At 42.3% G+C, this 144,179-nt stretch overlaps 3 protein-coding genes and 1 pseudogene across 11 annotated transcripts in view; 3 read left to right on the top strand and 1 right to left on the bottom strand.

Moving 5' to 3' along the window:
* The window catches only part of SIL1 (SIL1 nucleotide exchange factor), a 210,010-nt gene extending 197,956 nt beyond the window's left edge, over positions 1–12,054 (top strand). For 6 of the 8 annotated variants that reach the window (XM_032847553.1, XM_032847550.1, XM_032847548.1 and 3 more), the window contains exons 8-10: positions 7,518–7,614; positions 8,054–8,218; positions 11,525–12,054. In XM_032847553.1, the coding sequence (XP_032703444.1) occupies positions 7,518–7,614; positions 8,054–8,218; positions 11,525–11,884 (622 nt within the window). In that variant the 3' untranslated portion in view covers positions 11,885–12,054. The remainder of the gene's footprint in view (positions 1–7,517; positions 7,615–8,053; positions 8,219–11,524) is intronic. The other 2 variants (XM_032847552.1, XM_032847549.1) reach the window with 1 other exon arrangement.
* A 14,536-nt stretch (positions 12,055–26,590) lies between these two features.
* CTNNA1 (catenin alpha 1) lies at positions 26,591–143,811 on the bottom strand (the record flags this gene model as incomplete). The annotated part of the gene is made up of 13 exons (XM_032847546.1): positions 26,591–27,806; positions 28,638–28,772; positions 30,325–30,430; positions 30,547–30,728; positions 31,848–31,958; positions 36,490–36,641; positions 37,222–37,422; positions 45,781–45,937; positions 58,380–58,472; positions 78,649–78,801; positions 79,940–80,020; positions 140,387–140,590; positions 143,517–143,811. Coding segments are annotated over 13 exons (2,158 nt in total), but the record flags the coding sequence as incomplete, so codon positions are not given.
* Positions 91,219–102,887, top strand: LRRTM2 (leucine rich repeat transmembrane neuronal 2). Of its 2 annotated transcripts, XR_004381406.1 has the most exons (3): positions 91,219–91,797; positions 92,138–94,133; positions 102,877–102,887. XR_004381406.1 is itself a non-coding variant. In XM_032847547.1 (2 exons), the coding sequence occupies exons 1-2, from the start codon at positions 91,794–91,796 to the stop codon at positions 93,682–93,684; spliced, it is 1,551 nt and encodes a 516-aa protein (XP_032703438.1). In that variant the 5' UTR covers positions 91,219–91,793; the 3' UTR covers positions 93,685–95,443. The 2 variants fall into 2 exon arrangements, 1 of the variants encoding a protein (XP_032703438.1); XM_032847547.1 differs by lacking the exon at positions 102,877–102,887 and having other exon boundaries at positions 92,138–95,443.
* On the top strand, positions 123,584–123,703 carry LOC116861080 (annotated as a pseudogene).
* Positions 143,812–144,179: the final 368 nt, after the last annotated feature.

Genomic DNA, 144,179 nt, shown 5'->3' with positions numbered 1-144,179 from the left:
GGTGGAACGTTTATGAAAAATCAGGTTTTTGAGCCCCATCTCCTGAGGCTTTGATTCAGTATGTGTAGGATAATGGTTAGACTCTGTTAGCATTTTTAAACACTGCCCCAAGTGCTCCTCGGTGAAATGGCTGATTCTACGGCTGGTACAGCTAAAGTACAATATCTTGTGCAAGAACATCTTAGGCCAGAAAGTCAGGAACTGCTTAGAGAATGATGAAAATAAGTAGAAAAGGCACAGAAGCCTGTATGAAAAAGGCTCTGGTGGCTAAATAAGGGGGTATTTGAGCATCAAAATAAATAATGACAGAAATGGATTATAACCCATTAGATTAATGAAGAATCCATGAGTCCATACTGATAGAAATGAGTAAGTGAGAACATAGGAAAGCCTCTCCTTTCCCGTAGACTGCCAGCACAGATGGGTAGAAGCAGTGATCAAGTTTGAATATCATTTGACAAACATCACGGTAATAATAATTTTAAGGAAGGGTGATCAATGAACACCGGAACTAGTGGGTGAAAGTTTGCTGAGGAACAGGCTGTTTTCATATTTCAGAGTGTGTCTCTCCACAAAATATGTATTAATTTCAAAGGGACAGATAGCATCTTCATAATGGAGAAATCTGGTGGACGCCACTGTGACCAGTAATCCAAGTAAACATGGCCCATTGTGGGCCTTCCTGACAATCATGTGCCTCCCGATAAGGTGCACCTAGAAAGACACGATGTTGCTTTTTACGGTGTTCCTACCAACGTGCACAACTTCAGTCTAAGCATGGGAAACCATCAGACTCCGGAATATTCTACAACTGGCCTGTGCTCTTCAAAACTGTCCGTGTCGTGAAAGACAAAGACAGACTAAGGAGGAAGTGTCAGGAGTAGAGGACTTGAGACATGCTGCTGAGTTCACTGTGCCAAGTCCTGGATTGGACCAGAAACCAAAATTACTTTATAAAAAGGATAGTTTGGGGACAGTGGGTAAAATCTGAATATCTGTAGATCATATATTGATGTTAATTTCCTCATTTTGATAACTGTCCTCTGGTTCTTAAGAGACACACTTGATACATTTAGAGGTAAAGAGGCAACTTACTCTCAAATGTTTCAGGAGAGAAAATAATACGTCTAAACATATACATAGAAAGAAAATTAAAAAGCGGATGTGGTAAACTGTTAACAATTGATGAATCTTAATGGAAATTCTTTTACTCTTGTAACTTTTCTGTAAGTTATCTGTGTAATTTCCTGTAATTTTTAAAGTGCCCAGTCTGAAATCGTTTGAGGGGGAACACAAATCAGTGTCCCTGGTGATTGTGATGCAGTTATGTATGGAGCTAGCAGATGTCTGTTAAGATTCCTTGGGGCTACACCCTCTGAGGCCCTGTTTCTTTTTCCAGAGCTGGGCATTTGATCTCTGTGCGTGTGTGCAGAGGACCTCTTAGAGATACTCTTGCGAGCGCTATCATTCTGGTGAAGTGTGTGTGCCCCGCATTTGCTTACACAACTGGCTTCTGGTTGCGAACTGTTTATAAATGGGTCCAGTGATGCTCCTACCCTTCCCCTGTCCTGATGGAACTTCTGAAGTGGCCCAGTGTGGTTCCCATCATCCCAGTTGTGGTATGAGCCTCATGTTATAGGCTGGTTGTTTTGGTTCTCCTGGGGGCTTCACTTTGATGTGGAAGAGTTGTATGTGGTATTTATTTTTTACCTGTTCTTTTGTTATTCAAGTTGGTAATTGTCCATCTCTTGATTGACTAATTGATTGCTTACCCCCACTTAATCCCTAGATGGCAGGCTAGTATAGATCCCCAGTGAACTGCCGATTTCAAGATTACACATCCTGCAAATCCTTGTGTTCCACAGATGATCAAGGCCACACGCTAGGTCATGGGCAAGGAGAGTTCCGCAGAGAAGGAATCTTTCTCTCTGGGCAAGAAGGTGAACAGTTACCACCACTTCATCAGGCAGGATTGCAGATGATGAAGCCTGACCACGTCCTCCCCTGAGATATGCCCCCCTTCCACACCGTGTAGATTCTTCTCAGGGAGTATTTCACAACAATGGCAGGTTTTTTTCCCTCTGTTTTTAAGAGCATGAAAAAGAGAATCATTATCCTACGTAGAAATATGGTGAGGACTCCTGAGAGAGCTCATACCCCGATGCGTGGATAAGCCTTGAGTCTAGGTTGGGACTGGGACTCTGGATGATGCGAGCTCTGCTTTGGAGGGTTTCCCCTTGGTATCTACTCAGCCCCATGTAATGAGTCAACCTGACCCTTATTTTCCAATCCAGAAGTCTCTGCCTTTTCCGATATTTTTCCTTTTCCAGTTATTCAGATTCCCTTTTCCATCCTTGTTGTTCCACTTCACCCCAAACAGGATCTCTTTGTGTTTCCTATTTCCATGCATACAGCCCCTGATGCCGGCAGCACCTGCTTTGTGGCTCTGTGACCCTGTAGTTGCAGGGACCCTGGCCTGAAGTGGGCCTGTGCTTGGTTTAATGCTCTGCCTGCCCTTTCCATCTTGAAGTTTCTAATAGTTTTTGAACATGGGCCCCACGTTTCCATTTTGCACTGGCCCTGAAAATTACATAGCCCATCCAGAGTGGCAGAGAGGGAGAAGGGCAACTCGTGGGCTGCACTCTCGTGGGGCCCGTGGTGGAGCTTGGCTGTATACCCTGGGATCAGCTGAACCACCTTCCCCCAGACTGCCCCCCAACACTTGCTCAGCTTTGCTTAGCTGAAATAGGATCTCTGACCCTTGTTAAGTTGCCTATATCAGTCACCCTGACCCAAACTGTTTGGTTTCTGCACATGTAATCATTTCCATTTCTGTGATCTACCCCTCCCCCAGCCCCACCCAAGATTTGCAAAGTAGCAGCTGCTGCCATCCCTCTGCTCACAGACAGCTGACTTGCCTGCTGATTGTGAACGTCCCAGTAATCCAAGTGCTAATGGTATTTATCCAGTCCAGCCGGCTTAGCCCTGAACAAGGTTTAGTCTCATTTATCTCATCAGAGACAAGCTACGTCCTTAATATCCTTCTGTTGACTTTGAGCACACCAGCTCCACGGATGTCGCTGAGAGGCAAGCCAGGCCCCTGCCCTTTTAACGCACTCAAATCCCCAGCTGTCGGGCTCCGCACCTTTCCGTCCCACCCCCTGCATGGGCCACAGCTCCCGTCCTGAGCCCGTAGGCTGGGAGGGAGATGAGGCCAGCATATATGTGCCCTGGACATCTGTGTTCCCGGGACAGCTGTGTTCTCGAGGATATGGTCTGGGCTCTTTGTAGCAAACCCACTGTAATTGTAATGTTTCCATCACATTGCATTGGCTGCATTTTGGCACTCGATACCTGTTGTATCTTTAACACAAGGTAGTATTAGCTCTGCCTCACAGGTAAGGAAACAGAAATGAAGGGACTTGCCCAAGGTCATCAACCCTTGTTCACAGGATCCCCACCAAGTGTCCTCCAGGCGCTGGCCCTTGTACATCCCCTAAACTCACTCAGCTTTCTGGGGCATTTCATCCCCCAAAGTACAGAGTAATGAACATTCAGAGCCCAAGGCTAAGCTGCGGGGGGAGGGAGAGGTTCTGAGAGCATGTTGGTACCTGCCCCTCCACAGTGGATTGCCTGAATGCCCAGCTTACCTGTTCCCGCCTGGCTGGACTGAGTGTCATTTGGAGACTCCACCTTCATTGGAAGCTCTGCCTTCTCCACCTTTCCTCTGCTGTGTTCCTTAGCCCCTTGATTGGGCAGGACTAAAAGACGTTTCCAGAAGGTATTATACAGAACCCCTGAAGTGTGCATGGTGCCCCTCAACTCGGGAGTAGGGCCCACAGTTACATGGGCACCTTACCTTCATTTAAGTTAGGAGAAAAGGCCCAGGGCTGTTGAGGCCACACTTGGCCACAGGCCCATGTTTAGCCGATGGTCCTGCTCTCCTCACCCAGGTTCTTTAGGACTTGGCTGCAGGTGAAAAAGTAGATTTATTACCTTATGAAAATGATTTCAGCAAGTGAAAAAGTATCAGGCTTTCACTTTTTCCCTTTGGTTTCTTTCTGTGTGACTTCTATTTTGTCTTACCTTAATGAGTTCCTCTCCTTGGGGATGGGGTGGGACCCGGCCACTGTTGTCATGACCCTAGGTGCTCCTGGCTTATAGCAGCCTATCTTATGGAGAAGAGAACTTCTTTTGGTCGTGACTCCATTACAGACTCAGGGCTCTGATTGCCCAGTCCTGGGTGACCCACAGAGGCCATGGTGGTGGCAGGCTATCATGGACCAGCGCCCAATCCACAAGCCCTTTCCCGTGGTTTCAGGAGTTGCCATAAGGACCCCATCAGGACCATAAGGAGTGGGAGAGGGAGCAGTGTCTCAAAGGAAGGGAGGCAGGGGTATCACTACTGGGAGGCAGGACAGAAGGGATGCTGGGCAGGTACAGGTGCACACCGCACAGCCACAGCCAACCTGACCTGGGAGTGGTAAGTTGTGCCTGGTTCAGAGTGTTTTGCCATCTCATCTCTTGTCCCCAGGGCGACTGTACTGAGGCAGACCCCGCTCATGGGCCCTCTCTGGTGTCTGCTTGTCACCAACTTTTTGTTTTACTTAGGGTTTGGTATTTGCTGAGCAAGGAGGAGCAGGAACAGGTTCTGCTTGCTGGACGATGTCTGGGTCCTGCATCACCCTTCCTAGGTGATGCGGGGACCTTCCTGGTCCCAGCCAGCAGACTTCAGTGCTGTCGGTAGCTTGGCCTCCTGACCTGCACCTTCTTGTCAGCTGTGCCTGCACCCATTTCCATGACTTTCCAGGGTAACTGTTCACACACTCATGCTGTTCCCTGAGCACCTGCCCTTCCTCCTGTCTACAAGCTATCTTCTTCAGCCTCCTGCAGTGTCTCTTCTCCAGTGCAGCCCTCCTGGATCTTCCAGCCCAGACCTTCCTGTTCTTTCTCAGGAACCCCTGCCCGCCCCCAGCCTTAGGTTCAGAGCAACTTGGTCTGGCCTCGTGTTAATATCATTCATTCCCTCTGTAACTTCTAAGTAAAATCTGGTGGATAGTCTCTCTCCTGTGTGTGGATCCTGGCTTGTTCAGTAGCAGAGGGCTGGCTGAGCTTCCCCAAAGACCTGTCCTGCATGTGGGGCTGCCTGTACATCGTTCCTAAGACAGACTGCTGTCTGGCCGTCTGTCACTTACATCAGGGCTCCCATGGAAAAGAAGTACCCGCGAAGCCATGGGGATTTGCCTAGATGGTACGTGCCCTCCCCTTAAGGCCCTGGTACTTTGTTTCTTGTTGGTGCTTTGGTTGCCTTAGGGGTTTGAGCCTTCTCTCCCCTCCTAACAAGCAAGACATGGGTGAGCACGGTTCCCCTCCCTCCTAACACTGCCTCGCGTTGTGACAGGGCTGCTCCTCTGGGTGGTGTCCAGGCAGGTCCTGGTTCCCAGCATTCTCAAGTGGCTTTCCTAATGCACCTGGCAGGTGATTCTCTCATCTCTAGGTCTTGTTCTCAGCTCCATGTGCTGTCTTTGGAGGACCTTGCCCCTGCTACCGTGTGGGCCCGTGAGCGATGGTGTTCCCTATGAGGCTGATGTGATGTTGGGTCTCACAGCCCCCCTTCCTTGGGAGGCAGCTTTTGACGTCTGTGTGAATTTCTCAACATGGTCGTCTTTTCCTAGAAAAGACCCTGCCTGTTGCGGGTGAGCGTTCCTCAGGCACATGATGGCAGAGGCAGTCCTAATTAGCTCATGCTTTGATGAAGCAGCTGCCTTTCTCAAGTTGGGGGGAGCAGGGGGCAGGGGAGAGGCTCAGCTCCCCAGCCCTCCTGCATTGGTGCCCACCTGCTTGTCTGGAGAGGAGCTGTCAGCTTCCCTTCCCCAGAGACCCTGGCCCATCTCCAGGCCGCCCCAGAGACACACCGGTGGGGTTGCCGTGGGACAGGCTGGCACCCACCCTGCACATCCTTTCTGGCTGAGATGATGCAGAGGGACCCACGCACCTCCCATTTAGAGCAGGAAAACTGGCTCAGTGTGCTAAGTCTTCTTTGAAACTTGAAGCTGGTGCCTGATAGGTTCGGGCCCCATCACCATGCCATTGGGCCAGCTTTCACGGGGCACCTGCCATGTGGCAGAGGCTCTCTTGCAAGCAGCAGTGTGCATTCTCTTGTTACCTGTCTCCCATTTCCTCTGGGTCTCAGATCCTGCCTCACTCTGCAGGATCACGAGGGCCCCTTGCCAAGGTTGGGGGTTAAGAGGAACAGGTGCTCTTTCGGTCTCCAGGGAGCTGGTGGCCTTGCTTAGGTGAAGGAGCCAGAGCCAAGAAGAGACTCAGTGCCCTTTGTGGGCTGTCTATGCAAGTGTGGCAGCCACTCTGTGACCTCTGGTCTCGCCCCTCCTCTTCCTTCTGGCCTCAGGGTTTTTAGGAGCCTGCCACATTTCTTCTCTGAGGCCTCCTAAGTGTCTGGCAAGGGAGCCTTGACCTCCCTCGAGGGCCTAACCACCCAGGTCCCTGTGCTTGACACTTCTCCCGAACTGATCACTAATTTGATCTTGGAAAGCAAGAGGTTCCCAGTCTTATTTCCTCCCGGGCACCCTGCCCTGTGGAGGGTTCACTGGCAGGGCCCCTATGCTTTCATCCAGGAGAGTTGTGCCTGAATGTTTGAACCTCCTTGCTCTTTTGCCAGCCCAGAATGGGAAGAGGAGCTAGAGAGGCAGCTCTGGGTTTTGAGTGTTAGTGTTGCTGTGTGTGGGTTGGTACAGTCCTGGTTGTGCACACATGTTGATACATCCTGGCCCTCTTTTCCTGGGCCCCATGACAGAGGCTATATGCTGAGTACTGATAACATGGGGGCAATCCCAGCAGCTACTCTCACAGTGGGGAGGCATCTGGGTTGGTCTTGTTTTAGGCTCTGCTCAGGTTAAGAGGCTCCCTGGCTCTCATTCGTTCTTGCGCTCTTTTCCCCCCACAAACATTGACTATATGTTGTCTATGTACTCCACCCAGAAGAGAAAAGAGGAGTGGGTCCCAGCACATGGCCAAGAGGAGCTCATAATCCGAGAACAGACCTGTCAGTAATTGCCCCCAGTGTATGATTGCATGGGGTGATGGAAAGAGGAAGACCCAGTGTAGGCCTGGGGACTGTGAAGGAAGGCTTTCGTGGGAGGGACACTGAGTAGCACCTTTAGCATCAGGAGATCTTAAAGGGGTGTAGGTGATTTTCCTTCCCAGATCACTCCAGCCCAATGTTTGCTGGGTGGTAGGATGTTGTGGGAGCCGTTGGTCTGTGATTCTGGCCATAGGCTTTGGTACCCAGGTAGATGTGTAGTCATTCACTTGTTTAGCCAGCTAAGCTCTAGCTTATCCCAAGAGGGAATGCTCCTCTGGGCACCTTAGTTTTCCCCAAGGGATGGCTGGTACATTATCACCCCCTGAACCACCAAGATCCCTGGGCTGTGCACAGTGATGTGTCCCCAGCTTGGTGAGGAGTTATAGTGTCATGCTGTCCTGTGCTTTCCCTCCAGCAACCCAAAGGTTCAAGTAGAGGCCATTGAGGGGGGAGCCCTACAGAAGCTGCTGGTCATCCTGGCTACGGAACAGCCTCTCCCTGCAAAGAAGAAGGTATGTATCTGCTCCCTCCCTGCTGCCCAGCCCCTAGCACATCTGCAGAGCCTGAAAGGCAAGGGTCCCTTTTCAGGCTGTGCCTGTCACCCTTGGGGACCTGAGTGCTCACCCATCCACTGGGTGGCATAGGGAGAGAGGTCCCACTCACCTCAAGCAGCATGACAGTTTGCTGAGGCATCTGGAGGCCTCAGTTCAGCTCCCATCATAGTCTGGGATACCACCCTCGGGCTTCTTGTGTTGCGGTCTGTCTGCCCAGGGGGCGATGTTAAAGGTGTCTGACCCCTCTTCCAGCTTTCACAGAACTGTATTCTGGGGTATAGCTGGACCTGAGGGACGAAAAGAATGGAGGCTGGGCTGGGGTCGTCGGGGCACTTCTGGCTGCGTTTACTGGGCCCCGGAACAGGCCGAGTACCATGTGGCCCATCACCCTCTGCAGGTCCTGTTTGCGCTGTGCTCCCTACTGCGACACTTCCCCTATGCCCAGCAGCAGTTCCTGAAACTGGGGGGCCTGCAGGTGCTGCGGAGCCTGGTGCAGGCAAAGGGTACAGAGATGCTGGCTGTGCGTGTGGTCACTCTGCTGTATGACCTGGTCACTGAAAAGGTGAGTGCCCAGACCTGGGATGCCTCCGGGTCACTTTGCTTTGTTTTGCTTCTGGCCTTTTGGCCCTGGCCTCTTCCATCCTGCCTTCCATCCTCCTAACAGTGCTCCCGAGAAAACGTGCCAGACTGTGCTGGGTAGACCTGGAGGCTGTGGAGGCCCCTCCTTGGGGTCCTGAACCCAGAATTTCTGAGGGAGGGTGTCCCATGGGATGTGACGGCTAAACTGAAACCTGAGGGCTGGTGAGGAGGGGAAAGGGGCCGGGGTGCCGGGGGTGGGGGTGTGCCAGAAATGGCCAGGATTGGCCCTTCATGGAATGACAGGTCATTTGGCTAAAGCCTAGGGTGGTGCGATAGGGAGCCGGTAGGATGGAGCAGCTGTGTCTGGGAGCCCTCGAAGCAGTAGGAACAGCAATTAGCCAGAGCCTGGAATGAGGCTGAATCTTTAGCTTCTAGAAATGTGATCTTTGGATTTTTAGGTTTAGATTTTTAGATTTCGATCTTTAGATTCTAGAAACATGCAGGTTCCTCCTCTGGGAGCTTTGACCCTGGGCAAGGGCTTGGAATGGCTGCCCTCGAGGGGCCCAGGGACCCTGTTGTTGCCACCTGGCAGGAGACTCGGTGTCCAACCCACTTTGGTCTTTGTGAGCCTAGAAAGTCTCTTAATTAAGAACAGAGTGCAGCCAGCCGGGCCTGGATTCTGAATGCAGTGGCTGCAGAGTGCGATAGCAGAGCTCTCAGCTCGCTTTCTGGCCACGCTTTCCCTAGAACAGCCGAGCCACCGCTGAGTGTCGGAGGAGGAGAGGCCCAGGCCTGCCTCCCTGCTCCTGCCTCACACCGAGGGTGGGAGTGTCTGGTTGCTGTTGTGAGTGCATGGACTCTCTGGTGCTCCCTGTGTCTCTAGGCCTGGCTTGTCCTTCATTCTCTCCTGTTCTCCCCCTCTCTCCCTCTCTTTATCCCCCTCTCTCTCTTTCCCCTCTTTCTCGTTCTTTCTCTCTCTCTAAGCTGCAGAAACCCAGAACAGCAGGCAGCCATGTGCTGCTCACATCCAATTAATAAGGCCTGGGCACAGTTGACTTCCTGGCAACAGGCCAGCAAGCCTGGAGAAGGACCTGTGTGTTGGCTTGGCGTTTCCCGGGAGAAACTGACCTCTTCCCCCTGCTGAATTCGGTGTCTCTTTGCCACCCCCAGTCCTGGCATGGCAGGTGCCGTGGCATTGGCATGTCCCTGGAGAGCTGCGCAAGTCAGCCGGCCCCCAGGGCTCACCTGGAGGCTTGGGGTGCTGAGAACACTGGTGTTTCTCTGTGGAGAGTACTGGGATAGCTGTCCCTCTGCAGGCGGGGAGGACAGTGGAGGAGTTTCTGCCGCCGGTGAGCGTAGGACAGGTGTCAGCCGAACTGTGCTTGAGGCAGCTGGGGCTTCTCTTTTCTTGTAGTTCCCTGGAAAGAATGAAAACTAATGAGCCCGGGGCTGGGTCTGGAGCTGCGCGAGATGGCAGCGCATCAGGTTGCCGTTGGAGGTGCCCCACAGCTCGAGGGTGTTGTGGGAAGGGGGCAGCTGCTTGGCAGAGTTCCCGTGGGGAGTGCACCCACCTCTCACGGTCCCTGTCCTCCTGCTGCTTTGGGACAGACTTTATTGACAGTAGCACCTGGAGCATGTGGGCTGCAGAGGCCTACAGTTGGGGGCCTCTGACCTGTTCGGGCAAGTCAGGGGAGGCAGTGAGATCTGAGGGGTGAGTTAACCGGGGAGTTGGAGTTAGGTGGGAGTGCGCCTCCAAGCTGCACCTTAAGGGCTCTGGGGGACAGTTTGTGTGACAGGTGCATGAGTGAGGGCGTGTGTGGGGACGAGGCCCTGCACAGTTGGGGTGGACCCTGCAGGGCCTTGAAGTCCTTGGAAAGGGATTTAGTTATGAACATCAGAAATGCTCAGTTGTGCAGGGTGTAGGGCTGGACAAGTCTACTGTCAGCTGGCTGGAGGTGGTTGTGAGTGGGAGGCAGGGGGCTGACAGGTGCAGTGAGTGGCAGTGGACGTGGAGCAGAGGCCAAGGGCGATGGGGCCTTGAATGTTCCAGGTGCAGCTGGGGTACGTGGGGTAGCTTAGGAAAGGACTGTCAGAGCCCTCTCATCCTTTTCTGGGCCAGGATGCTGATCCCTGCCCCTCCCTGCTTCCTCCACCAGCCCCAATGGACCCCAAGGCCATCCGGTGGTGCTCTGTGGCCCCTGCTCTTTGCCTGGGCTTTCCTCTTGTCTTCCCTGTCCTTAGCATGCCTTGTTCTCCCCTGGAGTAAGGGCAGAGCTTGCAGGTACACTTAGTACAGCCAGTAGAGCACGTCTCCACCCTCTCCCTGCTCATCCTTCACCTCTGCCTTCCCCCAACATTCGAGAGAAGCTGGTCACTCACATTTCAGGTGTGTCCTGCCCCTGTAGCCTGGCAGGCATGGATCCTACCGTATTGTGCTGGCGGGGCTGGGTTTCTGTACTTTACAGCCACTGGCCAAGCTTGTGACTTTCTGCCCAAACTTGTCTCAACTCCCCAGGCCCTTGGCGTAAAGGCCACACATAGCCGGGACTCAGCCAGACCGTCACGCCCCCTGGGCCAGAACAGACTCACATTCTACACACAGGAAGGGGGCCTCGGCCTACTGTTGTGACCCTCCCGTGTGTGGACCCTCCACCCTTGTCTACTTGGACAACTCCCACGTAGTCCTCCAAACTCAGGGAAGTGCCATCCTGTTCTCTTGGCTGTGCCCTCTGTCCTCTGAGGGAGTGAATCTTGTGGAGGTGATTGAGAGCTGAGCGCCCATTGCTAGGTGTGCTGGGCACTGGCCATGTGTGGTCCTGAAGGGGGCACATCGTCACATAAGAGATGACGCCATGCCCGCCCAAGGCTGTTCAGCTGTCAGTGGCGGAGCAAGAGTTTGAACCCAGACTGCTGGCATCCACTGGGCACTGCTGAATTGCAGTCATTGTGCTCCTCAGGGATTACTCCGTTAATTTGTCTTCTGCTAGACCCCGAGCTCCTCGAGGGCAGGGACCATGTCTCCGTCTGGGTTTCTCAGGCATACTGCACAGTTGTTTTTGATGAATAGATGGATGGACAGACAAATGGACCTATGGATGGATGGGTGGGGGAGCCTGATTGAAGCCATGAATCCAGCTGGCCCTCTCCCATGTTGGGCCTTTGAGTCCCAGAAGGAAGAGCGGGTGGACGGATGATGAGCCACCTGCCTTCCCACCCGAGCAGCGCCCCTGACTGCTCTCTGTGTGTTCTCTCCCCCAACCCTGTTCCGGGTGCCTGGCCATGTGGACAGCAGATGTTTGCTGAGGAGGAGGCCGAGCTGACCCAGGAGACGTCCCCGGAGAAGCTGCAGCAGTACCGCCAGGTGCTCCTCCTTCCAGGCCTGCGGGAGCAGGGCTGGTGCGAGATCACCGCACACCTCCTGGCCCTCCCTGAGCACGATGCCCGAGAAAAGGTGCTGCAGACGCTGGGCGCCCTCCTGGCCACCTGCCGGGATCGCTACCGCCAGGACCCCCAGCTCAGCAGGACGCTGGTCAGCCTGCAGGCTGAGTACCAGGCTCTGGCCGCCCTGGAGCTCCAGGACGGCGAGGATGAGGGCTACTTCCGGGAACTGCTGGGCTCCATCAACAGCTTGCTGAAGGAACTGAGATGAGCAGGCTGCTCCCTGCCACCGGGACTGGACTGGGACATTAGTGAGGCTGACGGACACCAGCTTGGATGGGGTCCTCGGGGGACAGTAGCCGGGGGGAGGACTTCCCTACTGGGGCCTGGGCATCATCTGGGCAGTGCCAGCTTGGCCATTAAATGGAGGCATGAGGGCCATTGTCTGTTGTGTGTCTCTGCAGACCAGACACAGTCCTGTGGTTGAGGGACTGTGTCTAGGAGCCCCCAGGTCACTGGGTAGATAGGCACCCCAGAGGTCCCTGATGACACGGCGGACGGACGGCCTGGGGCATCCAGTAGTAGGCCCCATGGGAAGGGTCTGGGCTCAGGAGTTGGAAAGCCCTGGCTGGGACCTCGCTCTTCCCCACCCAGGAGCTCTGTGACCTTGGCAAGTCATTTACCTTTCCATGGGCCTATTTTCTCAGCTGTCAGAGGGGAGTGCCATTAAGTGTGAGCAAACCTGCATAAAGCACTACAGCAGCGCACCTGTGCTTGTTCCTTCCCCCACCTTGCTCTGATGGAAGGTTGGTGGCAGGGTGGGGGGGTCATCTCACTGCCCTCTGTGCATGGAAATAGCTTTGAGGTCCATGGCAGTGGCACTCTGTCAGCCCCGGCAGCTTATGGGTTGGGCTGGAGCGATTGGTGCTGGGACCAGGGTGCTGAAAGGATTGGGAGTGACTTGCAGCACTCTGGAGGGCTTGGGTGTGGGCCTTGCTCTGGGAGGGGAGTGAGCTCCCTAAAACTGGAAGTAGGAGCCCAGGCCCGCCTGGCCCACCTGACAGGGCAGAGGTGCGTCTCTGTGCCCTCGCCCCTCCCCCGTGTCAGCCGAGGTACACTGCGGAGGAGGCCTTGGAGGCGGGGGCAGCCGAGCCTGGCAAGTCCCGGCCCCCACCCCACAGAGACTGAGTGCCAGGCTGGGAGCCTGCTGCAGGTTGCCACGGCAACTCCGGCCCTGGGCTTTCCTGATTTGGATTCTGGTGCGTTTGTTTTTCAGCCTTTCCCAGTGCATCACAGGCTCACTCCTGCTGCTTAGGCAGCCCCTCCTGGCCTCTGTGTAGAAATCTCCCCCATCCTGGCCTGACATGTAGAAATCTCAGTTTCACAGAGCTCATGGGGAAACCAAGGCCCAGACAAACATAAGGTAATGGGTAGCTTCCTTCCTTGCAGTCCTTTTGTTTGGCCTCCCACCCTCTTCTGCCCACCTCGTGCCACAACACATAGGAAGCTCACAAGAGAGTGGTCACCTGAACACAACCCTCCCAGGAGGGCAGGAGAGAAGCAGCAGCCTGTTTTGCCAGGGTTGGAAGGCTCGTGGTTCAGGCGTCATGGGGATCAGACCCAAAGTTTATCACGTATTGGCTATTTTCTGCCTTGTTGCCTTTAAAACCTTTAAATCGCCTTCTGATTATGTTTTACAGATGAGGAAATCATGGCTCAGAGAGGCTGCATGGTCATGTGAGGTCACACAGCTTTTGAGTGGCAGAGCTAGGATTTGGATCCAGCATGTTGCGGAAGGCTTGCATATGTGGCTCAGAAGGTGATAGTGTTGAATTTGATAGGCAGGCAGGGGCAGGAAGACCACGATGGATGGCAGAACAGCTCTGTGGTGAAGCAGGGCAGGGTTCAGAAAGGAGGTCCTGGGCCTGGCTAGGACCAAGGTCAAAAATCCCTTTAAAGATGGTGTCAGCAGGGGCGCCTGGGTGGCTCAGTGGGTTGAGCCGCTGCCTTCGGCTTGGGTCATGATCTCAGGGTCCTGGGATCGAGCCCCGCATCGGGCTCTCTGCTCAGCAGGGAGCCTGCTTCTTCCTCTCTCTCTGCCTGCCTCTCTGCCTGCTTGTAATCTCTCTCTGTCAAATAAATAAATAAAAAAAATTAAAAAAAAAAAAAGATGGTGTCAGCAGACTGGGGGAATTTGAGAGAGGAGGGTGGTAGGATGACGCTGTCCCTGCACATGCTGGGAATGAGGAGGGCTCAGGGTTGGGGAGAAGTCCAGTATGGGCCTCGTCCTGGCAGAGATGAGAGCTGAGGTTGTGGGAGCAACTGTGCCTTTGAGCGAGGGCTGGCGAGACCCTGCTGAGTTGTGGAGTGGGGCCTTTTGTTGGCCTGGGACAGTAGCAGCTGGGGCTGGGGTCCTTGAGTCCTCTTTGACCACCAGGATCTTATCTGGGTTGTTGGAAGGGGTCCCCATGGAAGGACTAACATGAGTGGAGGCTTAGTTGAGGACCCCAGTATCCCTCCACCCTCAGGCATGCTGCAAAATACAGCATTTAACTATAAAGAGGGGCCTCTGCTTGTTGAGCGTCTGCCTATGGCTCAGATCCTGATCCCGGGGTTGTGGGATTGAGTGCCATGTTGGGCTCCCTGCTCAGCTGGGAGCCTGCTTCTCTCTCTCCCTCTCTTCTTGCCCCTCCCGCTGCTCGTGCTCTCTCATTCTCTCAAATAAATAAATCATTTAAAAAAACCTAGGGGCGCCTGGGTGGCTCAGTGGGTTAAAGCCTCTGCCTTCGGCTCAGGTCATGATCCCAGTGTCCTGGGATCGAGCCTCGCATCGGGCTCTCTGCTCAGCGGGGATCCTGCTTCCCCACTTCTCTCTGCCTGCCTCTCTGCCTACTTGTGATCTCTGTCAAATAAAATCTTAAAAAAAAAAAAAAAAAAGAACCTAAAAGGAGACTTTGGACTATGAGCTCTTTGTGGGGAGTGGAGGCAGGGGTGTGTCAGTGGGACTGAAGGAGTATCTGGGGGCAGTGGTGCTGAGCACACAGGCTGGGTGGTTTACTGCTGCTACCCTGTTCTCCACTCCACATCCACAAAGACAAGACCTAGCGAAGGGTGAAGTTTGGTCTGTACTCCTCTTACTGGCCTCTGACTTTCTGGATCTTGAAGCAGAACCTCCTGGACGGAGGCAGCAGTGTGACCCAGGGCTTGGGCTCAGTCCCAGGCCCAGGCTTCTTGGCTGTGGCTTCTGATTCCACCATCCAGTTTATCACTGATGTGAGCAAAAAGGAGACTTTCTCTGTCCTCCTTTGGATGCCATCCTGGAAACTGTGGCCAAGAAGTAGGACCTGGGCTCAGAGTTAGGCAGAAAGTGGTAATGGGGTCTGTAGCCACCAGAACTCAGGGTGATGTGACTTTTGCCAAGGCCTAGACCCTACTCTCATCTTCTCCCACCCCTGACATGCACTGGAGCCTTATGGCAGGGACAGGACAGAGAGCTCTGACTGGATGACACCCTCTAGGCCCTGGATGGTTACGCTTCCCTGCTCCTCAGCAGGGCTGAATGAGGCCCTCTCTGGGAGGATGACAGGGCAGTGGGAGAGGGGTGGTCGTCTACCGTCCCCACCCCAGCCCTCAGCAGACTTGGTTTTCATTAATTCACTTGTTCATTTATTCTTTCATTCAGACTGTGTTTGTTGTGCACTTAGGTAGGTTCCAGGGTTCCGAGGTTGGTCAGTCACAAGCCCTGCTGTCAGAGAGTTCACGGTCTGGTGGGGGAGGCAGCAGTGGTATCACATGTACTCTGATGGGGGAGGCCTCTGTCAGTTGGAGCTGAGGGAGGGTCAGAGGAGGCCAGTGATAGCCAAGCTGAGAACTGAAGGACATGTGGAGAATAAGCCAGCTGAGGCAGCGGAAGTGTTTCAGGCCCAAGAAGATAGAGGAAGACCTGTGCTGAGGGAGAGTGGTCTGTTGGAGGACCCACGTGTTTAGTAGAGCTGAAAGAAGTGATGGGGTGAGGGGCCAAGTGGCCACATGGAGCCATAGGGGTCGAGGGGACCACTTTGTCCAGCACCTCATCAGCCTTGCTAAGGAGTGTGCCCTCATCCTGATGGGGGGGGGAAGTGAGGGCTGGCTTGCAGGCACTCTCCTGGCTGCTAAGTCGTTTGCTTATTCTTTCATCCTGATTTAGTACAATTGCATCTACCAGGTCCTATTCTAGGGCAGGAGGTGGTCAGAAGAACAGTGGCGGGAGGGGCGGACCAGGACAAGTACGTGAATGCTGAAAAAAATAGCGTTCTATAGCGTTCAAGCAGCAAATGCCAAGGAAAATGAAGTACAAGTTGGGAGAGTGTTAGGGGCTCCCTTTTTGGACCCAGTGGTCAGGGAAGGCTTCTCTGAGGAGATGCAGTGTGAACAGAAGGAGGCAAAACCGTGAGCCCTGTGGGTGTCAGGGCGGTACTTTGTAGGCTGGAGAGATGGCAGAGGCAGGTGTCTGAAGAGCGAGAGTCTCAGCACGGTGAGAGGAGTGAGCCCGGGCCAGGGCTTGAGGGCTCTCTTGGCAGTGGTGCTGCTGGCGAGCTACGGGCCGAGGAGAGACCCAATGAGACTGACCCTTCAGCAGGAGCGCTCTTAGTGCATGGTGAGAACAGACAGCACGGGCGGGGACAGTGGCAGGGTCCCAGCGCCGTGTCCGTGCAGAGCCGGGTGGGAGGTGATGTGGTTTAAACCCAGGTGATGAGGGCGAAGGCTGTACAAAGTGCTCAGACCCAGATGCGTTCTAAAGGCAGAGCTGAGAGGACGCACTCAGTGATGGCCTGTGGCTGAGAGGAGAGGGGTCAGGGCTCAATGCAGCCTCGCTCTGGGCTGGCACAGAGGGGCCTGTGGAGGTGCCATCTACGGAAGTGGGAAGGCAGAAAAGCAGGGGAGTACTGGGACCTGGTCACGGACGCTGTTTTGGCCGTATCCATATTGAGTTGGCCATTTGAGCCAGGGATGCTGACTGGCAGCCAGGGCCTGTCCGCGGCCTGGGAGAGAGACGGCCTGTGGGGAGCACGTGCCAGGCAGGCGTCCGAGGCACTGCAAGCTGCTGGTTCCACAGCTGCTGTCACAAATTCCACAAACTTATAATTCAATGACATATTAAAAAAATAAAAGTAATTTTTAAAAACCAGCAAAAGAAGAGTAATAGAAGAGCTTCTTGTAAACCCAAAGAAAATAGAAGAAAAGAAAGTAATAAAGATAAGGGCAGAAACCAGTGAAACTAAAGACAGCAATGTTAGAGAAAATCAAAGGTAGTTCTTTGAAATAAGAAGACACAAATTACCCATCTCAGGAATTAAGAGATTATCACTGACAGCTCGGAAGAAATGATGGACCAGTTCCTTGAAAATACTGTCTTTCATTCTATTAGTTTGCTCCTGCTGCTGTAACAAATGACCATGAATTTCATACCTTAAAACAACTCAGATTTGCTCTACTATAGTTCTGTAGGTCAGGAGTCAGACACTGTTCTCATGGGGCAAAACCAGAGTCATCAGCAGGGCTGCATTCCTTTCTGTAGGTGCTGGGTGGGATCCGTTTCCTTGCCTTTTCCAGCAACTAGAAACTGCCTGATTTCCTTGGGTTGTGGCCCTGTCCTCCATCTTCAAAAACCAGCAAAGGCCATTCAGCTGCTCATGTGACACTACTCTGATTTTCTCACCTGCCTCCCTTTTCCACTTTAAGGCCCCTGTGATTACATGAGGCCCATCCAGAGAATGAAGGATCATCTCCCTATTTTAAAATCAGCCAATGAGCAACCTTAATTCCCCTTTGCCATGTAATTACTCATAGGTTCCAGAAAGTAGGGTGGAGAAATCTTGGGGGAGCCACTGTTTAGCCTCCCACAAGGACAAATTACTAAAACTCAAGAAAAAACCGGTAATCATTTAGTCTTGTATGTGTTAAATTGAATTCATGGTTTAAAACCTTCCCACAGGGGCACCTGGGTGGCTCAGTGGGTTAAAGCCTCTGCCTTCGGCTTGGGTCGTAATCCCAGGGTCCTGGGATCGAGCCCCGCATCAGGCTCTCTGCTCAGTGGGGAGCCTGCTTCCTCCTCTCTCTCTCTCTGCCTGCCTCTCTGCCTGCTTCTGTCAAATAAATAAAAATCTTTAAAAATAAAAAAAAATTAAAAAAAATAAAACCTTCCCACAAAGAAATCTTAGACTCAGATAGTTTCCCTAGCAAATCTACCAGATAATACCAGTTCTACAGTCTGTTCCTGAAAATAGAAGATTCCACTCCCAAACTCATTGCAGAAGGTCAGGGATCATTGGGGAGGGGAGATCTTGCACACAGTGTTAAGGACTTTAGATTTTCCTAAGGTCCCTACCAAAATTCTCAGTGCAGAACTTGTCAACAGAATGTATTAGCAAATTGAATGTATCAGGGGGTTTACCCTGGGAATGCAAGGCTAGTTCAACACAATTCCCCATATTTAACAGACTAAAGAAGAAAAAGCCACACGCTCATCTCAATAGATGCAGGAAAAAAAATGACAAAATTCAATATGCATTCATAATAAAAACTCTCAGCAAATTAGGGATAGAAAGGAATTTGAAGGAACTTGATGAAGGGAAACCACATAAAAACTTATGACAAGCATCATACTTCATAGTCAAAGACTGATTTGTTTTTCCTCAAGATTACAAAGAAGGCAAGAATGCCAGTGCTCTCTGCTCTCTTTTTCTCTCCTTTTCAATATTTGTACCAGAAATTCTGGGCACTGCAGTAAGGCCAGAAAATGAATAGGCCTACAGATTGAAAAGAAAAAATTCACAGATGACATGATTGTCAAAGTAGAAAATACCATGGAATGTAGAAAAAAATCTGGAACTGATGGTGAGTTTAGCAAGATCACAAGATACAAGGTAACATCCAAAAATCAATTCTATTTCTGTATACTGGCAATGAACCATTTGAAACAAAGATTTTAAAAACAGTTCCGTTGGGGCACCGATCTGGCCCAGTCAGTGGGCGTGCGACTCTTGATCTCAGAGTTGTGAGTTTGAGACCCACCTTGGGTGTTGAGATTACTTAGGAATAAAATATTTTATTAAAAAAGTAAATAAGGTGGGGCGCCTGGGTGGCTCAGTGGGTTAAAGCCTCTGCCTTCGGCTCAGGTCATGATCCCGGGGTCCTGGGATCGAGCCCCGCATCGGGCTCTCTGCTCAGCAGGGAGCCTGCTTCCCTTCCTCTCTCTGCCTGCTTCTCTGCCTACCTGTGATCTCTGTCTGTCAAATAAATAAATAAAATCTTTAAAAAAAAATAAATAAATAAGGGGTGCCTGGGTGGCTCAGTGGGTTAAGCCTCTGCTTTTGGCTCAGGTCATGATCCCTGGGGTCCTGGGATTGAGCCCCACATCGGACTCTCTGCTCGGCGGGGAGCCTGCTTCCCCTCTTTCTGTCTGCCTCTCTGCCTACTTGTGATCTCTGTCAAATAAAATCTTAAAAAAAAAAAGTAAATAAAAAAATCAATAATAAAAATAAAAACAGTACCATTTACAAATACCACCAGAACAAACATGTAAATGAAACAAAATATTTGCAGAATTGTTATGCTGGAAACTAAAACATTAATGAAAGAAGTAAAAATTATCTAAATACACTTGATCCTTGAACAGTGTGGGGGGTTTGGTGTGCTGACTGCCGTGCAGTGGAGAATCTGCACAGAACTTTTGACTTCTCAGAAACTTAACTAACAGCCTACAGTTGACCAGAAGATTTACCAAGGACATACACAGTTGATTTACATGTATGTGGTTTATTAAATGTATTAGAATAGATGAGAGGAAAGAAAATGTTAAGAAAAACCCAAGGAAGAAAAAATACATTTACAGTCCTCATATTTATTGAAAAAAAAATCCACCTATAAGTGGACCTGTGCAATTCAAACCCATGTTGTTCAAGCTCAAGTGTAAATGGATTCATGGGTTGGAAGACGAGACACCGCCCCCAAAATTGATCTGTGGATTCAATTCAATCCCAGCAGGAATTTTGTTGACCTCAAGAGTGTGATGTGAAAATTTGTGTGGAGATGGAAAGGAATCAGAATAGCTAAAACAATCTTGAAAAAGGGAAGAAGTTGGAGGATGCAGACTTAGCTGATTGTAAGGCTGATTGCAATCTCTGGTTATCCAGGCAGAGTGGCGCTGGTCAAAGACAAGACACAGAAATGGAAGAGCACATGACAAGTTCAGAAGTAAACCCACGCAAGTATAGTTACTGAATTTTTTTTACAAAGGTACAAGGCAGTTCAGTGGAGAAATGTTTGTCTTTTTGATAAATGGTGCTGCAACAAGTGGACAGTCATGTTTTCTGCAACGAACCTTGACTTATACCTGTCATCTTATTTCACTCAAAATTTAACCACAAATCATTCAGAGACCTAAATGGAAAACTACACAACTTTTAGAGGAAAAGAGGAATGAAATCTTTGTGACCTTGAATTAGGCTAAGGTTTCCTAGTAAAACTCCAGATGCAAAATTCATAAAGCAAAAAATGAATAAATGGAAATACATTAAAATTAAAAACCTGTTCTGTGAAGGAAATTAAGAAAATAACAAGCCACAAACAGAAAAAATAAGTGAAAATCACATATCTGAAAAAGGCCTTATATCCTGATTATATAAAGAGTCCTCAGAACTCATCAAGGAAAAAAGTCAACCATAGGGGACCTCGGTGGCTCAGGCAGTTAAGCGTTGGCCTTCAACTCAGGTGATGATCCTGGGGTCCTGGGTTTGAGCCCCAAGTCCCTTGTTGGACTCCCCGCTCAGTGGAGAGTCTACTTTTCCTTCTGTCCCTGCCTCTCCCTGGGCTCGTGCTCTCCTGCTCACTCTCAATAAGTGAAATCTTTAAAAAAAAAAAAAAAGGGCAAGACATTTGAAAAGACATTACCCCCAGAGAAGATATACAAGTGACAGACCAGCATGTGAAGAGAGATGTTCAGCATCAGTAGTTGTTAGAGAAGTGTAAATTAGAACCACAAGACACTATGATCTACCTATGCAAATGGCTAAAGAAAAAAAAAAAACACAACACACAAAAAACATGACATCACATGCAGGTGAGGATGCAGAGTGACTGCGACTCCTGTGTTCTCCTTATAGGTACAGAATGCTACAGCTACTATGGAAAAGTTTGGTCATATCTTACTGAATTACATACTTCCCATATAACCTACCAGTCTCACTGCCTGGTATTTACCCAAAATAAACATCTAGGCTCACATAAAAACTTATACATAAATGCTTATGTCAACTTTGTTTAAACACAATGGCAAAAACACAACCTAGAAACAAAATGTCCCTCGGATGGACAAACTGTGGTCAGCGCATGCGAGGTGGCAGTCCTAATGGTGGGAAGCAGAGAGCAGGTGACCCCACGCGGAAGAAGCTGGACCCCAAAGACTACATATTGTGCGATTCCATTTGTGTGACATCCTGGAAGGCAAAACTGAGGGAAAGTATTTTGCTAGGACTTAAGGGGACGTTTCTACAACACTGGGGTAGGACAGGAACCTATGTGGGGGAGACGGCACTGTTCTGTACCTTGATTAAGGTGATTATATGACTCTATACATGAGGCAAATCCATAGAATTACATACCAGAAGTGAGTTTTAGTGTATGTAAATTCAGAATTTAAAAATGTGAAGGCAGTAAACACTCAAAACTCTTTCTTTCCTAATTACTTGATATTTGACCATTGTGATCTGTGTTCTTGATATTATAGGTGGCCCTCGAAAAGTGGGTTTGAACTGCGGGGGTCCACTTATGTGTGTTTTTTTTTTAGTTACATACATTATAATACTGTATATGTATTTTCTCTTGTGTCTTAATGTTTTCTTTTCTCTAGTTTATTGTAATATGGTGTATTATTCATATAACACACAGGGGCGCCTGGGTGGCTCAGTGGGTTAAACATCCAGCTCTTGGTTTCAGCTCAGGTCATGATCTCAGAGTTGTAGGATAGAGGATGGAGCCCCTGCGCTCAGCAGGGAGTCTGCTTAAGATTCACTCCTTCCCCTGCTGCCCCGCTACCCCACTCGTGCTCTCTCTCAAAATCTTAAAAAAAACCCCAAAAACCATGTAACACAAAGTATGTGTTCATCAGCTATGGTATCGGTAAGTCTTCAATCAATAGTAGGCTATTAGTAGTTAATTTGGGGGGGTAGTCAAAATTTATACGGGGACATTTGGCTGCACTGGGGGCCATTCCCCATTGCCTGAGTCATTCAGGAGTCAGCTGTACTTAAATCTGTCTGTCCTATCCAGGTGGTGGAAACTACGTAACTCTGTACCCCGGCACTTCTCTTCCCAGCTCCACCAACAGGACAACACGCTGGTGGCTGGAAATCTGATGTGGGAGTTCTGATGCCATGAGCTCAGGAAATGCTACAAATCCAGGCTTGATTTATTGTTGTGTTGATTGTCTAGACTTAACAAAGTGAGGAAGAAATGTTAATACTGCCTATTAAACTTGAAAGTGGGTCATCTATAGATAGCCCATAAAAATGGATGTCTCACAGTATTTGACAGGTATTATCTGAGTGAGCAAAGAAGTCACTCGTGGATGAACAAGTGCGATTCTAACATATGTTATCGTTGCTTCACTTCCATCTTACTCCTTAAGGTCAACATAGTAACAACCAACTTTGATGTCAGAACTAGACTCATTTGTCATTTGCAACCATAGGTTGGCTATGGATGCAGTTTCAACAAAAATCAGTGAAAGCCTCTTGTGAGAATCAGTTGGCTGTTAGGAATTTATGGGAAAGGGTACTGCATACTTGGTTAATTGTGAATTATGCGCTGCAAATTCTTGCGGGAGTGAAACATGTACTAAATGGACACGTATGCAGCCCCTCCCCTCTGCCCCAGGAAGCTGGTTGGCCAGCACTTGGCGGCATACTAGAGCTGGGAACTGTTGCAGACGGGGAGGACAGAAGGACCAAGGTGTGTGGCCTGGTTGCTTTAACATGAGAAGTCAAGAGGAGAAGGGGCTGGGAGAGATGAAGGGCAGGGGTCAGGGATGGGTGTGGGAGACCGGGGGAACAGAGTGGCCCCGGCATCACGTGCTACTAAAGGGGAGGAATGGGCAGAATGGTGTACGCTGGGGAGAAGGGTGGGCAGTGGGCCTGGAGGTTCATCTGAGTTCTGGGTAAGGGGGTTGCAGACAGGACTCGAGGGAAGCTCTTTGTATTGTCCTTGGTTTTAAACTTTGGAATCTAGGTGAATGTGTTTTGTCTGCTGCTGAGAAAGATGGAGGGAGGAGAACCTGGGAGGCAGGAACTAGAAGGGAGCATTGGGCACAGCCCTTGAGTAGGCTGGGGGCCTAGAGAGCCCCGAGGACTGGGCACTGTGGTGGGATGTGGCCGCTGCAGTGGGGAGGAGCTTGAGGCAGCTTCTGGGAGGAAGGCTGGGGGACAGGCCCCTGCCCTGCTCTCTGCAGCCCAGAAGGGATGGTCATCTGAGGCTGTAGGGGGACTGGGTCCTGAAGCTGGGAGGGGAGCTGGGCTCCTTGCCTGTTGTGGACTCAGTCCCCTCAGCTCTAAGGCCGGATGGGCAGTAATGGCACCAGTGGTCACAGGTGGATAGGATGAGGTGGGGGGCGGGGTGAGTGACGGCCTGACATGGGCTCTGGGCCATGTGTCCAGTACGTAGCAGCTCCTCCTTCAGTGGTGGAGCATTGAGTGGTGAGGATTCAGGCTGCAGAGGTGAGGTGCGGTCTTTGAGGTGTCTGGGGACCTTGGGGGCACTGCTGGGTGGTCAGCAGGGAAGGAGGAGGGCAGCCGCTGCCAGTGAGCTGAGGGGAGGAAGGCTCTGCAGTCCCTGGCATGCAGGTAGTGGCCAGGCCTCCCCTGAGGGAGGTGACACTGAGGGTCATATCTGCTTTGTCTGAGAAGCAAGAAGCCTCAGGATGCTGAGGGCAAACCACTTTTGTGGCAAAGGAGCGAATACCCCCAAGGACAGGGTGGCGTAGGTCTCCCCGGTGCTCAGCCTGGGCTGCGCAGCTTGAGACCATGGTATCTGATGATGCAGGATTTCAGGATTTCTGGGCAGGGCCTCTCTCTAGTGCCTCCTCACCTGCCCACTCTGTGCCTTCCAGTATCTTCTGCTAGATTGGTTTACCTCAATGAACGATTCAACAACTGTTTCTCAAGCATGTGCCAAGCCCTTTGCTGGGCAATAGGGTGAATGAGACCACCACTGTCTGTTCCCCAGCAGAACACAGGGCGGCCCCGTGGAAGGCCAGCACCCCAACAGTGCGAGTGGAGGCAGAGAGGGCCGGGCAGAGGCCCCGGGGAGGGAGGGAGGCCGTGGGCCAGTGCTTCCCACTGTGGTGCAGGGGTGACACATGTGAACATTTATCAGAATGTTACGTGACTGTGTACTGGAATAGAAGTAGCACAGGAACATGATTCCGGATATTGCTTTGGAGGTGGATTAAATAAGTTCACCTTTTTAAGTAATGGTATTAACGCTGGGACGATGATATGGCCAAGGATGATCCAGACCCAGGAAGAGCGCTGGGTTGTCCCAGGAACCACCGCCAGGAGGCAGTTTGGGCACAGAGGGTAGGGTCACAGTGCCAGGCCCTGCACACCCACAGGCCAGCAGGAGAGGTGGGAGGTCCCAGAGACTTGACTGGCAGAGGTTATTTCCAGAAGATCCTTTTCTACTAGGTGAGAATGGCTAATGGATGCTGGGGGCTGAGGCAGGCCAATTTCAGCAGCTTTGCAGCAGTCAGTCCAGGTGTAGGCTGGGCCCTTGGTCTGTGCAGGAGAGGAGTGGACGGGCTGAGGGGGTAAATAGGGATGGGAATGGGGACTGCCAGGGGTAGGCTGTAAGCCAGCAGGTCAGGTGATGAAACAACTGAGGCAGATGTGGATCGGAGCTCAGGGTGGAAAAGAGTTGTGGAGTGAGGCCAGCTGATGGCAACGGAAGCCATGGGAATGGCCCAAGAGTCCGTGTGCATCTTGAGTCTGCCAGGGGAGAGACTGAGCCAGGGAGGCCAGTGCCTGGGGCTGCTGCTCACTCAGTGCCTGGGGCCTTGGAAAGTAAGCAAGGAACGAAAGATTCCCACCCACATGGATGCATACACTGTGGAGAGAGAGGGCAGGGTACTATCAGGGAGGAGGTTTCGGGTTAGAGAACTTTCAGCAGGATACCTGGAGGCCCAGGGAGATATCTGGGGAGGGTGCCCTGCAGGCAGGCAGCGGGCACACACGTGCAGAGGCAGAATGACAGAGACTGGGGAGTAAAGGCCAGATGGGCAAGAGACCAGGCCCATCACCAAGGACTTTTACTGGGAGATGGAAGCCTCTGTAAGGACTGAGCTAAGAGAACGACACTATCAGACCTTTTTATCGGGGTTCCTGTGACTGTCGTGGGTAGTGGAGTGAGGGAACAGGATGACTGGGGAAGCCTGGTGGGAAGGTCACTGCAGTGGCCGGGATGCGCAGGACTGTGGGAGCCCACCCCCCCACCCAACATTTGCCCCATGTGCTGTCCCTTCTCACAGTGCACTGGGGGTGAGGGGGCAGTGGTTGATGTGACCAACACAGTACAGTGGAAGTGATGATTTATCACTTTTCTAAGATCAGGGTGGGGTTTTTTTTGTTTTTAAAAACCCTGTAGCTTCCATCTGCTTGCTGTTATTTTTTTCCAGCTGCCAATCTCTCTGGATCATTCCTTCTGGGGGAAGCCAGCTACCACGTTGTGAGCGGCTCTATGAAAAGGCCCACGTAGGATGGAGCCAAGGCCTTCTGCCAGCAGCCACGTGAAGGAGCTTAGAAGCAGATCGCCCAGCCCATCAAGGCCTCAAACACTGCAGTCCCATGAGTCCCCAAGTCAGAGCTTACCACTGAGCTGCTCCTGGATTCTTATCTTTAGAAACTGAGGTAATGAGTGTTTGTTGCTTTAGCTGCTAAGGTTTGGGGCAATCTGTTACACAGAAATAAATTAACAGTGTAATCACAGCTTAGACCAGGTAATAGTAAGCAGAAGCGGTGAGTTCCTAATAGTTGGACCCGCCTACATTTTGAAGAAACTGGACAGCTCAAGTTTGAGATGCTGATTAAGACATCCAAGTGAAGAATACAGGAGGCAGAGTAGTCAAGTTCTGAGAGCAGTCAGCATTTGGACGGTATTTAAAGCCAGGATTCTGGTTAAAATCCAAAGAAAGAGCAGAGCTAGAGAGGAAGCAGCCCAGTTACTGAGCCCTGGGACCACACAACTACGAAGAGGAGGAGAAGGGGCACATAGTAAGGAAAACCGGAGCCCAGTCAAGTGTTCCAGGAGTCCCGTGAGGGGCTTCAGGAAGAAGGCTGGGGTGGTGGGGAGGAGAGGTGGTGGGGAAGGAGTATTCACCTGGCCACTTGTATGGTGAGACGGAGGAGACAGGAGCAATGCTACTTGGTGGTGGGATGGATGGCAGCAGAATGGCCAGGACACAGCTGACCAAATTGGAAGGAGGAAGAAAACACAAGTACTATATTGGTCTCTTTGGGGCCCTGTGCTTCCGAAGGGTATGTGTGCCCAGGAAGGACATGAGGTTAAGGGGGACTTTTATATTTAGGGCAGCTATTAGCACAGTTGTAAGTTGGTAGGACAATTCAGAACAGAGTGGGAGACACCCCCAGAGATATCATGAATGCCTCCAAGGTTCTGACCTGCACTTGAAGCTCCAACATCAGAGTTCCTGGGGAGGGTGAAGCCCTCCCCAGGTGGGGGAGGGGGAACTGGCACATAAGTGTCAAAGCCCTGACAGCTGTCAGCTTAGAGGCACAGATAGTGTTTCTGGCTGGGCAACCCTATCCCCAGGGCAGAGGGACACCACGAGGGACCAGGGCACCGCAGATGCTCTGGGCAAATCCAAGAGATGTTTAATGTAAAACCCGACCCACTAGAAGGCAAAGAAAATCACCTTGGCCTCTCAGACTTGGTTTCATAGTGGACTTTACTGGGAAAAGTTAGTGTAAAAAACATTTAAATTCATAAAATTTAAATAAGACAGCAAAACTATACCTTTTAGCTATAGTAATCGCTATAGTAATCACAAATAAGGTAAAGTCTAAATTATTGCTTAAGCAAACACTATTTTTTGTCAGGCTTCTGTTGCAAAGCCCAAGGCAGGAAACACTGCAATTATTAAAAGTGAGCCCAATGATGAATTTGCATTTGAAGCCGAGAAAGGGGAAAAAGTATGTTCCGATTAGGGCATCACAACATTCTAGTCTGAAAAAAGCAACTTTATTAATGTCCTGCAGCAAAGTACATTAGTAATTATAACCAGGCATTAAAATTCTCATTTCACGTCATAAAGAGAGTAACCAGTTTTCTTCATGATGCATTATGTTCTACTGAGCTTCGTGTGGTTTGTCCCCCCAAAACCTTTCTGGGAACGCTCCTTCTCCAGGCACAGCTTCCTAAGATGCCCAGGTAGCTTACTCGGGAACATCTTTGGTCATGTGACACCAGCCAAACCCCCAGAACCCAGGACTGGTGGAAGCCACCTCCCTAGCCAAGACTGATTCTGATCCCCGCATCTCAACCCCTAATGCCACACTGAAAACTCGGTCAAGAGTGCCACTATCAAGTTAATGTGGGTTTCTCTTTGGTTATGGAATTATTTTTATTTAAACTTACAAAAAATATAGCTAGAAATGTGCTCCTGAATTCCAAAAGTATTTCTGACCAATTTAAACACAAGTATGTCCTTACCAAATTCACCACCTGGACAGGTTTAAAATCTGCCTATTTCCCTGTGGAATCTAATATCAGTGTTCTATTTAGCAGATATATTTGAGTGAAGAGCAGTGACTGATCTTTAGAAGCCCCAAGGGGTGGGGGCAGCTGGCAAGGTGGCCCTAGATGCTGTCCATGGCTTTGAACTCACTTAGGGCCTGCACAGGGTTCACGTGCTTCTTCTGAGATGCCCGTTTAATCTTGGTCTGTGTTTCATCCTGCTTCTCTCTCTTCACCAAGGGCTTTTTCTCAGGTGCCTTCATCTTCCACGACACAGCCGGGAGGTTGAGGGAAGCCATGCCCTGAGACTTCTGGTATTTGGTGGAGGCCACGTAGGATGCCTTCACTGTCTGTACCACCGCATTCATCAAGTTCTTGGCTGCCTGGATCAGGGACATGGCACTGTCCACCTGAGAGGTACAGACAGGGTGGTGAGTATCATAGGCCTGACCTCCAGCCCCATGTACACTAGGAGTCTGGGCAGTAGCCACATTCCTGATTTGCTCTCCCAGTGGCTACTGCCCTGATCCAAGAAAGCTTAACATGCCTGTTTCACATACTTAGAAGTCAAGGGAGTAGTATCAAAACCACAAGGCACCATCACCTTGCCTGTCCCCACCCCTTCCCAAATCTTTACTCAGACTCAAAACCCAGAGAAGGATCAGTCTGAGTGACTGCGGAGCTATAACCAGCAGTGACAAGGAGGCTTCCTAGACAGAAACCCACCACTTTCAGTCATGACCTAGGGACCATCAGGATGTCCCACATACCATGGAGTCTTTCAAAGAAAAAGCCCTGAGATCAGCAGAAGCTACAGGGAACCCAACAGGCCAAGCAAGAACTCCTCTCCCCCTGGCCCAATGTGATGAGGGGTTCAGAACCGTGGCACAGGGAGAGATACTACTTGAATACTCTGTGAAGAAGGGTGGAGGAGGTCTGAGAAAGCCTGGCTAGGTTATCTTTGTAATTTTGGAACAGGTTCAATTTCTCTCTAGGGGGAGAACAAGAAAGATAAAAATACTTTTTCCCAGGGAGAGACCAGCCAGGAATTGGCTCCCAGCTGTCACCAGGCACTGCGGTTCATCAGGGTGCCTGACATGCAGCCCATGGGCACCGAGGACGGAGAAGAAACCAATGGTTTTTCCACAGTGTACTTTCGTGGTTTCAGGGCAGGTAAGAAGTATATGCGGCCAAGAGGCTACTTTCATTTTGGAGAATCACTTTTCATGGATATAACTTACCCCAGAGACGACGAGCTCCCCTCCTAGATTCTGCACCTCAGCCTTGACTTTGCTGCAAATGTTGAGCTGGTGGCAGTACAGGGCGATCCGCTGCAGGTAGGCCAGCAGGTCCTGCTTGCAGGCTGAGTCTGGGCACTGATGGGGGAGCAGCAGGTTCAGCGTCCCAACCCAGGCCTGGCCCCAACACAGCCCCCCCAACACCAGGCAAAGCTGGGTACAGCTCAGTGTGCCCTGAAGGGCAGGGGAGGGGAGTTACCAGTTACTGGGGGACTCCGGTCCTAGGCTCGCTCTGCTGAGGCCCACGTCCCTCAAAGGGAGAAAAAGCCTCAGCAAGAGCCTGGTTCTGAGAAAAGGGAGAGAATGCTCTGAGCTACTAATAACCACCCAAGTGCTCGTCTGCTCACAGGACTTTATGTGCTCAACTGTGATGCACACTGTAAACACCTGACAAAAAGGAGACGTTAACTTTCGGCAAAGACGGGGGATGAGTGAGTAACCTGACGCAAGGGAAAGCACACCTGAGGTCTTGACCAACTTCAGGGAAACTCAAGGGCAGCCCATTTCCCGTCCTGTTGCCAAAGCTGAGGATGGCTTAGGAAGCTTCCCCCCAGCAACAAAATAGAGCGCCTCTCTCAAGTGTTTACAGCAAACCCCTCCCTCCGGTGAGGCTGAAGTGTACTGAGAGGTGGTCTTAACAGAGGCCTGGAAAGCATGCTGGGGCTCCCGAATGTTGTGCGAGGAAGCTAGCGAAGAACTGTGGACCCCATCTGGTCTGCCCATTAGGACTGTGCTGACGGCCATGTCCCACATGGAGTGGAGGGCAGGACCAGTGAGGAGAGGCTACCACTGGCTGGGCCTGGGCTGTGGAGGCCTGGGCTGAGCTGGTGGTTGCAGAGAGGAAAAGACTGGGTGTGGCCAGCAGATACACCAGGGCTTAGTCCTGGATTGCAAAGAGGGGAGTCAAGAAGGACCTCTGCATCTTTGGCTTGAGTGGTGAGGAAACATGGCCACTTGTTCTGCAGCTTGGATCCTTCTGGCAAGGAGGGGACTGCAGGGCTGGACCTGCAGACAGAAACTCTAATGGGCTACAGGGGCTCTGGGAATAAACTTAGAGCATCAAGGGAGATGTAGTGTAAACTTGCCAAGAGGCAGGAATGACATTTGTTGATACATGCATATGGAAGCAAAGGGATGAAGGCTGGGTGCTTGAGAACACATGGTACAGGGGACAGACACATCTGTCCCCAGCAGAGCCCATCAGCTTTCCAAAGCACTGGCATGGGGCATCTAGTTCTTAGACGAAATACCCCCACGAGCTGCCCAGTTTCAGTGTGGGAGGCCCCAGAGGCAGCTCCCGGCTGGATCTGCAGGCAAGGAGGAGAGAACAAGCAGCAGCCCACAGTAGCGGCTGCCGAGCCGCCACCACGGCAGACGGCAGGATACACACACCTGCTTTAGAGAGGTGCTTGCACGCACACTATGCCTGGCTCCTAAGACTTGTCAAAGGAAAGGAGGAACTCAGAAATCCTTACAAATCTCTGCTGGTATTAATCGGGGAGGTTGACAAGTTAAGCACAATGTCAGAGATAAGATGAGTGCCGTGTCCCCAGAAAAACATTACTGTTACCACCTTGGAGCGGTCCAGGTTGGGGTGACCTAAGAAACCCAGAGCAAGCCTCTCACTCACATGGTCTGCAATGGTCCGGCCGAGCTTGTCCATCCTGGATCCAGCCTCCGCAATTTTCTTGGCGGCACTGATCACATCTGATGTATTTTTGAGCGGCCCTTTACCTCTGACGAGAGAGAACAGGCACTGTCATATGTAACTGGAGATGGACAGAAAAAGGAAAGGTCTGCAAAGCAGCACAGGGTCACCTCTGTGCACGTGGTGGGGGTGGGGGCGGCTCACCGGGTGAAGTCTGTCATCTCCATCATAATCATGCACATCTGTTTGGCCAGCACGATGATGTCATTACCACTGTCGTCCCACTTGGACACTTCGGCATCCAGCTTGCTCTTTTCTTCCTGGAAGCTGGCCACCTGTTCTGCAATCTTTGCTTTTTGCTCCTGGGGAAGCTGAGCCATGATCGCCTGGAATCAGAAGCACAGAAAGCTCTTACAGAAAGAGAAGATGAAGTTCTCACAGTGCATTAGCCCAGAGTATTTCTACCAAGCAATCTATGACATAGGTAAGATAATGCTTTAATAGATTTCATTTTTCCTGAAGGTCCATTTCTTCTCATTTGGAGCAGAAGTTGACAGCAGCCTGAATTTCCGACCCACTTTCAAGAACAAGTTTTTGTGTGGAGAAAACACACTGCAAAGGATAGAAACCTAACATGGAAGCTTCCAGATCACACCTGTACAGGAACAGAAGCTGCTTAATTTTTTGGTGAGTTTATCCTCTGCCTGCTGCCGTGGGGAGAGGACATACGAGAAGGGAATGATGCATGGAGCCCTCTCCCTGGTGGGCCCTGACTGGGCACTTCCCATGGCTTCTACTTTTAGCTATGTGACATGGCACTGAAACCCTATAAAAGCAGCATCTGGAGGCCTGGTGCCCACCTCAAGGCCCACAGACACCAAGCCTGGAGCTGCTCCCCACTCAGCTCCCCCAAGTGCTCATGATGGAGTGGGGTCCAAAAGCAAGGATGCATTTGCTGTTCAAAATGATTTCTACGGAGTGCAAAAAGACTCCACAGAAATATTTCTTGGCATGCTCCCAAAAACATAAATGCTATTGATTGAAGATTTAATGACTCAAATGAATGCAATGGCTCTGAATGATTTTCTTGAATGTACCACTGTTGTTTTTTTTGTAAACCATGAATAATTAAATAGTTCATACCCATGATATCATTGAGATGGGCAAAGACAGCAATCTTTTTCGAATTTCACAATCCTTTTAACAAACATTGCATTGACTGGATGCTAGGGCACTCCCGATGCGGGGCTCTGTCATCAACCAAAGCCCCAGGGCACAGCTGAGGCAGAGGGCTTGTTCCTGCCCTGCTCCCAACCAAGGAGGTATTCTGGAGGAACATACAACAGGCTAGCATGTGCCACAACTGAGGTTCACCTCAGTCCTGCTGCCAGAGAGAGAATGGGAAAATGGTGTTCTCAATACTGAGTGTTTTCCTAGAAAATAAAAAGCCAAGTTCCTAGTGGCACAGGGAGGAGCCGCAAAGTGAAGTCAAATATGTCTCTTACCCGGGCACTTTGGCCAGCTATCAGCTGATCATCTTCTGTCTGGACGCTTGTCCTACTTCTGACATCGAAGTCCTCCGTCTCAAAGTCAGAGTCATCCAGTTCCTCGGGGGTCTACCACCAACACAGAGATCACAAGTCAGACACAACCCCGGGCCTCTGAGCCCAATGTATGAACACCCAAAGGTCTGGATTTTCATGTGCCATGTTCCTAACAGTTCTGGGGAATGAAGTTAAAATCATTCATTATTCGTCCCAAGACCCCACCTCACTGATGCTCACGTTGGAAGCCCACCCAACAAACACCAGGCAAAGACACCACATCAACACTTGCCAAAGGGGCAAGGAGTTTCTTATGGGGGCTGAGGCTTCAACTTCCACTTGAGTCAACACTCTCTTTGAAATCATGTACTCCTCTAGCACCTGTATCCTAACACAAAGGTGACAATTACTCTGGGTAGGAAACACTGTATTAAAAAGAAATATTTTATCCAACATTAAGCATATTTTTATAACCTTCCCACTTGACGGCAAAAAAAATTAATGAATTACATAATATTGGGGTTTCTCTTAGGATACTGCTTTGAGGAGTACAAATAAGCAATGTATTTTGATAGATCCTTTTTATTAATACAAAAAGAATATGGCAGGTAAGGCCTGAGTTATGTACCAAAGGGTTCTGATTACCAGTCCTAGCTCTTTAATTATGAAATAAAATTCCTATTTCATACAACCTCCAGCCTCTCATGATTAGCTGCTGACTTGAAACATAATGTTGTCTTCTGGAAGTTATCAGTAACAGGGCAGCAGGCGGAACAGCTGGGGTTGGCTCTTGGCCCAGCTGGCCGGCCTGTGACAGGAGGGCAGTGAGGCGAGTCCCTCATCTGCACCAGGACCTAATCCAAACCCATCCCAAGGGCTCACTGTGAAGCCCCAATGTGAGGATGTGTGAGGAAGCATCTGGCCCGGCCAAGACTATCTTGGGTTTGTACACAGGCAAATGCCAAGCCTGTCCCTAAGTGAGATGAGGTAGGGATGGCGTGGGGGTGGGGGGTCACACTAGGCACCAGCAAGCCACAAGGAACACCGAAATGGAAGATCCTGGAGTCTCTCTGACCTGGCAACATGAAACACTACACCACCATTGGCCATTTTAAATCCTAGGGTCACAGACACCTGTGGAGGATCTTTCTCAAAAACGTGCCTGCTGGTAATACCTCTGCTTCTGTACCCCTCCAGCAGAGACCCAAGAACAGTGCTTGCCAAGAAAACCCAGTACTTCCTCCTCTTTGATTTTTGCAGAGTATCTGTGTGCCAAGTACTGTTCTGGGCCCTGGAGGTACAAAATAACTAACACACAGCAATGTCCCTGTTCTTGCATATATACAAATGGGAGAAATGACAAGAAACAAAATGAGAAAGTAAATTTTATCACATAAAGTGATGAGTGATAAAAAGCAGTGAGCAGGATATGGGAGGTACCTGAGAGGGAGTGTTCTAGCACAATGGGGTCATCACCAGAACCAAGGCCCAGAGGCAGGAACTTGCCTGGGGAATTAGATGAGCAAGGAAGCCATGGAAGAGAAACTCAACTCACTGCCCTCATGTCACAGGTCCACTCCAGTCAACAAGAACCCCAAGGGAGCAGCAGGCGGTGAGGTCCTGGAAGGCCTGCAGGCTAATGTGAGGACTGGTGCCCCACACAGCCTGCAGAGGGTGCTGAGCAGTGGGTAACATGATCAGACTGAAGCTTAAAAGGATCACTTGGGTTGCTCTGTGGAGAGTGAGACTGCAGGCATCGAGGGATGAGAACAGGGAGGCAGCTGCATGAATCCAAGTGAGAGATGCTAATGGTCTGGGCTACAGTGGGGACTGTTCACATGTGCTTTGTATTATGAAGGTAGATCTGACAGGATGTGCTGACAGATCGATGTGGGACAGGAGACCAAAAGAGCAAGCAAGAGGGAATATGAGGTTTGGGCCTGAGCAAGTAGAAGGTAGGTTGCCATCAACTAACACATAAGACCAGGTGGCACAGGGTAGGGGTAAAAGATAAGGACGTGCCTATTAGATAACAGAGTGGCAGAAAGGGGCAGGTGAGTGTGGGACTCCGGAGAGTCACCCCGGATGCTTTTCTCAAGTCTTACCCACCAAGGGAATGAGGACAGTTGTAGAAGAGTTTGAGAACTTTGCTACCGGCATGCCACTGGTCAGAAGCTGAAGAGATGAGGACAAAGCAGCAAAGCAGACTAAGAAAGAGGGGGGCCAAGAGGTTTTCTTAGAGAGGAGGGAAAAGTGCCACGAAGAAGGAAGGGGACAATCTTAGGCAGGAGCACTGGGACAGTCACAGAGAGAGGGGAAAGCAGAGTCCACGTGCACAGCCAGGGCAGGGAGCAGGCAGGATGTCCAGACCATCGCCGCACCAGAGAAATAACAGATCACGCAGGAGGCGAGCAGGAAAGTCTGAAACCGTCCCCAGGCGCTAAGACTGGGGGGCAATGCTGGCCGGTTCCAGGACCCCAGGAGGGGCGGTTGCCTGCACTCCTCCGGGCTCAGCAGATGGCGGATTCCATGAGGACCCTACTGTGGGAGGAACCAGAAGCAAGTGAAATGGTGCAAAGGAGAGTCTGTGGACTAACAAGAGACGCAAAGCTAGAAGAGGAGTGAAGCAAAGACCAGAGAGGCCGAGTGAGGTGGCAAGGGAGGAAGATTCAAGGTTGTCACAGTCCGAGAGAGTGGGAACTGCGGAAAGCGACACCTGACACTGCTAATGATAAGGAAGGAGCTGAAGGGCTGAGGTAGAGGACAAGACAGCAAGCAGCTGAGAGTTCCTGGGACTGGAAGGATTCTTGAACTGAAGCAGCAACAAAGCTCAGGTGCACAGCCATTATCGAGGACCTGCCACATGGCTGCTTCACAGGCCTCTGCCCGCCGCGCCCCAGCTCCAGGGCTCCCAGAGGCCCATGCCTCTCCCAACCAAGGCCCCAAGACCGTGCTCCTGCCAGGCTGCTGCCATCCTTATGTCCCAGCACAGTTCCTTCACGGCCTGGCCCTGCACTGGGCACATTACCTACATTACAGCTCATTAAAACCACCAGCACCTCTGGAGATAAGGGAACCTGCCTATAGTCTGAGAGCTGGAAGAGGGGCCTGGGAGGCTTGCCTGCTCCCAGGACTTGCTTTCCCACAACAGGACTTGAAGAAATGCATGCATTTCCTTTCATGTCTGCAGTATCTACCCACTTAAACCCCTCAAACCTCACCCACCCATGACTCCTCTTTATCATTAAGGTTCCTTTTATTCTATTTAAGTGTCTGTCAGTATGGAAAAGAAGTCTGGAAAAATAGGGATGTGTTCATTATCGATGAACTCACAGTCGATGGGACTGTGAGTCCCTTCACACCACTGAGCTATGGCTGCTGGGTTTAACCTATCATTCACCCAGGCCAGGTTTCTTCTTGGCCACACGTATGCAGGAAGCAAATCAATTCCCTGCCCCCAACCCCCACCATGTCTAGGGGATCAGGAGCCAGTAAGAAAAGTCAGCAGCCTACCAGGCAATCCATGAACACTTCTCTTTCCTCCTCACCCCCAGGGAGGAGCAGCAGTGGTCTTGCCCAAGTGTTTCTACACTGCATACAAAATGGGTCTAGCCTCATGCCACTGCCTTAGAAATGGCCTCTGTTTCCAGCTGACAATCTGGCTAGATTCTGCATGGTGCCAAGCTGAGAAGATAAAAAGTGGGGCAGAATCGCTGCCTACCTTGAGAGGTTTGACTAGCAAACCATGAAAGTGTAAATGAAACTCCCCTGAGCCTACCAGCCCGGCAGCCCAGCCCAGCCCAGCCACTATCTCTGCAGTAGGCAGGCCCCGCAGGGCAACCATGGCTCTGCAAGGAGAGTGGGGCCTGGACTAGGCTTGTAGGACCCCCGGGGGGCTCTGGGGAGAGAGACACATACTCCCTGCTTCCAGCTTCCAGACCAAGAGGCTCATTCTCAGAACAGCACGTGAGAGACGAAACGCTAGGGAAAGACAGCTCTGAGAGCTGGCCCAGCACCCTGCACTGTATTAGAGGGGACAGTAGTTTCTCAAAACCCCTCTGTTTATGCCACCTCAGAGGGGGTGCTGGCCTTTCCCTCACATGGTAAGAACTGCTGTGTTCTTGGAGCAAGTGGGTCCAATGGGGCCAGGAGAAGGTGGCACTTTCGAGAAGCATCAGCAGCCGCCGCCACAGGCTCTCATCCTTCCCGTGCACACTGAGCCCCAGGAGCCTCCCCGCCACTCCTTCAAGGACAGCAACACTCTACGTGAAGGATAAGGGAGTACTCAACCGAAGAGCCTTCATTCGGTGTTTCTTCCCTCTAACTTACCAGAAGCCTCCTATTTGTGGGGATGATATGCCTGCAACTAAATCCTCAGAGCCAACTCACATTTGCTCCCCTTCTTGGCCCAAGTTTGGGCTCTAACTTGCAACTAAAAGTCATTTTAGACAACATAATTAAATATATCTCATTCTAACAGCTTTTAGATTCATGGTTTTAATATACTGCCACCGCATCTGGTGAGTTCCAGAATGATGCATTGCTCAAGTTTAGCAAATGATAACAAAGAAGCTGTTAAAACATCTAAAATGTAGTTACTCACCCTTATCATCAACACTGCTTTCCTGATGTCCCGGATGCCATCGTACACCAGGCGGGAGGCATCGATAAACTCGTTCTCATCCATGGGCTGGGCAGGGTCTGAGCTGAGGGCTTCCACGGCTGCCTCCACTTGCTCGGTAAAACGTGGCATGACTGTGGAGAAAGAGGCGAGGCAGATCCTGCTGGCCCGGCAGACAGCACCATTCTACCAGCCCTCCCTCAATCCCTCAGTGACACAGAGGCAGCGAGGTATGTGATGAAGAGCCTCTGCCTCTACCTTTGTGAGCAATATTTATAGTGGAAATAAATTAAACGCTGTATTTTACCAAGACTCAAATCATCTTTGTCTCTGATCAGATTCTGCAATACCAGATTCGGATGGATGAGCCACTGAAGTGAGACAAAGTGGAGGCCTTGCTTAAGAACAGGACCGCCCCCCGACCTTAATTTAGTATTTATTCACTAACAAGACTCAACAAAGAAATTCATCTCAAATATGTTCAGAACTATTTCCATCATAAGCTGTGGGACGCATGGGAAAGAAAGGTGAAACACTTAACTTGGCGGATCAACTTCTCAAAGTCTGATGTTTGACCCAGACATGTCATGGGCAGACCTGCACTGTGTCCTGATCTCACCCTTCCTAACCACAGGGTCTGGACTCACAGAGTGGTCCGGCCTACCCAGGCCATCTGTGTGGGTGGAGCACAGTAAAGGGAGGGAGTCCCCGAACCTGTGTTGGAGAGCAGCTTCGTGGCTTCCAGCACCTTCTCTGTGTAGACCCCTGGCTCATAGTTGTCCATCTCTGAGGTCACTACATGAATGACCCGAGCAGCCCGGCCTCGAATCGCACCAGCTGTGCGGTCCAGCCCATCCACATCTTTCTCCTGGAGAGCAATGACGCATTTGTTCACATCTTCCAAAATGTGATTTTCTGAAGAACAAATAAAAACCTGAATGAGGGAGAAGGCATTCCACTAGAAGGGGACAACTACAGGCTGGCATCTATCACTCACTCAGTGCTCGTTCTGGGTCAGCTGCAGGGCCAAAGCTCCCCATGTATTTCACTGAAGAGACTGGACTCACCACTGGATTAACTGTCCCACAGAAACTCAACCTGTAATCACCTCCAAGAATAACAATCTTCAATTCCAGGTTTATAGGTAGAGGGAGAGATGAATCAAGATCTTTAAGGCACAACTGTTCTGTAAGCCAGGCAGAAAATTCAGATCACAGAAACCTTAATAACTTCTCTCTTCTTTTAATCTCACTGACCTTAGGTCCAAAACAAAGTCTAAAATAGAAGAAAGCATTCACTAGAAGGCTCTATCCTTCCAGTCCCTTGCCCCTTCCTCCAGTAGATGCCAGTGGTATTCAGACAATTTGCCAAGAAGCCAGGACAGTCCTGGGATAGAAGGTGCTGGAAAGCAAAATGAAGCCTCCTTTGGAAGACACCAAGGGAACCCACCTGGGGCAAAACATTTAGTAATCCTTTTACAGGTGGCCATGGAACTACTGTGGTATTTGCAAAAACCCTTGAATCCTGTTAAGCTGACAGGTGACTCCTACTAGTTATAGACCTGGATTTGGAAAACCCATTGAAACTATTTTTCCTCAAAGCAAAATGCTTAACACTGGATTCTGGGAACCCCAGAGTAAGGAGTCAGCCTCAGTTTCATCTATAGTAACAGCAAAGTGGAAGCAACCAAAATGTCCAAGAGCAGAGAAGGTATAAAATATGGGCACTACAGAGCTATTCAAATGGATGATGTCAATCTGAACCGGCCCACCCAGAATGGTGAAGGAAATGTTCTCACTGCCCCAGAAATGCAGAGACCACCAGCAGACAGCCCAAATGACAGGGCTGCTCAGACTCTGTGGGGTGGGTAGGAGAGTGAAAGAAAGGAAAGCCCCCATGTCCTCATTTGGCCACTGTCTTTCTGTTCAGAAAGGAGTTTTCTTTAAGACCTTTAAGAACTTGTAGAAGACATGCTCACTCGCTTAAGCCAAAAGAATACCTGGTACAACAGGTCAAAGACCAAAGGTCCTGGTTTTTCTGGAGGAGCCAGAATAATCAGGGTAAATGTTAGCCGCTTAGAAAATGTATCTGGGGGGCACCTGGGTGGCTCAGCAGGTTAAACCCTCTGCCTTTGGCTCAGGTCATGATCCCAGGGTCCTGGGATCGAGCCCCACATCGGGCTCTCTGCTCAGCAGGGAGCCTGCTTCCCTCCTCTCTCTCTGCCTGCCTGTCTACTTGTGATCTCTCTCTGTCAAATAAATAAATTAAAAAAAAAAAAAAAGAAGAAAAGAAAATGTATCTGGTCATTTCTTTGTCAGCCCTGGCCCTCTTCTGCACTGACATGTCATTATTCTGGACTGCCTCCTGATTTAATCCATTTCCAATGGCCATTCCCCTTCCCCTTGCAGCCTCTGCTAACATACTCAATCAAGTTCTATGTGACAGTGTCTAGAAGGGAGCTAACAGTAAGCTTGACCTCTTAAGATACTTTAAACAAGACAGTGGTCATGGTGCTATTTCCTTTCATGTCAAAGGGAGCCAGAGGCAAGTGGTACTTAGTGTATCTACCAAAGAGCAGAGCACCACAGTGCCCTGCCTTTGGGCTTCAGGCTCCAGTGTAGGCCCCAAGAGAAACCAAAGCCCTCCTCCTTATAATTCCTAAGAGACTGCAGGCAAAATGAGTAAGATGAAAAAAAATCACAATGAGATAGTAGTAATGATGTAAAAGAACTGAAAAAGAAGTTTGGTAAAAATGTGTTTCCTATAAAATTCAACACCCTGACCCTGGCTCCAGGAGTCCCACTCCTTGGTATTTATCCAAAGGAGCTGAAAACTTAGGTCCACATAAAGACCTGCAAATGGATGTTTACGACAGCTTTGTTCGTAACTGCTAAAAGCTGAAAGCAACCAAGATGTCCTTCAGTGGGTGAAGGCAAAAATGAGGTAAATCCAGACCATGGGATATTATTCAGTACTGACAACAAATGAGCTACGGAGCCACAAAAAGACATGGAGAAACCTTCAGTGTGTATTAAATGAAAGATGCCAATCTGAAAGGCTACATACTCTATAATTCCAACCAAATGACCTTCTGGAAAAGGCAATAAAAACTATGGAGACAGTAAAATATACTGGGAGTTGGAGGCAGGAGGGAAGAACAGGCAGAGTAGAGAGGATTTTTTAGGGCAGTAAACACTATATAGGACACTGTAATGATGGATACATTTGTCCAAACCCATGGCAGGTACACCAACCAACAGTGAACAGTAATGTACATTATGGACTTCGGGTGATAATGATGTATAGGTTCATCAACTGTGACAAATGTGCCACCACGATGGGGAAGGCTGTGCATGTGTGGGGGTACAGACAGATAGAAAATCTCTGTACCCTCCTCTTAATTTTGCTGTGAACTTAAAATTGCTATAAAAGTTCTTCTTTAAATAAATTAAAATATTTCCAGTGAAAGCCAAAATACAGTATGAATTCCTATTATAGAAGGGAAAAATGAATTACCACTGTATGGCTAACAAGACCCTAATTCAAAAACTAGAGGAAACTTGCTAGAGTTTCCATCGTACTATTAACAGAGAAAATATTATTAAACTTTTTCATAAACAAATTTTAGGGAGGATATATAAACCAATCATAAGAATAAATGGGAGGGGAACCCACTGGAAGCACCTTTTATAATACAAACTCTTTACATAACGTAAGCTGAACAGACTGATACTGAGCCTGCACATAACTTTTGCTTTTGCTAAACCTAACACATTTTTTCATTTGTATTTCGTCTTACCAAGGAAAGGAAAATAAAAGAAACAAAAAGGAAGAAGTATTGCTAACTAAACCATGGACCAATGTTTTCTTTTATTGCTGATTTTAAAATTCATCCCTGTTTCGAGATTGTTAATTCTGGTGAGGAAACACATCTGAGAATCAATGAAGCATAGCATTCTTTTTCATTCATTAGACAAAGTAGCCCAAACTTCCACCAAAGATTTGTTAACCTTCATCTAGACACTGATGTTTTTAAAAATCAATTTTGAGGGGCGCCTGGGTGGCTCAGTGGGTATGAGCCTCTACCTTCGGCTCGGGTCATGATCTCAGGGTCCTGGGATCGAGCCCCACATCGGGCTCTCTGCTTAGCCGGGAGCCTGCTTCCTCCTCTCTCTCTGCCTGCCTCTCTGCCTACTTGTGATCTCTATCAAATAATAAATAAATAAATAAATAAATAAATAAAATCTTAAAAAAAAAAATCAATTTTCACTTTCTTGAATTAACACTGGCTTTCTTCTAGTGAACCTAAACCAAGGAAGGGCTTGCCATGTTTTAGCAACAAAGGAAGCCTTCTATTTTGGGAAGCTGACTAAAGTAATAGTCTCTCCCATCCCTCAATAGCGGTCTCTAGGAAAGCCCCATCCAGCTGAGGCCACCACATACCCAAGATTTAAGCACCAATTCTGCTCACTACACTTCAGCCATCAGGCAGAAATGAGTTTCCACTGGACAGGTACAAACAAGGGAGGGTTGGAGGTACCTATGCTAACCTAAACCATAAATTACTTTAGCTTTAATTGAATTACCAAGGAAACTCAGCATGGGTCCATTATGAGTTGACACACCAATCTGTACCCCATTAAATACACTGACTATTCAACATCAGAGGTGCCACTTAAGAGGAAAAAAGTCACAAACACAACAGTCTAATAAGGGATCATATTATGGACACTATTTTATGTTTTTCATTTCAAAAACCTTTCTAGGCCTGCCTCCACCCATCTATCTCATCCTTTTTGGTGACTGCAAAGTACCCTAATGAATAGATGCAAGGGCCATAATTAACTTAGTCTTCTCTTAGACATTTTGCTTGACAAGAACATCCTTGTACAGGTATTTTGGCAAATATTTAGGTACATATCCCTGGGGAAAATTTCTAGCAATAGGATTACTAAGTCAAAAGGCATATATGTTTAAAGTAGATGTGTGATGCCTAACTGCCCTCCAAGCACCAAGCTTGGAATTCTCCAAAAAGGCTGCATGAACTCATACTTCAATTCATGATGAGTAACAGGGCCCATTCTGCATACCCTTTGCTCTGACTCTACTTACTGACGTAAACTTAATACAGACACAGGAGGTGACAATATTAATACTTCATATAGAGGACTTAATCTATTCTGAGTGCTTGACATTTAACTCTTTATAGACTAGCCATTAAAAAAAAAAAAAAATTAGGGGCACCTGGGCAGCTCAGTCGGTGAAGCCTCTGACTCTTGGTTTTGGCTCAGATCATGACTTCAGGGCCATGGGATTGAGCCCCACGTCTGGTTCCACACTCACTGTGAAGTCTGAGATTCTCTCCCTCTGTCCCTCCCCCATGTATGCCTATGCGCTCTAAAATAAGTAAGTCTTTTAAAAAATAAAATTAAAAAACACCATTAATTAATGAGGAAACCAAGGCACATAAGTATTAACTGAACTGCTCAAATTCACACAGCTAGTGGGCACAGGAATCAGAAATCACACCCAACTTGACCACTACTTTATCTGTAGTTTCATAGGTTTTTTGCTCTCAAACACAACCCCTCCCCAAATTGGGTATAATAATCCTTTTATTTAGTGGCCTTCCATCAAAAAGAATAGTAATAATGGCCTTCAGTCAAACCAAATTCTTTGGGCACACTGACACTTGGTGAAGAAGTACAAATCACCACTCTTAGGTGTTACCCTAAAGTATCTAATGTGGTATACTATTTGTTTCCAAAAGCGTGAGGTAAAGAAATGTAATTAGCCCAATTAGAACGACTCTAAACACTTGAATTAAAAAAAAAAAAAAAGGGAAGGTAACTGAAACTTCCACATATAACCAGAATAAACATTTAAGAGTAAATTACACTTCCATGGAAAACATTTATCAAATACAATTCAAATGAAATTCAAACAGTCTTTATCACTTTGATAAATTTCAAATTCCTGTCCTTAAGGGATCAGTCACAGTATAAATATACTTGGGGTTTGCTGAATGCGCTCTACCATCTTAACCATCTCCAATATTTACAAGTCACATTCTGAATACAAGTTGGTGAAAAAGAGCCCCCACTCTCTCTTCCCGGGGTTGGGCGGGCATGCATAACCCCTGAAGTGCCACTGTCTCATACCTGATACATAGGGACCCAAGTTTCCTTTGCCCTGCAGCCTCATGAAATGCTTGGTAGGTTGGCCAGATTATACACAATATGACCATTACTTCTCGAGCCACAAATTTAGATATGACTTGTGGCAAGTATGCGGGAACTTTGGGAACCAATGGAACTGAATATGCAGGAATAATACAGAGAAAGTAGCCCTATTCCCTAAGTAACTTACTCCTGAAGGGGTTCTTGGCTAGTGGACGGCTACATTGAGTGGATGAACATTGAGACACCATCAATTCCAAGAACGATTTGATGGTGGAAAATCAGTAGTGGAAATATTCCACAAAATCTATCACACTGCTAGAGGTACTAGAATATAGGAGAAAACAGTATACAACAACCACTCAAGGGAGTCAAGCAGCTTCCTTACTCTGCATTTAGCGAAGATGTATGATGCCAGAAGCCAAGCTGAATTGAGACTGTGCTGGGCACTTGCCTGGCAGACCCTTTACGTGAAGACATGCCAACCTCATTGACAGGACTGCTGAAGCCCCAGTGTGCCACAGGGCAAGGGGAAATTGGCAAAGAGGGCACATTAGGATGAGGACAAGATAGGACTCCTTGTCCAGAGGCTGTCTATGAATGCTACAGACTGATACCCACTCTCCAAACCATGGTGCACAACGAGAGATGCTGTCAACTGCCCCAGGGCGAAGGACTGGACACCAGTGGGGGCCTGCCCAGTTTAAACTGGGGTTCCTCATGATGAGAGCCAGTCACTTCCCTAGCAAGACTGGGTCAGGTGAGATGGGAAGACAACTCTAGTCGCCCACAGAGACATGCTGAAGCTCCCATGGGTGGGGGAGGTGTGTGAGGACAGAAAGTGTGAATGCTTAAAACTGGTCAGTGGTGGAGAACTCTGCCCAGGCATTTGCTTGTCTCCTCCTTCATCCCATGTCCCTATGAAGCACACCATAAGAAAATTATAAGAATTATGAATAATAGGGGTGCCTGAGTGGCTCAGAGGGTTAAGTCTCTGCCTTCAGCTCAGGTCAAGATCTCAGGGTCCTGGATCGAGCCCCATGTCGGGCTCTCTGCTCAGCAGGGAGCCTGCTTCACCCCCAACTCTCTGACTGCCTGCTTGTGATCTCTTTCTCTGTCAGATAAATAAAATCTTAAAGAAAAAAAAAAAAAAAAGAATTATGAATAATAGCCTGGCCCTGTTACTCTTAATTGCCTGACTCTGCTAAGTGAGCCTGTGACAAAACTTTGGAGAAATATACTGGGTAGACCTCTAAAATTCAGGTACTCTGAAAATATCACTTTCTGACTGAGAGAACTGTTCCATGTTTTTACTGTCTAAACTCCTTTCCATCGAGTCGACCCCTTATATTTTCCCTCATCTGCATAAACATTGAATATACTCACTAGATAAAAGTGTATCTGTTAAAGAATTTGATTTCTCTTTACCATGCTTCTGTTTTATGTCATACACCCTAAAGATACTGCCTGGATCCCACTAAATGCTACTGCAGAATCCTTTTTATTCTCCAATTTGAAGAATGTTGCACGAGGGACATCTGATTCTATTACATTTTATTTTGCTGTAAGAAGGACTGAAAATCCCTTGAGACCAAGCCTGAGCTAAACCCAACCTAATCACAAGAAATAAGTATAGGAATGTAGGATCTATCTCCGGAGAGGGGCTTTACATTTAGATTTCGAAATTTGTTGTTTGCTTAAAAGTGTGCTGTGAAGGTGGAATGTTTTTCTCTAAACCTATGAAAAAGAATAATTCAGTACTTCATTGGGAAAAACAACAGAAGGCCAAGATTTCCCAAAAAAGCCATTGCTGCATTTTTGGCACCTGCAAAGATGTGCTTGCAAATGGCTTTTTTGTTTTAAAGTACCAGCACCTGCAATTTGGCAGTCCTGCAGCAGCGTGGCTTATCCCCTCTTTTTGCAGTTTACGGATTACACTCCCTACTCTCTCAAGTACAGCTACGGCTACCAGTCCCAAGGAGAACGGGCAGGAACAGGAGAACATTAATATGCAGAACACACTGTTACCTTAGATATAGGTCATTGCTGGAGGACTGTGCTGTGCATATACTTAAGGCCCGATTCTCTTTCAAGCCCCATTGACACTCAGATCTCCCACACCGCCGCAGCCTGTGGTTCCCTGGGGTGACAGGAAGTTTTAGCCCTACAAGTACCCAGCAACTGACTCTGACCAAAGCCACTGGCCTCAGGAAGCCTGGGACCTCCAGAGAGCAAGCAGTACAGCTAAGGGCAGCAGAGGCCCTGTTACACGAAGAATGCATTTATACTTGCTCAACTTGAAGGAGATGGATTGAAATTTATCTCTGTGTGATAAACACTGAATTGCAGTTGATAGACATTTTCTATATGAATGCAATTTACTATGTCATTACCAGTTTATGTTTATATAATGAAATCAACTGTTTTTGTGAGGTGAATTACCCAGATTTATTTTTTGCAAGTTCATAATTAAATGCCACTTAAATATTTCCTCTCTGTTTTCTATCTGTGCATCATGCAGACAGAGTCTTTCGAAAAGTAGGCAGTTAAACTATGATCATTTCTGAGGGAGAAAGGAAGAAGCTTTCCAAGAAGGGGGAAAAATTATTCTCAAAAAGGAATTCAAGGTGATGGTGCTGGGAATCCCTTCTCTTAAGTTTTACAAGATCATAAGAAATAACCACAGCCTCTCCCAGGACCCATGTCAGTGTTTTTTCTAAATACAACAGCAGCAAGAGGGAGGGGTCGTTATGGTGTTGTACAGGTCACAGTTGCAAAATTTGCAAAATCTTACTCTACACAAATAGGGGAAAACTGCCAGCCAGCTTTCTATTTCCTGTTTCTAAGATCAAGACCGGCCCCACCATAAGGGAAACAATTTCAACCCCACCTCCCACTGCTGAGGAGTCAGTGACAGTTTGTTGTTGTTAGCTGCTGATGTTTTTTTTAATTAAAATGAAAACCAGCACAATATTATTGCTAGAATAATTTACCTGCCCAGATTTGGGGGCGTTTTGATTGTCCATTATTGTGACTTAGGCGAAAAGTAATTATGCACATTCTCACAGGCTTCTCGGGGGAACCAGCTCATTACCTGAGACAGCCAAGAAGTCATCAATGGAAGTAATGTCATCGACAGCATCTGTAAGAACACGGACTTGTTTTTCCCACTGCTCTTTAAAAAGATCCATGTTCTCTTGGGCCAGTTTACTCTGTGGTTTTGCTGCTAAAGCCAATGCAGCATTGATAACCTGCAAAGATACGGAAGTTCCTTGTTTACTCTTTCAGTGTCATGAAAAATAAAAGTATGGGGGCTGCTCTGGTCAGTGCAGCGGCTGTGCTTTGTCTCACACACATCTCACCAGGACCCCCCATACCACGTGCTCCACTGCAACACTCACAAAGATGGAGAGAAGTGTCAGGCAACAGGCTGTATATGTGTGTGTGACACAAACACACTGCAAGTACAGATAGGCAGTGAAATAAAACTATCTCCAATCTCCACTCTGTGACAGCAACTTAAAATTTTTGACATTATATTCCAGGCTTTTTACACACACACACACACACACACACACACACACACACACACACACAATGTAAATACACATGTCCCAAAATATATAACATTACTTGTTTCTTTTAAGTACATCTCCATATCATTAAATATATGTTAAAAGTATCAACTGTTTCTTATTCCATCCTGTGGATGTACATCACTATTTTCCTATATGATTTCCAGGTTCGATCCAGTTACCCACCATTCTTAATTATCTTGTGATGAACATCTGGTATTTCAGGTTCTACACGGGAAGTGTAAAGTTTCTTAAGCTTAAAAAGTAATTTGTAGGGGCGCCTGGGTGGCTAAGTTGCTTAAGCGCCCAACTCTTGACTTTGGCTCAGGGCATGATCTCGGGGTCATGAGATCAAGCTCCACATTGATCCCACAGAGTGTGGAGCCTCTTGAAGATTCTCTCTCTCCCTCTGCTCCCCATCCCCTTCACTCGTGCACACACTCTCTTATAATAAGGGAAGGAGGGAAGGAATAATCTGTAAACTGCCCCCCACCCCAGGTTGATATATAATTCACATACCAAAAAAATGTGGCCATTTAAACTGCTTAAAAGTTTTTAGGATATTCACAGTTGAGCAACTATCACCACAGTCATTTTTAAAACGTTAACAAAATTTTCATCATTCCGAAAACAAATCCCGTTATCTGTCAGCAGTCATTTCTCATTTCCCTCAGTGTTCCTTAGGTCTACCTACTGCCATCTACTAACTTTACTTTTGTTCTCTATGGATTTGCCTATTCTGGGCAGTTCATATAAACAGAATCATATCAATATGTGGGTTTTTGTAACTAACTTCTTTCACTTAATGTTTTCGAGGTTCTTCTATGCTGGAGAATGTGCCAGCACTTTATTCCTTTTTACTGATGAATAATATGCCATTATACAGATATATAAAATTTTATTTATCCATTCATCAACTGATGGACATCTGAACCATTTTCACCTTCTGGCCATTATGAATAAAGCTGTTATGAACATTCATACACATAAATCTGTGTTTTCATTATTCTTGGGAATATAGGTAGGATTGGAATTGGAATTCAACTTTAGAGAAACTGCCAGACTGTTTTCCAAAGCAGTTGCAAAATTTTACATTCCCACCAGCACTTACGACGGTTCCAATTTACCCGCATCTTCACTAACACTTTTTTCTTTTTTTTTCTCCCACTCTTTCTTTCTTTCCTTTTTAATGAGAGCCATCCTAGTGGTATAATAAGGCAACATGGAAGGGAAGCAAAGACAAGATGAAACTAGTGGGATGGGAGCAGAGATCTGGACGAAGCAGAAAAACAGCTACCACAGAACCACCTGGACATGCAAAGTGGAGGGCAGGATCTGTGATAAATTTTGTTAGATGTCATAGGAACTACATGCCTTCAGGTCATGTTTTTAATTCCCAATATAAAGGAGCAGTATTCAAGAATAACATCAATTTAGCCCTCACAGACTTGTTACCAAACAGAAGCAGCACAGCTTGTAGACTGGTGCAACTACTCCTCTTCTTCCCAGAAACAAGGAAGCACTGGGCCACCGAGACTGCCAGCTAGAGATTCGGAGGCACAGGGAACTGGGTAGTCCACTTATTAGTTACTGACAGCCCACCACTTTCAAATGTATATGGGTTTAGACAGTCAATTACTTGTGAGACAAGCTGTCCCATCATCTTTTCATGTGTTATGCGGTGGTCTTCCCTCTTTTCATCATCTCAAGGCTTGTTCTCTGCCTCTTTTCCTTCTTGCCATTGAGGACAACAGTCTTCATTTCTTAACTCACTGATTCACTAAATGCATCAATGAATCAGAGCAAGCTAGACCTTTTAAGAGTATCTGGCTGAAGTAAATGTTTCCTAAGAGAGCCAAATAAACATGGGCAAGGAATTAATTATATGTTTTAAATACAAAGATAATTCCTCCATTACAAAGAGAAAATTGCTCTCTTTGTTCTGTAATGTATCTTATACAGTATAATGGAGAAAAACCACCTTGTCTAAGGTTAACTTTCTCATTTTCATTTACAGAACTGTTTACAGAGGATACTTGATAAATTAAATACTCATTTCTGATGACTCTTAGTAACTTATATAGATACTTACATACTACTTCAAATAATCAAACATAATACTTAGTGGTGAAATCTAGAATCATTTACCTTAAAAATGAAGATGTTATTAATGCTATACCTATGATCACCATTAGTTAAATAATAATATAATGGTCCTTCTAGCCAATAAAATAAAATGGGAAAGGAATAAAAGAAAAAGTTGTTAGAAAGTGACCACAAAATTACTTCTCAATACAGACGATCTTTGTTTATCTAGGAAACTGGAAAGCCAACTGAAAAAAATTTTAGAATTATTTTTTTTTTTTTTAAAGATTTTATTTATTTATTTGACAGACAGAGATCACAAGTAGATGGAGAGGCAGGCAGAGAGAGAGAGAGAGGGAAGCAGGCTCCCTGCCGAGCAGAGAGCCCGATGCGGGACTCGATCCCAGGACCCTGAGATCATGACCTGAGCCGAAGGCAGCGGCTTAACCCACTGAGCCACCCAGGCGCCCCAAAATTTTAGAATTATTAAGAGTTCATTAGGTAGCTAGACAATATAAATATATTTTAAAATTGAATAAATTTTTCTGTATGCCAGAAAAAAAGAAAATAAAATGAGAGAATGTTAAGTTCTTTCTGAAAGCAATTAACAGGAAATAAAGGGGGTTAAATCGGTGAAGAAACCCACATGAGTGAAGTAAAAGTGACTAAACTTTTCTAAGTTACATGACAAAATTTCAAATAAAGAGCAACATATTTCGGGGCACCTGGGTGGCTCAGTGGGTTAATGCCTCTGCCTTCAGCTCAGGTCATGATCCCAGGGTCCTGGGATCAAGCCCCGCATCGGGCTCTCAGCTCAGCGGGAAGCCTGCTTCCTCCTCTCTCTCTGCCTGCCTCTCTGCCTACTTGTGATCTTTGTCTGTCAAATAAATAAATAAAATCTTAAAAAAAAAAAAAAAAAAAAAAAAGAACAACATATTTCTTGTTTGGGAGTAGGAAGAATGACCTATTTATTCACAAATTCATCTAGAGCAATAAATAGCTGGGAATAGTGAAAAAAACCCTTGGGAACAGAGAGCAAGAGTAATGAAGTGAAATAATTAAAATGTAATATAAAGCTAAAGCAATTAGAAGAGAACCATCTAAAAACAGATCCTATCAGGTGCCTGAGTGGCTCAGTCGGTTAAGCATCTGCCTTTGGCTTAGGTCATGGTCTCAGGGTCCTGGGATCAAGCCCCACATGGGGCTCCCTGCTCAGTGGGGAGCCTGCTTCTCCCTCTTCCCCTCCCCCTGCTTATGATCTTTCTTTTGCTCTGTCAAATGAGTAAGTAAAAATCTTTAAAAAAAATAAAAATAGAAACAAACCCTATCACAGAGCATAATTCAGTGTACAATAAAAGTGACATCACATACCAGCAGGGAATAATAGTATATTATTTTTACATTTGATGTGCTATCCGGAGAAAAATAAAATTAAAGCCTCACTTCATGCTTCTATTTAAATGCTATGACTGTTACCAGAAAGATGAGATAGCAAAGCTAAAGAATTTATTTATGCTTTTATTTAATATTTAAAAGAAATAAATATTTCTCACTTCTTGGAAAATATCCCATATTTCCAAATAACAATGGGAGAAGTCAGTTCATAAATTTGACTACCTTACTTCTTTATTTAAGTATACTTACACAGTGTTAGGTAAATCCATAAGGAAAACACCAAAATACTAGTAGAAAAATGGGGGAAAGACATGGGACAGCCTACCTAAGATGAACCAAAAATCACCAACAGAAATTAGGGGAAAAATTTACTCACAAATCAAAGAAAAAAAAATTTGTGTGAGTTAATATTTTTGCTCAATAAATTTGCAAAAAGCCCCAAACCAGACACTACAACCACAGTGAATATCAACTTTTAAAATGCTGCTGTTGACTGTGTTGAAAAGGATATCCTTGTCTTGTTTCTGATTGTAGGGGGGAAAGGCTCAACCAGTTCCCACTAAATATTATATTCCACCATTAAGGATGAAGATATCAGGCTGAGCTGAGCAAATTCTCTTCTGCTTTACAAAGAGTTCTTTCTTTCTTTCTTTTTTTTTTTTTAGGCCTTGATGTTAGATTTTGTCAAATACGTCTTCTGTTTTATTTCCACTGTTCTGGCTATTTTTTTCCTATCTCATTTGCTACCTTGTCTTCTTCCGCTAACGGTAAAGTTCCTCAACGTTCCATCTTAACACGACCTTCTCTCCTTTTTCTGCACTCCTCCCTTCATAGTGAGTAATTTCATCTAGTTTCATTACTGCATACCACTTAGATGTCAACTACTCCCACATCTCCTACCTAGACCATTCATTCTAACTCCCCACTCATATCCGTGCTGCAGACTGAACAGCTCCACTCAGATGTCTCACAATTTCCTGCTCCCAATCATGCTGAGTGGTCTTTCTTTAAAATTCTTGATCACTCAAGATGCATAATGTTGGGGACATTTCCTTAGTCCAGTCAGTCTCCTTCTTTCAGGTCTGGGCTCTAAATTAGTATTTGTTTCACACTTTCTTCTCAAACCCATAACACACCTGAGAGCATCCTCACTCTCAGCTTGTAACTCTGCTGCTTCATATTTAAGTGGAAAGGTGCATGCAATCAGAAGACAATGTCCATAGGTTCCTACCACTGCACCTACCCACCTACCTGCACCTGTGCCACATACTGTCTTAACCTTTTAAAAAAAACAGTGTGCACTCTAGAGTATGCTCACATGTCAAATCAACCTTTCTTTCCACCGGTCCCCTAGATTTCATTTGGTCTTCCCTACTCCAGAACATTTCTCCATTCTATATTATCAATAAAGGTATCAGTATCTATACTGGGATTTTCTTATGAATTCTACTGATCATGTAGATTATCTATATTCCTTTCTATATTATCAATATTTGATACTGGTAATACTACCCTGTAGTATCAATATTTCCCCTTTACTGGACTATTTCCTAATTCTATACTATCAGTATTTCCCTCTATTCTATACTGTCACTACTTCTCTACTGACTATTTTTCATCAAGTAGACATAAAAACATGCTATTACAGGGGCTTCTGGGTGGCTCTGTCGGTTGGCTGTCTTTGACTCTTGGTTTTGGCTCAAGTCATGATCTCAGGGTTCTGAGATCACGGCCTCCATCAGGCTTCTCACTTAGAGGGGAGTCTGCTTGATATCCTCTCCCTCTGCCCCTTGCACACTCACCCAACACACACACACTCTGTAAAATAAATCCGAAAAAAAAAAAAGAAAAAGAAAAAAAAGAAAACCATGCTATTATAGCTTCCGACTAAAAATAAAAAATAAGGAACACTCTCAATCCCATATCCACCTCTTGCTACCACCCCCCGTCTCTATAAACATTACCTAATAACCTGAAAGAGCTGCCAACATGCCAAACTCAATCCCTCTCTTCTCTCCTGAACCCACTCCAGTCAAGCTTGTGTCTCCTCAACTCTACCTAGACTTCTTTTGTCCAAAGTAACTTATGACATCTACATGTTGCTCAAGGATAAATTCCCAGTTCACTTTTTACAACCATTTGACATGAATGAACACCGTTCCTAGACACACTGTTTTTCACTTGGCTTCCAAGGTAAAACCAGCTTCTGGTGTTCTTCTGGTCTTACTAACCCTTCAATCTCCACTGCTGGACATTGCTCACCTCCCAAAACTCTAAATGCTAGAGAACCCCGTTTTAGTTCCTAGACCTTTTTACTATAGATATGGGCATTCTATTAATGAGTACATTCAGGCTCAGGCTTTAAGCATCATGTATGTACTGATTAGTCTCAATTTATACATCCTGTCCAGAACTGTTCCTTGAATTGCACTTAGTATCTTGCATATCTAATTACCATGTCCAAAACTGAGCTCCTCAATTCTTCCCTTAAACCACTTTCCCTATTAAAATAAATGACAGTTCCATCCTTCAAGCTACTGAGACTGAAAATCCTGATTTCTCCCTGGCTCTTCTCCTTTCCTTTCACTTCACTTCTAATCATTCAGTAAATTCTATCAAAATACACACCGACTCTAACCAGTGCTCACCATGTCCACTGTCCTCTTTCATGGATTAGTACTGTAGCTTCTGTTTCGCTTTCCTATTGCTGCTATAACATACTATTATCAAAGTAGTTTAGCTTAAAACAACACAAAAATGTATTATCTTAAAGTTCTGGATGTCAGAAGTCTAACTTGGATCTTAGACAGCTAAAATCAAAGTTCAGCAGACCTATTCATTTTAGAGGCTCTTGGGGGGGAATCCAGTCCTACTCCTGGAGGATGCCCACATTCCTCTGCTTGTGGCCACATCACTCCAACTCCTTCTTCCACACTCAGAGTATCTTCTCAGATGCTGAAACCTTTGCCTCCTGTGTATTAGGACCCCTGTGATTATACTGGGGAGCCACCTGGGTAATCTAACTAGATAAAGATTCTTAAGTTTTTTTTTTTTTTAAACCTTTGAAAAGTCCCTCTGCCATAAAAGGTAATTTTTATAGGTTTTAGGAATTAGGAAATGAACATTTTTGGTAGAGGGGAAGAAGAGATTATTCTACTTAACACAGTCTCCTGAGGAGTATTTCTGCTTTTATCCCTCCCGACAAACGTCATGGAGACTGTGTTCAAACCTAAGTTAAATCATGTCAATCCTCTACTCAAAATCCTTCAATGGCTTCCCATGTCACTCAGAGTAAAGAGCCAAAAGCCTTACCATGGCCCTAAAAGGCCCCAAACCACATGAACTCATTTCACCCACTTGATCAAAGCCTCTGTGTTTGCTATTCACTCTACCTGCAGTGCTCTCCCCTCAGGTACTCTCCACGGCCTGCTGGGTTATATCCTCCAGATATGCTTCCTCATATCCTCCAGAATGCTTCTAAATCACATTCTCAGTGACATCTTTCCTGACCTTCCCGTACTATCTAACACACCCATTAGAATTTGTGGGATGCAGCTAAAGCAGTGCTTTAAGACAAATTTATAGCATTAAATGTTTAAGTGTGACATTAGAAAAGAACCTATCAAATCAATTATCTCAATGTTTTGAACTTCAGAAACTAGAGAAAGAAGGGCAAATTAAACAGAAAGCAAGTGGAAGGAAAAACAGAGTAGTAATTGATGCAACATAAATTACCAAACCTCACTCAAGAAGAAACAGCCTTGAATTTGAATCTGTAACAGAAACTGAATTGTTAAAAACCTTCCCACACAGAAAACTATAGGCCAAAAGACTTCATTGGTAAATGATCCCCAACATTTAAAGGACTAATACCTGTTACACAGACTTCAAGAAAACAGAAGAGAAGGAAACACTCTCCAAATGTTAGGATATGGAAATCAGATTCTATGAGAAAAGAGAAGAGACCAGTATCCAAACACAAGCCCTACAAGGAGAGTGCATCCCCTCTGGCGGCCTGTTACTGCACAGCCCTGTCAGAGTGAGTGGAAGTGGGGTGGGGGCAGGCAAGGGACAGAAACTTAGTCAGAAGCATGTCCTTCAAGGTCTTCTGTGAAAATGCTCTGAAAGAAAAGATTAGACAATATAAAAAATGGAAGAATGAGCTGGTTCAAAGACAGATGGTCTTCTCATTGTGAAATAATAGATGAGTGAGAGCTGAGGTCACGGTACCATGGCCTGTATGCCTTGGATGCTCCTTTAAGAGCTATATATTTTCTCACCACGATAGGCCAGGCCTGTGTGGATTTGTGCTTATTTGATGCTTGTTAAGCCTGTCAGCCACAAAAATGATCAGTGTTCCCAGAAGCACAAAGGGAAAAGCGGCAATATAGAAGATAGATCTAAGGAGGCACAAGAAAGAATAGGCAATTTTAGAAGTTATTTCTCTAGTTAGTGAGAAGTACAAGAAAGAAAAAAGAAAGAAATGCAGATAAACAGTGGCTTCAAATACTTAATTCAACCTTGTGTAGATTTCCAAGAAAGGCCACACATTGAAACCAGGCTCTATGAATTATTAAAGGGCCAGCTCTGTATTAACCTAAACGTACAATGCTCATTCTCGCAAATGAAGTAAGAAAAATAAAATATTAAGTGAGATCATCTCCAAAATGCCTTCCTACAATTTTAAAGACGCAATTGTCAGAAACATTCTTCTTTTGCTTTTTCCTTTTGTTCCCCCTAGCCAGCAACAAGCGAACTAACAAGTGAAATATATTAAGCAGCTACCATGGACTAAGACTTGGGAGCGTTCACAAACAAGACATGTCAAAGATATGTGGGGTACAGACTGAGACCTTTCCTCAAAACAGCTGGGCTTTTTCCTTATAAAAGCATGTGAGATTAGGGCTCTGTGTTCAGATGGAAGCAGGTCTTGCTCCTGATGAAGAGAGAGTGCAGCCACAGAGTAGAAGGCAGTGCAGGCAGAGACAGATGACCTACTTCCTTTCTTACAATAGCAAATCACCAAAAAATGCGGTGCATTTTTTTTTAAATCCCCCAAGCAATGAAAAAAAGCCACTTTTCAGGTTACTTCCTCAACTTTAATTAATCTCAAATATTTGAACTTAATGTTGTTTAGATGCTAAAAAGTGAGTAATTCAGATTAGCTCCCCTTTCCAAAAGTTAATCTGCCCTTGGGTGGACTGAAAAGTGGGGGGTGGGGGGGGAAGCTCCTCTAGAGGCTCCATCTATCATCTCTCCCCTTTAGAAAGAAAAATAAGGTCTAGGAACCAACTCCAAACTGTACGTGGGGGCCAGAGAAAAGCAGCCCCCAGGAAGTCACACAAGGAGGGCATCCCCAGCACAGGGACCTGATTTCTAAATGCAAGAGCCTGTGTGTGAGGCACAGAAAACAGCCTGGAAACGCCTCATAGGTACTCCATCCTCGGGCCAGATACTGACAGCAGCCTCGCCACAAAGAAAGATACACTCTAATAAAAACCCCATCTTAAACTCCTGGTGAACTACCTCACTGAGTTGATTAACTTGCCTAGACTCTGTTTATCCACAAACCAGTGACTATGGAAAGGAACACCTCAGCGCTAGGGCCCTCGTGCTAGAGGTCACTGCCCAAATAAGGATGAAGAGTAAAGAAAAGGCCCCACTGAAGGCCCTCCTTCCCAGAGGGATGGCCACCTGCATCTTTGAAGAAGAGGCCCTTTGGGCATGCAACACATGAGCCAGAGTAAGCCAGATGCAGTCCCAGAAAAGTTGACAATAGTCCAAGATTTTCAAAACTTTTTCATTAGTTACCTATCATTTAAAAAGGAGACCTGAGAAATAAATCTGAATTGTTGACTTCTCTTTAAAAATAAGGAAAGGAGGGGGCGCCTGGGTGGTTCAGGTCAGGATCCCACAGTCCTGGGATCAAGTCCCGTATTACATCAGGCTCCCTGCTCAACGGTGAGCCTGCTTCTCCCTCTCCCACTCCCCCTGCTTGTGTTCCCTCTCTTGCTGTTTCTCTCTGTGTCAAATAAATAGATAAAATCTTAAATAATAATAATAATAATGAAAGGAGGGATGCCTGGGTGACTCAGTCAGTTAAGCGTCTGCCTTCAGCTCAGGTCATGATCTTGATGCAAGCCCCGCTTTGGACTCACCGCTCGGTGGGGAGTCTGCTCCTCACTCTCTCTCTGCCCTTCTCATGCTTTCTCTCTCTTTCAAATAAACAAAGTCATTTTTAGAAATAATAAATAAAAATAACAAAAGGAGGGGCGCCTGGGTGGCTCAGTCAGTTGGGCATCTGCCTTCAGCTTGAGTCATGATCACAGGATCCTGGAATCGAGTCCCGCATGGGGCTCCCTGCTCAGCAGGAAGCCTGCTTCTCCCTCTCCCTCTGCCTACCACTCCCCCTGCTTGTGCTCTCGCTCTCTCTGACGAACATGTCAATAAAATCTTTTTAAAAATTAAAAAAAAAGGGGCGCCTGGGTGGCTCAGTGCATTAAAGCCTCTGCCTTCGGCTCAGGTCATAATCCCAGGGTTCTGGGATCGAGCCCTGCATTGGGCTCTCTGTTCAGCAGGGAACCTGCTTCCCCTCCCCACCTGCTCTGCCTCTCTGCCTACTTGCGATCTCTGTCTGACAAATAAATAAAATCTTAAAAAAAAAAAATTAAAAATTAAAATTAAAATTAAAAAAAAAAAAAAAGAAAGAAAATAAAGGACCTGGCAACAATGGTCTGGAGTGAAATTGCCCTGCCTCGTGTAGAAACACCACACAGTACTCAGTCTGTCACTGCCATGCCTGCAAACGCCAGCTCCATTTGCCTCAAGGAGCATGCTCAGCCTGGCTTCTGAGCATGAGTAGAAATGAGCCTAGGCCAGGGTCTAGGAGAGAAGAAACACACCTAGAGAAATGCTTTTATCCAGAACACACAGTCAATACCAAGTGTGGTCTGGGTACTGTTCTAGGCCTACTTCCCTTGAGGGTGTGTCCTAGTAGAAGAAAGGAAACTACCCAAGAGAGAAGCAATGATCTCAATAGCAAACGCAAACCAGCACACCACAGCCCAGCCACACATGATTTATGCCCACCATCGTTTCATTAGATCTACTAGACTCTCCAAGAGATTTTTCTCCTAGGCCTTAAGATCATTTATATAAATAATCTTGGTAGGTGTGATCAGCGTATGTTACCATCTGTTTCAGCTGATATGTGAAAGCATTGTCACTTTTCAAGCATTTCAAAACCAAATGGAGAGCTAAAGACATTAAAAACAAAGTGCTGATAGGGTAAAATGGCAAACTTGAGGAAAAGAGGCCAAATCTTAGAAATCTACTTTAAATTTACTTCATAAAATTTGGTCATCATGAACTTTCTACATGTGACCGAATCCACTGTGCTTCTATCTTTATAGTTACCAGATTCCCACCAGATTTCACAACGGGATTAAAACTGTGAAGATGTCCATCACGTAATATAGATTTATTCCGTGGCCCATCACACTACTGTTTAGACAAAGCAACTCTCATTGGCACATTACATCCACATAGGTAAGAGGAGAACAAAGAACAAATTCCCTAACTAACCTGTGCACCAGTCAGGATCCCAGATAAACAACCAGATTATCCCAGATAAACTCACCATGGTGGCCTATCCTGAGTATCAGGAATTGTTTACATAAGACCTCAACATATTTTAACGCTGGCTGCAGACATAACACAGAAACTTCATTACTGGGACCTGTCTTCTGTTACTCCAGTTCCTCTGCTTTGTTTCCTTCTATCTGGCCACTGCCATCTGGCAGGACATCTCGAGAGTGAATGTAAATCCTCAGAGTATGCCAATAAGGCAGTCTCTACGTGGGAAATCAGAGGCAGCGTCTTCCATGGGAAACAGCACTTGTACTGCTTAAGAACACCTGTGGCTGTCAAAGAGCTTCAGGCATAGACACAGTCCATTCCCCTCACAGGAGGCAGGCAACACACTGTGCATTTAACAAAGTTACTGTTCTTCTATGTGCTTCTAAGTCTTTTTCCAGATGCTTAACCTAGCCTAATCGCCAGTCTTCCAATATGCCATTATAAATGGAGAAAAGTTCTCAAGCTTTTAATTCAGTAGCTGGCTGAATTACATTATTAATATCCGTATCGGGACATACTTTAGGACATTACAGAGTAACGATTCTAGCTCTTGAATCTTGTTCTCTCCAACACAGAAATCCAAATTCCAGGCATTAAGGAGGAGCACAGGCGGGTGGCTGTTTCTAGAGTCAGGTTCACGAAGTACCTACCCTAACTGCGGGACTGCCAGATGTTACAAATGGCCCTCTCTCAAGGAATGTGCAGATCAAATAGTGTGGTCACTACCCCCTCCATTTGCCAGCAGTTAAAAGACACTATGCATTTTTAATGAAGGGCAAGAGGACAGTAACATGTGATGCCCCAGGGAAATGTCACTTGAAGTTAAACACAAATATCTCCAAGCTACATGAATTCTGGATCAGTGTTTTATACCCCAAGACTTCAATGTAAAGTCCTAAAAACAAAACTAAAAAAACAAAACAAAACAAAAAAACACCTCATTTTCACCTAACTGAAATCCAGTTGGGTGGTACAATAAACATTCCCGGTCATACCTTACCTGAGGACAGAGGGCTTCTAGCTGGCTTGCTGACATTCGAACAAGTTTTACACCTTCTTCATTGTTTGAGATGGAACAGGCCAAGTTGGCAACCTAGAAGAAGGAACACCATGAAAAGATCTTTGAAGATTTTTCTTTTGAAGGCTGAAGAAAACACATGTATACCTACTCCCAGCCCTGGTCTTCTACGGAACACACGCCAAGAGCACCAATGGTGTTTTATTTTTCACAGATTGATTACGTACTTCAGAGGACAAACAGATTTTTTTAAAATCTCTGTGCCAGATCATCCAAGCAAAAGATCAACAAGGAAATAAAGGCCTTAAATGACACACTGGACCAGATGGATATCACAGATATATTCAGAACATTTCATCCCAAAACAACAGAATACACATTCTTCTCTAGTGCCCATGGAACATTCTCCAGAATAGATCATATCCTCGGTCCTAAATCAGGTCTCAACCAATATCAAAAGATTGGGATCATTCCCTGCATATTTTCAGACCACAATGCTCTGAAGCTAGAACTCAATCACAAGAGGAAATTTGGAAAGAACCCAAATACATGGAGACTAAACAGCATCCTTCTAAAGAATGAATGGGTCAACCAGGAAATTAAAGAAGAATTGAAAAAATTCATGGAAACAAATGATAATGAAAATACAACGGTTCAAAATCTGTGGGACACAACAAAGGCAGTCCTGAGAGGAAAATATATAGCGGTACAAGCCTTTCTCAAGAAACAAGAAAGGTCTCAGGTACACAACCTAACCCTACACCTAAAGGAGCTGGAGAAAGAACAAGAAAGAAACCCTAAACCCAGCAGGAGAAGAGAAATCATAAAGATCAGAGCAGAAATCAATGAAATAGAAACCAAAAAAACAATAGAACAAATCAACGAAACTAGGAGCTGGTTCTTTGAAAGAATTAATAAGATTGATAAACCCCTGGCCAGACTTATCAAAAAGAAAAGAGAAAGGACCCAAATAAATAAAATCATGAATGAAAGAGGAGAGATAACAATTAACACCAACGAAATACAGAGAATCATAAGAACATATTATGAGCAACTCTATGCCAACAAATTTGACAATCTGGAAGAAATGGATGCATTCCTAGAGACATATAAACTACCACAACTGAACCAGGAAGAAATAGAAAGCCTGAACAGACCCATAACCAGTAAGGAGATTAAAACAGTCATCAAAAATCTCCAAACAAACAAAAGCCCAGGGCCAGATGGCTTCCCGGGGGAATTCTACCAAACATTTAAGGAAGAACTAATTCCTATTCTCCTGAAACTGTTCCAAAAAATAGAAATGGAAGGAAAACTTCCAAACTCATTTTATGAGGCCAGCATCACCTTGATCCCAAAACCAGACAAGGATCCCATCAAAAAAGAGAACTACAGACCAATATCCTTGATGAACACAGATGCAAAAATTCTCACCAAAATACTGGCCAATAGGATTCAACAGTATATTAAAAGGATTATTCACCACGACCAAGTGGGATTTATTCCAGGGCTGCAAGGTTGGTTCAACATCCGCAAATCAATCAATGTGATACAACACATTAATAAAAGAAAGAACAAGAACCATATGATACTCTCCATAGATGCTGAAAAAGCATTTGACAAAGTACAGCATCCCTTCCTGATCAAAACTCTTCAAAGTGTAGGGATAGAGGGCACATACCTCAATATTATCAAAGCCATCTATGAAAAACCCATCGCAAATATCATTATCAATGGAGAAAAACTGAAAGCATTTCCACTAAGGTCAGAACACGGCAGGGATGTCCGTTATCACCACTGCTATTCAACATAGTACTAGAAGTCCTAGCCTCAGCAATCAGACAACAAAAAGAAATTAAAGGCATCCAAATCGGCAAAGAAGAAGTCAAACTATCACTCTTCGCAGATGATATGATACTATATGTGGAAAAGCCAAAAGACTGCACTCCAAAACTGCTAGAACTGGTACAGGAATTCAGTAAAGTGTTAGGATATAAAATCAATGCACAGAAATCAGTTGCATTTCTCTACACCAACAACAAGACAGAAGAAAGAGAAATTAAGGAGTCAATCCCATTTACAATTGCACCCAAAACTATAAGATACCTAGGAATAAACCTAACCAAAGAGACTAAGAATCTATACTCAGAAAACTAAAAACTACTCATGAAAGAAATTGAGGAAGACACAAAGAAATGGAAAAATGTTCCATGCTCCTGGATTGGAAGAATAAATATTGTGAAAATGTCTATGCTACCTAAAGCAATCTACACATTTAATGCAATTCCTATCAAAGTACCATCCATTTTTTTCAAAGAAATGGAACAAATAATCCCAAAATTTATATGGAACCAGAAAAGACAGCGAATAGCCAAAGGAATATTGAAAAAGAAAGCCAAAGTTGGTGGCATCACAATTCCAGACTTCAAGCTCTACTACAAAGCTGTCATCATCAAGACAGCATGGTACTGGCACAAAAACAGACACATAGATCAATGGAACAGAATAGAGAGCCCAGAAATAGACCCTCAACTCTATGGTCAACTAATCTTCGACAAAGCAGGAAAGAATGTCCAATGGAAAAAAGACAGCCTCTTCAATAAATGGTGTTGGGAAAATTGGACAGCCACATGCAGAAAAATGAAATTGGATCATTTCCTTACACCACACAAGAAAATAGACTCAAAATGGATGAAGGACCTCAATGTGAGAAAGGAATCCATCAAAATCCTTGAGGAGAACACAGGCAGCAACCTCTTCGACCTCAGCCGCAGCAACATCTTCCCAGGAACATCGCCAAAGGCAAGGGAAGCAAGGGCAAAAATGAACTATTGGGATTTTATCAAGATCAAAAGCTTTTGCACAGCAAAGGAAACAGTTCACAAAACCAAAAGACAACTGACAGAATGGGAGAAGATATCTGCAAACGACATATCAGATAAAGGGCTAGTGTCCAGAATCTATAAAGAACTTAGCAAACTCAACACCCAAAGAACAAATAATCCAATCAAGAAATGGGCAGAAGACATGAACAGACATTTCTGCAAAGAAGACATCCAGGTGGCCAACAGACACATGAAAAAGTGCTCCACATCACTCGGCATCAGGGAAATACAAATCAAAACCACAATGAGATACCACCTCACACCAGTCAGAATGGCTAAAATTAACAAGTCAGGAAATGACAGATGCTGGCGAGGATGCGGAGAGAGGGGAACCCTCCTACACTGTTGGTGGGAATGCAAGCTGGTGCAACCACTCTGGAAAACAGCATGGAGGTTCCTCAAAATGTTGAAAATAGAACTACCCTATGACCCAGCAATTGCACTGCTGGGTATTTACCCTAAAGATACAAATGTAGTGATCCGAAGGGGCACATGCACCCGAATGTTTATAGCAGCAATGTCTACAATAGCCAAACTGTGGAAAGAACCTAGATGTCCATCAACAGACGAATGGATAAAGAAGATGTGGTACATATACACAATGGAATACTATGCAGCCATCAAAAGAAATGAAATCTTGCCATTTGCGATGACGTGGATGGAACTAGAGGGTATCAAGCTTAGCGAAATAAGTCAATCGGAGAAAGACAACTATCATATGATCTCCCTGATATGAGGGAGAGGAGATGCAACATGGGGGTTAAGGGGATAGGAGAAGAGTAAATGAAGCAAGATGGGATTGGGAGGGAGATAAACCATAAGTGACTCTTAATCTCACAAAACAAACTGAGGGTTGCTGGGGTGAGGGGGGTTGGGGGGGTGGGGTTATTATGGACATTGGGGAGCGTATGTGCTATGGTGAGTGCAGTGAAGTGTGTAAACCTGGCGATTCACAGACCTGTACCCCTGGGGAAAAAAATATATGTTTATAAAAAATAAAATTAAAGAAAAAAAAAAAACAAAAAACCACAAGCATAGGGTCGCCTGGGTGGCTCAGATGGTTAAGCGTCTTCCTTCGGCTCAGGTCATGATCCCAGGATCCCTGGATCGATCCCAGGTAGTCAGGCTTCCAGCTCAGTGGGGAGCCTGCTTCTCCCTCTCCCTCTGCCACTCCTCCTTCTTATGCTGTCTCTCTCTTTCTCTCAGATGAATAAATAAAATCTTGAAAATAAATAAATAAATAAAACACAAACATTAAAAAAAAAATCTCTGTGCCATTGTACATACCTGTAATAAAGGCCACACTTTAAGCTGGTGGCAGAAGCTTAGAGATTTTAAGGCATGTAACTCAAGGTTTTACATGTGCTCGAATCTGCCTGAACAACAGCTTCAGAAAGAGGTTCTCATGGTGCGGACAAATGAGAAAAGCTAAAGAACCAAGGGCATCGGGAAAGAATAGTTGGTATCCTCAAATAAAAATATACTATGCAGCTGTTCTTGAAGAAAAGAAATAGAGATTCTGAGTTGCTATTCTCATGTGATGGGTGAATGGATGCTTACTAAGCCAAAAGGAGTTTTATTTGAACATAAAGCTATTTTTCACATAAGGAAATAGTATTAAGACGAAATCAAGATGTGCCCAAGGCCATCTTCCTCAGAAGCGTATGAAGTAACAGGGCTGATGTTCCACAGTTAAGAGCAGAACTGTCCTTTGAGTGGGTTCTCGAAAGCACTGACAGCTGGCCTCTTTCCTGAATGGTACCGCTTCATTTGAAATAAAATCCTATCCTTCCTATCTGAGTATCTTTGTCACACTGCTCATGTATCCAGAAACAATCTTTCCAGGTTGTGTCATACTTGCTCTCCTGCGGACCACTGGGGCTGAGAAGGCTGCTCTGGAGCAACTGTGAGGGACGTGATCACTTACCCCTGTTTCTAAATGAACAGGCTTCCCAATACCATTAGCAATGCCAAGAACCAAATGAATACACAGTGCTAAGACACATCTTTCCCCCAGTTGCAAATTGAGTTATGAATGACAAAGGCGTAGGCAGCTGAACATCAGAGGCACTTTCTGGGAGCTTAAATGCCAGAGTAAACAAGGGCAAGGGCAATAACCTTTGATTTTCACTCCTCCACCCAACATAAGCACATAAAGGCATAAGAAAAATTACATATTATTACGGCAGTTGTTTGCAGTAGTATGGTTAGGGATTATCAGCTTTCTGTAAGACTGCTATCAGAATCCTAACCATAAGAAACAAAAGAACATGCAATTTAAAATATAACATGCAAGGAAGTGAAAAATGAAGCCAGATCCTTAATGTTCAGGGACTTCAAAATCCCACAAAGAAATCCCATTTCTACTGCCCCTAAAGATTACAATTCTACTTTCTAGTATCATCTGGATCTGGGCAAAGAGACAATGGTCTTCATGATCATAATACATAGCTAGAGTTGATTGCAGACTTCTATTAGTTTGTTTCAAGTTACTGCAGGGCCACCCAGGTGACTCAGCCAGTTAAGCATCTGACACTTGATTTTGGCTTAGATCGTGATCTCAGGGTTGTGAGATGGAGCCCCAAGTCGGGCTAAGTGCTCGGCGCAGAGTCTGCTTAAGATTCTCTCTCTCCCTCTGCCCCTCCCCCATTTTCTCCCTCTCTTAAAAAATTATTACAAAATATGACCAAAACTATATTTTATAGAATACAAAACTCCTAAAAATAATAATCCCTCAAATGTAGAATTTATGATGCTACAGTGAAGGGAAAAGCTTAAATAGGATGTATTCATGAATCTGTAACTCCCATTGCTTCAATTCTTTAAGAAGGCATTACGAAAAACAAATATAAAATTTGAGGTTCATCACTGAATTAGTAGTTTGGGACTAACAAAGATTCCTGGTGAGGTGAGCATATTAAGACCTAGTACCCCTGCCCCACTCCTGCCATTTGGGAGGCCAGCCAAGTGTTAAATTCAGGAAGGTCTGTCACTGTGTTTCTATCTTCTACTGTCTAGTCACAACTACCACAATTTTATTTCAATTTGTACTCTCCAATTTTATGAATCTGTAAAAACTAGAAAAACACTTAAATTAAGAAGCAAAGATTATGTAGACTATCACCCACTGCAGATCAGACACCTGAGGATGGGTGTGTGGCTGAGGCTGAAATGGGTAAGTTCTGTAAATCATCTTCCTGTTTCCTGATACAACACCGAACAAAATAAAGGTTATGGAAGACTTGTTCTTTCTTTTAAAACATTACTTGAGATGCTTTCTGATGTACTGCTGAAGCAGTTATGCTCTACATGAGTACACTGCCTGTTTCAGGAGGCCACCCTGCCTGGCTGAGGAGGAAGAAGCGGGCGCCTGTCACTGACAGTCTTCTCCAGATGAATGAGCTTCTATTCACCCTCCAGGGACAGGGCTACTCACTTCTAACAATGACAAATGTGCAAATGCAACATCTCAACCATAGCTCTCTGAGAAGCTGAGAGGCTAACCTCATATACTAGTGCCAGGCTTGAAGACAGTGAAAGCAGAGAGTGAGAAGACGGGCTTTCTAAATGTCTCCTGGGGCTCTAAAAATTTGGAAGAACAACTGATTCTGAGACTGAAGAAGATTTGGAAGTTTGAATCAAAAATACTCAGCAGCTCGCTTGTAGAGAACCTGGTAGAGTGCTGCACAGTACCTCTAGATTTGTGCTGAGAATAAATGATTGCATCTCTGCCACCACGGTAACTTGTGTATTAACAACTTCATCTTTCATTTCTGCTAATCCAAGAAGTGGGCTAAGACTGACACTATCTATAACCACTAGCTTTGAAATCATGAAGGCCTCTTGCATGGCTGATGCCTACATTGCGTAAATTTGGACCTCACAGAAGAGCAGAAAGTTTCAGAAAACCAGCAACTCCCTGATTTTAAATTTAAAAAAAAAAAAAAAAAAAAAAAAAAGCTCTGGATTTTTGCTAGTTTCAGGAGTAGTGCAGTAACAATCTGTGCTGTGGAGAAAGAAAAATCTCAAAGCCAGGCTGTATCAGTCAACAAACAGGACATCTGCACACTGCAGAAAAGACTTTTCAAACATTTAGGAAAACCCTACCTTTATACTATATCTTCTTTTCTGAAATAAAATTTATGAAGTTCCTTAGTGGAAAAATACCCCATTTAGACAGCATTTTGTCTATTATAACATGTGTTGATGACTTTAAATGAAGTTGAAATTTGTTTAAACTCAAGCACAAGTTGTTCCCACTGTCATGAGTAACTGCTTCTCACTGATATTTGGCTAAGTTGCTTCACTGCCCCTTACTCTGGACCGTGTGAAGAAGTTAAGATTTATTTTTGTTCTTGGTAATAAATTAATCATTTATTAATGACCCAACAGCCTACGCCTACTTTGTCAGAGTAAAACAAGTGAGAAGAACTTTGGAAAAGGCAGCTTTTAAGTCTACATAGTGATACCACAATCATAATGCTGAAGAGGAGGAAGTTCAAAACCTAAATTACTTGCCGTTGATGCTTTTCATCAAGCAACCACCTGAATTTTCCTCTTCAAAATGGCTGAGTCTGAACTCTCAAAAAAGGGAAAAAATAACAATAACTCAACTTCCCAAGTCTGTCATGCATTAAGTAGTCCCAACTGCACATCATATAAATTTCAGAACCACTCAAATTTCTACCATTTACTCCCAAATCTCTAAGGGAAATGATGATGGAACAGAGGATAAGCTACCAAAAAGTGAAGCATGCATGGATGATAGAAAAATTCCAAACTGGATTGTGGGAATGGCTGCATACTTCCGTAAATTTAGTAAAAAAATCACTGAATTGTATAGTTAAAAGGGGTGAGGGTGAATTTTACAGTCTGTAATTTATACCTCAAAAATGTTGTTGTTAAGGCAGAGCCAACCCGGTAATTAATTAAGGAAAATTATCAGAGGCTAGATATGAGAAAGCAGAAATTCAAAGAGGAAAACGCAAGCACTGAAAACAGTGTTTATACAAGGGTGGGGAACGGAGCAATGGAGTACGCGCCATTGTGTGATCAGAATTTGGGTTTTTAGTGGACCAACAAAACCATTGCCCTCACAAAGTAAATGCCTCTGATTTAGTCATATATTAGCGGTATGCCTAAGCAACTAGGAGAAGCAAATATAAATGGAAATTTTCCATTTATATTTCCATCTAGATGGAAGATAACTTAAACCCAGGCCTCAAAGAATTCTCATATGCATAATGCCAGGAATCTGAATTTACAATAAAAAACGCAGAAGTACCCAAGGAGATAAGCTATCTTGGGCAGGAGTAAGCAAAAACAATTGTGTAATCAGATCCATAATGATGGCAGATACTCAAATGACCAAAACCAGAGTCTTAAAAAGTGTTTTTTATGTTAACAAAAATAAAAGAAAGTATACAAAGGAAAAATACACTAAAAAATGACCAGGCATACTAGAGAAGGATCAAAGTAGAACTCCAAGAGAAAATTAATAACTTCCACACCTTCTAGAAGTCTAGAGTAATACTGACTAAATACTGATGGAAAGAAAATTACTAACCTATAGAGTTAAACTGAAGAAATTATTCAGAAAAACCAAGAAATTTTCATGATATGGAAACCATACACAAAAACAAGAGATGTGCAATTAGACTGAAAGAGAATACTATTCAACTATGAAGGATGCAGAAGGAAACACAGAGAATGGGAAAGGAGCAATAGTGAAAGAGATTTCGGTTAAACAATTTTCAGAGTGGAGGAAATATAAATTTCACATTTGAGAAGACCAATTTTAAGCAGGGTGAATAAAAAGAAATCCATACCTGGACATCCTACAGTGAAGCTTTACAACAACAAAGATAAGATTTTTAAAACAGCCACAAAGTTAATACAAATTATTCACAAAGTAAGCTCAGTGAGACTGAATGCTGACTTCTCAAGAGCAACAACTAGAAGCCAGAAATGGGGAAAAAGTATCTTCAAATCACTTGGCAGGGGAGTGGACATGGAAGAGATCATCCTAGGACTGTACACTCAACGAAATTATTTTTCCTAGATTTGGCGCACAATAAAGACATTAAGACAAACAAAACAAAAAACAACCTAAGAGCATTTACTCCAGAAAGAACTTCCCTACCCCAACTAAAGCAGTTTATAAGAAAAATGCTTCAGGAAAAAGGGAAGTAATTCCAGACGGAGGGTTTAACAACATGCAAGAAATAATGAGAAGCAATGAAAATTATGTCTCAGATCAATTTAAGCAAAGTTGAAAAAATGAATACAGCAACATTAATGGGGCTAAAACTTAACCAAAGTATTGGACAACAGTGATATTTGAGTTGGAGAATGATGGAAGTGGAAGCATTCTAAGATTCTGACATTGTTTCACAAGAGGAAAAGATACTGATTAACCTCAACCTCTGAGTTAAACATGCATGCTCTAATATCCACAGTTACTACTAGTAAAACAGACTTTACCACTTCCAAACAAGAAGGGATAAAAATAGGAGGTGAGAGGACTCAATCAATCCAAAAGAGGAAAGATAATCAGAAACAGAGAAGGAGGGATGGAAACAGGGGAAAGAAGAAGAGAAGAAAATGCAATGTTAAAAATGAATCCACATGTCATAACAGTAATGAAATGTGTATGTACAAAAACTCTCTAACTGGGAAAAAAAAACCCTGCTAAACTGAGTAACAATAAGTAAACATATACTCTTTATAAAATACATTTAAAACATAAACAAAGATTGTATAATATTTTAAAAAAGAAAGGAGGGCACCTGAGTGGCTCAGTCATTAATTATGACTTAATTAAATTAATTAACATTAATTAATTGAAATTAATTAACCCCCCTCTCTCTGCCTAATTGTGATCTCTCTCTGTCAAATAAATAAATAAATAAAATCTTTAAAAAAAAAAAAAAAAAAGCTTTCGTTGTAAATCACCACCCAGATGATAGAGTAATCATTTCCATTTACTTGGTTATCATATGGACCACTAAAGTTCCCTATTTCTATCTAACTGCCTGAATAGTCTATCAGTACTGATAGGGTGTCTGCCTAAACATCAGCTCATCAGCTCTACCGAGGAGCAAACAGGAAGTCCTATACTCTTTCTGGAGCAGGATGAAGATTGGGCGTGCTTCCTGTGTCATTCCTATCAATGTTCCAAGAGAAAAGAATCCTGATGTTCGTTGAGAACAAGGTTCATCTACTGCCTTCTCTAGACCATCCCAAAATCTGACTACATAGTTAAGCTCAGCAAAAAACACTAGTTTGGGGTATGAGGTGTTTAAAAAAAAATAGTACACACAAGACATTTCTGTTTTGCAGACTCAAGCATATGAACTTGCAGAACTTTGGTAATGTGGGCAGGTCAAGCTCAACAGGCTTACTAAATTCTTCTGGAATCCAAGGTCAGCATTCCCCTCAAGAACACCAACTTCTTTAAACATGCTACAGTCCTAGAAAACTGAAGCTTCATTTAATTTGCTATTTACAAGAATTTCAGTCTACAGTATTATATAGAAGCACTGAGAAAATGCTGAAGATGTCACAGGTGGATCATATAAGGTTAGTATTCTATTCAAATACTCCTCACAGAGCCTTCTTCAAGGCTACTTTACTGCGCATTATCAACTAAACCACACAACATAAGTAATAATGCAGATTATTCATCTGCAGTAAAAATACACATTTCAAGCCAATAAAGTCCTAGATAATGGGAAATACTTTGGGGTATGGGTAGTGCACAGGGCAGTGCAACACGTAGTGATAATCCAACTCAAAATCATACCAATTACATTTACTTATTGGTTGGTTTGTTTAAGATTTTATTCATCCATTTTTGAGAAAGAGAGACAGAGAGAGAGAGGAGGAGGAGGCAGAGGGAGAATCAGGCTCCCTACTGAGCAGGGTGTCCGATGCAGGACCTGATTCCAGGACCCTGTGATCATGACCTGAGCAGAAGGGAGACATTTAACTGAGACACCCAGGGACCCTACTTTTTGGTTAATACACAAAATAATGAACAAGATGTATCTCACTGTAGCAAGTTCATTATATTAAGAGACCCATTTTAATGCAATGTCTGGGGTTGAGGGGAAAGGGATACTAAGTGATACATAGTTTTTATAGGTAAGATTTCATGAATGGCATTTTCCCGATTTCACTCTTAATTTATGAAATTGAAAAAGAACTCAGAAGAAAGCAAAATTAAAAGGGAAAACATTGCTCCTTAGCTATTAGGCTGCTCAGAGCCGAAGGAGCTAGACAAAGAATGAAGCAATTAAAAAAGGACACATGGCTATTGCATTATTGACAAAAAGGTTAATATTTCTGCAAAATAATTTTTTTTTACCTCAATACACTTTAAATTGAAGAGAAATATACAGAAATCATTAACCTGATATGGGAGAAAGAGTCAAGTATAAAAGGTGTTATCATCACCCAGAAGCACAGCCTTGCCCTCTCATAACAAGATGAAAGAAAAGCCCTCAGTGCTATGCGGTAGAGCAGAATATGGTGAAAAGAAGCATCACCCAGCTCACCGCCCTCAGCTCTTGGTCCCTAACTCAAAGACCTTGGGGACACACCTCTATGCACCTTTCGCATAAAAAAGGGGACTTCGATACCTTGTGGTAATGGATTCCACTGACAAATGTGATATGAGATAGGCAGAGGTCCTAACCAAAACCTGAGAAAAGAAGTCAAGAACAACTTCACAGCAAACACTCCATTATTTGCTTTTTCAAATAAAACAGAGTATAACTGAGTGAGTATCCAACTGGCAGCCAGCCCTAAACATCCTTCCAGACACTGACTGTGTGCACACAGAGAGACTGGAAAAACCTTAAGAGTCAGTATATGGTTTCTATTCTTTAAACCAATCTTGTATTTCCATAATGTGATATCCAAAGAAGGCACCACAAAAGGTTTCCATTTTTAAGTGTGTGTTATCCCTAATACTACTCAGAAACTATTTTATTTGAAGCAACTTTACATGACACCCCAAATTAAAGCATAACCTTTTTATACTATTTTACTTGGTCTGGAAAGAAAATGTTTCTATTAAAGCAATAAATAAGACTTCCAAAAACCAAGTTATTAGCAAGTGCCAACACATCTGCTCCAATTTTATTTTGGTCATGTATTTAAACGCTACTTAAACAGTTTTAGCTCAGCTTCCATTTAAAATGCTGATAAAATGGTTAACTTTTTTCACATATCATCTCAACGTCATTTGTATCACATTATACAAAATAAACAGACTATATAAATTATTTTGATTGTCTTTCTCGCTTTCTAGTAGAACATAACTCTTATGGGGGTGAGGATTTTTGTTCCATTCATTACTACCTCCCTAATGCCTAGAACAATGACTGGAACATAACAGAACAGTATGTCTGTCATAAGAATCGATCACAATTTTTTTTCTCCCTCAACTATAGAAAATTTGCTTTGGGTTTCTTTTTTTTAACATTTTTATTTTTTTGAGATTTTATTTATTTACTTGATAGAGAGAGAGAGAGAGAGAGAGAGCGCGCCTGCACAAGCAGGTTGAGCAGCCGGCAGTGGGAGAGGGAGAAGCAGACTCCCCACTGAAGAGGGAGTCCCATGTGAGGCTCAATCCCAGGATGCTAGGATCAAAACCTGAGCTGAAGACACATGTCCAACCAACTGAGCCACCTAAGAGCCCCCCCTGCTATAGGTTTTTCAAATGTTTCAGGACCTATTCAACTGTGGCTTTCTAGCTAACAAACAAAAATATTTCTCAAATCAAGTCACCTCATCTTTGAAAAGTTTACAAATTTTCCCCTTCATCTTCGTATCCCCAAAAATCTTACAATTCATCCCTTTATGTACACATTATAAAGAATGATGCATTGTGATGTTCTTTTGTATAAACATTACAAATACTCAGGCTCAATATCCATGATGTTCAGTCATAATATACAGCTCTGAATTTCTCAAGGTCCAGTCCTGAGACCAGGGAATGAGAATCCTAGGGGGCGGTGGTCCAGGGATCTGAAGGTTGAGCAACTCAGTAACTTTACTGTTTATTACCTGAGAACTAGTATTCATTCATTTATGTAGTAGTTAGTGAGTACCTACTATGTTTCAGGCAATGTTCTAGGCCCATGTTCTCAACAAACTTACATTCTAGTGTGAGGTGGGGAACACAGAAATAAAACGAAACAGACCTAATAATTTCAAAGAGTGAAAAATGTTACAGAGGCTATAAAATAGGCGATTGGGTTAAAAAAATGGTGGAAGTTGGAATGGAGGGGATGAGGGATCCAGGAGAGCCTCTATGCAGAGGAAATATGTGAACAAAAGCCTACGGGGTAAGAGGATAAGTGGACAGAACATTCCAGGCAGAGGGCCGAGGGAGTGCTGACAAGTCTGGGTTCACTTCAGTGCTGAAGAGTGTATTTTCTAATACCCAGTTTAGTGATCACATGTGAGCAGAGTGCATCTAACGCCAAGGAGCAGCTACCATACAGTAACACCACCCAGGTGTTCATGCAGAAGATTTTTTTAAAAGGTGGTAGTGGTGGGGCAACAGACCACAAAAAGAGAAAGAGAAAAACCAGAAGCAGATCAAAAGGCAGGCAGCATACCTTATGGACCACAGTTAAGAATGTGGGGCACTTTGGTGGCTCAGTCGCTTCAGCGCCTGACTCTTGGATCCCACTCAGGTCATGGTCTCAGAGTCATGAGATCGAGCCCCACATCAGGCTCTACACTCAGCGTGAAACCTGTGTAAGATTCTTTCTCTCCCTCTGCCTCTGTCCCTTCTCCCCTGCTCCCACTCGTGTGCACACACACGCACACTCTCTCTCTATGTAAATAAATAAATCTTAAAGCAGCAGCAGCAGCAGAAGAATGCACGTTTTAGGATTTTATCTCAAGTGTGCCTAGAAAGCCACAGTTAAATGGTTCCTGAAGCAAAGAAATGATGTGATCTGATTTAAAGGGGTCATGTTGGCTGCTCTACAAAAAGAGACTAGAGAGGGACAAGAGTGCAAGCACAAAAACCAGCAGGGAGGCAGTGGCAGAAGTCCAGTGAGACAGGATGGCTCGGACTAGGGAAATGACCGTGGAATAAAGAAAGACAATGATATGAGAACTTGTAGATTAAATAGGGAACATGAGGTGAAGAAGAAAAATTAAGGATGACTCCTATTAATTTTGGCTTAAAAAACTGGGTGGAATAAAAACCACCCAGAAAAACAGAAAACAAAAAACAAGGCTGTTTATGAAAATATTACATGTCATAATGAAAGACTAAAACAATCTAAATAACCTAATATCCAGCGGTAGGGGACTAGTTAAATAAATGGACCAGTATGCAATCAACAGAAATACTACAGATGACTACTTCATAACACAATAAAATGGCTCTGATATCGCAAGCAGGAGGAAAACACATTACATCATAACAAATTACGGTATCATTTACCTCAAAAAATAAATCAGTGTATCCATTTTGTATATTTTTTTAAAAAGTCAACCCACACATAAATTAAGTATAAATCTACTCCAAAATGTTACTCCTTCTTCTTTGTGCTTTTATTTTCCAAAATTCTTTAAAATGAACTCGTATTTTTTTATAATTTTTTTTTAAAGCTGCATTTTTAAATGGCAGTATCCCTAAACCACACCCATCTAAACTGGCACTTCTTTTCCTCCTCAGGTACCTCCTCTATAGGGATGCTTTCAGAAACTCCTGTAGTATCTCTAGTATTGGGATATGAATGCATGAGCAAATGAGTACTGTTGCCACAGAATGACCCCGGACAAACTCTAACTCATGAGAGTTTTACATTGGGTCTGGATCCCTACTACAACAATTTCACAGCATCCCCAAATGGTTCTGGGAAGAAGCCTGGCTTCACTGCAGTGCTGAAGAGCGCATCCTCTAACACCCACAATCAGACTACCCGATTTAGAGATCAAATGTGAGAGGAGTGCATCTAAGCCCACAGAATGGTTATCTGATATACAGCAGCACCCAAATATTCATGGGGAAAATTGGGGGGAAAAATTATTGGACAGCACATTAACAGAATCTCCCAGCTGCTTACAAGAATATAAACTATGATTCCTATAGGTATCCCAGTATTAATAGGGTGATCACAGAAATTACCGAAAAGGATATAAGGAAATAATGTAGACACGTTTTATCCAAATAATTTAGAGAGCAAGATAAAAACAAGGGGATTCTAAACAGGCTGAACTGCCAACTATATATTAAGAATTGTTCAATCAAGAGAATGATTTCTAGGGGCAAGCTATAAGGTTCTTGGAATTTAAAAATTTTTGAGTAGCCACTAAAAACAATGAAATTAGCAAAAGTAATTTGCTAGGTTTTATTTCCTTCCTCCCTTCCCTCCCTCTCTCTCTCTCTCTTTCTCTTTTTTTAAGATTTTATTTATTTATTTGTCAGATAGAGATCACCAGTAGGCAGAGAGGCAGGCAGAGAGAGCGGGAAGCAGGCTCCCTGCTGAGCAGAGAGCCTGATGCGGGGCTGGATCCCAGGACCCTGGGACCATGACCTGAACCAAAGGCAGACGCTTTAACCCACTGAGCCACCCAGGCACTCCTCTTTCTTTTTTAAAAATATTGAGACAGAAGGAGACTGAGCAGGAAGCCTGACTGGGACTTGACCCCAGGACCCCGGAACATGATCTGAGCCAAAGGCAGACACTTAGCTGACTGAGCCACCCAGATGCCCCTAATTTGCTGTTTTTAATCCCAAGTTATTACATTTTAACATGTAATCAATATAAAAAGCTAATGAGATATTGTCCATTCTTTTCCCATACCACGTCTTTGAAATTGGGTTTGTGTTTACACTGACAGCTCCTCTCAATTTACATGTGCAAGGCAGTAAACAAAAAAAGAGAGAGAAAAAGAGCAGCAGCTCCAGAAAAGGAGATTGCGGCTCCCCTTTCCTGACAACCAGAGAACCTAGCAAAGTCCCCCTACAGAAGCAATCCACAAAAATATAAATAACAATGCATGTATGTTACAAAGAAGGGGGATTTACAAACCAGAATAAGAATCTACGTTTCTACGAAAAGAAAACCCACTCACTGTGAAGAGATGGACCCAATTCCTGAAGAACAGAAAACCTAGTTCCCAAAGGGGAGAACCTCCAGGGAAAAGAAGAACAGTGCAAGAACCAGGTAAGTAAAATGGTAAGTCACCGGGTAAACGGCCACACAGGATGCAGTAAAGCTACAGAAAACAAACACCAGCCTTGTCTTACCTCTTCTATTCTATATGGCTTTATTGCAGAAGGGCCATCTACCTGAAAACAAGGTATCCCACATTCCTTCAAGATGGGGAGGTGTTGTATAATAAAGAATGTCCAGTCTTTGTCTCAGTTTCCTGAAAGGAAACTTCCATTAAGTTCAGTTAATAATAAGAATGTCTTTGTTATTCAACACTGGCCCTGAGAGTTTATGCTAATGAGGTAACTCCTGATGGGCCCCTACGTATACACTGTCCTGAGTTCTAGTTGTTGTTCTAGCACATTATCAGACCTCAAGGGGGCCAAGGGAAGCCCCCAAATTTGTAGCCAGTTAGTCAGAAGTATGGGCAGCCTGGGGACCCTCCAAACTTGTAGCTGCCATTTGAAATGGAGCAGTCATATGAGGAAGGATCAGGGAACTCCTAAATGTAAAGTCACTTGGGTGAGAAGAGATTGTGGCAGCTTGCACCTACAGTGAGAGCAATATTGTTGGGGATCATGCCCTTTTACCTGGGGGGTTTGTGCTAACTGCAGATGGTTAGCACAGAATTTTACTTCAATATTTCATTTTATTTTATCTTACTTATTTTTTACTGCAGTATTTTAAAAAGTCAAGCCGATCTGGCAGAATTCTCAGGGGCTGCAGAATCTGAGCCCCACCTTTCCAGCTAGTATCACTAGCCCTACTCAACTTTCCCACATACTCTGACTTTCCCTAAACGCTCAGGAAAAACTACAAAAGGCCACAAAAACCAAAGTCAGCTGACATTTACTCCAATTTAAGAGGGAACTAATGCAACTAAAAGAAGTAAAGAGATTCAGCGCAACAATCAAAATGAAGTATTTCCCCTTTGTTTAAAACCAGGCCCTCACTAGTTCAGTGCTCATCATAATGTAAAAGTGCAGGGTAGAGAAGCCTTGTCACTGAAGAATAAAGTTCTGCCTTGAGTCAAGAATTTTAGGCTTCTACAACACTTTAAATACTCATTTCCTTTTCAAGCACATGTGCAGTTATATACCCTAGTATCTCTATTACCATAAATGAAATTCAACTGTTTGCAGAGTCACACTACAAAGTCTTTAGTTATGCCTTGAGCAATAAAAAGGATGTCATTTATAAGTATGGTGGGGTGACAGGGGTGAGATACGGGTCAGAAGTGAGTTGTGATAGAGAACACCAAACTCCAAACTCAAAGGGGCCTTTGGTTAGTGAAGTTCAGAATGAAATAAAAAGTAGAAGCAAGGTCTCCAGAGCCACCAGGTCCACATAATGTTTGCACTGTCCACTATGCTAGCAAGCTCAAAAGGCACAGCCCTCACTGCTGGAGGACCTTAGGCAAGTTACTTAACCTTTCTACGCCTCCATTCCCTTACCAAGAAACTTAACCTTTCTACACTTCACTTCCCTTACCAAGAAACACCATATCCACCAGATATGGTGGAAAATGCACCATATCTGCACATGCCTGGTTGTACAGCAAGTGTCAGTTGTGTTGGACGAGGCTGACAGAGCAGGACCACATAAAAAGCCCTCCAGCACTAGAGACAAGGGCTTGCCCTCTGAGGTTCAGGGACCACAACGAGCCCTTTCCTGTGCCACTACCGGTTACCCTAGGCCTTGGGCGGACAGTGTCCTTGCTTTCTGCTTTACAGGCATACTTTTTTTTTTTTTTTTTAAGATTTTATTTATTTATTTAACAGAGATCACAAGCAGGCAGAGAGGCAGGCAGAGAGAGAGAGAGGGAAGCAGGCTCCCTGCTAAGCAGAGAGCCTGACGCGGGACTCGATTTCAGGACCCTGAGATCATGACCTGAGCCGAAGACAGCGACTTAACCCACTGAGCCACCCAGGCGCCCAACAGGCATACTTTCTAATATGTAGGCTACTTATAGGAGGTTGGCTTCCTAAAGGAGGGTTTGGAGGTTACACCTCATGCTACCACGTGACTATGGCGAACAAGACTATGCTTAATGGAGACACAAAATGATACTCTTCTGATTTTAATTCCAAAGGAATCATTAACTTGAATATAAGACTGACCTATGACCCACAGCTATATGGTCAACTAATCTTTGACAAAGCAGGATAGAATATCCAATGGAAAAAAAGACATTCTCTTCAACAAATGGTGTTGGCAAAACGGGACCACTTTCTTACACCAGACACAAAAATAAATTCAGAATGGATGAAGACCTAAATATGAGACAGGAAACCATCAAAATCCTAGAGGAGAACGCAGGCAGCAAACTCTTTGACCTTGGCTGCAGCAAGTTTTTACTAGACACGTCGCCAGAGGCAAAGGAAACAAAAGCAAAAATGAACTACTGGTATTTTATCAAAGTAAGAAGCTTCTGGACAACAAAGGAAACCAATGAACAAAACTAAGACGCAGCCTACAAATGGGAGAAGATATCTGCAAATGACATATCTGATAAAGGCTTAGTATCCAAGATCTGTAAGGAGCTTATCAGGCTCAACACCCCAAAAAATGAATAATCCAGTTAAGAAATGGGGAGACGACATGAATACTTTTCCAAAGTAGACATCCAGATATAACTTGGGCACCCAGGTGGGTTAGTCAGCTAAGCATCTGACTTCAGCTCAGGTCGTGGTCTGGGGTCCTGGGATTGGGCCCATAGAGGGGTCCATGCTCAGCAGGCAATGTGCTTCTCCCTCTTTCTCTACCACTCCCCCACTCTCTAGCAAATAAATTATTAAAAAAAAAAATCTTTAAAAATAATAAAAAGAAAGGACACCTGGGTGGCTCGATCGGTTAAGTGGATGACTTTGCTCAGAGGTCATGATTCCAGGGTTCCCAGATGCAGCCCTGCATCAGGCTCCCTGCTCAGTAAGGGGTCTTGCTTCTCCCTCTGCCCCTCCCCCACTCTTGCACACACACCAGCCAGAAAGCGTTCTCTCAAATAAATAAAATCTTTTAAAAAAATAGTAAAAAGAAGACATCCAGATGACTATCAGACACATGAAAAGATGCTCAACGTCACTCATCATTAGGGAAATATGAATCAAAACCATGATGAGATATACCACCTCACACCTGTCAGAATGGCTAAAATTAACAACAGGTAAGAAACAATAGGTGCTGGTGAAGATGCAGAAAGGGGAACCCTCTTGAACTGTTGGTGGGAAGGCAAACTGGTGCAGCCACTCAGGAAAACAGTATGGAGCTTCCCCAAAGTTAAAAACAGGACTGCCCTATGACCCAGCAACTGCACTACCAGGTATTACTCACCCAAAGACACAAAAACACAGGAGTACATGCACCCTGATGTTTACAGCAACATATCAACAATAGCCATAGTATGGAAAGAGCCCAAATATCCATCGACTGAGAAAAGGACAAAGATGTCATAGAATGAAATCTTACCATTTGCAACAACACGGTTGGAGTGACAGTGTATTATTTAATATTTTTTTAAAACATGATGACTGGACTGAGTCTACGTCTAAGGCAAAGAATTAAGCACCTGACATAGATCATCTCTTTCAGATCTCAAAATATTCCTCCTCTGACAGGTATCATTAGTATCCTCATTTTACAGAAAAGAAATGGCAATTTAGAAAGGTTAAGTAATTTGCCAGGATGCAGCCCAGGATGTAAGCCAAGCAATTTCTCCAAATTCTAGACACTACTCCCTTCTATGGTATCTTTAAGTTCAAATATATGACAATCTATTTTTATTTGCATTAACATTAAGTGGAGATGTTGGGGCACCTGGGTGGCTCAGTCATTAAGCGGCTGCCTTTGGCTCAGGTCATGATCCCAGGGTCCTGGGATTGAGGACTCCCCCTGCTTGTATTTCCTCTCTAGCTCTCTCTCTGTCAAATAAATAAATAAAATCTTTAAAAACAAAAACAAAAACAAAAAACAAAAAACATTAAGTGGAGATGTTAAGTTTCTAGGACAGAGACTACCTATATTTAATCATACACATAATTAATGTAAACTGACCAAAATGATAGTTTGGCACAGATGTAAAGTAATGCTAAAAGACTTTCATCTTATACATACTGTGATTAAAAAATCACCATACTCCACCAAGTTACCTACAATTAATGAAACCGCTAACACACTTACCTCAATTAATTTGTTGGCATGTTCACGGAAAACTTGGGCATATTCCTTAACTTCTTTCTCATTTCCATTCTTTGCAGCTTCAATCAATACTAAAAGTGGAACATTGGTTTCCAGGAATGAATCTGAAACATGGTCCATGACAGCTTTGCGGAGCTAATAAATAAATTGTAAAAATTTGATTTTATTTCTACCAAGAAACTAGACTGCTTCTTTTCTCCTGTACTTTCAAATGTTAATGTTAGCTCATGATAGCTGGGCTACACTGATACGAGGATCCCTCATGTAAGTTGTGCAGCTACATGATCTGCAACACAGGAAACACGATCCTGAAGATAATGGTTATGCTGCAGTTACAGGATTTCAGCAACAAAATTTCAGTATTCAAGACAGTATCCTTTTCTTCTTGGGAATTAAAAAACTAAAGCTTGTATCTTAAAGGAATAATAAAAAGCAGCTCCGGGCTGAATTGAAACATAGCCTTGGAATATATGTTATTAGCCTAACTGCCTAACTAAAAATGAAAACACAGGACTAAGTGACTAAGTACCTTCTGGTTTATCTGAAGAGGGTTAGCACACTGGGAACTTTAAACCTAAAACGTTAACTTTATAACCATTTCTGAAAGGACTTCACCAGAAGGAAAACGAATAAAAACACATTCCATCATTAATTTTGCTTTTTATCAAACATGATCAACAAAACGTCTCTCTACTAAGTCTGGAAACTGCTATTACTACAGTTTCATTTTAAGTCTTAATACATTGTTTTGTAAATTCAACCCTAATTTTTAAAATACTAAAACTCAACTGGATTCTGAAATGTTAATGGGACTATTTAACAAATGAGATTCTTTCCTGTGTATTTACTAGCTTGGAAAATACAGCAAACGAACTATCTCTATACCCACATATTTGTACTAGAAAAACAACTCCACCAAGGATCTCCACTGCAATTTCTGCTTCTCCTGCATGTAACCTAGTATCACGAGATCCTTCAGGGTTCTGTCACAGGTCCCACCCAAGTGATTTTACATTGATTTTCTTACCTGTACATCTTTTTCACACTAGAGCTAATTTATTCAGTCCATCCCAGTAGGTTATATCATTCCAGGCCCCCAAAAGATTTTATTAACCATTTAGAACTTTACTAGCAATCAAACACAGATAGGCGGTTCCCTGTGAAAAATCCATCCTTTACCCCAATAAAAAATATGGGCCCAGTATTTACTGGAATTTTAACCCAAACCACAGAAGTGAGAACCTGGGAAAGCAAACAATTTTTTCCAGTTTACCTGCCTACGCAAGTCCCTAGTCTTCTTGGTCATTTTATCTATTGCAGAATTGAGTGCATCGCTTCTTTCTTTACGTCCAGCCTGAAAAATAAGAAAAGAAATGCACATTTTAGTGATTCACAAGGAAATGTTAATTATATAGCCAATAGTTGTTTCTGTTCAAATCAACATTTTTTTATTTTTATTTTTTTTAAATTAAAGCCCAAACTTGGAAAATAAATGGGAGTAGTGTAGGAGAGAACCATGTGGCTTTGTTTATAAAAACCTAACCCTGGGGGAGGCGCCTGGGTGGCTCAGTGGGTTAAGGCCTCTGCCTTCAGCTAGGGTCATGAACCCGGGGTCCTGGGATCGGCCCCGCATCAGGCTCTCTGCTTGGTGGGGCGTCTGCTTCTCCCTCTCTCTCTGCCTGCCTCTCTGCCTACTTGTGATCTCTGTCAAATAAATAAATAAAATCTTTAAAAAAAAAAAAACAACCCAAAAACAAAAAAAAAACACCTAACCTTGGGACACCTGGGTGGCTCAGTTGGTTAAGCAGCTGCCTTCCACTTAGGTCATGATCCTGGAGTCCCAGGATCAAGCCCTCCCTACTCGATGGGAAAGTCTGCTTCTCCCTCTGTCCCTCACCCTTCTTGTGTTCTTACTCCCTCTCTCTCTCTCTAATAAATACATAAAATCTTAAAATAAATAAATAAATAAAACCCTAACCTCACACTGCTTAGGCTCCACATTATCTGATGGCAAGAACTGATGGAGTTTTACCAAGAGAAGCCAAGACATGACTGTCATTTAAAAGGTTCTGCTTGAAAAAATTAAACATTTTTTTTTTAAAGATTTTATTTTTTTATTTGAGAGACAGATAGTGAGAGAGAGACTGAGCACAGAGAAGAGGGAGAAGCAGGCTCCCTGCTGAGCAGGGAGCACAAAGCAGGGTTCATGACTGGAGCCAAGGGCAGACACTTAACTGACTGAGCCACCCAGGACCCTAAACCTGTATTTTACTTCAAGGTTGAGAATACATTAATTTCTACTTGAACTGCAAGCAATATTAGGTTATACCTGATTCTCATAAACTCTGAGATGTGAAGAATGTCAAAATATGAAAGATGGCATCTGGAACTAAAACAATGTGACACAATGAATTTTAAAGTTAAGATACACCAAGAAGGGTCTGAGTTAATGTGTATTATGCAGCTCCAATAAGAATGCTTTGTAAGATTACTTCAGCCATATATTTTTAAGTTCTAGGCAAAGCTTAATCCAATTGTATTGCACAGAAAAGAACATATTAGTCACTCTGAGAGAGTTATATAAATGGGCACTGCTTCAGAGGTCAGGAAGTTGAGATTTTCATTGGGAAACACTTTAACCAGAACTAAAATCGATGGGCGCTAAAAGAAAAGGGGACAAAGCTAAGCTGCCCAGGTAGAACTAGCTATGTGCTTGGAAATACCTTTTTAACATATTAGTAGGTTAGTCCATAAAGTACATTATAAGTTTTCCTTATAAAATGCCTGGCCAACAAATGTAAAATAAAACACGTAGCACTCAAAGGACAGATACAAGTAGACAAAGGACAAAGGAATTTAACTCAGTGTTCTACTTTCTGGTGCCCTCAAGACACTCTGGTATAGATATGCCATCGGTTCACAAGCCAGGACAGCACATGAATAGCCAGGTGAGGAGATGTATTTTCGTGTTTTCTCAGTGCCCTGTTTGTCGTCTGTCACTCGCCTTCTCTCTTCTCCCCCATTGGAACCACTGGAACAATGACACCTGTCCCTCTGTGCCCATCTCTATGGATTGTTACAGGAGAAAAGAAGGAATATTGAGGGATACAGATTACTCAGCAGAGGGCAGAAAGGAGACAAGAGGGGATTTCAGGAATACTAAGAGTTGAAATACAGATGCTAAATTAATACAATCACTCTCAAATTTGTTTAGGATCACATCCATTACTTTTCCCCCTAATAATCATGTACTGCCAATAAAATTAAGTAGTCCAACTTTTGGTTTCAGCTCAGGTTGTGATCTCTGAGTTCTGAGATCAAGCCCTGCATCAGGCTCTATGCTCAGTGAAGAGTCTGCTTGGGACTCTCTCTGCCCCTCCCTCCCTAATCTTCTCTCTCAAAAAAATAAATAAATTTTAAAAAAGTAAAAATGAAATGAAATGATTTTTTTTTTTTTAATGGCTTTAGGGGCTCCTGGATGGCTCAGTTGGTTAAGCATCTGCCTTCAGCTCAGGTCATGATCCCAAGATCATCCCAGGATCAGCTCAGGTCATGATCCCAAGCCCCACATGGGGCTCCCAGCTCAGTAGGGAGCCTGCTTCTCTCTCTCCTTCTGCCCCTCACCCTGCTTGTGCTCTTTCCTTCTCTTTCTCTCTGTCAAATAAATAAATAAATTCTTGGGGGAAAAAATGGGAGGGGAGTTTAAAAAAAAAAAATAGTCTAGGCAAAACTGATTTAGAAATGAGAATTTCTACCTGAAGGAATAAATAGTGATTTACTCATGGCCATCAGTGAGAAAGAACGTGACAAGCGTAATTACTTACTGACAATCTCAAAGATCAAAATAACAGGATCTAAAGCAAAGGTGACTAAAACAGAATTTTAAAATAATCAAACTAATGCCTTCATCAGAAAAGTCTCCGTACATTCCGCAGAGACCTAAGAACACACTTCAAAAAAAATTTCTCTAAGTCAACCTAGTATGATTTATCATTATTCCTAGCTACATTTTTAGGATGTTTCTAGTAGATCATTTATCCCAGAAAATATCAGCTATCTGAAATGCAAAAGCTGGGTACAATAACCTCATGAGAACCTAACCCCTTATAATCTCGAGTGCCCAGAAATTTTCTCAATTTGTGCAGAAGGACTTACTTTGCAAGTTATATAAAAGCAAATCATCAAGCTTGATTTTGAGGGAATCATAGCCACACGGCAAAATTTACTCTAAGACGCAACACATACCACAAATCAGCTAATTCTGTATTTGTGAAACTACCCTAAAAATCAATTTGTCTTTCCTGTTACTTTGGGAGATAAAAGTTTATGCCTCCTTGATCAGGAAGGGACAGTTCAGAGCAGTCATCTGCTGAAGTTTTTAGGTTATACTAGACAGACCCTTTTAAAATCACAGCATCCCTTTAAAATATGTGTGTACACACACACACACACAAACACACATGTATGCACACGCATGCACCTGGTGGCTCAGTTGGTTAAGTGTGTGTCTTCAGTTCAGGTCATGATCCTAGAATCCTGGGATTGAGCCCTTACATCCTGCTCCCTGCTTGGCAGGGAGCCTGCTTCTCCTCTCACTAACTCCGCTTGCACTCTTTCAATCTATCTGTTAAATAAATAAATCTTTTAAAATAATAAATAAAATAAAATATAATGGCGTAAGTACACAGGCATATACACACTTACAACTTTAACAATGAGCTTGATGAAAGTGGAAAGGCTGCTGATGCATAAAAAATATTTTACTTCTCTTTGAAATTAAAGCTGTTAGGATTTTTTATTTCTAGTTTTAGTTATGCCAAAGGAAAGTTGCTCATTTAGCCTTTAAAATAAATGACTCACAGCTCCTACCTAATTGAAACTCTATTCCATCTAAGCAGAGACCACCTAGGTTCACTCACATTTGATATGTATGTCCTGCTTAGCAGTGACAAAAGGGCTAAGAAAACGATAGGCCATATTTAGGGTTTCAACATACAGTTTTCCCTCAGCAAGTAAATACCAGCTGAACCGAGGGGAGGTAAAGGTTATTAGCTAGATGGCCTCTAGCAACACAGTCCTAGTTGAGACAGTGAAAGGGCTTTCAAAACCCATCTTCAACAGACGCATGAAGAAGCCACTCTACCTTTCTCTTATTTATTTAAGAGAAAGAGAGAGACGAAGAGCAAGCACAAGCCTGTGAAGGAGCAGAGGGAGAGGGAAAAGCAGACTCCCTGCTGAACAGGGAGCCAGATGCGGGGCTTGATCCCAGGATCCTGGGACTATGACCTGAGCAAAAGGCAGACACAAATGGACTTGAGCCACCCAGGAGCCCCAGGGTTGCTCTATTTTTAACTTCTTAAGGAACCTCCCTACTGTTTTCCAGAGTGGCTATACCAGCCTGCATTCCCACCAACAGTGTAAGAGGTATCCCAATAGCCGAACTATGAAAAGAGCCCACATGTCCATCCACAGAGAAATGGATAAAGAAAATGTGATATATATATATATATATAATGGAGTATTATTTGGCCATCAAGATTTCGGATGAAATCTTACCATTTACACTGATGTGAATGAAACTAGAGGGTATTACACTGAGCAAAATAAGTCAATCAGAGAAAGACAATTATCATATGGTTTCACTCATACATGGAATATAAGAAATAGCACAGAGGATCATAAGGGAAGGGAGGGAAAATCAGAATGAGAAGAAATCAGAGAGGGAGACACAAACCATGAGAGACTCTGAACTACAGGAAACAAACTGAGGGTTGCTGGAGGGGAGAGGGGTAGGGGATAGGGTAACTGGACAGTGAGCATTACGAAGGGCATGTGATGTGATAGGCGCTGGTTGTTATATGCAACTGATGAATAACTGAACTCTACATCTGAAACTAATGATGTTGCCTAACTGAATTTAAATTAAAAATAAACAAACAAATAAATAAAGCAAACAGGTATATGAAGTAAGTATATGAAGTTCATAAGGTAAGGCCTTAATTTTGAAACTACTAATAACCCAGAAGGAAAAAAAAGACTAGGATGACTCAACTGTGAGGATATTTCAGAAGGATTTTTTAAGATTTTATTTATTTATTTAACAGACAGAGATCACAAGTAGGCAGAGAGGCAGGCAGAGAGAGAGGGGGAAGCAGGCTCCCCACCAAGCAGAGAGAGCCCGATGCGGAACTCGATCCCAGGACCTTGAGACCATGACCTGAGCCGAAGGCAGAGGCTTTAACCCACTGGGCCACCCAGGCACCCCTCAGAAGGATTTTTAAATGCTCAGTCGACTAGGACAATCAGGCTAAGATTTGGTGATAAACCAGGATCTCTTGATTTGTACACTGATTAACAACAACAAAAAAGCACTGAGCTTGATGCGGGGACTGATCTCACGACCATGAGATCATGACCCAAGCTGAAATCAAGAGTCGGACACTCAACTGACTGAGCCACCCAGGCACCCCGCCAAATTAATTTAATTTTTAAAAATAGCTTATAAATCTTTAAGAATGAGAAAATGAAATACACGGAAAGGAACAAAAGGATAATACACCTACATACAAATGATATTCATTGTTACTCATAAGTAGAGAGAAACAAATAAAAGAGCATTTTTCACCTATGAGATTCCCAGATATTGTTAAATATGGTGTGGGGGTGGGGGAGGGAGGTGGTGGGATGGTTAGTGAACATTTACAGACTTCTGGGGAAGTATGAAATGGTTTAAAACTTTTTGGAAGGCAATGTAGCAATGTCTATCAATTTTAAATATATATACACTGTAACCCAGTGATTTTATGGTTAGGAATTTATATATAAACTTGCCTAAGGATGCAAAGATATTAAAAGGATATTCATTTCACACTGTCTGCAAAAGCCAAAATCCTCAAAACAAACTACATGATCACAAATTACGGTATAGCCATACAATGGAAAAAGTATGAAGCCATTAGACAGACAGACATCCTGCAAAAAAAGCAGCAGCAATTTGGAATCAGCTCCCACAGGATGTTAAGCCTTAACAGTACTGTTTTAGCAATATGGGTTCAGCTCAAGCCCAGCTATAACGCTAACATGCTGCTATAAGCCTTTCATAGTAAGCAATGATCTTTTTCTCTTTGGGTCAAATTTTTGTTATCCATTTTCTTTGCACTGATGACATCACATGTTCAAATTTTTTGCTTGTCTTAGCACATGTCACTGCCCTTCTACCCCAGATTTTTTGAGAGAATGACATTTTTAAGGTTCAGCAATGAAGACTGCTAGCATCTAGCCAATATACACATAAATTCACCCCTTTTAAGTTTAGCCAACTGGGTCAAAAGGTCTAACACTGAAAGGGATTCTTCAAGAAAATATGAATGGCTATCTTAACTCTTAATTCTGTTCTGTGCAAATGGCTTTGTATACCTGTGAGCCACCTATGTTGGCAGGAGGAAACACATCTAAAGAGAAAGCTACTTGGAAACGGAGTGGGAGAAGCAGGAAGGACAAATCCAAACTTGGCAGTATTTCAGAATAAAAAAATGAAGCCTGCCACACACACATAGGAAGGGGAAAACATGAACACGATGAAGCCACTGTGCAAACAGTTTAAAAAAAGGGTTTGGCAATACAAATTTCAATCAGTCTGCATTAATCAAGACTTTAAGATAGTTCTGTTTAGAATGAGGTCTATGGAAGAGGAAATAAAAGATCTTCATGGCTGAAATGCACCTCTGCCCGAAGTTCTATGAAAAGATTTCCCCTCACCTAATGTCTGACTCTCCAGTGCATCACCCCAGGATTTACTGCTGACTTACCTAGCCTTGGACACAGATTACAAAATTAGCACTAGAGAGTTGGACTGTTACCTGATCCTAGCCCTGCTACCCCCACTGGCAACAACTACCAAAAAGCACATGCCTCCAAAGCTAGAAGAAATCCCTAAATTTTTAAGTTATTGCATCAAAAGGAACACAGTTCACCATCAGTGTGGCACCACTACTCCTTCTTTCTGTTTTCTCAGTCATGTTTACTAACAAGAGAACAAAAGGACTTTTAAATATCAAAATCAATGGAGGGTAAGGATAGGGACAAAGATCTAGTAAAAAACTGAGATTCCCGGCCTTATGTGGACAACTGACTTTTAAAAAGGTATTTGAAAAGAAAGATTACCAACCATCACCTATTTATTTACACACAACAGTGGTCTAGTGAACACCAAGACTCCGGGAGCCTAGTGTTCTGTCTGAATGCTCTCAGATCCTCCAGCTCCACCTGGGACCATCAACTACTCTTTAATCCATCCCAACATGATAAACTGGTAAAGCCAATGCATCCTTATGTATTCTATCTGCCTCTGTCATACACATTTTGTTTCTTGAGAAGATAACAAGCTAATGTTCAGCAGGAACTTCACTGTTTTTTTTTTTTTCTAAATAGCAAATCAAATAATTTAAAAGAACAGTCATATCTTTGCCCCCAAATACATGTAGTATGAAAGCAGTGAACAACTCTAGGATTTATCGTAATCTTTTCTCATCTTCCTTCCCTCTTCCCTACAAAAGAAAACCACTTATTCTAATATAGGCCCAAATATGAGGTTGCCAACTAAGAACCCTAAAAGGTTCTTAGCAGGGGATATACTTAGACCCACAAAATCTAGGACCTTCACCCAAAAATGACTATCATTTTTTGATAAACCTGAGGAGATCTTCCAAGTAGCAATCAAGACTGGCAGCAACAAGGTTTTTTGTTTGTTTTTCCCACTGACAAACCATTTATGCATGCCCGCTGTGGGCCCTGCCGGGTATGACAAGGATCCAGCTGTGGATCAGAAACAGCATTTATCCCCATCCCTTACCTGGGACAGTCCATTAGAGGGAGGCCTGAGCTGCAAGGACGTGTAGACCCCAATAAAGAGTCCCCAGACTCCATCAGGCTTTGCAGTTCACCTGTCACGATGACGAGGCAGAGAGGACCTGAACAACGTTTATTTTAAGGTACTTCTCCAGAGCACCTATGTGCAGCACCACTGGTATTAGAGTTATTACAATTTTTGGATTTGGGAATGATTCAAGAAACATTTGACTTTTTAGCGTAATGCAAAAATCAAGCTCTGGCTCTACCACAAATGAAAAGAAAATTCCATGTTTCTGTACATCTGCCTCTCTGAGCAGGGAAATAATTCTCCCTAATCAGCAATACGTATCAAAAGCAAACTTTCATGTAGAGTAATGTACATAACTATAGCACCTAAGCCCTGCCACTTGACTCAATTACTTTTGCTTAAAGCTATTCAGAGAAGAGAGAAGAGTTCGACTCTGCTTCTCCTTTGCCTTGTCACAAACAACAACAAAGCAGTGAAAACTTGAGCAGAGGATATGGACAGTGCTTTCCAGAGGCTGAACTGCCACTTTAATTAAGTCAAAGGCATATGTATGGAGAGTAAAGCTGCCTAAAATGAAACCAGAAGTAAGTTTAATTCAGAAAGAACATGGATCTCTGCTTAGTCCTTTGAGCTAAAGAAAAAGATAAAAAAAAAATAATAATATAAAATTCCATCAATGGGAACCATGTACTCCAACAATTTCAAGACAAACACTGTATCTTCTTTGGTTCCACAGACAACCTTTTGAACCCAAAGAGAAGGCAAGATGACTTATGACTTAAAAGGAACTCTCTGGGTACTGTGCATTACTGCCCACTTCTCCAGATGCGTGAAAAAATAATTACTCTTGGGGCACCTGGGTGGCTCAGTGGGTTAAGCCTCTGCCTTCCGCTCAGGTCATGATCCCAGGGTCCTGGGATCGAGCCCTGCATATAAGGCAGGGGGGAAGGCACGTGTCTCTGCTCAGCGAGGAGACTGCTTCGCCCCTCTCTCTGTGTCTCCTTCTCTGCCTACTTGTGATCTCTCTCTCTCTGTCAAATAGATAAGATAGATAGATAGATAAATAAAATTACTCTTGATCGCACTGCTTCTCTGGATGATTTTCCTTGCCCACAAATCTGATCTAACAGTGCTGGGATAATATAATCTAAGCATTCTCCATTTGTTAACATGTAAGAGGTAGGCAAGCAGACTAGAGAGCAGAAAGGAACCAAGAGTCTAAGGGGAAGGAAATGCTTTCCTTCTAAAATTTTCACATACAACTCATTCCTAATTGTGGTTGCTCTAATGCAAATGACTCTAATGCTTTTCTCCACATGGACCAAAGTGGTTACTTCAGGGAAGAATTTAATCCAGTTCCTCTTGCATGTTAAAGGTATTTTTTGTTTTTCGTGTTTTTTTTTTGTTTTGTTTTGTTTTGTTTTGAAATCAGGGAGTAGCTGACTTCATTCAGTAGGGGCAGTTACAGTAACCCAAGGACTGCTTTTCCTTAAAAAAAAAAAAAAATAAGAGACAGTCCTTATCAGACTCCCCCTCCTTAGATGTTTTGGGAGAAAGTTGCTGTAGAGCAGGAACTCTGTCACCCAAGCTCACAGGCCCTGTACGAATCTGATTAAAACTTATTCACAGAAAAATGCGCAAGAAACAGAATTCTGCAAATCAGTCTATGGACCCAGGTTAAGAACTTCTGGCCTATGGATAGACAAGACTTCGGAAAAGATGAGGTCAGTGCAGCGGGTAGTGACATCCTTTAGGTCTAAAACAGAACCTTTCCCTTCCTTAACCAGCAAGTAGGAAAATGGCAAGAGTACTACCACAGGCTCATTAAGAATGTGGGGTTCCACTCACAGGCAGTTCAGGCTTGGGAGCTTGGCTCTGGCCTGGGGATGCACTGCAGTCTATGACTGTCTATCTAATCTTACCTTCCTCTGTGGCCTGAAGACTCCAGTGGCCTATAAAGTATTCCTACTGTCTTCTCTCTCCTTTTATACCTCTATGTACTTTCCAAATATAACTCTAATACTTCTAATCCATCTTGGGGTCTGCTTCTAAGAGGACTTAGACTAACCCACCTGCAGTTACTGATGCTTCCACAGCACCTTCATGCAGGTCCCTGAGGACAGGACCTTGGATTCCTCCAATTCTCACTCCAGTAACACTTTTCAACACAGGAACTATGCCTCTTTAGAGGATAACTTCTTACTCAGCGGGATGAAGCTCCTGGAAGCCAAGAGGCCAATGATGTTCTGGTTTCACAGACACCACAGGTAGTTCTGAAATTTTTGCCTCCAGGTTAAGCACCAACGGTATGACAGGAATTGGCATGGAAGCCCAAATTAATATAAGGTAAGACGTGTAAAAGGCCTTACATCTGTCAGGCCTGAATATATGAAAAAATACACACACACACACACACACACGTGCGTGTGTGTGTGTGCGTGTGGCCCTGACTAATGCTAGAGAAATCCTTCACATTTATAGTATATTAAACATGGACCTGGGGGCACCTGGGTGGCTCAGTTGGTTAAGTGTCTGCCTTTGGCTCATGATCCTGGGATCCTGGGATCGAGCCTCATGTTGGGCTCCCTGCTCAACAGGACGCCTGCTTCTCCTTCTCCCTCTGCCCCCGACTTGTGCTTGCTCTCTCTCTCTAGTGCTCTCAAATACATAAAACCTTAAAATAAGATAAACGTGGAATTGTACGTTCATAACCAAGTTCTGAAAAATGATGACACTATTCGCCAAGGAGAAGAAACAGGTCAAGTAAAAACAAAATCCTATTCCAAAGTAAAGTGACCCTCTGTATTCACCAGAGATTCCAACAACAGTGATTATTAGACTCAAAGTCAGTGTGCCAGTAGGAGCTATTAAGTATGCAAATGCTCTGTTACATGGGGGCTACAATGCCCCAAATCAAGCTCAGTCCTTTCAGATGAAGGAGTAAGTGAGATTCAGAGGTAAATACGAGGGACTATACCAGAATCCAACCATGCTCTATCACTTGTCCTCAATCACTTCTGTTCTAGGTTTATGTTTATTTAGGGCATGCAGTATTAAATGACAGTATCACCCTTATTCTCCTAGTAAGACATCTAAAGATCAAATCAGCATTATTTTTCAATCAGCACTATGATCAAAACATCGTTGTAAAATGAGACAGAAAAGGAGAAATCTTTTTAGTTCAATTTCCCCTTCAATTCTCAAGGAGCAAAAGTAACCAAATACTTTGTATTGTAAGGTTTTTCCCCCCCTCTTCATTCTTGGTTCATGATGTTAAGCTCTTAATGACAAGAAGCCAAGCCCACCTTGGCTAGTTTTCCAACACATCTAAAGCAAATCATAGTCAGACTTCTATTTTCGCCAAGCATGACAACAAGGTGACTGAGTAGCCTTCCAAACTACCGGAGCAGCAGGCACTACCTCGCACAGGCCAGCGTTAAATCTGCACTTCACAAATCGTGCAGGCTCCTGCCCATGTAGATGATCTCTCTCTGCAGAACCGGCAGTCTAACACTGGCTCTTCCAAGCATTAAAAATCATCACTCTGCTATCCCAACTCACTGTTCAGACGGGTCTTCCTGAATGCAGCCTTTATTATACCTCATTGCTGCTTCCTGCACTGAAGGAATACCATGTTTTTAAGTCAGGGGTCCTCTTTCTTGCTTTATTACAATCAAGGGGTCTTACAGCGACCCCGATGCTGTTACAAAGCACAGTGCTTTATAACAGTAAAGCTTCTGGAAAACCCAAACAAAAGACACGTCACCCGGTGACGTCAGCCTATATACAGTTCTGTGTGGTCGCAGCACATAAGCAATTCCATTCTTGTGCCGTTTCTCGGAAAAGCTTTTCAGTAAATGCACTCATGCTGCTCCAGGAGCTCTTCTCTGCAACAAGCCGCCCATCTGCCATCAACAAGTTAAGACCGAGGGAACTAACGGCTGCGGAAAGGAGAGACTGAAGCTTTGATTGACCAGCCGAGCAGTTAAAGGAGGACAAAATTAATAACTTACATTCAAAACTGATTAAGGGAAGCAGAGAGGACACAGAAAATGAAACCAATGCTTTCAAGAGGAATATCCTAAGGAAAAAAATAACTCACCCTGGTGGATTCAGTTTTGCTCAGAAAGCCTGGGACACAGAAAACAGGAAACTGGTCAAAGGCTCCTGCATGTTAGAGCCTTTTACAGACTCACTGCGTTGAGTCTAACAACCGCGACTGAATGCAGCCTCCAATGTGCTCAGAAGAATGGGTAAGTCCATGCATTTATGTGTCTTGTACAGTCAGCAAGGAATCGTGCTTTTTAAAATAAGCCACTGAATTCATGTTTTATGAAAGAAATCACTGTCAAATTTCTGGATTTTGAGGTTTAGGTAATAGCCTATATTGCTAATTACAGAACATGCTCTATTTTCTTAATGGTTTAAGTTTTGTTCTAGTCATACTAACAAGGTTAGTTTTCCTGCAGCAAATGAAAAATAAGTTATATGCAGTGAAATCTTTCGCCATAATGTTGTTTTTTTTTTTAACAGCTCATACATTCTGCTGAAAAATATCCTATCTTCTTGTTTTCCTTAAATTATATTCTGCAGGCTTACATTTCAAGTGGCCATTAGGGGCCCCTATGCTGGCAGCAATATATGCAATGAGTATGGTTTTAAAAATGCTGCCTGCCCTGGGTATGGCGTGTCCACCCAAATGCCGCTGCGAGAAGCTGCTCTTCTACTGCGACTCTCAGGGCTTCCGCTCAGTGCCAAACGCCACAGACAAGGGCTCTCTAGGCCTGTCCCTGAGGCACAATCACATCACAGAGCTCGAAAGGGATCAATTTGCCAGCTTCAGTCAACTTACCTGGCTCCACTTAGACCACAATCAAATTTCAACAGTTAAAGAAGATGCTTTTCAAGGACTATATAAACTTAAGGAATTAATCTTAAGTTCCAACAAAATATTTTACTTGCCAAACACAACTTTTACTCAACTGATTAACCTGCAAAATTTGGACCTGTCTTTTAATCAGCTGTCATCTCTGCACCCAGAGCTCTTCTACGGCCTTCGGAAGCTGCAGACCTTGCATTTACGGTCCAACTCCCTGCGGACTATCCCAGTACGCCTGTTCTGGGACTGTCGTAGTCTCGAGTTTCTGGATTTGAGCACAAACCGTTTGCGAAGTTTGGCTCGCAATGGATTTGCAGGATTAATCAAACTGAGAGAGCTTCACCTAGAGCACAACCAGCTGACGAAGATTAATTTTGCTCATTTCCTACGGCTAAGCAGTCTGCACACACTCTTCTTACAATGGAACAAAATTAGCAACTTGACATGTGGAATGGAGTGGACCTGGGGCACTTTAGAAAAGCTAGACTTGACTGGAAATGAAATCAAAGCCATCGACCCAACAGTGTTTGAAACGATGCCTAATCTTAAAATTCTTCTCATGGATAACAACAAGTTAAATAGCCTTGATTCCAAGATCTTAAACTCCCTGAGATCCCTCACAACCGTCGGCCTCTCTGGCAATCTGTGGGAATGCAGCCCTCGAATATGTGCTCTGGCCTCCTGGCTGGGCAGTTTCCAAGGTCGGTGGGAACATTCCATCCTATGTCACAGCCCTGACCACACCCAAGGAGAGGATATACTAGATGCAGTCCACGGATTTCAGCTCTGCTGGAATTTATCAACCACTGTCACTGCCATGGCTACAACTTATAGAGATCCAACCACTGAATACACAAACAGAATAAGCTCATCAAGTTACCATGTGGGAGACAAAGAAATCCCAACTACTGCAGGCATAGCAGTTACTACTGAGGAACACTTTCCCGAAACAGACAATGCCATCTTCACTCAGCGGGTAATTACAGGAACAATGGCTTTATTGTTTTCTTTCTTTTTTATTATTTTTATAGTGTTCATCTCCAGGAAGTGCTGCCCTCCCACTTTAAGAAGAATTAGGCAGTGCTCAATGATTCAGAACCACAGGCAGCTCCGATCCCAAACACGACTCCATATGTCAAACATGTCAGACCAAGGACCGTATAATGAATATGAACCCACCCATGAAGGACCCTTCATCATCATTAATGGTTATGGACAGTGCAAGTGTCAGCAGCTGCCATACAAAGAATGTGAAGTATAATATCGGCCCGTCATCAAAAATTACATCAGATAAGTAACCTATTTTACATAGTAGGGGCTAAATACATACCTAATTTTTACCAATGGTGACATTAAGCCTAATTTTCCAAATCAAGTGGAGACTTAAGTTTTTGAAGTGTTGAAGTATTTTTAATTTTTTTTATGAAACCATATTTCAAGTGTTATATGAAGCAAAGCTCTTATTAATTTGCACTCTTGTTGCAAAGTCTAAAAATGCTTACTTCAAAATAAGACATTTCATGTATGTAATTATAAACTATTATGTGTAAACATTTACACTAAGGTCTCCATATGCTATTTTTTTTCTACTGAAAACAGTTTGGAAAGAAGCTACTGAGCAGAAAAAGATATGGATCAATACTTGTTAGATCACTGCTCTCCATCCCAAGTACCACAACTGGCTTGCTGCTTAAAAGGAGGCTTAGCAAAGTTCCCTTATATGATAATTTGGTATTTACTCAAATCTACAATTTACTGCCAGTGTGGGAAGTAGAATTTGATGTATGCTGAAGACTGGTAAATATTAAACACTCTTCTTCCAGAGTTTTTGCCTGGGTTGGTAGATACTATCGAAGTCCACATTATGAAATCAGAACCCTTTATGTAATTTTAATAAACTGAGTGACTCTTTAATATATTTAAATAATGAATCCAAGTGATTGTGAAAAGGTCTCATTACAATGAAATCAATAGTAAATACACTGACTTCATGTGACATATCTCTAGTTTTACTTATAATGGAAATGTTGATTTTTGTGGCATTTAGACAATTTTCTTAAACTAGTATTAAATCACCATTTTACTAATTAGTTTACTAAATCCTGTATTTACATTTACATGTAAAAAAAGATTTAGAAATTATTTTGGAGAGAAAAGAGACAAACTGAGTCAATTTAACAATCCTGTGACCTGCTCCCTCTAGTTTGAAAGCACAAAAAATTCTCTCCCTCCCTCCATGATCAAAGATGCCTTGACAAAGGGGTTTAAACCTCTTTCTTCTGCCTTCTCCTGATCTTCAAACCTCAAAAAGCCAAATTAAAAACAATTGGCTAGCAAGAGGCATAACACTAGTTCTTAACAGAATATAGTATAATGGAACAAAGAAAAAAATCACTTTCTAAATATTATATGCTGAAATGTGGCTATTTAATAAAGATATCTATCCATACTATAAGAGCAGTTCCTTCTAAGTGAAGGGAACAACATATTACTGAAGAGAACATTCTACATGCCTATACAGCCACACAGCGGTAATGCAAAGGTGGCATGGAGGTGAAGGGATGAAAGGGAAAGGTAGCATTTTGAAATGTGACCCAAAGAAACAGTATAGCTTAAGTTGAAAGACAGGCATGAGTAAGGCAAAGGTTAACTACACAATCTGCATCAAACAGGGCAAGGCCCTGGGACCTGAAGCTGAAAAGGGGAGAGAGTGTTAATAAAAACATTCCATCATTAACAAATGGTAACGATGCCATACTTTTCATGCAGAAAAGAGCCATAAGTATCTCATCTCTTTGATTATGATTTCTACAAAGAAACTACGACATATTCGGGATTTAGATCCAAGTCATCATTTCATATAGAATTTTTCCATAAAAGAGGTTTCTTGCATGTAGTAGCAAAACCCATTAAATTAGACTGGCTTAATTTTAGAAAAATGAGCATTTCTACAACTGACATTAGCTCTATGTGAAAAAAGGCATATATCCTTAGAGAAAACCACTACTGTTAAAACAAACAAACAAACAAACAAACAAAAAACCCAGCTAATCTTTCCCTTAATATGACAATTAACACGTTATCCTTCTATCCAAGGCATGTTTTCTTCCCAGGATTGAACTGCAAACATGCTAAGACTACAGTTTAACCCATGAGATTTAACTGTAATTTTTTTCTTCTTTAATAGTAAGAGAGGGGTGTCTACCTACATTTCAAAGAAAACGTCTATCAGTAAAAACGCAGATGAGATCACAAATTAAGGTAAAAATGTGCTCTCTATATTTTTTAGGGTGGGTAGATTAGTTTGGCAAAGTCTCAGCCCAGCTGTGTTCAGCTGATCTTGAGCGGTGAGCATTTCATTTCTTATTAAACCAGACCCTGGGCCTGCCTGAGCAGAGACAGAAGCTGATTTTACGGCATAGAGCACAGATCATCGCTTCCCTATGGAGGGGCTGGATCAGAAGCCCCATTACAAATGAGAGCTCCATGAGCTAAAATTTACCAACCCATTTATCAGGGTAACCATGGCCATTTGTCAGGGTAAGCTTTGTCACAACACAACTGTGCCCTGAACACACAGACTCCACTAGCCCTAAAGGATAGCACTGGAGTATTTTCCGTCATTTCATCCACAATCAACATTAATTGAAACTGTGAAGAGAAGGATGAGAAATACTGGCTAAAAATTCCCACATAAATATTAAAGACCATCAACTGACAAAATCCTTCATGTGTGTAGAAAAGTAAACTGGGAAAGCAAGCAATTCAGTAAATTCTGGAAATAGCATAGCAAAGCCACTAAGGAATACTTTCCAGTCGAAAACTATAAAAATTTTTTGCCCTCCATTTTTTTGGTAATGCTCTCAGAGAAAAGTAACAGTGCCAGACAGCATTTTCCTTTTTCATTTAAAGTACAAACTTCCCTTTTCAACTGCTTGTAGAAGGCAGGATTCCAGTGAATTCTGGCCTATTTGTGTTTGGTATCGGCACAGGTTTGAGGATGAGACTGTTAGTCATATGTCCTCTCTTTACCAACTGGCTAGGGTGTAAGAGCATCACAGCTACACTGCAGAACCTGGTAATATGATGTTAGAGCTTTTGTTTCATCAGTGTAGTCTTATCCTCTTCAGCGCCTCCCCCCTCCCTCAGATCTTTTTTCACTTTCAAGGTTTGAGGAAAATGACCACTTAAACAAGAACCAGAAAAATAATTAAATCTCTCTGGAAAAAGAAAAGCTAAGAAGGCCATGATACTGTATCCACCTAGTAACCAAGAGCTTGTTTGGAATCGTTTATATTCATTTCTGTAGCTTGCCAGGGATTTCAATCACTTTTCTGAAATCAGAGTGGGCTGATAAATCTGCAAATCCACACACAACTCAGAGAATACCCACTGCCAACATCAAATAGCAAAGATACTAATTTTTTAAGCCAAAAATCTGCACTAACACATGTAATTTCTTAATGTGCCTAAGTTAATTTCTATACCAATTCAATGAATGGAATCGACTGAACTTTCCAACTCCACTAATTATTAAAATCCATCTGCTTATTCTAATGCTAGTCACCAAGAGCTAGACTCCATCTTTCCAATAAAAATGAGCCCTCTGTATCGCTAGGTCCAAATCCTAAAATTCAAAACAGGCATATCATTTTCTTAAGGCATACTTCCTACACATGCTACCAGGGCAAAAAGCTATAAATGTTTTCTTCCTAAAATGTGGATATCTATATGAAATTTTAAAAGAATATTTTGAGAAGCTGACTTACATGATCATTTTCCTAATAGAGCAATACAGTGACAGACCTTTCTCAAAGTCTGTTTTGGGACATGATCTTCGTATTTCATTGGCTTAAATGCTTCAACCAGAAAAAGATGAAGATAAAAATGATAAGGTCATCTATAGGTAATTAAATATTCCTGTTCTTAATCTAGGGCAAAATCACAGTACTTGAATAAGGCCAAAAACACAAGGAAAATGTTCAAGCTTTCATACAAGCTATTCACACAAACATTTGGAAACCTCTGCTACTCCTTCAACTAACATATTCTTCCTTGGTAATCTTAAAAAAAAAAAAAAAAAGTCTGATATATGGAATGTTTGGTGAACCTTCCTATCAACACTGAGAATGGACACTAAGAGTACAGTCCAAACACATTGTGTTCAATCACCTTAAGAGCCATTTTTCTGTTTTGTTTTGTTTTTGCTGGGAGGTGGGCAACTGGGTTGGGGGGGTGGGAAGAAAATACTATTATAATGGGGCCAGGGGGATAAGTGCAGTGTACAGGAAAGATTTGTTATTAAAATTGTGTATACTGTAAAAAGTGAATGTCTTTTTTTTTTTTAAGCTTTTCCTTGGTAGGCAATCAATTTTGACATGTGAAACTTGAAAAACCATTTGTGACAGAGAAACCTTAAATGAACATTTGTTTTGTACCATATTCTCTACAATGCCAAATATGCCAGTTGAGTAAAGGGCAGTTAATCAACTCTCTTCATCGAGAGAAAGGTTAAACTAAGTGAAGGACGGGGTGGTGGTGGTTGGGTGGGGAGGGGGTTGGGAACAGCCCTAGCCAAAAAGCTACCATGCCAACAGCTAGTAGCTCTGCAATAAGAAGTTGCTCTGTCACAAGCCTTAGGGAGTGGACAAACAGCTATCCATAGGGATCACAGGGCCTAAGGTTGGCTTCCTATCCTGCCCAAAAGTGGACTGCCACCACATCCTGAGGAGCTTCAAAAAGACTACCTGTATCTAGCAAACAGCAACTTGGCCTTTACCTTGGCAGTTCTCTGGTGGGGACAGACACCAACAGCACCTTACACACCATTCCTGAGAGGGATGGCCATAGGTGCTGACCATGCTGAGATCTCTAGGATCCCCATATATCCTACCCCACTGAGACACCAGCTCAGCAAATATGGATAGGGAAAAGGAAGCTAAGATTTTTAAGTAGTGGCCTTTGCTTGGAATAAACCACCCCAGGATAGGATGCTATGCCTGGGCAGCATGGTGGTGAGGTGGGGGTGGGGGGATTGTGCAGAAAGTGCCCTGGTCTCAAGGAACTGACTGCCAGGAGCTGCCACATTTGACTGGATGTACTTGCTACTTCTCTAGGCCCAGAGCAATGCAGCAGGACTACACCGCAGGAAAAATCAAGGCCAGCCCTTTCACCCAGGATTAAGGGGATCAGAGAGGCTAAGAGAGCTATCACACCAGGAATCTCAGCAGTAACAAGGGCAGAGACAGGAACCTCAGCACAAAATTTTACTGTCAAACTCATCATGTATGCACTAGAAGGCAGAGGTGATGGTGGTTTCAATTTGCACAAAGAACTGAATTCCTATACTATATGGAGTTAAAAGAGCTTATTAACCTAATACTCATACATTTAAATCTTGAAAATCCCATGTAAAGCTACATCTCATTTCTTTATCAGCTATTTTAATTAGTTTTGCCTGTATGCCACAGCATTCTCAGGTTCCCACTCAAATTTATAATAGATTTCTTCAAGGTCTGTTTCAAGTGATTTTTTTCCCTTTCTTTAAATATATCTAACCAGCTGGGTACTCAAATCTCCCTTAGACGAAATGTACTACAAATCATCTTTCACAAAGAGAGAAAGAGAGGTGAAAAATCATAGCTATTCCAAACATCGCTCCTTCTTAGCATGAGTTCCTCCTCACCAGCCAAAGTTTTGGGAACACTCTTTAGGGACACATGTTGAGCCTCCCTTCCCCTAGCCACAGGGGACATTAAAGAGAAAGAAATTTCCAAAGGCAAGTACAACGAGGCACCCTATCCTACGAAGTCTGCAAACTGAACATACACCAACCCTTAATACATGGAGGCCCAAGAGCAAAGTCTACCACATGGCCTCCCACATGGGTCTCAGGACCCCCCACCAGCACCCCAACATGAAGAAGCATCTGTGAACAATTAGCCTGAAGGCAGGGCCAATAACTCTACCACCACGCTAAGACACAAGACACTCTTTCCTCACTTGAGAAACAGATTTTAAAACTGCAACCCCAGAGACAAACCCAAAGCAGTTTTACAACTTTCATCAAGACACTTGACCAAAAACTATGGTAGAGAGATAAAAATGTTTTAACTTCAATAACTGACTCTCCATTCAAAATTGTGTTCAGAGCACAAGAACTCCATGTTTAGGCTGTGGTATTTGTACAAAAATATACACATGTGCACCTGCACATATTTACACACACATACACACATACACATATGTGTATAATTTAAATATATACATGTAAAACCTATAAGTTGCTTCTTTTGAAAAATTAGAAACTATACAGCCACTGATATTAGCCCACCTGCTTCATCACCATGAGAAGCAAAAATGTTCCTCGAGATAGACTAAAACATTTCCCATGGCCTAGCTGCCAAATATACAGAGAGCAACTGCTCAGCACCTTACACCTTTGAAAACTATTTATCATTTCATATAACTTACTTCTATGAAGTGAAGGAAACAGAGCTTAATACATTCACATGAACTAAATGGTTCATATATTTTTTAAAGATTTTATTTATTGATTTGAGAGAGAGCCATACAGAGAAAGAAAATGAGCAAGGAGGCAGGAGAGAGAGAAGCAGGCTCCCCAATGATCCAGGAGCCCAGCGAGGGGCTCGATCCCAGGAACCAGGATCATGACCTGAGTCAAAGGCAGATGTTTAACCAGGTGCCCCAAATGGTTCAAATATGGATATGAAAAGATCAGAAGCAGGGATTCTTAACTCTAAGGGTCCAGGATATGTTTCACAGAAAGCAAGAACCTCTTGAAATTACAATGCAAGTATTTTATGTATGTTTTTATGTATGTCTGAATATTTCACCAGATTCTAAAGGGTTGTGATAACTTACCAAAAGAAAACTTATTTTAAAAAAACTTATTTAAAAAGTTTATTATTAAACTTATTAAAACTTATTGGAACTTATTAAACTTATTTTTTTTAAAAAGCCCTAGCAGAATGATGGGACAGTTATTTCTAGTATACACTGATTTGACCTTGACCTTCCCCTGGTGGCTAAGGCAAAGAACAAAACCATGAACTTTCATCTGATAAAAGCAGCCCACTAGTTTACTTGGGGTAGAGACACTTAAGGGCAAAACCCTGTAAATTACTTATAAAACAGAGCCAGTTGCAGGATCAGTAAGAAAAAATGTCAGACAGTATCTCCAAGGAGGTTATGAAGAACAGACAGACTTGTTCTTCATGTAAATCCTAAAAAGTTAAGAGTAAGAAGCCTACCCAAGCATGTTGCATGCTTTGTGGTGACCCAAGGGTGAATGAAGCCTATACAGTCAGCAAGACTGAATGTGCACCTACTTGGGAGAGCAGTTAATATCTCCTCCTTATCACATCCCTGCAACCCAAACTACAATGTTCCATCACCTACGAGACACTTGGTGCATATCTGCTCCATTACAACATGAGTACAACTTAAAATTTAAAAATCTTCTAACTACATCAGGAATGAAAAGAAGCACATTCTATGGATAATCTTTAGTGCTAATGATAACCCTAACCGCGCTCCTTGGGTAAGAATCTTAAAAATGGTAACTAATTTTCTAAGAAAGAATGCATTTAAAAAGATAAAGCATTCACTGGTCTGATGGCTGTCACAAGTGTAACTGTCCCTCATTCTATAACTATCAGAAAAAACATTTAGATTTCAAAAGGAGTAAAGAGCACAGTGATTAAGAGACCTATTCCATACTTGTGCCTGTGACCACGGACAAGTCCTTCAACCTCACTGTCCCTCGAGCTTCTCATCCCTAACATGGAATTAATAGTAGTAACAACCAAAGGGGAATCAAATTCACGTAAAGTACTGAGAACAGGCTAGAACAGCGTGAAGGTTCAATAAATGCTTGCTATTTTTTTCACTGCAGCATGTGGAGAGCTAGATGCAACAGATCCATCAAGTAGAGAATATAATCACATTAAAAACATGTTAGACCTCAGCATTATTTCAGGAACCTCTCTAGTTTCTGGTCTCCCTTCCCTCACTAAGCTAATGAATAGTATCCAAAATGAAGACTCATAGCAACAGCTTTTAATAAGCCAACAGACTGGATGTACTTTCTGTGTCTAGTACCGATATAAAACTAACCACATTACTCACAGCCAAGTAATCTGCTTTATAAAATGTATTATAATATTATGTATGACATTACTTTGGCTTTACGAATCAAGGCTAAATTTCAAAAGATAAAATCCCTAATTCCAAAATTCCTTCTGAGTAAGGCAGTCACTTAAAATCCAGTGATGTCTCTTTTCCTTGTTCAATAAAACTATATGTGACACATGTATTACCCATTATCATAAACAGATACTATTTTTCAAAAGAAAGAAGAAATAATCTCATTGGTATCTCAGCTTCTGACAAGTTTCTTTTAGGACAAAATACACGGCTGAGGATTAAAGATCACGATTATGTTTATTTTTTTTTTTTTTTTTTGCTTAGAAGATAAATGCCTTCAAGTCTACCACATCTAATTTAGGAAGAAGCCCATCCAACTGTGGCAGATTTGGTTTGTAGGCAGATTTGCTAGAATCATTGATATGAAGGGAGGTATGAAAATTTAAAACCACAAAGATAACTTATCAGTTCAATGCATATAGGAGGGTTATGTTTCATGATTGCTGATGACCCTCCATATTACCAAAATGTTAAATATAAAGCTTGTTCAGAATTAGACTGTCTGAATGAATACATTCATTATTATGGCCCAATGTTTTTAAGACAAGAACTTTCTTAGTCTTCCTAAGATCATGATCCAGTTTTTCCAGCAAGGAAGAACACTTTATCTCCTCCTTCATCCACAACTTTTCTCCATTTCATTTCCATTTCCCACATCTCTTGACACTGAGCTTGGTTTTTGACCCTCAGTTTTACAAACTTTTCCCATACCCGATTATCCAAGGAAATTCCAAGAAAAAGCACCTTAATGAGCAGAAACCACTCAGCTGCAGTGTATTCAAAATTGAGGACCAATCTTCTATAAAAAATAACCCTATTTTTTTTTTTTTTTGAGAGAGAGTGTGCGAGCGCACACGCATGAGGGGGTGGGAGGCAGAGAGGGAGAGAGAGAAAGAGTATCAAGCAGACTCCATGCTGAACATGGAGCCAAACGCGGGGCTCAATCTCATGACCCTGAGATCACAATCTGAGCCAAAACCAAGCGTCGGACACTTAACCGACTACGCCACTGAGGCACCCCAGAAATTTTAAAGATACTCCTTGACTTCACAAAACTAAGTGCCTATCAGCAGCAAAATGATCCCCACAATTAGGGAGACAGTAACAGGAACAAAATCACTCACCAGAGTTGCCCTCTACCTTTCCCTTTGTAGAAGATTCAAGTATCAGATGTTCATTCGTTTTGTTTTTACTTTCAAAAGACCAAAAACACAAGTCATTTGAGAAAAGTACCCTGTTGCACTAATAATTAGCATTCACTCTCTGGCCAAACAAAATTCCCAACACCTTTCACATCTTTAATATGAATAGTTATTTTACTGGTTTTATTCAGGGGTGGGGAACGTGCCTTGGGGCAAAGAGGACATGGGTACACAGGACATGGTTATGAAATTTTCAGAAATGTCGAATTCTTGGGGTAAGGATAGAACGTAATCCTTACCCCCCTCAACTATGCTGTAAAATTTTATACCAGTTTTGTCAGGATTCCATAAAATTGGCTACAAAAACATTGATCTTTCATGTGTAAGTACTTTCTGAGTTTTTGTTCACCACAGGAAAAAAGACATGAGCATGAGATGAGACACTGATAATGCTACGATTGCCACATGTGAACACACACTAACAGCTGTGTTCACAAGTGACCCTGATGTTGCTACTCCTCTCTCACCAACCTCCTTAACTTACCAGGAAGCTCACAAGGAAAAAAAAATAACAGCGCTGGGAAAGAAAAGGAAAAGACTCACCACTCTCAGCACACTCTTGTAGGCATCTAGAACACTGCCCTATCACCACATCTTCCTCTTCTCTCCTGACAACCCCTTCAGACCAATGTGTGCAAAACTGCTCTCTGACACTTGCCATCAACTTCCAACAACTAAACCCATTTTACTATAGTGTTAAAACTGCCAGTCTAACATTTATCTCTTACTCTCCATGAAAACCTAACAGCAGGTGGTCAGGCATTCTCTCCCTTTGTGAAGCAGCATTTCTGAGGTGTCAGAAAAACATCACAGTGCATAAGTGATATCACCCATTTCATGCTCACTTAAAATCAGAAGTGAGAGGAATTAGATAAAATGTGAAGAACTGAACAAACTATAGTTTATTTAAAGTCTAGCTAGCTGACATTCCCACCAAAGGCATCACCATAAATTACAAAAACTATTAAACAAACATATTTCTATAAAAAAACACAAATCGACTAGCCTCCCAAACATATAAACAGTATTTTGAAAATCTTGCCTTTTAAATATTTTATGTCAATTTTTAAACACACACACACCCTCCCCCTCAGTTTAAATGGAAGGCAGGGTGGCCTGGAGATTAGATAAAACCCAAAAAAAGGCTAGCTGCTTTATTTTGTTATTAACTAACATTTAAACTTAATTGAATTCCAAGCCTTTGTTACCAACTAGAATTGAGAACACATTATCTGGGAAGGGGAGACAGATGGGAAAGATTGAGATTCAGTTTTTGACATACTAAAATCGAAATGTTTATTAGCTATTCAAGTAGAGATGACAAGTCCAGGATAGAGATCTAGACTGGAAATACAAATTTTGAAGTCATCATAGTAAACATGGGTATTTAAAGTCACAGAACTGAATGAGATTACCAGGGGGGATGAGTATAGATGGAGAAGAGACTCGGAGAAACACACCTTCCTCCTATGTCAATCTATGACATATTTAAACAATATCTTACCAAATGGCAGTCAACAAAAAATGACAAGTTTCAAGGGCAGCATCCCCTCAACATCAAAGTCGCCTGAGCAAAGAATGTTCTATTGGAAAACAAATGGGAATAAAGTCAGCCTGATTCAGGAAAATTACCTTAAAACATTACCTATCAAAGAAATTGTTGCTAATTAAAGGTCTGCACATACACTGTTTTAGAAGGGAGAATGATTACTACAAGTAATTACTACAAGAATGATGACTACAAGTCCATCATTCATGGAACCTTGCATGGAACATACCTAGCAGATGCTAGATATGGCCCTGTCCTCAATGAGGTCAGTGCAATAAATTAAAGAACCAATCAAAAAGATCATGGGACAATCAGAAAAGCAGGTTTTAATTTGGGGCAAAGGTATACCTAGCTCTTGTACTTGAACTACAAGACAGTCAAATATTCACTAAAAAGATAACCATATTTTCTCTGATAGTGATTTGGATTACAAAGTATGTGTGCTGATCAAAACTCACCAAATACTACACTTACAATCTGTACATTTGTGTACAAAATTTTCCATAAGAAAAAAATGGAACTCCAATGTATGCACACTGCAGTGTTTAGAGGTAAAGTATACAAGTGTCTGCAAAATGATTTTAAAATACATCTAAACAATAAGATGGATACAGGGATAGATAAATATGTGATAAAGCATCTAATAAAATGTTAATCACAAAATCTAGGAAATGAGTGTGTGTGTGTGTATACCTATTTATGTCTATATATATGAATGAGTGATCACTGTACAATTCTTCCAGATTCTCTGTATGAAAATTTTCTTAATAAAATGTTTGGAGGAGGGGCACCTGGGTGGCTCAGTGGGTTAGGCCTCTGTCTTTGGCTTGGGTCACAGTCTCTGGGTCTTGGGATCGAGCCCCGCGTCGGGCTCTCTGCTCAGCGGGGAGCCTGCTTCCCCCCTCTCTCTGCCTGCCTCTCTGCCTACTTGTGATCTCTCTCTGTCAAATAAATAAATAAAATCCTAAAAAAAAATGTTGGGAGGAAAGGAAAATATAAACCTACAGTTGTAATTTATGGCATTGACAATCTACACACTATTCCTCTCAATTGAACCAACAGCATTACATGATGGTTAATAGCTTAGACTCGAGTCAGACTAGGTTCAAAATATAGCACATCCACATGCTACCTGTGAGATCTTGTGCCAGTCACTTATGCCTTAATGGTACGTAACTCGTGCTCTGAAGAGTATATGGGAATATGTGCATAAAAGTTGTAACACTTCCTGGCACAGTAATTGTTAAAGCGTAAGCTGTATGATGATGATGATGACGACGACTACTAAGTATTTTTAAATATTTCAACAAGTACTACTTCAACTTCCACTATGAGATAAAACAATACTCAGTGAAGAGCTAAAAAAAGAAAATCAGCCAAAAAATGTGGACAGTGCTACTTAGATTGCTGATATTCAGAGAACAGGGAGGGCAAAGAAGAATGTAGTGGAAAAGGAGCTGTTAACTGCTGCAAGTACCAACAGGATTTTAATATAGCTGGGTGCAGGGGCAGCCAAAACCACCAATCTGACAATCTACCAGTAAGTGCAGCTAAAGTGAACCGAATGACAGGGAGACTCAGGAACCAGAAAGGGTGTATAGATTTAACACGGTCAGCAAGAGCAGCCATTCCGGATCTCTGGAGATGGCTGGGATATGATGATCAAAGCAGTGATTAAGAAAAATGTATTCTGGCAATCTTCCTTATTTTGCTGAGAAAAACAAAACCCAGAACTTTAAGAAGGCCTGCTAAGGAAAAAGGATAAGGGAAAGAGATTTATTTAAAGGATAGGCAAAAGGGTAAGAACCAACGGTCCACTGAGAAAGAACAAATGGCTCTCTTGAAACGCCTTGCTCAAGAAAACAGGCAGAAAGTTATGGTATGAGGGGGAAAGGAGGTAAGACATCATTCATTCACAAAGATGCGCTAAATAAAAATAAATAAAAAGAGCCTCTGGGTTCCAATATTACATCTTGAGGTTTCACCTATTAATCTCCAATCTAAAACTATTTTCTGAAAAGACAGTTCCTCCACATTTTTGATTTTCAGGTTCCCCCCCACCAAGTGTCAATTAAGGGACTTCCTCTTATGAATTAGACACACAGAAAAAGGCAGGGCCGATTTCTACTTTGTCAAGTATGAAGCAAAGCTCTTGCTAGGATCCCATTCATTCTAGTAAAACCTACCCCTTTCCCACTCTTAGTTATATACTGTTAACATTTTTGCAAGATAAAAGTCTTAAACTTTTAGAACAATCATTTCTGACTCCCTAATGTGGTGCAAATTCTAAACAGAAATGGAGAAGCACAGTGTAGTGACAACCTGTTAATTTTACTCCCTCACATGCTACAAAAGAATCTTAATGTAAGGTTTAATTTGTTACTTTCATAAATAAGAGGTTCATTAATGACTTCACTGTTAGAAATCTCAGTGGAACTGCTGTTTTTGTTAAAAACTATGTGGGGTATGACTGCCAATACGATCTTAATAAAAGCTCAAACCGTTATCTACCTCCCATCCTAATAACAGAAACTGAAGATGAAACATGACGTCTTAAGGGTTACACTTCACAATCAACAACTGAAACAAGTTTCAGTATTTCAGAATCCCTTCATTCCCTACCCGGATTTAACTCTAACATGTTTTTCATTCCCTCCCCATAATCAAATACTTTATTCTCCTTTAGAAATATTCTTTCAGAAATCATAATTATGGAAGCTCTTCAGTATGTTTCAAATATGTACACTTTTTTTCCTCCACATTTGATATTATAATCAAGACTAGCTAATAAATTCCTTCACTTGGGCAAACCATGAAAATTAATTATAAGATATGCAGACTTTTTCCAAGACTTAACAATTATACATTAATTTTGATTTAACAAAAGTTGGGGAAAACTCAAATGGGGAGAACCTACCAGAAATCAACTCTTGTTGCTTTTGTTTCCAGCTCTTCCTTTTTATAAGAAAAGGGACATGCTGTTCTTTCTGCTAAGACAGTGACAGAGTGGAGACCCTGTCTCACCAACCAAACACTATATGAAGTGTGAATGCTCCATACACCTTCAGGGAACTGTCCACAACTAAGAACCATTGGTAAAACAGCATTCTACGCTAAAAGGAAATTAAAACTCAACAACATACAAATTTTTAGAAAACAGGGAGAAAAAAAATGTTTTATCCAGTATGTGTTGGATTTTTCTGTCATTGCTGTTATAAAGGCTTTACTGGTAAGTCTGCAATTTCCTGCATCCACAATAATACTTATATACAGGAACTATACATGAGGGCTGGCTTGTTAGTCTCCTTGGTTAAAACATAAAGGTTAAAAAGATAGCAACGGGTTTGTTCTTTGTAGGGATCAGTTTTGGTCTTCACATTCAAAAATCCCCAAAATCTCAGGCTCCAATCTTAGGAGCCTGGATGGCTCAGTTGGTTGAACAACTACCTTTGGCTCAGGTCATGATCCTGGAGTCCCAGGACTGAGTCCCACATCAGGTTCCCTGTCTGGCAGGGAGTCTGCTTCTCCCTCTGACCCTCCCCGCTCTCATGTTCTTTCTCTCATTCTCTCCCAAATAAATAAAATCTTCTTTAAAAAATCCCAATGTATTTTCTCTATAAACTGAAATTATCTGTCAAGGGTTACAACTGGTACTTCAAACTCCATGGGAATCAGTGAAAATGCACTGCAAGTGCTGCAGAGAAATCCCAGTGTATATCCCACAGGGTAAGAAATCCCTTTCCATGCAGGATGACATTATTAAAAAGACATACCTCTTTTAATGAATACCATCTATACCCATAAGGAAGGATAAGAGGACATCACAATAAATCAGACAAAAAAAAGAGGGGCGCCTGGGTGGCTCAGTCGGTTAAGCGGCTGCCTTTGGCTCAGGTCGTGATCCCAGGGGCCTGGGATCAAGCCTTGCATCGAGCCCTCTGCTCAGTGGAGAGCCTGCTTCTCCCTCTCCCTCTGCCTGCAGCTCTACCTACTTATGCTCTCCATCTCTCTGTCAAATAAACAAGTAAATCTTTAAACTAGACCAAGAAAAAAACCCCCAAAACTGGAAAAATGTCCCCCAAAAGACTCCATGGGCATTTCTTCCCTAAGAGAGGGATGCAGTGGGTTCAAATCAATTCTGCCCTTAAAATCCTTTACTGTTTTCCCTGTACCCCAAAATGTCTGTATTTTACACTACTGCAGTTGGAGGAGTTTGTCAAACCATTTTTTCTTCCTCTTCTTCTCCCACTCAAGTTTCTCTCCAGTGATGCTTGGCAGCCCACTCATTCATCTTTTCATTGTCTTTCCTTACTTGGGAGCTCTTGAGCATTTACACTTTTCACTTAAGTCTATGTAAAAAGAGAGTGTGTGTACAGGCACAAGTACATGTGTTCAGTTAGGGAAAAATGGAACCAAAAAGACCCGCGATCAAGACAAAACAGCCTCTATTTATTTCACAGAGAAAGCCATTATTTAGCTCATTTCTTGTCAAAGATTTTCTTTTTTAACTTTGGCTCCTCCCTTTAAATTCGAGTCTTGTACCGGCCATTTTTACTTGATTAGAAAAAGAACCTCTCACTTGAATATGTGTAGCGTCACATTCAATGCTCGCATTCAGAAACTTGTATATCTATAAATAAACTGCAGATATCCACACAAAATTTGCAGATGCGGGTAAGAATAAAAACAAAATAAATATTCTTAAAACTATTTACAAGTATAAAATCCTGCAGATGCGATGTCAATGAGAATTGTGAAAGGCAGGTTTATCATATTTTGCTAGAGAAGGAAAGGCTCTGAAAACCATCACTACAGCAGTTCCCTGACTGGTTGTCTTCCATCCATCCAAGTCAAATAAATTTTGATGCTCAACAATTAAAAATGACCTGTGTGAAAGAATTTTTATAAAACCTAACAGCTCAAAGTCAGGCAATTATATTCAACCATGAAATTTTTACAAAGGACTCTGTATTCACAATATGTCAATGTCAAACTCTCATTTGAAATGTGAAAATTCCTTCCTAGAACCACAGAGCTCAACACTCCTTTCTCCTTTTTCTGTACTATTTCTGCATGTGTTTCATACACACACACACACAGCCACAGCATATTCCTTCTGAATATTTTTATCCCATTCTTCTGTTTTAAGTTCCCTTTTTTTTTTTTTTTTAAACTTATTTGAGACAGCGAGCTCGAGAAAGAGAGAGAGCACAGGGGAGGTGCAGAGGGAAAAGGAGAAGGCGGCTCCCCAAGAGCAGGGAGCCCAATGCAGGACTCAATACAGCCCCTATTTTTATTCCATTCCTTAGCAAGAACTGGAAATACACCTTTGTTGTACAGTTATGGAATTAAGATTTCTTTCCTAAAGAGTAACCGCTAATGGAGGCTTCTAAGTCTCAAGCAGTAGCTATTACTGTAAGTTAATTCCTGATTTAATAAAACTGATTGAGCACAGGGGCACCTGGGTGGCTCAGTCAGTTAAGCATCTGCCTTTGGCTCAGGTCATGATCTCTGGGTCCTGGGATCAAGTCTGACGTGGGGTACCCTGCTCAGCAGGGAGTGTCTCCCCCTCCCCTGGGTGTGTGCTCTCTATCAAATAAATAATATCCTCCCCCCCCGCCAAAAAACACCTGATTGAACACACAATTAGTAAATGTAGGAAATGTCCTGTCATTTACCAACAAGCATTTCAAAGACCAAACAAAAAGAAAAATAAAGACCTGTTAAACGAAGTTTGGACCAATTCCGCAAATTTAAACTCAAGTAAATATTTGCTAGTATAACTTAATACTTGACAAAGTCCTATTTCAACTCACTAGAGGAAAAGATGGCTTATTTATTAAGTCCCAGGGCACCTGGGTGGCTCAGTCATTTAAGTGTCTGCCTTCGGCTTGGGTCATGATCTCAGGGTCCTGGGATCAGCCCCCATCCAGCTCCCTGCTCGGCGGGGAGCCTGTTTCTCCCTCCTACTTGTGTGCTCCCACTCGCTTGCTCTCTAATGAAAATCTTAAAGAAAGAAAAAAAAGTCCCTATCCAAATGGAAGAAATAAAAAATTAGAACACATACCTCACAACAGGCAGATGAAAGATTTTGACATTATTTGTCCTGAGCCAATTTAGCTAATCTGGAACTACATTTCCCAGAAGTCCCTTCCCTATACAGTTCCACATCAGACTGGACCACATGAGACAACCTTGCATGAGATTTGGAAGGCAGAAATGAAGCAGCAACCATCTTTCTTATGCTGGCAAGGTTGGTACAGGTACAAGGCACTAATGCAGGTCACACACATTGTAGTTTTGCTGGCTCATTTTGTTAGCATAGGGCAATAATCAAAACAACTCCTACAGGATTTTTTCCTTCAGCTTTGCTGACTTCTAGGTCAGGTGCATATCTCAACCTGTAATAAAGGAAGCCACCTTCTTCAGGAAATCTCTGTCATCAAAGTTGGAGGCACAGATGTAAGAAGAGGCCAATATGAGTTCCAGACTGTTCCCATGAGGCCCAGCTCATGTTCCAGAGTGACCTGGTTTCACATGTACCTTTTCTTACAGACTGCATGCTCTGCTCATCTCTGGCTCCAGCACCAGATACATAAGCAAAAGCCTCATACAAACTATTTCATCTGTTCCCATGATTGCATGTCAAAATCACTAAACTCCTTATGTTTTTCATAGTTGCTCTACCTCGGTGAATGAACCCTAAGTGACACAAAGATGTGTGTGTGTGTGTGTGTGTGTGTGTGTGTGTGTGTAATTAATCCAAAGTGGGAAAGGAATCTGTACCCTACAAAAATCCCCTAGCCACAAAATAAGAGATAAACACATATAAATAAAAATAAAAATAGAACTCTGCTATGGTGAAAAGGGGGGGGGAAGAGAAGAAAATCATATGCAATATCAAAAGGCAAAGGACAGACTTAGAAAAAACATATGCAATGCAGATGGGCAGGTATTAGGTTAATATCGATAATATACAAAGAGCTCCAGCAAAGAAAAAGACACGTAAGTCATTAGAAAAATGAGCAGAGAATATTTGAATAGGCAACTCACAGGAGAGTAAATTCAATGACCTACAAGGATATGAAAAAAATTATTTTAAAAGTGGTCAGGGAAATGTAAATTAAAATAATAATGAACTATGACTTTATACCCATAGGATCAGAAAAATTACAACACTTTCTATTAGAGGATATAAAGAAAAGGCTATTTTCTGTCTTACATTAGTGGTAGACCTATAAATAGTTTAGGCTTTTTTAGAAAAGCCTAAATCTGCCAACATCTCTTCAGATGAAGATATACATGTACATTAAACCCAGCAATTTCATAGAAATAAAATAATCTATTCTTTTATTCTTCTGTTCTCAAGAATCTATTTCATAGAAATAAAGCAGCAAACACAAGGCACTGCCACATTGTTCCTGATGCTTAAAAGAAATTAACAAAAAAAAAAAAATTAACCAAATGCTGTCAAGAGGGAAATTGTCAGATAATTTATGATATATCCATACCATGAAATACTAGTCAGCAATCAAAAGAATGAATCAGAGGTAAACTAGGAGAAGTCAAAGGACTTCCATGAGGTACTACTGAACAGAAAGATAACAATTTGTAAGTAATGATCTCACTTTGAACAAGTAACTATGCAAAACAAAAAACAAAAAACTAACTAACATCTACACTGGGGTTAGGGGTGTGGAGACTGGAGGTCTACTATGTAAGTAAAGTAAAGTATAGAGATACTCATACCTGACTGCTAACACTCGTTCTTTGGGGGAGAAAGATACGGGATGGGGGAGAAAGCTCCGTAAAAGGAAAAGCTCGTGTGTGTGTATGTGTGTGTGTGAGAGAGAGACAGAGAGAGAGAGAGAGATTGTGTATAAATATTTTAAAAGGATTTTCTTTGCATTTATATTTTTGTATCATGTAGTTCCACTGCTAAAAATGAAGCCTGATTTCTTATGATTACAGTATTCTGAAAGGCAATATAGGCTTTAAGAAGGAACTGTAAGTGAACTATAGTAGTAATCAGATTCACTGGATATTGGAAAGGAAAGGACAACCTTCTAAAAAGGTTGGAAAAAAGCAAAAAATGAAAGAAGAATGAAAGCAGTGGGAAAAAAGATATACAGTGAAGAACAGAGTAGAATCACTGTCTTTGAACGCCGCCCAAGGAAAAGGCAAAAGAAAGTACCTCCCTGAGCTGAGCTGAGCATGGAAGCAGGAAATGTTATGAGCTGAGGGGATTTGGCTACTGGCCCACAACCTCACAGGCAAGGTGCAAATTCATGGCAATACAATGAGGCACTATTAAAACTACTGAAATACTACAAACCCTTATACACACACTTACACACACACACACACACACACACACACACACACACAAATACACACAAATGCGCACATACACCATTACTTAAAAGGTTAAAGCCAGGCCCAGAAAAGGCCTCCAGAATCCTGCTCCAGCACTGGAGCACTACTGACGGAGTACCTCCCCAGCTGAGAGGCGGAAATCTCCATCCCCACAATGACACAATCATAGTCCACCTGTACCCACAAGAAGCGAAACATTACCTCCCACGAACAGCTGCCACGACCAAATGGACAACCTCTGGATGAAAAAAGACCAAGTGCCCCAGAAACTCTGGGGTCAGAGATCAGGTGCAACAGTGACTAGCAGGACAGGAAAAGAGGCTCAATGAGAAAGAAGCCCAATAAAGAAAAAAAAGGGATTATGGGCTCTCCTCTTCTGATAATCCATGACATGCTCTAGACAGAATATTCTGCGGAGTCATCTTAAACCTAAACTTTCCAAGCATGTTACCAATGGTTACATTACACTACATGTTTTCTAATGCCACTTTTTGTCTTTATTTATTTATTGAACAGTCTTTCATTCTAGAGCACAGCATATCAATTTTTACCAACCTTTAGGTAATATTCAATATCCCCTAAGAAGAGTGTAAAAACTCTGTGCATGGCTAAAGTTAAAGGTCCAGTATTGGTAAAGAGAAACTACTATCAGTCAAACAAAAGATATTTATTACATAGGGATGTGTTCCGCTGTCCTGAATTTTTTTGTAGCAGTAACAGGCAAATCTTAAATGTGTAGAGGTATCACCTTTTGAACTCCAAAACCATTACTCAAAGTTAGGAAAACAAATGAAGATTTACTGGACAAAAGCCAGGGTCAGTAGTTAAAAACCAAAGGAACTGTCAGATATGCAAAACTGAGAGAGACTATAGTAAAATGACAAAACCTTCAAAGTTATTATAGTGAATGAAGACTACTTTTTTTTAAATAAAGATTTTATTTATTTATGTGACATAGAGCAAGAGAAGGAATACAAGCAGAGAGAGAGGGAAAGGAAGAAGCAGGCTCCCCTGCTTCAGTGGGTTAAAGCCTCTGCTTTCGGCTGAGGTCATGATCCCAGGGTCTTGGGATCAAGCCTGCATTAGGCTTCCTGCGCCTGCTACCCACCCCCTTTCCGCCTGCCAAATAAATAAATAAAATCTTATTAAAAAAAAAAAAAAAGCAGGCTCCCCAGCCAGCAGGGAACCCAATGCGGGGTTTGATCCCAGGAAGCTGGGATCATGACCCATGCAGAAGGCAGATGCCGAACATGTTACTGAGGCACCCCTGAAGACTACTTTCAAGGATCTGTGACGAGAAAAGGTAATGAATTATAAAGTGTAAAGAGAACTGACATTCTGGAATAAACATTTCAAAGAAGATAGTAAATACCTACTGACTATACAGATAATAGGCTAAGATGTGCTATTATTAATAGTAATTATTCGTTAAATAAAAGTAACCTCAGCATTACAGAGAACAGTCAGTAATAGAACACACAGGCAAAAGCAACTCAATCTGACTTAGTTGAAAAGCAATTCAGACATGAAACAAAACACAATGAATACATCCCAGACATGTAAGGTTTATAGACTTCTCTCCAATAAGGTACGAGCTGATGCCACAGTAGAAAGAACGGAACAGAGGGCTCCAAGATTAAATATCCAAGAAAGAAGGAAAGCAAAGACAGAAATAGCTTACTTAGGAGTAAGGAAAAGAATATAGAAGGTTTTGTGGGGTTGGGGGAGATACATGTGGAATGAAATTCAGTGGCCTTAAGAGCAAAGTATATAATACTTAGGGGTAAAAAAAGTAGGTATCAGCGAATTATCATAGTAAAGTCCGTTTTTATAATCAAATAATGTAACTCTCAGTACAGACATACAAACCTTAACTCGTGTGTATGTGTTTGTAAGTTTGTGCTGCACTTTACTGCATCTACATCAAAGATTTCTGGAAGGAGATAAAATAAACTATAAGAGAAAGTGGAGAGAGAGATAACAGGAATGAAAAGGAGCTTTCTCTATACTCACTACACACTCTTTTATACCCTTTCAATTTGAACCATGCACATACATTACCTATCTTAAGAATTAAGAAAACAACTTTTTATTGGGTATAAAGAAATAATACAGCCGTAAAGATAATCAGCTCAACAAGAGATCTAACTTTTTCAAAACTGTGAGAGCCAGCAAATGAAACACTTTCCCATTACTCTTAGTTTCAGCGTCATTTCTAAAGCAACTAACCATTAATCCAATGAGTAAGTTCACAAAAAACGTCTGAAGGCAACTGTTCATATCTCATAAGTGAAGAGCAATGGTGCCAACCAGCACACATGCCTCACTTCTGTCAGCCTGGTTTAAACACAAAGATTCTTCCTAATAAGATTCTTCTGTTCAACCATTTTAGAGTTCTAAAGAGAAAGATTAGAACATAAAGAAAAAGAAACTTCTGGACCACACACCACCTGTTTAAGTATCTTTTTATACTATAAGGCAAGGGTTAAAATTGTTGTTTCTGGTTAATTATTTAACCAGCTCTACAATATGTAAATTCTCTTAAATGATGATCTAGTGGGTTTACTAATAAGACCAGAGAATTAGGGCTAGAAAGATGCTTTAATAAACTACAGAGGAAATATAAACACAACTTATAGAAAATGAACAAGAAACTATATGAACAGTTACAGTATTCAAATAAAAAACCTATTTCAAATGCAATCACCAAGTAAATCCAAAATGACTGGGAAAGAATAATGAAGAGGTTTTATACAGAGATGCCTATATAAAACTCAATGAAGAGAATGAACACTGATGATCAGGGCCCCGCTTCCCCATGCCAGACAACTCAGAATTAACTATAAAGAAGCATGTCAGACCCAAGCAAAATATACATTTTAATAGTACAGAGAACATATTATGAATCTGGGAATAAGGCCACCAACTTCAGGCAAGACAGTTAAGACAAACGGAGAGCAATAAAATAACCTCTGCAACACAATCAGCAGGAACACATTTGGCTAAAAAACTAACACAGTCTTTAGACAGTATTACCAGAATGCACCTAAAAAAGGGATAATTCTCTAAATGTATTTGACCACTGCTGAAAGAGAAGAGGGGAGAAGGTAGATGGAGGGAAGGAATTAGCTCCTTCACTCAGCAGATTGAGAAATTGCACTACTCTTAAAAAAAAGAAAGAAAGAAAGAAAGAAAGGAAGGAAGGAAGGAAGGAAGGAAGGAAGGAAGAAAGAAAGAAAGAAAGAAAGAAATTTGACTACTCTAAGAGATCACTGTAAAGGAGTAAAGCAGAACAGGTGAAAGTGAAAAACAGTGTGGGAATGCAAGTTGGTGCAGCCACTTTGGAAAACAGTGTGGAGATTCCTCAAGAAATTAAAAATAGAGCTTCCCTATGACCCAGCAATTGCACTACTGGGTATTTACCCCAAAGATACAGATGTAGTGAAAAGGGCCATCTGTACCCCAATGTTTATAGCAGCAATGGCCACGGTCGCCAAACTGTGAAAAGAACCAAGATGCCCTTCAACGGACGAATGGATAAGGAAGATGTGGTCCATATACACTATGGAGTATTATGCCTCCATCAGAAAAGATGAATACCCAACTTTTGTAGCAACATGGACGGGACTGGAAGAGATTATGCTGAGTGAAATAAGCCAAGCAGAGAGAGTCAATTATCATATGGTTTCACTTATTTGTGGAGCGTAACAAATAGCATGGAGGACAAGGGGAGATGGAGAGGAGAAAGGAGTTGAGGGAAATTGGAAGGGGAGGTGAACCATGAGAGACTATGGACTCTGAAAAACAATCTGAGGGTTCTGAAGGGGCGGGGGGTGGGAGGTTGGAGGAGCTGGGGTGTGAGTATTAGAGAGGGCACGGATTGCATGGAGCACTGGGTGTGGTGCAAAAACAATGAACACTGTTACGCTGAAATTAAAAAAAGAAAGAAAGAAAGAAAGAAAGAAAGAAAGAAAGAAAGAAAGAAAGAGAGAAAGAGAAAAGCAGAGAACCTGAAGGTTTAAACCATTCAAAATACGAAAATTTGTTAGTAATAATACTGATAATAGTAGCAGTAGTATTAAAACCCTTTCCAACCATGCTGTGATATAGGTACAATCCTCATCACCATATTTAGGCCACAAACACTTGAGGAATTTAGGTTCTTTTTCAAATTCACTGTAGCTGTCAAGAACTACATCACTCCACAGAAAACCTTTTAGGTACAAAAAGTTGTTCTCGTGCCATAATTAATACATACTGGTAAACATATAGTTCAAACATCCCTGGAGAGAAATCAAAGTTTCAAATTTGATAGATTCATCAAACCAGTAGGAGGACCACTAAATCTCAACTAAGAGAATTTTAAAGATAGAAAAGAGCCACATGATTTTAACTCCAATGTAGTTAACATACAATGTAGTATTAGTTCCAGGTGGACAATACAGTGATTTAAATATAAAGAGTCCCATATATTACTCCATGCTCATCAAGATAGGTGAGCTATTAATTCCCTCCCCTATTTCAACTATGCCCCAACCCGGCCCCCGCAACCAACTGTTCTCTACAGTTAAGATTGTTGTGTGTTTGTTCATTTCTTTCTTAAATTACACATGAGTGAAATCTAAGGTGTTTGTTGTTCTCTGACTTATTTTGCTTAGCACTGTACTCTCTAGATCCATTCCTGTTGTTGCAAATGGCAAAATCTCATTCTTTTTTAGGGATGAGTAATATTCCATTGCATACCTATATCACTTCCTTACCCATTCATTAATCAATGGACATCTGGGATGTTACCATAATTTGGCTAATGTAAATAATGCTGCCATATAAACATAGGGGTGGATGTATCCCTTGGAGTTAGTACTTTTGTATTCTTTGGGTAAATACCCAGTAGTGTGATTGCTAGATTCTAGGATAGTTCTATTTTTAGTTTTCTGAGGAACCTCCATCCTGTTTTGCAGAGTGGTTGCACCAGTTTGCATTCCCACCAACCGTGCATGAGAGTTCCTTTTTATACACATCTTTACCAACACCTGTTGTTTCTTGTCTTGTTGATTTTAGCCATTCTGACAGGTGTGAGGCGATAACTCATTGTGGTTTTGATTTGCATTTCCCTAATAATGAGTGATGCTGAGCACTTTCTCACATGTATGTTGGTCACTTGTAGGTCTTCACTGGAGAAACGTCTGCTCATGTCTTCCGCCCATTTTTTAAAGATTTTATTTATTTGACAGAGATCACAAGTAGGCAGAGAGGCAGTCAGAGAGAGAGGAAGAAGCAGACTCCCTGCGGAGCAGAGAGCCCGAAGCGGGGCTTGATCCCAGGACCCCAGGATCATGACCTGAGCCGAAGGCAGAGGCTTTAACCCGCTGAGCCACCCAGGCGCCCCATTCCACCCATTTTTTAACTGGATTAATCATTTTGGGAGTGTTGAGGTGTTTAAGTTTATGCATTTTGAATTCATACTAACACTTTATTAGATAGTGTCATTTGCAAATATTTTCTCCCATTCAGTAGGTTGTCCTTTAGTTTTGTTGTTTTCTTAGCTGTGCAGAAGCTTTATTTTGAGGTAGTCCTAATAGTTTATTTCTGCTTTTGTTTCCCTTGCCTCAGAAGACATCTAGAAAGATGCTGCTACAAAGTCAGAGAAATTACTGTCTGTCTTCTCTTCTACAATTTTGACAGTTTCAGGTCTCACATTTAGGCTCTTAATCCATTTTGAGTTTACTTTTGTGTATGATGTAAGAAAGCGGTCCAGTTTTATTCTTCTGCATGTTACTTACCCAGTTTTCCCAGAACCATTTTTTGAAGACACTGTCTTTTTCCCATTGTATATTCTTGCCTCCTCTGTCAAAGATTAATTGATCACATATTTACGGGTTTACTTCTGGGATTTCTATTCAATTCCATTGATCTATGTTGTCTATTTTTGTGCCTATATCGTACTGTTTCGATTACTACAGCTTTGTAAGATAACCTAAGTCTGGAACTGTGATGCCTGAAGCTTTGCTTTCCTTTTTCAAGGTTGCTTTGACTCTACAGGGTCTTTTGTGGTTCCATACAAATTTCTGATTGTTCTAGTTCTGTGAAAAATGCTATGGGTGTCTGGATAAGGATTACATAAAATGTGTAGGTTACTTTGGGTATTACAGGCACTTTTAACAATATCTGCTCTTCCAACCCATTAGCATAGGATGTTTCCCGTTTTCTGGGGTCCTCTTCAATTTCTTTCATCAATGTTTTATAGTTTTCAGAATAAAGGTTAAACCTCTTTCGTTAAAGTTTATTATTTTGGGTTCAACTGTAAACAGGATTGTTTCCTTAATTTCTCTCTCTGCAGCTTCATTATTAGTATACAGAAATGCAATGGTTCTCTGCACATTGACTTTGTATCCTATAACTTTACTGAACTCATTTATGAATTCTAGCAGTTTTCTAATGCAGTCTTCAGGGTTTTCTACATATAGTAAGTACCATGTTATCTGCAAACAGTGAACGTTTTACTTCTTTCTTCCCAATTTGGGTGCCTTTATTTCTTTTCACTGTCTTGACTGCTGTGGTTAGGACTTCCAGTACTATGCTGAATAAAAGTGATGAGAGTGGACATCCCAGTCTTTTTCCTGACCTTAGGGGAAAAGCTCTCAGTTTTTCAACGAGTATGATGCTGGCTGTAGGCTTCTCATATAAGGTCTTTATTAGGTTATGGTCCCTCTAGACCTACTTTGCGGAAGAGTTTTTATCATGAATCAATGTTATACTTTGTTGAATGATTTTCCTGTACCTCATGAAATGATCATAAGGTTTTTATCCTTTCTCTCATCAATGTGACATATTATGGTGTTTTGCAAATACTGAACCACCCTTGCATCCTGGAAATAAATTCCACTTGATAGTGGTGTATGATTTTTTTAATGTATTGTTGGATTCAGTTGGAGACTATCATGTTGAGGATTTTTCCATCCATATTCATGAGAAATAGTAGGCTGTAATTTTCTTTTTTTGTGGTGTCTTTACCTCGTTTTGCTATCAGGTTGATACTGGTCTCATAGGATGAGTCTGTAAGTTTTTCTTTCTCTTATTTATTTTTTAAAGTTTGAGAAGAATGGGTATCAACTCTACTTTAAATGTTAGGTAGAATTCACCTGTGAAGCCATCTGGTCCTGCACTTCTGTTTGTTGGGAGCTTTTTTATTACTAATTCAACTTAATTACTGGTAAATCAGTCTGTTCAAATATTCTCTTTCTTCCTGCTTCAGTTTTGGAAAATTCTCTATGAATTTATCCATTTCCTCTGGCTGTCCAATTTGTTGGCATATCATTTTTCATAATATTGTCTTATAATTCTTTGTGCTTCTGTGATGGCAATTGTTATTTCTCCTCTTATGTGATTTTGTTTGAGTCCTTTTGTGTCTTGCCCCCCTTTTTTTGAGTCTGACTACAGACATCGATTTTATTGAGCTTTTGAAAGAAACAGCTCTTTGTTTCATGGTTTTATTCTATTGGTTTCTTTTGTTTCTTTTATCATTTATTTCAGCTGCTAATAATAATCTTTATTATTTCCTTCCTTCTACTGGTTTGGGGTTTCTTCTTTTTCTAGCTCCTTTAGGTGTAATTGGGATTTTTCTTGCTTCTTAATGTATGCCTGTATTGCTATAAACTTCCCTCTTAGAAACTGTTTTTGCTGTAGCCCAAAGATTTTGTACCACTGTGTTTTCATTTCCATTTTTCTCCATACAAATTTTTATTTCTTCTTTGATTTCTTGGTTGACCAATTCATTGCTTAGTAGCATGTTATTTGCGCTTTCTTTCCAGATTTTTTCTGGCGGTTGATTTCCAGTTTTGTGGTCAGAAAAGATGCATGATAGGAGTTGGATCTTTTTTAATTTGTTGAGACTTGTTTTGTGGCTTCTTAGTATGTGATCTCTCCTGGAGAATGTTCCATGTGCATTTGAAAATATGTGTATTTTGCTGTTTTAGGATGAAATGTTCTGAATTTATCTGTTAAATCCATCTGGTTTAGTGTGTCATTCAAAGTCACTGTTTCCTTGATGATTCTGTTTGGATGATCTGCCCAATGATATAAGGGGAGTGTTAAAGATCCCTAGTATTATTGTATTACTATCAATTAGTTCCATTATGTTTGTTATTAACTGTTTAATGTATTTGTCTGTTCCCAAGTTGGGTGCATAAATATTTACCATTGCTCAATCTTCTTGCTGGACTGTTCCCTTTATTATTATGCAGTGTCCTTCTTTGGTCTCTTGTTCCAGTTTTTGTTTTAAAGCCTATTTTGACCAGCAGAAGTATTGCTGCCTGGCTTTTTTTTTTTTTTAAACATTCACTTGAATGATAAATATTTCTCCACCCCCTCACTTTCAGTCTGCATGTGTCTTAAGGTCTGAAATGAGTCTCTTAGAGGCAGCATATAAATGTGTCTTCTTTTTGTTTACCCATTCCCATCACCCCATGTCTTTTGACTGGAATATTGAGTCCATTTACATTCTAAGTAATTGTTGGTAAGTATGTATTTATTGCCATTTTGTTACTTGTTTTGTGGTTGTTTTTGTAGTCTTCTCTGTCCTTTCTTCTCTTTCTTTCCTAGTCCACTGGCTTTCTTCAGTGGTATACTTGGATTCTTTTCTATTTCTGGATACCTTAGGTTTGCAGTTACCTTAGGTTTGTATATAACTTCTTCCACATATAGCAGTCTGTATTAAGCTGATGGTCACTTAAGTTTGAACTCATTCTTTACTCCTCTCACCCACATATACGGTGTGATACTTTACAAACTTTTGAGTCCCCGGACTGACTTTTACAGATACACTTATGTTTACTGCTTTTATGCTTCCTACTCTTCTTACTCTCACTTATGGTCTTTTCTTCCCACTCAAACACTCCCCTTTAAATTTCTTGTCAAGCTGGTTTAATGGTCATGAAGAGGAGCCACTAGATTTATCTCCAGATACTAGCATATATAATCTTTGTCATTTTCAACTTTTCTCTTTAACTCCTCAGTCCCAGATAAAGAAACCAAATTCATAATACTGGTACAGCTCCAAACAGCAGCAACGAAAACTGGGAGATGACCAAATATTTCCTTCCTGTAATTCACTAAAATTTTACTTGGGGCAGCGAAGATATGTTCCATCTCCCAGACATCAATTTAGAGAGAGTTTACCACCCCCCAAATTAGGCTTCACAAATACCTGCCCCAATGACCTGACCATAACCAACTCCATCAAATCACATCTTTCTCACTTCCTGCCCCAGTGCCTGAATTTCCACTATCAGGCTTCTCTTTGAGAATTTACAAAGAAAGGAAAGAAAAGGAAAAGGAAGGAAAGAAGAGGAGGAGAATGCAAATATCTTCAAATAAAGCAATACTAAAAAGTCGGTAATGAGTACTATTTGACTTTTTCATCTAACATTTTAACTAATAAATTATGATAGCTAAAAAGGGAATGTTTTCAGTTTTTTCCCTTGTTGCACAAAATGCTTAAGAAGAATTAAATTCTTTCCATCATATGAATTTGTTTTTATTGCCTGTTACAGCTTGGTCTGGTAGCAAGCACCAGTATGTAAAAGGAATGAACTATATACCAAATTCACATTAATGAAAAAAACCTGGAAACAGTTCATTACAGTTAACATGACCTCTTGTTAGGAGCAGTAATTCTGTATTACAAGCAGAGAGTGAATGAGTTCTGACTGCAAAATCACACTGTTTTCTACGATAAAACTAAACAAACTTCTGTGGGATCACTCAAAGCTGTAAGGAGACTGCTAACTTTGGCCTACACGTCATCACAGGAAAGGCCTGCTGCAGGGGTTCACCACAGTTAGATTCACAGCTTAGTTCTGTTGGGCAGCAGCAAGATAAAGGATAAGCCATTCTGGTTTGGTAGGTACACCACAGAAGTCAGGAAAAGCTTGCATGATATGAACTGAAAATACATGCTGTTCAGCTACACGCACTACCCCAAAAAGCAGTAAGAGCAAAAATCTATTCTAGGTAAACCAAGTAATTATGTTGGTTAAAACAGGCCACTTCGATTACAACTTTTTTGCAATTCCTTCTAGGTCAAGGGGACCTAGACTACAGCTGTGAGATACTACTATATATTATGAGCACCAAAAATCCCTCCCCATATCCATTATATTTCAACCAAAAATCCCTCCCCATATCCATTATATTCCTCTGATCACCAAAAAAAACTAAGAAGATTACATCATTAATAAAAAATCTGATTCATTTTCATAGTTCTTAGAGTTGTATAATCAAACTCTAGGTGATTATATGCAAAAATGTCAAGTGAAAAATTCTAAGTATTTAAAACATGGTAATTTAAGGACTAACAATATCGATATTACAGAGATCTACCACTTTTCACAGATACAAAATAAAAATGAAGAAAACTGAATTAAAGTGATACATGTTTGATCTGATATCTGAGTTTCTGAACTACTTTTGATTCAAAAACCATTAATGAAATAGCGACCCAAAATTGCAGGCCATTAGTCTGTTCAATACAGAGCTAAGAGATTTAAAAAAGCCAACTTTGTGCACAGTGCAGGCTTTTAATGTAACCAGTGTCATTCTGATAGTAATAAAAGACATGGACCCCATTTCAAAGTGAGGAAAACATTACTTACTTCATATAAGATACACAAATTACCTTGGGTCCTATCTCTTATAGGAAATTAATTTAAAATACCAATCACATCATTAGCATGGATACATGTATATAAACACATATATACATGTATGAAAAAACATGCAATATTTTAAAATAGCTTTAAGATATAAGCTTTGCACAGTGGCAGTATCGTAGCCAATGAGGTTTATCCGAGGCGTGATTATTGCTAAAAGATATATATTTCTTAGGATGCATATTAAGATACAATTCATAAATAAATCACCCAATTAAAGTGTACAATTCCATGGTTTTTTTTTTTAGTATATTCACATATGTGCAACCATTACTATTAGAGCATTTTCATCACCTGTATCCTCTAGCTATCACTCCCTCCACATCCTTGCATGTGAATATTTAAGGGTTAAATTTTAAATACCTAGGACATGGTGACGACGCTTGGTTATAAGTTTAAAAGTTATAAATGTGTTGTCCTTTCAAGTATTTTTTAGTATTTAGCCCAAATTTCCTCCTTAAACCTTAAGAATCACAAATTTATCCTTTCTCTTTCAAAAAGACTTGTCAGATAATTCCCGGTTTGTGATACAGGGTAAAAAAGCAATCAAAACTCCAAAGTATTCTCCCTCATACAAATGCAACACATTTCAGCCAGCTATCAACAATTACATAAAAATACATAAAAACAACACCCACAAACACATCTCAAAATGTTTCTATCCAGTATTACCTACATAAAAAGTAACTATCCATATTCTATGGCATGTGCCTTTCTTAGGTTTAGAAAAGTAGAAACTGGCACCAAGTCCAAGACTGCCAACTTAACAGGGCCTTAAAGAATGTTAGACACTCTCTTCCTCCACCCACATTAAATATACACCCCCTAAAACTGTTGATTCACCGGATTCTCAGCTGCCAAAGAAAGTAGACTAGCTTAGCGTTTGACATTTCCTTTTGGCAGTCATTAGTCCTTAATGTGTCACTGTCTAGAGGCTAAATGGAATAGTTTCCTTTCTACTGTAGTAGATCATTCTCTTGGGCCTAATGAAACCTATCAAAGCCTAAATCCACCCTACAAAAAAGCTGCCAACTGAAAATGTTATAATACGAAAATATTAGGATGATCAAAACACCTCTCTCTAAAAGTCCCCAATATAGAGTCTGAGCAGTAACTTTCTATACAGGAGCAAACTAAAGGGGAAAAAGCAAACATTTCCCAAGATCTCTGACATCAGTAACCCACCCACTAACAGGGGAAAACAGGACAGTTTCTAGCCAGTCTTGCTTGTAAAACGATTCTTTAATACCTCTTCATTCCCACCAAGCCCAGAAAATCACCATCCCCTGCACACTAATTTACTCCTCATTCTAAATCCACTGTTGTTTCTCCCTTCACCCACTCCTCAATGCCAATCAATGTCAACCTTGTCTTTCTGTCTTTGTATATTCTATTTAATATAAATAGTTTTATACTTGCTCCAGTGCTTTCCAATACTAAAACAATTTCATTTGTGTTTTTTTTTAAACTCCACTGTACCAATATTAGCTCTTCTAAACCAGATCTCCTCATTCTTATTTTTGCCCACAGAAAGAGTACTAAAAAAGGAAAAACAGAGAAAGATAATAGTACACAGGATGTTTATATTCAGGCAAGGCTTTCTCTAGCGATAGGGCATGTCTTCATAATCAAGAGCAAAAGCAAGGACTCCGAAATCATGTTGACCAACAAAATAGCATTTAAGCCACCAAACACTATATATTGAGGCAACTTCTCAATTAATAGGAAATCTCAGAAGACAAATTATCCCACCCCCTCCAGAAAGCCCTGATTACTATAATTTATTAAATTCCACTCAATCAAAATCAGGTGAACAGCAATTTATTTATTTAGCATTACTATTAAATTATATAACAGTCAAGTATATAAGTACATAATATGTAAATAGTCAAGTATATAAGGAAAAAAGTTTCTTACTATACAAAATAGAGCTTTAAGATATGACTCAGGGCAGGGGGCGGGCAATGGTTCTTAGAATGCTTGAGGAACTGGATCACAAATGCCTAAATGATTAATCAATAACCATTTCTGACCTTCTAACAAAAAGTGCTTACTAAGAATGTAGCCAAGAAGACTCCCATCACCCACTGAATACACTAGTTCTGGGGTTTTTTGGTTTTGGTTTTTTGTTTGTGTTTTTGTTTGTGTTTTTCATTTTTTGGAGAAAGAAGAAATCAAATCTACTGATAAAGGGGCTATTTCCAAGGATACATGTGTACAAGAACCTAAGCACAGCTAGGCAAACAGCCTTAGGAGCAGACATACAGGAAGCCTCAGATCCTCTTAGCTGACTGCACCCATCTCCAAACTCAAATACCTGACCCACTCTTACCATCTATGCTGCCTATTTAATTCATAGCTGCTGCTAAACCACAAATTCAACTTGTAATGACCCCTCATGACTCTACCTAATGTCATAATTTCCTGCTTCAGTTCCCACTTACTAATTGCACCATTTTCTCATGCAAATTCTTAAGAGTATCTAACTATCCTAACAGACAACATAGGTCAGGCTATGAATGGGGGTTGTTGGGGGGGGGTGGACACATGGCAGGGAATATGTCCTTAGACATCTAATGTCCAATTAGATATTATTACCCTGGCCTGCTCAAATAACCATAATGATGATGACACGTCTTTCTTTTTTAACTGAATATGGGATTTTCCGAACATATCCAAAAGGACTGAGAATAGTAAATGAACTTCCTTAAGCAACATCACCAAGTTTTAACAACCATCAAACCTCCGCTTTCTCGTTTCATCTATGATAGTGTTATTTTATTGCTGGAATATTTTATTTATTTTAAGAAAAAATTTTTTAAGAATTTTTTTTTAAGGGCGCCTGGGTGGCTCAGTGGGTTAAGCCTCTGCCTTCGGCTCGGGTCATGATCTCAGGGTCCTGGGATCGAGTCCCGCATCGGGCTCGCTGCTTGGCGGGGAGCCTGCTTCCTCCTCTCTCTCTCTGCCTACTTGTGATCTCGCTCTGTCAAATAAATAAATAAATAATTTTATTTATTTGACAGAGAGACAGTGAGAGGGAACACAAGCAAGGGGAGTGGGAGAGGGAGAAGGAGCCTTCCTGCTGACTAAGGAGCCAAATGCGGGGGCTCGATCCCAGGACCCTGAGTCCATGACCTGAACTGAAGGCAGAGGCTTAACCCATTGAGCCACCCAGGCACCCCTATTGCTAGAAAACTTTAAAACAAATCCACAACACTGGGTCATTTAATAAGGGATTCTCCTATACAAAGCATTCCTCATAAACCTACGTTCATATCTAAATGTTAAAATCTTGTCAACTCCTCAGAGTTAAAAGAACTAGCACTTGACCAAAGCCTCAAATCAAAAAACATATAGTTACTGACATTTATCATCATACCCTATAACTAATATAATTCTTGATTCGGAGTGGTTTTAAGAAGATGGGTAATTTTGCACTGGCTTGGGAAATACTAGTCAAAAAAATTAGTTTGATTTTAGCATCTAGAGTTTGCCAAAATGAAAGAGCTGTAGATAGCAAAGAAGAACTAGCCAATCGAGTTAGTTTTAAAAAACACTGATTAGAAATTTTCAGCTTTAAATTGCATTTTTTTCTGAATGCTTATAAAATTTAATACAGTTTTGAAAAGGAAAAACCAACAAATGTCTTCCTAACACTTTGATCCCATTCCCTCAATTAAGAATATTTAATAGTGGGACGCCTGGGTGGCTCAGTTGGTTAAGCAGCTGCCTTTGGCTCAGGTCATGATCCCAGCGTCCTGGGATCGAGTCCCACATCGGGCTCCTTGCTCGGCAGGGAGCCTGCTTCTCCCTCTGCCTCTGCCTGCCATTCTGTCTGCCTGTGCTCGCTCTCCCTCTCTCTCTCTGGCAAATAAATAAATAAAATCTTTAAAAAAAAAAAAAAAAAAAAAAAGAATATTTAATAGTCTAGGGATGCCTGGGTGGCTCAGTCGGTTAAGCACCTGCCTTCAGCTCAGGTCACGATCCCAGGGTCCTGGGACGGAGTCCTGAACATCGAGTCCTGCATCAGGCTTCTCACTCAGTGGGGAGCCTGCATCTCTCTCTCCCCCTGCCTGCTGCTCCCCGTTTGTGTTCTCTCTCTCCCTCTCTGACCAAAAAAAAAATAAATAAATAAAAAAAAATAAATCTTTTCTTTAAAAAATAAAAGAAATTTTAACAGTCTAAGAAAATCCTGTTTTGAAAAAGGGGTGGGGACGAAGGGATCCTTTATCACAACAGAAGTCACTAAAGGTACATATATAAACAATTTTTTTAAACCAAAGAATTTTTCCATTTATAATGGCTTTATTCTTCACAGTAGAGAATCTTTAAAAAAAAAGGGGGGGGGCAGAATAAAGAAATATGCTCTGCTTCCCAGCAGTAAGTATATTTATTATTAAGAGCTTTAAAGACTATAACTGGGTATCACTGATCAAATATTTAAGACTTTTCTTATACAGTATTTAAGGTTATTTTATACAAAGGAATAATAAGCAATGTTCATATAGACACAAAACAAGGGCAAGCCAAAACATAAATCTTTTCACTCCTAGAAGAGAAGTTTCATATTTGAGTCTACAAAACCAGTAATTCTCCCTCAAAGTAGAAAGAAGTAATTCAGAACAAGTATGCTCTGGCGTCCAATTTAAAGGACAACTAGCAAGGAAGCCTTGAAATAAGATGCTACACTGCATTCTATTTGGTAGACAATTACAAAATGCAAATTTTTTACAACAATCTGCAACTGGAGTAAACCCAAAACAGGAGGCCAATCATTTAAACACATCTGAAAATAACACTTGTAAGACAATTTACTGCGCAGATGTTATTTTAGTATAAATCACTGAAAGAAAATACCTTTCTTATAGTAGGTCTCCAAATCAATCCATTATGAAAAGATCCCAGTGCCACTTTCAGAGAGTGACCAAACAAGATCAGTTCTCAGCAGTCTTTGGTTCTAAATATCCAATGTTGCACTTTATTTTTTTTTTAAGATTTTTATTTATTTATTTGACAGACAGAGATCACAAGTAGGCAGAGAGGCAGGCAGAGAGAGAGGGGGAAGCAAGCTCTCTGCTGAGCAGAGAGCCCCCATGTGGGGCTCGATCCCAGGATCCTGGGATCATGACCTGAGCCGAAGGCAGAGGCTTTAACCCACTGAGCCACCCAGGCTATATGTGGAAGGCAGAGGCTTTAATCCACTGAGCCACCCAGGCGCCCCATCCAATGTTGCACTTTAAAATAAAAAAGCTATTTAGTGACTATCAAGCACTTACTTAGCAGTCGTCAGATGTGAACACAGAGTCAACCCAAAATAAACAGAAAAAATAAGGACATTCACTCAGAAAACATCACATTCTATAGACTTCTACCCTTCTAATTTTATATTAAGACTAAGAAATATGAAAACCAAAGTAACTTTCAAGAAAGCAGGCCTGAACTGAGAGTAAAGTAAATTTCCTAGCACAACAGGCTACACCTGTCTTAGGCAAGGACAGTTTGGAAAGTCAAGAGTATTTGTTAAATACTTTAAGTCCTCTAAAATATGTAATTTAAAGACAAATTTAAGATCACTGGGCAGAAAATATTAAGGTAGAAAGATAAGCCTTAATTTTACATGTTTGTCACATATGAGCATTCTAGATAAACAGGTGACCTCCCAAAACAACTAGTTTGTCACATTTAAACAGGAATTATTTTAAATGAACTTCTTAGTATCAACACATGACAATTTTGCCAAAAGTAAAACCTACTTTTTGGATGAAAAAGAATAAATGAGGAAAAAGGAACTGTGTTACAAATATATCTAAAACAGAGGCACCTGGGTGGCTCGGTGAGTTAAGCCTCCGCCTTCAGCCCCACATCAGGTTCTCTCCTCAGCAGGGAGTCTCCTCCCCACCCCCCACCACCTGCATCTCTGCCTACTTGTAATCTTTGTCAAATAAACAAATAAAATCTTAAAAAAAAAAAAAAAAGTATCTAAAACAATGACAATTTTCCGGGTGCCTGGGTGCTTCAGTTAAGTGTCTACCTTCAGCACAGGTCATGATCCCAGAGTCCTGGGATCAAGTCCCCAGAATCAGGCTCCTTGCTCAGTGGGGAGTCTGCTTCTCCCTCTCCCTCTGACTGCTACTCCCCCTATTTGTGTGCTCTCTGTCAGATAAATAAATAAAATCTTAAAAAAAAAAAATTAAAAATAAACACCTATTTTCAAGTGTATAGCACTTTATACTTGTTTTTTTTTTTAAGATTTTATTTATTTATTTGACAGACAGAGATCACAAGCAGGCAGAGAGGCAGGCAGAGAGGGAGAAGCAGGCTCCCCACTGAGCGGAGAGCCCGACTTGGGGCTCGATCCCAGGACTCTGGGATCATGACCTGAGCCGAAGGCAGAGGCTTTAACCCACTGAGCCACCCAGGTGCCCCACACTTCATACTTTAATGTGCACATCAAATATGCTATCTATTCGGCCCTCCTCTTCCCTAGTTGAGGAGAGAAAAAGACCCTTCTTGTCTACTATGAGTTAAATCCCTGAACTAAAGATCATGCAGACATGGGGTGGTGCCACTTTGGTTCTTCACTAGGAAGAGAGCAGCAAGGAACGGAGTTGTCACACAAAGCCAGGAAGGACCTGCCACTCTTTAAGAGAGAACAGCCTCAGTCTCTGCCTGCACAGATCCCTGTTTACCTTGCTCTGGCTATACTTCATTTACAGCTCTTTTCTTTTAAGGCATTTTCATATTTTTGCAGTACAACCACCTGTTACCCCATCTTCATGATTTTATTTCATCTTATTTGATTGGTTCTGTGCCTTTAAACAAAATCAGGTGGAGGAGCAGCCATTAACAATCCAGTTTTATCTTGAGAAAGCAGCTCTAGGAAGTTACTTAATCAAGCTTAATAAGTCCTATTGTCTGGAAGCATCAGCTTATTGTCCACCGTCCATGGCATCACATGTGGAAAGTCAGCAGGAGTAGCCCTGAACTAAAACTCAGAAGCCTCCTTTACCTGGGTATTATCATGCCCAAGTTATCCCTACTTCCAGACTGTTTTGAAAATAGGTGGCTGGGTTTTGCTTCTGATTAAGAAGAATAAACCCAATCCACCCTATCACAATGACAGCACCTAAAAACCATGGACAGAATGCACAGAGTAGCAATCTGAGAACTGAAGTGAAAAAGGGCCAAATCCACAATTAGAGCTATAGTCAACACTCCTCTCTCAGTAATCATTAAGAGCAAGCTGACAACAGACAGATAATAAATAAGCAATGTATGGAAAAACTGAACCAACTGGATCAACCAATACCATCTACCAAATGGATCTAATTGACATTTATAAAAAAATCACTCTATCCAGCAATAACACAACCCACACAATCTTTCCAAAGGAAGACACAACATTCACAAAAGTAGCACAGGTGGGGCGCCTGGGTGGCTCAGTGGGTTAAAGCCTCTGCCTTCAGCTCAGGTCATGATCCCAGGGTCCTGGGATTGAGTCCCACATCAGGCTCTCTGCTCGCCAGGGAGCCTGCTTCCTCCTCTCTCTCTGCCTGCCTCTCTGCCTACCTGTGATCTCGGTCTGTCAAATAAATAAATAAAATCTTAAAAAAAAAAAAAAAAAAGTAGCACGGGGTCGTAAAACGAGCTCCAATAAGCAATTTAAAGAAATAAAATGATGTAAAGTATGCTCTGTGGTCATATTGTTTTAGTTAAACTAGAAATAAAAGAAATGTAACAAGAAAATTTCCATCTAGTTACAAATTAAATAACATACTGCCAAATAATCCACTGGTCAGAGGAAGGCTCAAGGAAAAATTTTAAAAATGTCTCGAACTAAACAAAAAAGACAATAATGTATGGGATGCAGTCAAAGTAAACCTTATATGAAAATCTGCCCTATGGGGAGCCTGGATGGCTCAGTGGGTTAAAATAAAGCCTCTTCCTTTGGCTCAGGTCATGATCCCGGGGTCCTGGGATCGAGCCCCGCATTGGGCTCTCTGCTCATCGGGGAGCCTGCTTCCACCTCTCTCTCTGCCTGCTTCTCTGTCTACTTGTGATCTCTGTCAAAAAAAGAAAGGAAGGAAGGAAGGAAGGAAGGAAGGGAAAATCTGCCCCAAATCTTTATTAAAAAAAAAAAAAAAAGAAGAAGAAGAAGGTCTCAAACAGATAACCTGAATTCTCACCTCAAGAAACTAGAGAATAACAAGGCTCCTAGGTGGCTCAGTTGTTAAGTGTCTGCCTTCAGCCCAGGTCCTCATCCCAGGGTCCTGGGTCCTGGGATCAGAGTCCTTTATCAGGCTCCTTGTTCAGCAGGGAGCCTGCCTTTCCCTCTTCTCTTCCTGTGGCTCCCCCTGCTTGCACTCTCTCTCTGTGTCAAATGCATAAATAAAATCTAAATAAATAAGTAACACCTTAAAAGAAAAAGAAACCTAAAAATCCAAGATGCATGAAACTAAGGGGTCTAAGTTTACTTTTAAACCTTTTCATTATTACCATAGGAAACACTATCCAAGAAATGTGGGGCAAAATATGGAAGAAAATTTATACTGCCTCTCACCCTACCACCTAGTGACAATTACTAATATTGATATATTTAGAGGTTTAATCTTTTAATCCAAAAACATTTTTTGATATAAAATCTTTTCAAGGCTGCCCAATATCTAAAGAGTATAAAATAATACCAAGGATAGTCTCACAGCCATCTCATAGCCAGGCTAAAACCTGACCCATCTGCAGCCTGACACTGGGCATGCTTCCATATCTACTCCATCATCCTGATCTCAAGAGACCGTTCCACTATTGCTCCATTAGGCCAGCAGCATTTCATTTAATACATGTGTCTTTCTATATATAAAAGGTTAAAAACTTGCCTGTTAAATACTGCAATATGTAATGCCTGAGTAGCACACACGGAAGAAACTTGAACCTCTCCAAAAGCAACACAAAATATAACTTGAGGAGAAGGTCCTCCTCAGCGTTAAGAAGGTCTTTTAAATCTCTCACTTCCCATCGTGAGAAAAATCAATATTTGACAAATAAGATTTCCAAATTAAATAAATGCTGCTCCATCGATAGAAACAAGTCTTACACGTGCTCAAATTCTGCATTCGATGCAACATCTATTTATGTCTAAATTCTCCCAAATATGCTAGGCAGCTCACAGAAAAGCTTACACCAACAAATCAATAAAAATCATATCCAAGCACCGCTACAGAACTGTGGTCTAGCAATACAGGTGAAAGTTTATTACAGGAAACCCACAGGTTCAAATAAAGATGTAAATCAAAGCATATTGTAAAACAAACTCAGCCACAGGACACCTGGGTGGCTCAGTGGGTTAAGCCTCTGCCTTCAGCTCAGGTCATGATCTCACTGTTCTTGGCTAGGCCCCGCAATCGAGCCCCGAAATCCAATCGGGCTCTCTGCTCAGCTGGAGCCTGCTTCCCCGCCCCCCACCGCCTGCCTCTCTGCCTACTTGTGATCTCTCTGTGTCAAATAAATAAAGTCTTAAAAAAAAAACAACAACTCAGCCACATAGCTGCACATCACAGAGGCAAATGAAACATCTATGACACTCAACATCAGAAAGTGTAGCTTGGGAAAACACTGTAAAAAGCTTTCCTGCTTGACTCACTTCGAACAGATATATCAGACCTGGGTTTATCTTATTTAGGGTGGAGTATTTAATTTCAGAATAGTCATTTATAAAGTAGTACATTGGAAAGCTCTGCAGCCATTAACAATAATGATATAAAACCACATTTGCTGTAGTAAAGATGCACAATGATAAACGTACTGAGAGCTCAGACTTTCAGGACAGAAATCTCCGCTGAATGTGTATGTATTTTTGAGCAAATAACAACTCAATATGGGTTATTATGGCAGTAAACCAGGTAAAAACAGTTGTTTTTTAGGACAATGGCTGGCATATGGTACAGAGTAAAACAGTACAAATAATCCTTATTTTTACTGTTAATAATAGAAGAAATGGTAAGGTAAGAATTGATATGTGTGTGTACCTACATATGCATACATATGCGTACACACGTACACACATACGCACAAAGTATAGAATACATGGTAGGATTACATGTGATCTATAACGAACTTAGAATTATAATCAGAAAAAAAGTAAGCTATTCTAATTTTGAATATAAGAAATGCAGCTACAAAATAATGTAGTAGCAAGCTCTGTGAAGACTCCTTCAAAGGCTGGGAAGCTCTGGATATGCTAAAGTGATTCCAGGAAGGCATCTGCAAAACTGAGAAGAGATTAGCATCTAAATTAAGTGCTTCCCTTCACTCAAAGTAAGTGAATATTAAATGCATCCTATTCATACATTCCATATCAAACTATTAACCAAATCAAATAAAAATTTTATGTCTGCTATATTAACATAATCAAATCCCTCAAATACATGCCCAGTGCAACACAAAAACAAACAAAAATGCAATCTTCTTTTAGGATCCTACTACCAACGCATCCAATGTTTTTTAGGCAAGAACAAAGATAAAATTTATCTTTAAACAACATCATCATCACCAGGTTCTAAACTGTACCAATTTTCTTCTGTCTAAAACTATACTTTAAGGTATAAAAAAATACAAGCTATGATAGTTACCATGTAACAGATATGCTACCATTTTGGACATTCAATGAGGAGGTTGAACTTTTTTATCTACTCACCTTTGCTGGCTGGTTACTCAGAAGTCAGAACTACCCAAGAGATATACAATGTGACCAAGTAACAAAAAATACATATACTTTTAAACATTCTAGTAGAGGTAAATAAACAGGTAAAAAATAAGTTTAAGAAGAGATTATATTTAACCATATTCCCATCCTTTTCTGTGTACTCAGTCTTTGAAATAATGGCAAGGAGTTTATACTTATAACACATCTCAGTTTAAACCAGTTACGTTTCAGGTACTTGACAGCCACATTTGGCTACTGGCTACCACACTGGATGGCACAGAGCTACAGCTACTCAAGCCCAAAGCCTGTGCTTGTCATCAATCCTAAATCCTGTCAACACAAGACCATAAACCACTGACCAACACTGCTCAGGACAAAACCAAATGGAACTCATTTCAAAGGCTGAAGGTCTTCTCTATTTCAGATACTGTGTTAAGTGTTTTCTGATGTGGGGAATAAAGGGTAGGAAGGAGGAGTTTGGTTTATCTATTTTTTGAGAGGTCAGGGGGCTTGAAGATGAGTGTGGTAACAGAAACAAGCATGGTCACAGTAAATTCTACTACTGGGAAAACAGCTCAAAGCACATGCTCTAATAAAGGGAAAAAGGAACATATTGACGATCAGCATATCCCTCAGCAGAATGAAGAGTGTGAAATATAGAATTCAACTGCATAAAGTACAAGGCTCTTCAGAATGTTGTTTTTCACTGGCATTGAAATAACTTCAGAGAACATTCTAACATACAAGTGAGCTCCAAAGGCAGCTATGTATTTAAGAAATAAAAAATTTAACCCATTAACCTCTCATCTTGTTCTAACGCATTAATGTAACGGTTTGAACCCTAATTATATAAATATTTTGTTTATATGCAGGGAACAGTAAGAGGGTTAAAATTATTTTAAAATAAAATTAAAAAAAAAAAAAAAAACACTACATACAAGAAAGGGAAACTAACTGGAATGCCTATTCCTAAATGTTAATATTGGTAGTTCAGTAATTTAATGCATATGTATGACTTTCAATTATGAAAAAATAAAGTGGTAACAATTCTTTTTCAACTTCAATTACATTTCAATTTCAATCCATTCACTTTTAAGCCTTTTAAGATTACGACATCCATCCAAGCGGTTTTTCTTTTTCTAGAACCCTTCCAGGAGTAACCGTAAGCGGACAGAGCAGGAACAAATTAGACTTAACCACAATAACCACATTTCATTTCAAGGAAACCTGGAAGTCATTTGTGGAACTACAAAGATCCACTGAATGTCAAAAGACCTCTATTGTCATGCATCTGAGGCATTTCCATAATGTTCTGAAAGTAGGGGTCAAATGTATTACTTTTAGCATCAATATCTCTTAGCTCTCTGTACAGTAAGTTAGCAGTACCGCCAAGACTAACCTCCTACTCTTTAAACCACAACGCAAACAGGAGCATTAAGTCTGTTGCCCTCCTGGCCCTTGAAGCCTTTAAAAAGAAGTTTGGCTCTCACCTGATGAATCAAATTTAACTCTACTGTGATGCAGGACACCACTTTCCCTCACTGCCTATTTCAGAGTACTTGGCTTGTTTTTTTTTTTTTTCTACAAACATCATTATATACTGGGAGATCTAAAGGAATTAGTGGTAAACCTCCCATGGTCTCCTTCTCTATAACCTTCTAAAATGTAAGGCCCATAAGGGCAAGGATCTTTTGATTTTTTTCCACTAATATTCCTAGCACCCTGAATATACAAAATTGTCTATTTCATTCATTCCCATGTCAGCATGACCTAGTCTGTAAAGCAATCATTCACACAATACCACTTCTAGTATTATAATAATGCCTGAAAGTATTTTTTTAAATAGGTCCTGTCATTCATTCATTCATTCATTTTAGAGAGGGAGTGCAGAGGGACAGAGATAGAAGGAGGGAGAATCTTTTTTTTTTTTTTTTTAAGATTTTTACTTATTTACTTGACAGAGATCACCAGTAGACCGAGAAGCAGACAGAAAGAGAGAGGAGGAAGCAGGCTCCCCGCTGAGCAGAGAGCCCAATGTGGGTCTGGATCCCAGGACCCTGGGATCATGACCCGAGCAGAAGGCAGAGGCCTTAACCCACAAAGCCACCCAGGCGCCTGGGAGGGAGAATCTTAAGCAGACTCCAAACTCAGTCACCCAGATGCCCCAGTTCCTGCCTTTTATAAGTTTAAACACAGTCGCAGAAATTATATGGATAAAGAAAATACAAGTAAGCAACAATTCAAGGAAGTCAACAATTACATACAAAACTTCATGCAGCAAAAAAATAATGCAAGATGGTGCAGTCTGAAAGAGCCTTCAGCAAATAGATGGAGGGGAAAAAATGTGAGCCTTTAAGCAAGAGCAGGTTAAGTTTTCAAGAAGTAGGAAGAGAATCTGAAACACAGAATGAACTATGTCCTACTGAAGATATGAGCACAGACTTGCCTAAGCAAGCAGAACAGAGCAGACAACAACAACAAAAAAGTATATAGACCCTAGAATAAAGCAATGGCAGTAGAGACAGTAGGGACAAATGCAATAAAACACCAGAGGAGTTTCTCCACTTGAACCACATGATGGAATCACCTGAGGAACTTAAAAAAAAAAAAAAAAAAAAAAATACCATCACCTGGGGGTGCCTGGGTGGCTCAGGTTGTGATCCCAGGGTCCTGGGATGGAGCCCCACATCACTGGGCTCCCTGCTCTGTGGGTAGTCTGCTTATCCCTCTCCCTATGCACTCCCCCCACCCAACTCTTGTGCCCTCACCTGCCCTCTCTCTCAAATAAATAAAATCCTTAAATTAAAAAAAAATACTGTCGCCTGGACCTCAATTCAATGACCCTGATTTACATGGGGTACAACCTAGACATCAAGATTTTTTAAGTTCCCTGGGAATTCTAATGTGCATCCAAAGTTCAAAATCATTGCCTTAGAGGAAAAACCAATGGAAATCTAGTAAATGTCCACACAGGATAAAGAAGGAAGACTAGAGATGATAACAGGACTTTAAGAGTATGTACCTTAAAAAAAATGACATGGCTGAGAGAAGCCTGGAAATGGAAAAAAAATATATATATATATCAGGGGCGCCTGAGTGGCTTAGTGCACTAACTGGTCAACTCTTGGTTTCGGCTCAGGTCATGATCTCAGGGTCATGAGATTGAGCACCACATTGAGCTCTGCACTCAGATGGGAGCCTGCCTCTCTCCCTACTCCTCTCCCTCTCCCTCTGCCCCTCCCCCACTCATGCCCAGGCAGGCACACACTCTCAAATAATAAAAATAAAAAATAAAAATACGGGGCGCTTGGGTGGCTCAGTGGGTTAAAGCCTCTGCCTTCAGCTCAGGTCATGATCTCAAGGTCCTAGGATGGAGCCCCGCATCGGGCTCTCTGCTCAGCAGGGAGCCTGCTTCCTCCTCGCTCTCTGCCTGCCTCTCTGCCTACCTGTGATCTGTCCAATAAATAAATAAAATCTTAAAAAAAAAAAAAATACATCAGCCACTCTGTACTTGACCACTTTGTCTACAAAGTTTCATGTAGTGAACCAGTTTTAATTAAGCCAGATTATCTTAATTTTCCATGTATCGTAATTATTTGTCTAATATTTTAAAGAGAAATAATCAAAACTTAAAGTGAGGCATTTTTTAAAAATCAAGGTAGAGCTAAAGAATGTAAAATAAATCCTTCATAAATACCTCTCAGGTTTCCCAGATAGAAATAATCCCATCCTCCTTGCAATCCCCATGCCATTTTAGCACTCCCCATAAATGCTCTGTAGAGACCGAGTATTAGAAGGAAAAGACCAGTGCCTCATTCCTCCTCTACTCAGTGCTCAGCACTCTACTACTTCGCATGTGACACATATTCAGTATGAAGTTAGCCACAAGCAGATACCACTGGTAAGTTCTGATTGTTATTAAAGGTTCTAAATGCTTTTGAAAGCTCCCTAAATAAGCACAAATCTCACCCCAATTCCTTCTGCTTCTTGCAGACCCTGTGATGTTCTAAGCTTTCAACTGTGCTTCATTGCTCTTCCCCTGGCTTTACCTTCATTCCATCACTTTTGACAGCACCTAACCTGCTCAATGTCACTTGAGTCAATACAAGGGAACTAAATATTTTTATCTTTAGGAAAAACATGTCCAGAAACCATCTTCTAAAATAAAATCTGAATCCCAAGATAATTTCTACCACAATCTTAAATTTCAGCCAAAGATCATTGTTCTAGCTTTCACCTACATAATAAAATGTTATTTAAGAGTGATATTATGCTCTCCGCAACTCCAAGTATAAATCAGTGTCTCCTACCTTTACTTACATCTGTGGCACGAACTGAAAATAGTATTTGTTTGACACTCTGGAGAGAAACTAGATGATTACTCATGACCAGAGAGGACTAGGCCAAGATCCAATCAACCCCAAGACTCAAGGGATCGTTAGGAAGCTCTTATATGCAGAATAGTTAGGAAGCCTGCATACAGAACAATAAGAAATTTATCATGTATTCTTCCCAATCAAAGACTGTTTTTAAAGAATTTTCCTAATCATAAATACACTTGATATTTTTGTACCACTTCAGTACTACATGTGATAGTAGATAACGCATCCTCACATATACCAAGTCCTTTGTTCCCCTATTTAAAACTCTAATATCATGAACTATTCTTCAAATTACCCATTTTTTATTATTTTCTGTTTTCAAGCTTAGGTACAGATTTTTAAATGTGCCCCATATTTTCACGGACTTATCAACTGATTTTTCCATTTGATTTAACTAAGCCTCTAATCTCACTTTTCTGAGGTAGACTGCATACGATCAAAACATGGCAATGGCTTAAAAAAATCTCAGTCTGCTTCACTAATTTCACAATATCGTCGAAAAAAGATAAACACACTAAAGCATTCATCTTCACCCTAGGAATTCCATTATGACTTACCATTATATGTTCACTTATATACGCATATAAGTGAACAAGTAAGATGTATTGCAAATGAATACATAAAAAAATACCAGATCTTTTCCTGAAAAGCATTAAACAACCAAAAACCACTGGTGAGAACTAGTCTGTGTTGTTCTCTTCCCTTGAAAACGATTTTAAGATTTTATTTATTTATTTTTCAGAGACAGAGAAAGAGAGAACACAAGTAGGCAGAGTGGCAGGCAGAGGCAAAGAGGGAAGCAGGCTTCCCACTGAGGAAGGAGCCCAATGTGAGACTCAATCCCAGGACCCTGGGATCATGACCCGAGCTGAAGGCAGTGGCTTAACTAGACTGAGCCACCCAGGTGTCCCTAAAATGATTTTATATAAATTTTATTTAACCTATTCCTTTTCTGCAACAGTAAATATTGGGTGCAAGGTTTAAATTACAGTAACTCTAAACATTAAATAACTGGAATGGCAGAAGTATCTGGGAAGGAAAAAAGGAAGGTAATGACCATAGAGATAAAAATCAACAAGTATTATCTATAGAAAAAAAATTTTTTTTACAGCACTCGTTTTTAAACACAAACCCTAAAAATTCAAAACCACTACTCAGTTCACCTAATACAGCTGTAGTTGGTAATTACTTCTTCTTATGACATTCTATATGGTTCATGAAAAAAACTACCAACTATAAATATATTCAGCACTCCCTTTTGCCTAAAATTAAATGGCAGCCTAGATGTGATAATGGAATTTTAGGGAATAAAGGTCATTATCATTAGTACATGGATGCTAAGGTATTTAGAGCTGAACCAACACAATGTCTGCAACCTACATCCAAATGTTAAATGGAAAAAAAAGCTGTGTGTGTGTGTGTGTTTATAAAAATAAATGACACAGGGGCGCGTGGCTCAGTGGGTTAAAGCCTCTGCCTTCAGCACAGGTCATGATCCCAGAGTCCTGGGTCGGGATCTCTGCTCAGCAGGAAGCCTGCTTCCCCTTCACTCTGCCTGCCTCTCTGCCTACTTGTGATCTCTGTCAAATAAACAAATAATCTTTAATTAAAAAAAAAAAAGAAAGAAAGAAAGAAAAAAAAAGTTGGGAGGAAAGGGGAACATAGAAAGCCACTTACTTTTTTATCCATTCCTTGAAAAATCTGCCCCATCCTAACGGGCCAAGCAACCAAGAGCACACTTGCCATTTTTAGTTAAAATATCTCAGATCCAGCATCTGTTACATTCTCACTTCAAAAAAAAAAAGTTCTGATACTCACATTGCCCATGTACTCTGAGAGCAGGTCCTGAAGGGCCTGGCGTACAGCATTACACTCAGCCACAATTCTCTCACGCCGGTCATCACGCGTGCACGACGAGTCGGCCATCAGGGCAGCCCCACTAATGATGCTTTCTAGGCGCTCCTCCAGGGAAGGTCTAAAGCGCTCCTCACTGAAGCTCAAGGGGTCCACAATGATTTGTTTCTGCAGAGAAAGTGTTAACTGAATCTTAGTGCTGATCATGTTCACTCCATTATTAATGAAGGTGAGCAAAATGTTGATCAGGACCATCAAGATTTAATACAAATATTCCAATGCCTAAAATAAAGTTACACTTTTTGTTAGATTCTCAAAGAAGGCACTGCAAGCAATACTATCCAGCTGAATGGGGCTTCAGTAAGACACCATACCACAAAATACAAAAACAAGTATGTCGGCATTAAAATCATGTTCACGCTACTGAATCTGAACATCTACATGTCAGCCTCTACAGTATTAGTAAAATGATAATTCTAAGGAAATAAGTTAGCTCTTTTCCTTTTCTATATACAGAGTATAAAATGGCTACATGACATGAGCAGAACTGTTTCACAGTAAAAAAAAAAAGACAATAAAAACAGACAGACTTCTGTCCTCAGTTTCAGAAAGGAATGCATTTATAATCAATTCCATTCTATTTTCCTCATCGTATACATCTACCAAATTTTATAGATAATACAGTCTCATACTCAACCTATTAGGTCCAAATTAGAGACTCTCTCTGCTTAAAGACTTCAAGGTAATCTGTAAGACATATAAACAATCCATTCCAAGAAAGCTACTCTTTGAGGTGTAACTGCCCCAGTAAGAATAAAACCTTCCTCTGTCTCTTCACTCCCATGACCCCACTTAAACCCAGCTTTACCAGTGGTGAGTGAGGACAGGTTACAAGCGAGCTTTAGGTACAAGGGCAAACATCAATACCCCCAGGACAGCAGCTACTGGCCTCCCTCCAACTCTTCCGTTTAATACAATTTATCCTCACACTGCTAAATGTCTGTGCAAATATTGTGTCTTTAATTTTTCTTTATGGAGACTATTCTTACTGATTTCAAGTTAAATGCCAAGTTTTTTCTTTTAAAAAAGCTTGCCCTTTCCAGTAAGTATACATTTCTTCTTCCCATTCCCAAGAACCCTCAGTTTCAAAACTGAACATGCAAGGCCTCCAGTTCATTATTAACCTACACATTTTAGCTGACCATTTTTCTTATCAGATTAAGTTATTACAGGATTTCTCTGGTTGGGGCGCCTGGGTGGCTTGGTCAATTGTCTGCTTTTGGCTCGGGTCATGATCCCAGAGTCCTGGGATTGATCCCTCCACTGAGCTCCCTGTTCAGTGGGAAGTCTACTTCTCCCTCTGACCCTACCCCCTCTCATGCTCTCTAATAAATAAATAAAATCTTAAAAAAAAAAAAAAAAAGATTTTTCTTGTTAAAACTGAACACACAGGGGAACTTGGGTGGCTCAGTGTATTATCTCTGCCTTGGGCTCAGGTCAGGATCCCAGGGTCCTGGGATAGAGCCCCCGCATAGCATCGGGCTCTCTGCTCAGCAGGGAGCCTGCTTCCCCCTCCTTCCCCCCCACTCTCTCTGCCTGCCTCTCTGCGTACTTGTGATCTCTTTCTGTCAAATAAATAAATAAAGTTCCTTGGGGGGAAAAAAAAACCCAAAAAACCCAAACACACAATGCCTTCTGACCAGTAAGAATGAGAAATAAATGGTTACAGAATGTTAAGGCCCATTAAGCTATAATGGGCCTGCAATCACTTCATCCAACCCCCTCATTTTATGAAGTCTCACCCTAGTCCTAAGAGGTTAAGTAGCCCCTGACAATTATAACTCAAATCAGGGCAAAATGTAATCCCTAGTGCCTTCAAAGAGGTCCAATACCTAAGACTGCCAAATCTGAGTGGAGTGGAAAAAGGGGTCACTAAATTTTAAGATGCATCATTTAATGATTTAACATTTAGTCATTTAATGATTAAAACTCCAAGAAAAAGTCGATTCTAACACCATGGTGTGTAGAATTAACACTGTCTTTATGATTTATGAAGTCACAAATCGTCATGTGTATCAGAAATGTTAAGTTACACATGCCAAACTAAAGGATCAAAAGGAAGAAAAGGAAGGTCAAAGGAGGAAAATATAAAGGCAAGGAAAAACTGTTAAAAACAAAATGCACTCCATTATGTAGATTCTCTACTTCAAAGCATTCCTACTTATGAAAGGATACTGGCCCCAGGGAAGGCACTTTTCTGTTATGTTAATCAAAATAATAATAAAAATGATGATGATGATGATGATGATGATGTAACCCAACAATGGGTTTAGAATTAAAACAACAACAACAAAAAACTTAAAAAAAAAAAAAAAAAAAAAAACCTGCTGCCATCTACTGGAAGCCATGAAGCATTGTGGGTAGAAGTTTAAAAAAAAAAAAAACAACCCAAAAAAAACAAAAAAACCACCAGAAAGAGTTGATATATAGGACAGTGTGTACAGAGAATCTATACACAGAACAGATCCAGGGCATCAACTATAAAAGATAACTATATGGAATTACACTGAGTATTTTAAGCCCAAATTTGCTTCCACTTGATTAAATTTCATATATTACAATTTAGTCACTGAGAAGTGCACCTAGGCAGACAAGTAAGATTAACGTGACAACACTTCTGTCATAATCACTTATGATATATCTGTCTTTTCCACTAGACTGTAAGACCCTGGAGGACAAGTCTGCACGCACTCTGCCTCCATCTCCCAAAGCTTTGTATCTGCTAAAAGGTTAAAATCTTAGGTGAAATAAACCAAACTCATATCCTCAACAGGTAATGATCCCACGGGAAACTAAGTTTCATAAAAAGAATTCAGAAGCTTAACAAAAGAGAAAGGGAAAGAAAAAGAAAAAAATGTTGTAGGCCCAGTCACGTTCAAGTAGACCGATGATTTCTAAAATTTCTTTTGACATAGATTGCAAATCTAGGTAGAAAATGAACTTTCATCAGAAACCATGATCACATATCCCTAGAAACCTCTTAACTTTGGGCAGATGGTCAAGAATCTGAAGTTGCCTCCTACGCATAACTTACATCAAAATTATTCAGTGCGTATGCCAGTTCTCCTCCTCCCCCACCCTGGTGCTGGGAAGCATCATCTGATGCAGTGGCTTGGGCTGCATTGGAAATGCCTGTGACTGCCTGCTGCAGCTGCTTATAGATCAGGTCTCTGTTAGCCTTATAGGCTGCAACATCCGGGTGCTGTAGGCATGCCTGGGATGCGGTATAGAGGATTGGAACATTTTTCTGCAGGATTCCTCTGGCTGCAGCCATCTGATCACGATGGCCCACATCTTTCAGTTCCTGTAAAACAAGAAATTGCAACAGTCTTTATGTGAGTTCTAGTCATTAAAAAATTTGTCAGTAAAGTCTGAAAAGTGAGAAATTCTACTAATTAGACACAACAGTTTCATGAATGTCTGGCTTCATAACAAAGGAGATAGCATGGATTAGTAGGTAAGAATTCAAACATTTCAAAATCACCCAGACCTGGGCTTGAATCTCCAGCTCTATTTTCTCCTGTTGTGATCTTACTTAAAATGCCCACACTATGGGGCGCCTGGGTGGCTCAGTGGGTTAAAGCCTCTGCCTTCGGCTCAGGTCATGATCCCAGTGTCCTGGGATCGAGCCCCACATCGGGCTCTCTGCTCCGTGGGGAGCCTGCTTTGCTTCCTCCTCTCTCTCTGCCTGCCTCTC

This window comes from Lontra canadensis, unplaced genomic scaffold, assembly GCF_010015895.1.
Source record: "Lontra canadensis isolate GAN:19392208 unplaced genomic scaffold, GSC_riverotter_1.0 scaffold189, whole genome shotgun sequence".
In the NCBI taxonomy this organism is placed as follows: Eukaryota; Metazoa; Chordata; class Mammalia; order Carnivora; family Mustelidae; genus Lontra; species Lontra canadensis.
The sequence above is the reverse complement of the archived record's forward strand: the minus strand, read 5'-3'. Positions and strand labels throughout refer to the sequence as shown.